The sequence below is a fragment of the Trichosurus vulpecula genome, chromosome 8 (assembly GCF_011100635.1).
Source record: "Trichosurus vulpecula isolate mTriVul1 chromosome 8, mTriVul1.pri, whole genome shotgun sequence".
Taxonomy (NCBI): domain Eukaryota; kingdom Metazoa; phylum Chordata; class Mammalia; order Diprotodontia; family Phalangeridae; genus Trichosurus; species Trichosurus vulpecula.
In genome coordinates, this window is record NC_050580.1 from 11,783,744 (window position 1) to 11,927,922 (window position 144,179).

Below are 144,179 nucleotides of genomic sequence, written 5' to 3' on the forward strand. Positions count from 1 at the left end.
CACTTTACAGCTGAACAGAGACTTGCTCAGGGAGCAAACATCAGGGGCAGGATTTGAATCCAAGTCCTCTGACTTCTGAGGCAGCATTCTTCCTGGCATACCACACCCTTCCTCTGAAGAGGCTCTTTGTAAATCTTCATGGTCCTTGAGTCCCCTTCTGGGCTGGGAAATCCCCAAGATCCTTGAGAGACCCCAAACTTTTGCCTGAAACAAAGATCCTTCTTTTTAACAGCAACATTCTCTCGTGAGGCTGCTGGCTGTGGGCCATGGGCCATCAAAACGTCTGAAGAGCTGAAGGGCAGGATCACCCAAGGGGCAGCAGAGAGACGTAGGGTGGGGGCCAGGGGGCTGAAGCATGTGGTCGAGGAATAAGCAGGAAATGTGGCGTGAAGGGCGGTGCCCAAGAATGATAGGATTGATGAAGAAGAAGAGAATGAGGAAGCACTGATGGACAGGCGGGGGCTTCTTCGGACTCCTCAGAACCTTCACTGAATGCCGCTCCCCCAAATGCAAATGTATGGGAGGCCCTGGAGAGCATTAATCACTAGCCTTCACATGGTTTACATATGATGCCTCATTTGCTCCTCACAACAACGTTATGAGGCACAGGCTGTCATCCCCATCTTACAGATGAGGAAACTGAGGCACAGAGCCACTAAATGACTTGCCCAGGGTCACCCTGCTTGTGCCCAGTGCCCTATACACCTCACCCTCACCACCTCTCACAGGATCACAGTGTTTTAAGTTGGAAGTATGACCAGATTATTTTACAGGTGAGGAACTGAGGACTGGCAGGGAGTAGCTTGGATTGGGGCTGTACATGGCAAGCCCCAAGGTATGCCCCACATTCTAGCATGCCACAGAATGCCCAGGGCCCCCCAAGGCTATATTTCCATGCCCACAGAAGGGCGGAAAGGCTCCCAATACTTCCCAAGAAACACCTGGCAGTGAGCCCCCTCCTCCCGCCCCTCTCTGCGCTTCCACCCAGAAAGTTACTCTTTGTTGGGGACAAGTTTTGCAGCATGAGGACATGCTAATGTGTGGGTGGAAGGGTGCCCCCCTCACCTGTGCACACAGCTGAGGAACACCACGGTCCATCATCACCTGCCAGGGCCAAGAGAAGGACAAAGAGCTCATCTTTCCTAGACATGGTAGGACTGGGCTTCACAAGACTCAAGGCTCCAAGGATCTTCAAGCTTGAGTATCAGGGGGTCTGGAGAAGGCAATGCTGACTGGGGGAGGGGCACAAGGAGACGCCCTACCCCCAAACACCCGGGACATCAGCCATGGTGTGCAAAGGAGCAAGGAGGAAAACATAGACCTATGCACCCCTAAGTCAGAGAGTATCCGGAGAGGAGTAAGAGGTCTCTTTCCCCATATTGCTCTTCTGTTTCTGGAAGATAAAGCATCCTTGCGAGGCTCCAAGAGAAGCCTCTGGATAGCTGGGCTCCCTGGGACCAAGCTGGAAGATTGGGTGGATGCAGCGCTCTGTGAAAACCCACCCAGATCCTGGGATGTTTGACATGGAAGGGCCTTTAGAGGCCCCCAGCCTCATGCCCTGATTTGACGGATGATAAAATTGAGGCCCAGAGTGGAGGTCCTAAAGAAAGGATCTCAAAACGGATGGATTCTGACTCCCTCATTTTTCAGGGGAGGAAAACAGGGCCCAGAAAGTAGAGGGGCTCAGAGGGCAGCTGTTCCAGGACTGTGGAACAGGGTGAGCTTTGCCCTGCCTGGCACTGTTGGGCAGAGCTGGGAGCATGGGGGTGACATTAGGTTTATGCCAGGCAGAACTTCCGAATCCTCCCAGAGCACAATGGATGGCCTCGGGAGGTAGTGAGCTCCCCATCCCTGGAGATCTGTAAGCAGAGACTGGGTGGCCACTGTTGAAAGTGTTGTAGTGGGTGATTGATGGAGTCATTGATTGGCAGAATGTGTCCTGGGTCAGGGGTGTGGTGGTTTCTGAGGTCCATCCCAAACCCAGGCTATGTCTTTTGCCTTAATTTGTATTCCCAATATGGCACAGTGCCTAGAAAGTGGTAAGTGCTTAATTAACGCTTATTAGCTAACTGACTGGTTTCGTTACCAAATCTCTTTCAATTAACACTTTCTCAGATGTCAAAAGCCTGTTGACAAAGGTGTGAAGATTATGGTAAAACTTCAAGCTCAGCACTGGAGCCCAGCCAAGGATGAGATCTCTGCGTGGCTGGCAGGCACTCCCTGGCAAGGTCTGCCATCTTGGGCAGGTTTCATGAATGGAGCAGATTTATGGTGAAAAGAGCTCCCGACCTCAGGAGAGTTGGCTTCTCGTCTTGGCCCTGTTGCCAACCAGGAGCTACGTGCCCTTGGGCATGACACTGGTGGCAGTTGTCATGGGCAGTAGAGCTCAGTGACTTCCTCCAGTTTCATTCACCATCACATGAGTAAGAGGGGAAGGTGATGAAAAAGAAACCCTGCCTTCTCTCAGGGGTCTCACAGTCTATCTGGGTCAGGTGGTGGGGGAGAGACAACATAGGTGTATATCCAAGAGATACACTAAATAAAGACCAGGTAGTGTGTGTGTGTGTGTGTGTATGTGTGTGTGTGTGTGTGTGTGTAACATTGCCACCTGGGGAGTCTTTCTGTAATTGAGATCTGAAGGAAACAAGATGTTCTAAGAGGTAGAGGCAAGGCAGGTGTTATATATACGCAAAGGTGTGTGGAGGGATTATGGAGCAGTTTGTGTGTGAACAGCAAGGCTGCCAACTTGACAGGATTATTGAGTATAAGGAGGAGTGATGTAGAAGGAGGCTGTCTCTTCATCTGCAGAAATGCGGACAGTAATGCCTGCAGTCCACAGGCAGAACCAAAGGAAAGCCCATCAGGAAAGCCTGGCTCTCCCTATCCATTCCAGTTGTTGGAAGGCTGAGGGCATCTTTGCTTCACGGGGAGAAGAGTCATAGGGACGATTTTGGGCTGAGGAGCATCCCGCATCGGGTCATACATTCATCAGACATGAACAAAAGAAGAATGGGGGGATTGTTTTCTCTCTGCTCCCCTCCCACACCTCCCCCCGTCCCCCCTTTCCCTCGAGGACAGTGCTGGTCTGCAGAGTGCAGCTGCTGGACTGATTCCGACAACCATCCAATGAGTAATGGTCAGAATGGCACTTGTCTGGAGGCCAGGCCATCTGCCGGCCTCCCTCACATAGGGAAGAGTCTGACCTGGGACTACTGAGTACATGGGATTGAGAGAGACAGGCCAGGGGACAAAGTGAGGACAGTGTGAGGGCCTGGCTGCTTAGGCAACTCTGCCTCAGACCAGTTTTCTTTTTTCTTTTTAAAAAGCAGCTTTTATTAGACTGTAAATGTGCTTGGCACACAGTAAGTGCTTAATAAATGCTTGTTGAGTAGCTGAAAAAACCTACTGCTCACTAATTTCTACTTATTAAAAAATACACCCTTTCGAGTGTGGTTTAAGGAACACAGAAGCACAAGCTAGGTCTTCTGCTTCCTCAGCTTCGATGGTCATCAAGCCCTCCCTGATGTGACTTTCACTTTCCTCATCAGCACACTCACAGAAACTTTTCTTAAAAAATAAATTTCTTTTTTCGTTTTAGTTTACAACACTCAGTTCCATGAGTTTTTGGGTTCCAAATTTTCTCTCCCTCCCTCTCCTCCCCAAGATGGAGTGTCATCCAATGTAGGCTCTACATATACCGTCACATAGAACTTATTTACATAATAGTCCAGTTGTAAGGAAGAATTATAACCCATGGAACCTTTGAAAGAGGCTTTGAAGCCTTTCAGGCTCGTGCTCTGCTCCAAGCCCAGTTCTTGGACACCATTTTGACTCCCCAAAGGCTCCTCTGGGAGGTGCACCTTCAGTATGCCAAGCACACCTGAGCCAGGTGCTGGGAATACAGAGACAAAAGCGAAAGCAGTCCTGACCTTGAGAAGCTTATATTGTTATCTGCAAACAGACTGTATCTCCCAATTGAATGGAAGGTCCTCAACACAGGGACCTTTCTGTCTGTATGCCTTCACATAGTGCCTGTGCGATGGCAATGTTCTCCAGGTAATGGTGCGTGACCGTGGGCTGTGGGATACCACAGTGTCTGAAGAATTGGGGAGGAGGATCACCCAAGGGACGATAGAGAGATGTGGGAAGGGGGCCAGGGGGCTGCAGCATGAATTAAGCGAGACATGTGGTGTGAAGGGTGGCACCCAAGAAAGATAAGCTGACAAAGAAGATGGAGAATGAGGAAGGAATGATGGGCGGGTGGGGGGCTTCTTTGGGCTCCTCAGTCAAGGAAAAGGGAGAAAGGCCTGATGGACGTGCCCTCTGCCCTCCCAGATTTATAGGAGACCATAAATAGCATTAATTGCTAGCCTTAATATGGTTTCCAAAGCACTTTGCATATATTGCCTCATTTGAGGGGAACCATCAGGGCTTTCCCACAGGAGAGATATTCTTATAACCAACACCTGATGTTGGCAAACTTTTCGTTATGTACATGCCTCTAGGATAATGGGGAAGAATCAGCCAGGTTATCAGTCAGTCAACAAGCGATTACTAAGCGGGGGACTCAGAGAAAATCTGCGAGTCTTAGACACACGGCTGGGTTTCTACCTGCCTGGTGAGTGACTCCCTGCTTCACTGAGGAGCCCAGCCCATAATCACCAAGATGGCTCACACTGACCTTGGGGCTTTGGAGTTGGCAAAGTGCTTTTCCAAAAGCTTACCTCCAGACACCCCACAGTTGTGCCCTGGCTGCCTCAGGGCACCAGGCAAGGCACAAGAGCAACCTCTATGGGAGCAAGATTCCCAGGAGCCCCAGACAGCCAAACAGCCGCTACCGCCTGCAGCCAGCCCCCAGGGGCTCTGGCTGGTCTGGTCCTCCTGTGCTGCCCCACTCCCCCAAAGCTGCCCAAAGGCCACCAGGCTCACACACCTCTGGGGGCAGTAACCTGCCTCTCTCCTGCCCCATTTCCCTCCTTCTCTATCTTTGGGAGATCCCTGCTAACACCCCTTCTAGATAGTATGAGCCAGCAGGATGTAAGTGGCTCCTATGAGGGCCATTTCCCTTGTCAAATTTTAGTGTATTTACTTAGCTTATTCAATCAACAAGCATTTATTAAGCACCTACAACATGCCAGGTACTGTGTTAGAGATTGGGGATACAGAGACAAAAGTGAAGGAGAACCTACCCCAACACTTTTTTATTTTTCAACAGTAAACGTCAATATATTTTGCAAATATACAACATGAAGAGTGTAACCTCACACCATTAACATTAGACGATGTGCAATAACAGCTCTAATTTCTTGTATCATAACAACATCCCTTCACTTGCCAGAACAGAGAGCCTCGAGGGAATTTGGACAAGTTTAACTTTAAAGTAAACAGTACAATTTTGGAATAGTTAATGGCAGCCAAACAGCTCAAAGTCAGTCTAAAGGACATGTGCACCGCCACTCTTCACAAAAGAGCAGGTTGGAGAAGATATCAAAGAAAGAAGTACTACACACATTGAGAAACAAACGTGGGCAGATTTAATTTTTTTTAAGGCTAATCTCTAGATCGTCGATGTTCCTAGAGAACAAACACAACACAATACAGCGCTCAGTTCGCAGCTTTGCTGATTTTGGGATGGCAGTGGAAGAAGCTTCCATTCTTACCTGCAAACAGACTGTCTCCCAATAGAAGGGAAGCTCCTTGACACTGTGTCTTCCCATAGTCCCTGGCTCAGCGTGGGCACTTAATAGACGTCTTCTGATTGATTCATCGAATGGGCTTCCAATTAGACATCTTCCCAGACAATTATGAATTCTCTGCACCAAAGTCCTATGTATTTACCTTTTACATTTACTTACCTGAGGAGCAGATAGCTCAGAGATCCATTAGAAGGGGACTTCAGAAACCATCTAGTCCAGGGAAGGAAGGAAAGAATCATTTATTAAGCACCTAGTGTGTGCTTAGTTTATTAAACACCCAGTGTGTGCCAGGCGCTTTGCCAAGCACTTTACAAATATTATCTTATTTTGTCCTCACCACAACCATAAAGGGTGGGTGGTATTGTTATCCTCATTTTTGCAGTGGAGGAGGCTCTGAGGCAGATAGAGTTGATGTGACATGCCCAGTATCGGAGGCCAAATTTAAACTCAGGTCTTCCTGAGCCCAGGCCCAGTGTTCTACCCACTGTGCCACCAAGCTGCCTCTTAATGTTGGGTTTGTGGATAGATATCAGGGTGTCCATGAACTTGAATCGGAAAAATGACCTCTTTATTTTCCACTAACCTTAACTAAAATTCAAATTTTAAACATAAAACTTCAAGCCTCTACTCTGAATGTAGGAAACAAACATAATCCTGAGAAGGGCTCTGTAAGTTTCCCCAGGCTGTCCCAAAGGTCCAGGCCCCTCCAAAATATGAAGAATCTTTATCTAGTCTTTCTGTTTTCACTGGTGAGGAAATTGAGGTCTCAGGAGCTCAGGGACTTACGGGCACAGCCGGTAAGAGTTTGAGGAAGAATTGGAACCCAAGTCCTGATCCCCAAGCCACTGATCCTTCTATTTACCTTCTATAGAGTATAAGCTTCTTGAAGACAAGGGGTGCTTTGGTTCGGTCCTGGTAACCCCACCAGTACCGTACTGATGGTGGGAGCTTCCAGCTCAGATTCTGTGATTGTTTGAATGAACCACTCTGGGATTAATCAACATTGTTGGCTTATATCCAGGAGGTGCTCAAAATGTAAATTCAGTCTTCCAGTTCTGTCCCAGCTTAGCTGGAGAAGCATGGGAGACCAGCATGGCTCACAGTCCTCCTCCTCTATCTCTTCACAGGGTTTCTCTATATCTTGGCCAAGTGTCTTCCCCATGGAAAGAAGTTCCTTCCAAGAACAAAAGCCCTGGAAACTTGGGGGATTCTGGGTAAAGCCTGTGTGCTGGCATCTCTGCTCTAGCAAGTTCCCATGGCTGAAGGTGGATCTCAGGGCTAGAAAGTGTCTGGGGTAGGATTTGAACTCAGCTCTTCCTGACTCCAATTTCCAATCTTTTATTTACCGTTCAAGACTCCATTTCATCCTTGCAAGCAGAGAGGTGGCTGTAGGGAAATCCTGAAGAGGAGGTCATGGGCTGTCCCTCAGGGAGAGGCCCTGGTGCTCTGGGTTAGACTCTCCTAGGCTTCTACCCAGCCCCTCTCTTCACGGTCTCTTTGTCCCCTGGGGCCCAAGCCCTTCCTGAGGGCAGGGGCAGCTCGCTCCTGTTGAGACAATTCACAGCTTTCCCAAATCCTGCAAATGCTCTGTCCAAGCTCCTCTTAGGGCAGTGTCTCACATGTCTATTCAGAGGTGGTGGGTTGTTGTAGAAGACACTGGGAACGTGGCACCAAGAGAAACAGACACAGGATCGCAGGACCCTCAGTGAACTCCTTGGTGGTCTCCTTGTCTGACTGCCTATTTTCTTAGTGAAGAAAATGAAGTCTGGAGAGGTTAGGCTATGTTCCCAAGAATCAGTCAGTCAACAAGCATTTGGGAAGCACTTACTGTTTTCTAGGCTCTGGACTAAGTGCTGAGGATACCAAGAAAGGCTAAAGGCAGCCCTGTCCTCAAGGGTCTTACTGTGTAATGTGGGAGGGAAGCTGAGAAAGGGAGGGGTCACTGGCATGGGGGATTGGGTGGTGAATGATGGGATGGTGGCTCTGGGTCCCCTCCTTAAATGGAGGCTCTGGCAGGGGCTCTTGGCTCTCTCTCCAGCCAGAGAGAGGGAGAGCCACAGGCGCCACCGAGGAGGTGGGAGTTTTAGAGCTTTGATCTTGCAGGATGATGAGATTCTGATGAGGTACAGGAGGCCAGCCAAATGGGAAGGGAGGAGATGGCGGCCAGATGGTCTAGTGCCCTTCCTTCTCCCTGCTCAGAACCATAGCCCAGCCCCTTTCCTGCAGGCTGGTTAAGGGGCACGTGGGCCCTGTGTCTCTGGCAGAGGGCAGGCACAGCTGGAGGAGAGGGCCTCGATGGTGATGAGGGAGGGAGTGTGCCAAAGGCAATCCAAGACAGATATGCCCCTATTTGGCCTGGCCTGGAGGGCCATCTGGAGCTGAAATGCTTAACTAATTTCCTATTAATTCAAGAAAGAAAACTAATCGTCTGCAATAGTCTATGGTGATTTGTCAAAAAACCGGACATGACTGGCATGCTCCCAGACTGGGCTCTGGGGCGTTACCTTGAGGTTTTAGAAGTTCATTTTCCCCAAGGATTTGACAGATTCTGTGAACAAGCAAAGACAGCTTGGGCACCAGCCCCAGGCTGTTTGGAAACGGCTGAAAGTAATATTCTTTAAATAGACTCTAGGTTGAAAGGAAAGTGATGCTTGGGAAAACACAAGAGAACCACGGGAAGGCTAGTAAGGATGGCAGGAAATTAATTTGATCAACATTGATTAAGTGCCTACTGTGTGTCAGGCACTGTGCTGGGTCCTGGGGATAGAAATACAAAAATCAAATAACCTTCTTCTTTGAGGAGGTTACATTATACTAAGACGAAATAGGATGGACACAGATAAGAAAATACAAAACATATCTATATGTATCTGTATATATCAGAACTTCACAAATAGATATGGAACACACACAAACATACATGTAACAGTGCATCCCAAGCATATGTTAACATGTACAAACACATGTGTAACTGCGCAACATATAATTGCAACAGCAACTCACAATGCGACACATGTAATACACATGTGCAGTGCCATGCCATAAACACACATACGACACACAAAACATGTATAACAACATGCCATAAATAGATATAACATGTATAAACAATATAACATAACATCAAAGACATGTAACATGTGTAAGACACATATGTAATCGTGCCTCACAAGCATATAGAAACACTACAACATATATGTGTGGCTGTACCCATAACATTGCACCAGAACCTCACATAACATACATGTGACAGCTATAAAACACGTGCAGCAGCACTTCACAAAACACATGACATAAATGTAACCACAGCCCCACACATGTATAAAACATACATGTAACAGTTTCATGAACAGGTACATAGCATGCATAAAACATAATGCAATGGCACCTCACAAACAGATCTGCGACATGTATAATAAGCACATGTGTAACTGAACTCCAGAACATGCCTAACAGTATGTCATAGAACACACATGTGATATGCATAAAACACATAGTGCAGGCAACACACGTGACACACAAACGTGTAATGACACCCCATAAACACACACATGACACTTATATACATGTATTTAGCCACACTACACAAACATGCTTATGACATGTAAAAACACATTTGTAGTTGCACTTCAGAAAGTCTTCGGCCAGCTGCCACCAGGATGAGACCCTGTGAGCTCAAGCAAATAAACAAAGCAGAAAAACATTGACCGCAGGATGAGATTTCTCTTGCGTCTGTCCCTGGGTCTCACCATATTAGGCGTGTGTTGGATGAAACAGATGTGCAAAGGCCTTTGGAAGTGAAATGATGAAATACATGACTCACACATGATTATCATAGCCATTATCCCCCAGTGAGAGAAAGAGTTCTCTAAAATTGGCCGGTGGGCTAGATTCACAGCCCTGGGCTCAGAGGGTTACTCCCTCTCTCCTGGGTGACCCCTCCTGTCACAAATAGTGGGACACAAGGGCATGCATAGGTCAGGGTGAAGGGCAGGTGCTTATGGGAAATAAGATTAGATCAGGCGGGCTCAGGCTCTCCCTTCAGTGTGCCCAGCTGAGGAATGCAGGGTGCAGGGGCTGGGACCACCAGGTTCTTAGAGTCAGGTTTTTCTCCCCCTCAATATTCCAACCAGAGAAATTAGAATGGATAATAAGATTAACTAAATAAAAAATGGCCGGATAGGTACTGGTGATGTCTGGTAAATGCTTAACAACCAGCTCTCTGAAAAAACAAATAGTGTATGAGAGACATTCTTTAAAACTGAATTGGCATCATCAACATCTCCATCCCTTCCTACAGTTTACATAATCAACCAGCCAGTAAATCGAGCCCTGCTTTGTAGTATTGATTTCTGAGGTGTAAATACACTCACACTGAACATTTAACCCTGGGCTCTGGGGGACCTGCCATGGGCTGGTGCCAGCACACCTCTTGGGGCAACCCTCACCAATTTAGAAGTCACTGCTCTAGTGTCTTGGAGGTCTGGGAAGGGAGCCATAGATGTGGGAAGACCTGCCTTCCCCCCACTCTCACTTCCTTCCATTCCTCCTCTCTCCTTTGCTTCCCAACCTCAAAATCTCCCGTGGTCTTTAGTAACTCAGCCCCTACTGCAAGCAGGCAGCCAAAGCCCCAGCTGGTTGCATCCACAACAGAAATTCTAAATAACATTGGAATTGAGAGTCACACAAACAGGTGGAAGAATTAGAGAAGATGCCTGAGCAAAGCACTCAGGGGAGCCAGGGCTTCTAGGAGGTGGCAGTGAGGCAGGAGAACAGGCTGGGCCTGGGGAGCCGTCTGCAGGAGCACAAGGAAGAGCCACGAAGGGTCACCTTGGAAAGGTCGAGGGTTTTCCTTGTGTCCTAGTGGCAATAAGAAGCTACAGCAGCTTCTGGAGTAGGAGAGTGACTTGCAGATGAAGTCAATGCTGAGAACCAACTAAACTCAGGGAAAGATGGCAGCCTAAGTGGGAGCCATTCTGTTGATGCTAAAAGATGTATCTCTTTCAAACTTCTTTTGGGGGTAGAGAGAGGTGGATCAGTGATTTCGCTAGTATTGGGAACTCCTGGGGTATAAACTCTTGGTATCAATGCAGCTTATGGCTTGTAACATCACTGGAAGGAACTTAGAGATCACTGAGCCCCTCCCCCAGCCCCTAATCATTTTACAGATGAGGAAACTGAGTCACAGGTTTTATGACTGGCTTAGGGTCACAAGGCAAGTACGTGTCTGAGGTTAGATAAATAGATAGCGATAGATAGATCTATATCTATATCTATATCTATATCTATATCTATATCTATATCTATATCTATATCATTATCTATATCTGTATCTGTATCTATATCTATATCTTTATCTACATCTACATCTATATATCTATATCTGTATCTGTATCTATATCTATATCTTTATCTACATCTACATCTATATATCTATATCTATATCTGTATCTGTATCTGTATCTGTATCTGTATCTGTATCTGTATCTGTATCTTTATCTACATCTACATCTACATCTATATCTATATCATTATCTATATCTATATCTGTATCTGTATCTGTATCTATCTATATCTATATCTTTATCTATATCTATATCTATATCTATATCTATATCCATCTTTCTATATCTATCACCATCTCTAATTATCTCTCTCTCTCCCCCCAGGTCTTCCTGACCTCAGGCCTAGCCTTTCCATCCACTGCGCCCCAACACCTGGAAGCCCTAAGACACTGAGTGGTTCATCCATGGCCATACTAGCTTGTGCCAGGACAAGGATTTGAACCCAAATTTTCTTGACTTGACTCTGTTGCTGCTCTTCCTAGCCGCTGCTAGCCCCTTCTCTGAATCATTGGTAAACTTTCAGATGAAAAGTGATGGATTGTCAGTCACAATCACATTATTGTGCAATCTCGCCACTCTGTTTTCTGGCGATGCATAGTGTTGGGGAGCAGGACCATGTTTGGTGTTCTACGGGATGTGACTGTTGGGTCAAAATGTGTAAGTCATTTTTTAAAGGCAATGAAAAACAGCCAGGTGGAGCTGGCCTGCATCCTTTCTCCCTTCTTCAATCATAGCCTTTCACAGCTGAAATGAACCCTCTGAGCGAGCCAATTTCTGCCTTGCCTGGTCTGTGATTTCACTGGTCTCATGTCTAGCTTTCTCCTATGCCTGGCATCTTCACGCTTTTCCATTATGCTTGGAAGTGGCTCAAACACCACCTTCTCCATGAAGTCTTTCCTGACCCATACCCAGGGGTTCTTGTTCCCCTCAGAAAACTCCCCGGATCCATTTGGTCTGTGCTTATATGCCAGTCACTTTCTGGCTCTCTCTATCAGACCCAGCCAGCCCATCATGCTTGCCCCTCCTTAGGGCTCTAGGGTACCTTGAGGGGTTGGAAGGAGTGGCTGTTTTATACCTGGCTGGTGCAATGATGTCAAACTCAAACAGAAATCTATAGATCCCTGCGGGGCTGCATATTAATTTAGGAAACCCATTATTAATGTTATCTATGTTCTATTGTATTTTTATTTATTTTGTTAAGTGTTTCCCAATTACATGTTGGGAAGGTTGGGGGGGAATCTGATTCTCAGGGGCCTGCTTGACCCTTGGTTCTATGTGTCCCTCAGCCAGAGCCTCCCCCATTGTGAGGTGCCCCTAACTAGTCCCTCAGACCCATTTAATCTTTTAGTTGTGATTACCTTTTACCAAATGTGGAACATTTTATACCATTTTATATCATTTTTGTAATTTCAATAAGACTCAGAGTTTGAACTGATTAACCAGAAGAAAAACCTGACCCTAACAGTCTCTTTGTTCTCTCAGTAAGCTCAGAGATGTCTCTATCTTCTGTCAACAAACCCAGATGGAGCATTCCTTTCCTCTGTCCATGGCCATTAAGGGTGAAAACCTTGACCCCAGACACTATCTTGAATTATGTGACTTTTCCTTATCTTAATATTTTATGGGCATATACTATGTTATAGAATGTTAATGGCAAATTAAACACAGAGATCCTGGGTTGTAATTTCAATTGACACTTTGTCAACTATCTGACTTGTTGTATTTACAATCTATTCCATTAAGGAAAATCCTTGTCTTGTATCATAATTAACATACATGGGGGTCATAAAAGTGATGTCGTGCAGGCTGCTGTGTTGGGACCAAAAAACGTATTTAAGCTTCCTCATTTCTTTGTTCAGGGAGTCAGACTTAGTCGGGCTCCCATGCATGCATGTATCCGCCAAGTCCAAAGGGAATGAATAAATAAATAAGCAATATGAATTTTTTCTATCACCTAGCTTGTTTGCCTGCTTTAATCAAACTTTCAGGTTTAACACAAGTAATATTTAAGTCAAAGACAGAACAAGAACAAAGGTGTAAATATTTCCCCCCAACATCTCAGGGGCCCTCCCCTCCCCCCAATTTAGCTCATTCTCTGGAGGAGTGGGTTTATTCCTTAGTTCAGGGCCCACCAAGTTCATGTCCATATGCAGCATTGACGGCCCCACCCCATGTCTCGGATACAGTCAACCGGAGTCCCAAGGTCACTCTTTGCTCCTCAGGGCATCAGAGATGCCCTGGATCTGAAGCCTTTCAAGGCAAATCCAAGTATTTATTACAGCAAACACTGGACTAGACAGTGGGGACAGATGCAAAGTTTAGATAAGACTGGGGTCCTTGTCTTCCGGGAGCTCATAGTCTAAGTGGGAGAATTATAGAGGAATATACAAAGCACAACCTCTAACCCTGATAATGAAAGCACCACCCTCACAGGCTCATTGTGAGGCTCTAATGAGCAGTACGTATAAAGCTTTTTGTGACTCTGAAAGTGCTATGTAACTATTGCTAGGTGTGGTGGACAGAGTGCCTGGCCTGGAGTCAGGAAGACCTGAGTTCAAATCTAGTCTCAAACACTTACCAGCTGTTTGCCTCAGTTTCCTCATCTGTAACATACAGATTCTAACAGCATTTACCTCCCAAGGTTGTTGTAAGGATCAAATGTTGTAATACCTGTAAAGTGTTCAGCACAATGCTGGTCACATAGTAGGTGCTACTTAAATGTAGTTTATTATTATTATTATTATTATTAATGGGAATATTACATATTTATAAATGGATATGTACTTTTTGATAAATGTATGTAAGAAGTCCCAAACAAAAGCTAGGTGAGGTTCCAGGAGGAAGGTCATAGGAGGGGAGAAGACCAAGGATCAAATTACAGCTCAGTTTTCAGTTTGGGCAAATCCCTGGCTTTCATTCTCCCCATCTGTAAAATGGGCTGGGAATAGTGTCCTCAAAGGGCCTTTCTCCTGTAGATGCTAGGATTATGAGATCATACATCCCCTTTCACCAAGCCGCAGGATTGCAGATCCGGAGCTGGAGGAGGCCCCAGAGGCCACTGGGTCCAAGCCTTCCTCTTACGTGGAGGGAAGGCTGTATCCTTGGTTACTGATTTGGGAGCCTGGAGTGGGGGATTTCCCCTCCACATCTCCCCTCTTTCCCTGCACCCCCCTGCAGAAAAGGAAAAGAAAAGGGGGTCAGGGCCTCTTGGTGAGCCCTGGGGCTGGCTTCTGGCATTTGTGAGCAACCAGTGAGAAGAACATTGGAGGCTCCTCATGGTACCATGGACAGAGTCAAGTTAGTGCAGTGGGTGAGTTGGGCAAGCTGCCGTAGATGTAGAGACCAAAGGGACCTTGAAGCCCACATGCCTGAGCCGGCTAGGGAACCTCTTGTTTGTTCTGTGTGTTAGGCCCTTTAGCCCATCTCTGGGTAAGCCGACAGCCTCCTTCTCAGTGTCCGGTGTCTAAAGGCACAAAATAAAATCCACAGGATTACCAGGGGAACCAAGGACACTGCAATCCAGTTATCAAGATATGTTTACAACAGCTCATAGGCCCCCGGTGAAGAACCCCTGGTCCCTCCCAGACACTGACTGCCCATTTTACAGAGGAGGGGCATGAGATGCAAGAAAGGACCCGTGATTTGCCCAGTGTCGCACAGAGCGGGGCTGACTGTCTTTCTATTCACTGTGCCTTTCTCACCTCTTCCTTCCCCTTCCCCTCCATGGACCTCATCTTACCCTTTGGGGAAATGAGTGGGTTAGACCAGCTGACCATTCAGGTGCTTTCAAGCTCTAGGTCTGTGATCCTACCTCTGCCACCTGGCCCAAGTTAGTTCATCTCCCTGGGCTTCAGTTTTCTGTACGGTCAGGGGTTTTAGTGGATGATCTCCAAGGTTCCCTGGCTCTACAAGTGTGTGATCTGGCAGCAGAGGATGGTAAAGGCCACGGGGACTCAATTATCTGTGGGGACCTCATCTGGGCGCACCTCTCCAAGGTTTTCCAGTATAGTCAATTGTCATCAAGTTGGGTTGGAGTTCCTTCTTTCTCAGTGAGTGGCAGTGTGACTCAGTAGCTAGAGCACAGCAATCAGTGGGTCCAGAGCCTTGGTCCAGCTCTGCCATGCCCTGGCTATGGAAGTGTGGAAGTTGCTTCTTTTTTCTAGGCCTCAGTTTCTTCATCTGTCAAAGGAGGGCTTGCACTAAAGAGCCCTGAGGTTGGAATCGGATGAGAAGCAGCTTAGCCTTGTTACTTTCTACCTCTATCTTTTTGGGCAAATCACTTTCTTTTTCTTTGAAGGGCTGGGTTCGAATTCTGCCTGACACTTGCTAGCTATGCGAGCATGAGGAAGGACTTTTATTCCTATGGGCCTGGGAAAATCTGTAAAATAGCTGTAAACGTACCTGTGGGCATCCACCCCGCAGAAACCAGCCCTCCACTTCTCAGGGACCGGACTAGGGGAACTCCCTGGTCTGCTTGAGCCCAAATGCCAGCGGTCCTGCTGAGAGATCATCTCAGTGGATCTTCCCAGTTTGGATGTTCTTTGAGTCAGGGATTGCCATGGTCAAAGATGGATGTTTCAGAGCCCATGACCTGCCTGTCACTCACCTGTTTCTCTCACTGCTTCCTGAGGAAGTGTGCCACGGTACATTTGGGGCCAGGCGTTCAGGGAACCTTGACCCCCCAGGCTTCCTGGGGAGCTCCTTTTGGCAGATGATGTGGGCTTTAAGGGTGGGTTTGTTCTGGAATTCCTTGAGTGGGTCTTTCTTCAAGGGAAAGTGATGACAATTGTTACTCATTCTCACGATTAACTGACGACCTGTTGCTCTGTCTGGAACCACATGGAATACTGGCCCAGAGTTTAGCATGACTCCCAAAGACGGGACAGGATTCAGTGTCAAGAGAAAACACAGGGAAAATGAGGGTGTCATCTTTAGCAAGTCAACAGGGGGGCCTCGCTTAGCTCTGATTGACACGATGTGGTCCAGCTCTGAGGCAGGGGGATGAGTCGGATGACCCTTGGAGCCCTCAAAGCCCTCTGATACAGAGAAGACCTTGGGGAGTCACTCTCATGTTTGTCTGAAGCTACAATCCAAGGGCTTGAGGGAAATGGGTTTGGGAGGGGAAAGAGTTGGTTGGCCAAGGCTGTGTCCCACATTGGAGAAGGGCATAACTTTTAGGTTTGCATCCTTGGCAAGGGAAACTCCTGAATTTCAGTATGTTCTCCACTCACCCAGGGCCTCACGCGTAGAGACACGTGCTACGTGCTTGTGTTACTCGATATAATGTAACAATTCAATGTTGCAACCATCAATTCTGTGCATACTATGGGCAAGCTACTGTGTTGGGTGGTGGGGAACAAAGACAAAATGTCAAACAGCCCTTGACTTCCTGAACCTTACGTTTAATATGTACAGAGATAAGCAAACATGAAACACATATAAAGTCATCCAACACAATAATCTGTAACAATACAATAAAAGTTATGTTCTACCACAGCACCAACAATGATTTCCAGAGGGATCCAGCACGGACACCCTGGGGTGGTGGGAACGGCCTGGTGCAGGAGGCACCTGGCAGGGCTGGGAAGGAAGCCAGGGCTCCTCGGAGGCGGGGGAGATGAGAGCCATCCAGAGGCAGATCGAGCACCATTCCCACCCCGCTCCCCCGTCTCTCCAGACGGCCTTTCATTTCTGGGGGGAACACTCAGTTACGTGGAAGCAGGAAGCAGCGATAATCTCACAAAGGGACTGGTCTGAGAAAGAGATGGGAGCAGAAAATAAGGACAGGGAAACTTCTCGCAGTTGACAAAGCATATTGTGAGAGTTGGGGCTCCCCAGGATACTGAGAGGCAACCTGGTGAAGTGGAGAGCAAGCCCCAAGGACTGGGTTCGAATCCACCTCTACCACTTGGGTGATGCTCTGTGTAAGATGGAGATGGCAGCAGGATCTGGAGCGCTTCCCTCCCAGGGGGCTGTGAGGCTTCAATCAGAGGAGAATCCAAAGGCACTTTGCTTTTTTACGTAATTTTTTTTCAAAAATTACATTTAAGATTTTACTTTTTACACTATTAAAAATCCTTCATAGATGTCAGCTGCCATTTGGTCCGGCTGGCCTCCATTGTTAACTTGCCGCCCCCTGAATCAGAGCCAGGATAAGCCCACCGAGCCTGGCCTTAAACAGGTACGGGCTTACAGAGGCAGTCCTCAGGACCTGATCGGCCAGACCCTCAGTCTCCTCCTCTGTGAAATGGAGCCCATGCTGCCTGTAGAACCTCCTCCCCAGCGCTGCCGGCAGGCTCGAATGAGATGATTCAATCATAGTCCCCAGAAGGAAGGCTGAGTTCAGCCCCTTCATTTTAGAGGCAAGGAAACGGAGGCTGAAAAGAGGCTATGATTTGGCCAAGGTCATACAGGCATTAAGTGGCAGAGACTGGATTCGAATCCAGATCATAAGATAAAACTTAGAACTTAGTCAGGCAACAAGCATTTTTAAGCACCTGCTGTGTGCCAGGCACCGTGCTAAGTGCTGAAGATCCAAAAAAGGGCAAAAACGCAGTCCCTGCCCATGAGGAGCTCATGATCTAAGGGGAGAGAGGATATGTGAATCTAGGCACACACAAGATGCATGTTACAGAGAGCGGAAGAAAGCTGGGTTCCACTAAGAGCTATTATCATGCAGGACTTTAAGGTTTCTAAGGTGCTCTACATAAATTTTCTCCTTGATTAGGCAGCTAGGTGGTGCAGTGCATAGAGTGTCAGACCTGGAGTCAAGTAGACCTGAGTTCAAATCCAGCCTCGGACTCTTACTAGCTGCGTGACCCTAGGCAAGTGTCTTCACCACTGTCTTTCTCATCTCTAAAATGGGGGTTATAATAGCTCCTGCCTCCCAAGGTTTTGTGAGGCTCCAGTGATGACTTATGTAATGTGCTTAGCCAGCCTTAGAGGGCTGCACACATGCCAGCTCTGTCACCTGGGTCCCAAAGGAGCAGAGCCAGGATCTGTCCTCAGGTCCTCTGACTCCAAGGCCAGCCACACCAGGAGTTCTTCATTTGGGGTCACTACTATTTATGATTCTGCCTTTAGTTGTGGGCATCTTGTCCTTCCTCAGATTGGCTTGTCATTCTCTCAGGTGGAGGGTCCTAGGAGTTCTTGGGGCCAGGGACTGGGTCGCTTTTTGGTCTTTCCATCCCAAATGGCAGGGGACCCCCAGGTGAACGTACTGAGGATGGAGCATGTTTTGGAATGGTGAAGAGCTTTATTTATGTGAACTGCTATTATTACAAGGGAAAAAAACCCCCACTCTGGAAAAGTGTCTTACATAAGCCTGACAGCTCAGAATAGCTGAAGCTTAAAGCCCAGGAAGTTGAATTAGACTGTGGTCGAGGCATTGTTATGAAATAGTCTTTGGTCTCTTTGGTGCTTATTTGAGCAAGTGAATCTCATGGCTGTTTCCTCTAGAACATCTCCTGACTCTATTCCCTTCTGTCCACTCCCGTGGCCATCACCCTGGTTTAGGTGCCTGTAGAGCCTTAATTAGGGCAGGGTCAGCTGTGTTAGCCTCAGGGCCCTGACATATGCTGATGAATTTCTTCCTCCAAGTGCTTTGTACCCCATGATTCAGGGACTTGTGGTTTAGTGGAAATGACAATGACTAGAGTCAGAGGACCTGAGTGCAAATCTCCCTTGGACTGATCTCTTGAACCTCTTGGGGACTCAGTTTCCTCATCTGCAAAGCCAGTGCCCAATCCAGGATGACCTGGGTTCAGTCCTTCCTCTGAATGATGCTGGCTGCGTAGTCCTGGGCAAGCGCCTTCAGCAGCCCTCACGGACTCTAAATTGCCTCGGTCAGGGGCATTTTGCTCGGTACTGATGACCTCACACGTCCTGTCAGGACATCTGTCCTTAAGATGAGGAACTTGGTGGAAAATCTCTCACATCCTCTCTGGCTTATGCAGCCCTGCCCCTCCTCCAGCCCTCGGCAGTGGAGCACAGCAGGGCGTGAGCTTTTCTGTTACCTGCTGTTATCTTGGACCTCTACCCATTAAACATTGGCATCTGCTACCTTTGAGAGGAGCTGGGATGCCATAACTCAGCCCGTTTGCTGGCATGGACTTATATGAATTATCTTTATCTCTTTATGAAAGTTATCAATAAAAGCTGCACCATCTTGATCTTCGGTGATCAGCCCAACATGTTGCTACCCTGATGTATTTTAATAAACTCCTTTCAATTCTCTTTGTTCTGAGTTTTGCCTCATTAATCGGTGCAAAAGCCCGAACAAAGAATTTCCCTTTTAACATCGTGGTTCTCCATACCTCCAATTCCTCTTCCCCTCATCTGCCATAATCACTTTTCTAAAGCGCAGGTTTTGCCAAGTCCCTTCATTGCTGAAGAACCTTCCATGGCTCCCTATTACCTCTAGGCTCTGAGAGCTTCTTAGCTTTGCATCTAAAGCCCTTCCCAGCCCGTCTCTGGCCTACTTTTCTCTGCTTGGAATCCCATCTCCCACCTCCCATGCCTCATGCAGGCTCCATTCTCTCTAAGGAATGCCTTTTCTCAAACTTCTCACCTTTTAGAATACTTAGCTTCCTTCAAGGCTCAAGTTATGTGCTCTTCCTACAGGAAGTCTTCCCAGATCCTGCTGGTGATTTCCCTCCTTAAGCAACTTCATGTTTATATGTTCAAATGTTCTATCTGTCCAGTAGAATGTCAGCTCCTTGAGGGCAGGGGCGGTTTCTCATTTTTATCTTTGGACTCCCTGTGCATAGCACAGTGCCTGACACCTATTACATAAATGTTTGCTGAACTGAAAAGAATTATAAAAGGAACAACTGCACTGCTGGACCTTTGCCCTTCTGTAGCTCTTTGCTGAGGGGGCCCTTGGCTAGGCATGGCCTTGGAGAAAGCCTCACAGTGGGGACCCTCACAAGGTCTTTTATGGGATGCGGAGCAGCACAGGGGAAGGAAGACTGGCTCAGGAATCTCATGGTCTGCGGCGGAGTCCTGCCTATGTTATTTGTTGCTGTGTGGCCTTGGCCAGCCTCAGTTTCCCCTTCTGTAAAATGAAAGGTTGGATTAGATGCTCTCTAAGACCCCTCCCTCTTCAAGTCTATGCTCCCACGGAGGTTACTATGGGTCTTGGATTGGACCAATCCTCTTCAGAGTCAAGTTTCCATCGTTAGATGTCTTTACAACATCAAGCCTCAATTTGCCTGTTTGGAGCATCCACTCCCTGCTCCTGGTTCTGCCCTCGGAGGCTGATCAAAGCCCTTCAACAATGACCCAATCATAATGACAGCAGCAGTAACAACAGCAACATTTACACTTTTTCCAATGTTATCTCATTTGATTCTCACTCTCACTCGAGGAGGTCTATTATCACCCCCATTTTACAGAGGAGAAAACTGAGACTCCAAGACAGGAAGTGATGTAACCAGTGGCTGTGAACCTGCGTCTCCTCTCTGGGTCCGACGCTCCTTCCATTTCTTAATGCTGCCCCCTGGCTCATGCAGCACTGGGGGAGAAAGTTGGGAAGGTAGTGGAGGGAGAAAACCTTTTTAATGTGGATAATTCAGGCCACAGCAAGAGAATTCCCCGAGTCCCTTTGGCTTCTCTTCTAGCCAGTCCTTGGCAAAAACCCACTGAAGTTCCAGGGCTCACTCCCAGGCAGAAGAGTTGGTCCCCCAGGGTGATCTCGGGCAGAGGCAAGGCTGAGTTTAAAGCGTGGGACTAGAGTCTTCAGGGACTTCTGGAAGGATTAGTCACCACCACTAGTCTGGCAGGCCGCCCACAACCCATCTGCTACTAAATACAGAATGCTGGCTCATGGCTGCTTCAGGGAAGAACAATCGGCAAACTGCTGAATTGTCCTCCCCTTTACAGTTTGGTTCTGAAGACCATCTTCTAACTATAGATTGCTGGATCACAAGGCATCCTATGCAAAGGGAAGCGGGACTGGCCTCCCTGGTAGGAAATGCCAACAATTCTATTTAGCTGTTATTTGCCACTGATGGCTCTGGATGGTGGTATGACCCCCTGATGAACAAAAGGAGGGCTCTTCATGTGACTGGAGGGCTTCTGGTAAAAGCTGGCTATCTTGTGGGAATAGTGTGGCAGGGGAAGCTTGTTCAGATTCAGGGCAGCCTGGGTGGCCTCTGAGGGCCCTTAGGACTCAGACATTCTGTTGGTGATTCATGAATTAACCTATTCTACTGCAATTCAGTTAGGTGATGATTAAATACCAATTACACAGCTGGGGGAGGGCAGTGGGTAGCATATGGGGGATTTGGATTCGGGGAAACCTGAGTTCAAATTCTGCCTTAGACACTAACTCATTTTGTGATCCTGGCCAAATCACTTTGCTCTCCCCACGGTTCAGTTTCTTTACCTCCAAGAGGAGTAGGTTGGACTCAGTGGTTTCTAAGGCCGCTTTCAGTTCTAAATCCATGATGCAAAGTTTCTCTACTAAGACATGTGTTAGACTAAGTACTGGGGACACAAAATCAGAAACCAGATGGTCCCTGCCCTTGTAGAGGTTCTCTGGGAACTTGGGAAGCCAACATTCTGCACAGAGAGCTAACACATAAACAAATAGGGGCATAGCCAATAGCTGGAGGATGGAGAGACAATAACAAGTTTGGGCATGAGGAAAAACCCATGGTAGGAGGTGGCACCTGACCTAGCCATGCAAGAGGCTGGGGATGATCTGGGGATGCCACCACCCATTCCAGGCATGGCAGGCACACTGTGCAAAGGAATGGGGGTGAGAGAGACAATGATTTATTCAAGGAGCAGTGAGTGGGCCACTTTGGTTGGATTTTAGTGTGTAAGGAATGAAATGATTTGGGGCCAGACTCTGAAAGGCTTTAAATGCCAGGCTGAGGAGCTGATCCAAGAGGTGATAGGGAATCACTTAGGTAGAGGGTGCCAAGATCCAATCTGAGTTTTAGAAAAATGATTTTGGCAGCTGTGAGGAGGCTAGCTTGGAGAGGTCAGAGACTAGAAGAAGGGAGACCAGATTGGAGACTGCTTCAAGAGTCTAGGAGAAATACATTGAGGGTCTGAATGAGGCGGGTACATGTAGCTGACCAGAAGGAAGGGGATGGATGGTCGGAATGGCTTAGAAGGGGTCTGAATTCCAGGCCTTTTGGCTTTTGTGTCTTTCGCAAGCCTGGGGAGTTGGTCCTCTCCACAGCTGATTGGGAGTCCACATCAGAAAAAGAATGTGACCTTCATGCTTGTCTCATCATATTGCAACTGCGTGTGTGGCAATGATAGGTAAGAGGGGATTTTTAACCTTGTCTGCCTTGGCCTCTGTTTCTGGGGCATTATGAAAGAGAAAATGTATGAGCTTCCTTCCAGGTTGAAAATCCTGCCCAGATCTTCAAGAGAGAAAGAGAGAGAGAGAGAGAGAGAGAGAGAGAGAGAGAGAGAGAGAGAGAGAGAGAGAGAGAGAGAGAGAGAGAGGGAGAGAGAGAGAGAGAGAGAGAGATAGAGAGAGAGAGAGAGAGAGACAGTGTGGGGCATTTGATGCACAAACACATAGTAGGCACTTAATGTATGACCATATTGTATTGATGGGAATTGAGTCAGAAGAAAGGCCTGGTTTTGAGACCCCATTGTTCCTCCTTCCTTGCTATGTTACCTTGGGGAGGTCGCTTCCCTCTCTGAGTCTCAGTGTTTTCTTCCAGAAAACAGGGATAATAAAATTTGTCCTACTTTCCTCACAGCATTCTGTGAGGAAATCCAGTCAGTTAGTCAATCAGGCAGCCAATAAACATTTATTAAGCCCTTACTATGTACCGGGCACTGTGCTAAGTGCTGGGGATACAATGAAAAGCAAAAGATGGGTCCCTGTCTTTGAGGAGCTCACAATCTGATGAGACAACATGCAAGCATGTATATATGTAAATATCCATACAGACTATATACAGGCTGAATTGGAAATCAACGGAGGAAGGCACTAGAACTAAGCTCCAGGGGGAAGGCTTAAAATGTAACACGAGTCATTATGGTGCCAAAGTGGAATAAATTGCCCTGGCAGGGTGTGTATGTGTGTGTGTGTGTGTGTGTGTGTGTGTGTGTGTTTTCCATGTCACTGGAAGTCTTCAAGCAGAGACTGGATGACCCCTTGTGGGGGGCGTGGAGGAGGAGGCAGGATTCAGATTGTGGTACAAAAGGCACAGGCCATAACCATAGCATAGCAGAGCTCACCTCTCCAGGCCTCAGTTTCCCTGTCTGTAAAATGAGGGAATTGGACTAGATCACCCAGAAGACCCTTCCAGCTCCAACGTTAATGATTCTGATTTTTAATTTTGGTTCTACTTTCTGGAACAACGCAGAGCAGGCTCCCTCCCTCTTCAAAGGCCCCAGATGGGAAGTGCTTAGCAACTGCGCTTGTCTCCCAAATATCTCTAGCCTGATTTTTCGCTCTTCTGCCAGCCCAGGTCCCCCAGCTTCACTCCCTGCAGGAAGCAGAGTCTACACCGTCTGAAGAGCCAATGGATAGAGGATAAGGTGCATTTTTAAGAATTTAAAAATATATAAATAAAGAAAAATCAAGGGAAGGGAATCCAGAAGCGCACGAAGCAAGCAACACACACTTAGGAGAGTATCACCGGCAGCTGATGTTTCCCAAAGCTCTTTGCCTACATCACTCACATCCCTCTCCCCCCAACTCACACACACGACAGTGAGGCTTAGAGGAGATCAATGACTTGGTCAGGGTCATATAGCATATGGCACATAGCAGGATTCAAACCCAGCACTTCAACCACTACACGATGCTTAGAGTTAATAAAAATCACAATAATCCTTCTCCTGCTTCTGCTTACTTTGCTCTCTGTTGGTTTATACAATCTTTTCACTCTCTCTGAATTCCTCCTAGCCATCATTTCTTACTAGCCTCCCCACTTTACTAGGAAGGGCACTGAAGCCCAGACAGAGAATGTGACTTACCTGAAATCACAAATCAACAAGTCGACAAGCATTTATTAAGCACCTACTATGTGCCAGGCACTGTGCTAAGCACTGGGGATACAAAGACAGACAAAGACAGTCCTTGATCACAAGGGACTCCTAATCTAATGGGAGAGACAACCAGCAAACAAGATACAGACAGGGAAGAGTGGGCCAATGTCTGAGGGAAGGCACAAAGATGAAGGAGGCCTGAGAAAGGCTTCTCATTTTGTTGGGTAAAAAGCTGGAATTCAAACCCAGGTCCTTTATTCCAAATCCAGGATATTTTCTGATTACATGACCACAGTGGGCCACATCAGAGACTGGACCTGAAAGTGATGATAGAGTTCATTTACCCCCTAAGAGCCCTTTAAATGCCTATAGGATCCGAGGTAATAGGATGAGAAAACTCAGGCCCAGGAAGATGCAGTTACTATCTGAGGTGCCACAAGCAGTATGTGTCAGGGGCTAGATTTGAACCTGAATCCTTGGACTCCAGAGCCAGAGTGCTCTGTCCACTGTACCACACCCTAGAGGGGATGCTCATATACTCCCCTTAAGTTTCCTGTTCTCTAGACTAAACATTTATAGTTGGCTTAATAATTCATCCAGACCCTTCCCTAGCTGGAGCAGCCGACTTCCCCTGGGCACATCTTTCCCTTTTCCCTAGAGGATCACAGAAACACTGTCCCTGCTCCAGTCTTTGCCCAGCTCCAGACAGAACTCATCCATGGAGCCCCTCCCTGAATAGGCCTCACCAACCCTTGGGTGGGATGGGGTCAGAGGAGCTGCTGGTGGAGCTGGCCACTTGCTGAATCTTCCCGTGGGTGGTCAGTCCTCCCCTGTTGCCTTGAGTATCTGCTAACCACTTTGAAAATGTCCTGGAGAGGGCATAGGGGCTGTTAACATCATTAACTTCTTAGTTGTAAGTGATCCTTGAAGGGACTTTCTTTAGATCTGAGGGAAAATCCTCTCTCTGAGTTTCCTGCTTTCTCCCATTCTCTGATCTTTAGAAAGGCAGTGTAGATATGTGTTTTTAAGTAATCCAAGGTAATACATCTTCTGGGACCCAGAACTATCTCCAACATTACTTTTAGCTTCATCCTAAGTCAAGAATTTTCTACAGATGAAGTCCCAGAGAAGGTAAATATGTAAGAAACTGGGGCTGAGGCAATTCAGAATCAGGGGGCTGGCAGAGGCAAAATGCTGGACCCGGGGTCAGGAGATGCATGAGTTCAAATCCAATCGGTAATATTTATTTGATGTGTGACCCCCAAGAAAATCACTTAACCTCAATGGACCTCATTTTTTTAATTTGTAAAGTGGACATTATGATCCCTAAGGTCAAGGGAACAGTACTGTTCTTTGTGCCTAGGAAGGATAGAAGAAAGCAGTGGGGCTGGGGCTGGTGAGAATAGGCCTTTCCGAGTCTTGCTGTCCTAGCAGTCGGAAGAAGTCCTTGGTGCCAGGGGTCTCACCAGGTGACCAGGGCTTCAGCTACTTTCTAATCAGGATGGGCTCAGGTCTGCCTGGTCGGCCCAGAATGCCCAGGTGGTCCCTGCACATTTAAGAGGTGTCTGACCAGGCTCCCTCACTGTTGTTCAGGATCATGGCTGGAGGGGTCCCACTTCAGTATCACAGGAGATGGAAGAGCCTTGAGGCAGGAGTGAGAGTCCTTCACAGGAGAAGGCACAGAAATAGCCTCTTCTGAGTATCTCATCTGGAGTCACGGACCTCTGCTGGCAGGGCCTGAGAGGAGCAGGAGACAGAGGGGCCCTCACTGGGGGACCCTCCTTGGTTCTCAGTTTCCACTTCTCCAAAATGAGGGGATTAGACTTGACGCCACTTTGCTCTCTGGAGATTTTACTGGATGTGCACCACACGTCCACACATTTACCCGTCTAGAATGCACCTGGGGTTTCATTGCTGTAGGGAACTCTCAAAGAGGACATTCCTTCCACCAACGTAGATTGGTGCCCACTTTAAAACGTCCAGGCTCTGTAGTTAGCTCTGTATACTGAAACACACAGTTAAAAAAACAAAACAAAAGGTAAATAAAATAAATTTAATTGAGTCAGGAGGGGGACTTAGTTACCATACTAAGTGTGCTTTGTGACTTCTGAATGTTAATGCCCTCGCCTTGTTACAGCTGTGATCTAATTAAGCTTTGAAGTTTGGTACGGATTCTTAAAGGTAAATATGTTGTATTGTTCAGTTTTTCAGTCATGCCTGACTCTTTGTGACCCCATTTGGGGTTTTCTTGGCAAAGATACTGGAGTGCTTTGCCATTTTCTTCTTCAGCTCATTTTACAGATGAGGGAACCAAGGCAAACAAGGTTAAGTGACTTACCCAGGGTCACACAGCTAATTAGTGTCTGAAGCTGAATTTGAACTCAGGACTTTCTCACTCCAGGCCTGGCACTTTATGTATTGCACCATCCTGCTGCCCAAAGATAAACATGAGGAAGGAGTCTGTTTCAGGCATGTGGAACTGACTCTGCAGAGGCACAGCGGTTCTTGATGGAGTGTTGGTTCTAGGGGGACAACTTGAGGCCCAGATAGATAAGAATGTGGACTTCATGAAAGAGGGTAATGGGAAATAAATCTGGAAACTTGGCTGAATCTCCGTTGTTGAGGCTTTAAAAGCCAGGCTGAAATGTTTATCTTTTAACTCAGAGATAACAGGGAGTCACTGAATGTTCCCCCACCACCACTTTTTCAATAGGTAAGTGCCATGATAAGACTAGTCCTATAGGAATGTTATTTTGGTGCCTTTGTTGGGGATGGGCTGGAGAGGGGAGAGAAGGAGGCAATCAGTTAGCAGACAGTTGTCTTAGTCCTGGGGAGGGGTGATGAATTCCTGAACTAGGGTGTGGTAGTGGGAGTAGAGAGAAAGCAGTGGTTAAGTCTGAGCAAAAAACTGACTCTGGGCCAGAAGCTGCCTCAGAAAGGAGATAGAGAAATGCTGTGAGGCAGTCCACCCTGCCAAGGGTTTAGGGACATGAATCAACTCACGCACTTATTCCAAGGTCAAGAACTCCCTAGTTGTCTCCTTCCTCAGCTACTGTGATGATTACAGACCTAGGTTTTTCGTACTAGACAATGTAAGAAACTTGGCATCATTCAAACATATGACGATCCTGAAGCTGACCCTCGGAGGTCTGGTTTGAATGGGATATCAGTGTCCATTTGGTGTATTACAGGCTGGCCAGAATGGCATTGCTCAGGCGAGAAGGAGGCCAATCATCCTTGCTGCAGCCCCAGGTGAGAAGCTCCCCACATTTCCAGAACCCCAGCATGTATTCACATCCCGAGCCTGCCAGCTCAGTGTAGCAGTGGATAACAAGAAATTTGTTAGCAAGATAGGGAGGCTGAGTTCTGCTCCACTTTGAATAATTACTATCTAAGACATGTCAGACCTTCCAGATATCAAGAACGGTGCCTCAGCAGAAGAGAAGGCTTAAAAGAGGGAGGCAAATGTTGGTTCCACAGACAGATTAAGGGGCTCACAAGATCAGCAAATCCTTAGGGACCATGTCTGTAAGGACATGAATATTTGGGTGACTGCTCACATAAAACTGATTTCCCTGACACCAGGGGCAGACTGGTGAGACCTTTCTAACATCCAGTTGGCATTGTGACCAAGAAACTCCACTATAACCATAATGATAATAAGAATGGATGCAGCAGTCGTGGAGCCCTCAGAGGGGTCTGTGCCTGTGAGAAAGGTAAACCACGTGATCCTGCAGATAGATAGCTCAACGCCACATTGGGAGCAGACACAACCATTGGGCTGGGCTCCATAGAAGGTTTGAATGGAATGGCTTCTTCAGTGCTACAGTTACTAATCCTGAACCTGTGGGCAAGCAGGGTCGAGTACTTTATCCAGAACAGCACCGAGTAGTGGGAGTATGGGAACATGCCCAGTTTCAAGGATTCCCAGATGCCTACAGATTGTGTGGCAGTACTTTAGATAAACACACACACACACACACACACACACACACACACACACACACACACACAGGCAATGCATTGCCTCCACCCTTCATCAAAGCTGTCAGCCCGGAGACCAAGCTCTCTGTGTCAGCCAAACTGAAAGAGAATGCCCCAGTTAAGATCAAAGAAGAGGAATGAAGGACAGAGCTGTTGTGGACCACTCTTAATGCACTGATCTTTTCATTCCGTTGTACTCATGAAGTCTCTACCTCCTTGGTGGATGTTGAGCTGTTTTTAACGATCAAATTATAAAACAGTGAAACTGTAAAGTGCCTTTTATATCATCTAGATTTTAAAACTATTTTAATTGTATATTAAACGGAACTTCTAGTGACTGAAATATTTTTGCAGTTTTTATATACATTATAATAAATCTTTTAAAATAAAAAATATGAGAGATACTGTGAATTGGTAGAACTTGAGAACAGATTGGATAGGAGGGATTAGAGAGAGAGGATGATGTCTAGACTGTGAGCCTGGCAGACTGGGAGGATGGTGGTTTTATTTTTCAGTCGTGCCCCAGGCTCAGTGACCCCATTTGGATTTTTCTTGGCAAAGATACTGGAGTGATTTGTTATATCCTTCTCCAGCTCAGTTTACAGATGAGGAAACTGAGGCCAACAGGGTGAAATGACTTCCCCAGGGTCATGCAGCTAGTAAGAATCTGAGGCCAAATTTGAACTCGGGAAGATGAGTCTTTCTGATGCCAAGTCCAGTGCGCTATCCACTGCACCATCTAGCCCTGCTTGAAATTAGCCATAATCATTTTTTTTCTCCTTTTCTTTTGTGGGAAGAGGAGTAGATGCTTTCCCTGTGACAATGGTGACTTGAAAAGAGCCTTGGATTTGCAGTCAGTGATTTGAGTTCGAATCTTGGCTCTGTTGTTTACAAGAGAGGCAACATGCTGTCCTAAGAATGCTGAACCGGGGGCAAGAAGACCTGGGTTCAAATCCAACCTCTGACCATTTACCAGTTGGGGGAATGCCTTAGCTTCTCCATGTGCTAGGTGTCTCTGTGAGACGCTAAGCTACTGTACAAACTCAGTTGGGAAGTTTGTCCAGTAACTACAGGAAGCCTTTGTTAATCTCTGCTCCACCCCCAGCAGTTAACTCCTGCTTACTTTCACCCTCCCCAGCTGCTGCGAGTTCATTTCATGCTTATAGGGGTAGTTGTTGTCTCCCATAGAATGGAAGCTCCTTGAGGGCAGGGCCACTTTCACTTTTATCTTTGTCCCATCCCGAGCCTTGGCAGTTGCCCGCCACTAAGTATATACTTAACAAATGTGTGTCCATTGCCTGGAGACCTTTGCCAATCACTTTCCCATTGGGAGTTTCCTATGCAGGTAGGATCACAGGCACGGTGGCGGGATGTTATGGAAGAGAGGGTAGAGGGCTGGCCTTGGAGTCAGGGCAGCCTCAGTTCAAGCCTTGTCTTTGATATGCACAAATTGTGTGACCACGGGGTGGGGGTGGGGGTGGGGGGGTGGTGGTGGCAGTGGCATTTGACTGCTGTATGCTCCAAGTGCAGATTAGAAATGAGAGAAGATGCTTCTCTATTTTGGAAGTACTAAACGGTTCCTAAACCAGTGAAGCCACTGGTCTTGGCCTAAAACAACTGTCCTCCATGAAAGTCCCCCCTTCATGACCTTCAGATGCTAGTCAGGTCACAATCAGGTTATGTTAGAGGAGGCTTTGGGTCTGGACCAACTGAGGGCTGTGTGTCCTTCATATGAAGACTAATCCATCTAAGGTCAGAGGGGCTTCTAACCCTGAGATTGACCTCAAGGCAGTGACTTTTCTGGCCACAGCAGCTCCTAGCAAGTGTAGAAGGGAAATGCTGCAACCTGTATCAGTGCAACTGTGCACTAAGACAAACTCACACACACACACACACACACACACAGATGCAGATACATGCGCACACATGTGCGCACATAATCAGACACCATCGAAATGCTAGAGATTTTACTCTTCTTTAGCCCCTGGACCTTCTCATGGCTCTTTTATACATTCCCAAGAACCGTATGAGGTGGACAAAGCCTCAGTTTCCTTAACTGTAAAATGACGGAGATGAAATGGATGATAGTTAAGGCTCTGTATCTATGATCCTATGAATCTCCATTTTAGAGATGAGAAAACTGAGGCCTAGAGATCAGTAACTCCATCAGTGCACTGAGAGTCAAAGGAGCCAAGAGTAGAATCTGGGTCACAAACCAGGAAGGTGATAGAGCAGAGACTTGAACCCAGGACTTCTGACTCCTAGTCTAGGGCTCTTTTTGGCTCGAGTCAAATTGATTTGAGTTCTGACGGTCTTCTTTTCCATGTCTAATAGGAGACTTCTTGTGATTCCTTTCAGCCCTATGTTTTGGTGGATACATAACCCAGGAAGGCCAGAAAGGCTAACATTCTGGATCTGAGCAGCCTTGGATGTTAAAAATACCCAGCTCCCTGAACAATATCCTTCTAAAATGGAGACCCCCTGGCAGGAGCTCTCTGGCTCAGCCCTGTTGCTATGGGGATGCTGTTGGGAAGTTGCCCTCATTTGGATCTGTTAGATGGAGGGGAGGGGGAGGAATGGAGGGAAGATGAAGATAGCTGGTGGAAAGTGATTAAATTAGTCTTCCTTAAATATGGGAGGAAAGGGAAAGAGACTGCAACCTTTGGTGTTCAATACAATAAGCACTTAACACATGCTTTTCCTCCCTCCCTCCCTCTTTTCCTCCTTTCCTTTTTTTTTCTCCCTTTCCTCCCTCCCTCCCTCTGTCCCTCCTTCCTTCTTTCCTCACCTTCTATGGTGCCAGGCAATGCACTATGTCCTGGGTCTACAGAGACAGAGGTTACAGGAGATTGTAATAGGCAAACAGGAGCATATAATGTACATAGAAATAAATGTAATGTAAGTTAATTGGAAAGAAGGAGATCGTTCATAACTAGAGGAATCAGAGAAAACTTCTTAAAGGAGATAGTGCCTGAGCTGAAACTTGAAGGAAGACCAGGCATATTAAGGAATAAATTTCACACATGAGAGATAGCCTGTTCAAAGGCTTGGTGGTGAGAGATTAAACACCCAGCTTGGAGAATAGACAACAGACTAGTTTGGCTAGAATGTAAAGTTTGTGAAGGGGAAACTTCCAGGTCACATGACCAACCAAATGGAGGTCTAGACACTCTCTCCAATCCTCAGGACCTTTCAATAATAGAAATTACATGCCAAAGATAAAGCAATTTCTGCTATCTCAATGGATGCCACTGACACTTATTGGCAGCTCTGTTGCCCATAGGTAGTTCTGGGTCATAGTTTCAGGGCAGAGAGGAGCACTGGGTGTCTGTCACAAGGGACCAAGGAACCTGGTCATAGTTCCAGGCCAAGAACAGCACTAGTACTTGTGGCTGCAGGGGAAGAGGGCCCTTTCCTGGGTAAATACCAGAGTGCAGACCAGAAAAGTAGTAACCACATCTTGACCTGGATAGCACCACCTTGGAAGCACCAAAAACTTGCAGATCCCCAGAAATAACTCTGAAAATAGCAGTACAAAAAGCCTGAAGCTTGGCACAGTGCTTCCTCACGCCCAGGTGAGCAGAGCCCAACTTTAACATAGAGTTTAGAGTGAAGAAGTAGGATAGGAAAATGGTCAAACAACAGAAAAAGAACTTGACCATAAAAAGTACTATGGCAGCAGGGAAGACCAAGACATAGACTTAGAAGAAGGTAGCAATGTGAAAACAGCTATGAGAAAAGCCTCAAAGCTGGGAAAACTGGAAAGCATCTGGAAGAAACTGGGAATCAATATCTTACATCATTTACCAAGATATGATCAAAATGGATACATGACCTAGACATAGAGATATCACAAGAAAATCTGAAGAACATGATAAACCCAAAGAATCCAGCTTCTGGGTTAAGAATTCACTATTTCACAAAAAACTGCTGGGAAAACTGGAAAATAGTATGGCAGAAACTGGGCATAGATCAATATCTCACACTGTATACCAAAATAAAATCAAAATGGGTTATCTCACACTGTATACCAAAATAAAGTCAAAATGGGTACATGATTTAGGAATAAAGGCCGATACTATAAGCAACTTGGGAGAGCAAGGAATTAGCAAAGAATATGCTAATTGGACTGAAGCCCTGCAAAAATTCCTGGAAGAGTTACTTGTCAGATTTATGGGAAAGGGAAGAATTCATGACCCAACAAGAGACAGAGAGCATCACAAAATGCAAAATGAATAATTTTGATTATGCTAAACTAAAAAGTTTTTGTACAAACAAAGCCAATGCAACAAAGATTAGGAGGAAAGCAGAAAATTGGGAAAGAATCTTAACAACCAGTGTCTCTGATAAAGGCCTCATATCTAAAATATTCAGGGAATTGAGCCAAATTTATAGGAATACAAGTCATTCCTCAACTGAGAAATGGTCAAAGGATATGAATAGGCAGTTTTCAGAGGAAGAAATTAAAGATATCTATAGTCATCAGAAAAAATGCTCTAAATCACTATTGATTAGAGAAATGCAAAACAAAACAACTCTTAGGTACCACATCTCTCCTATGAGACTGGCTAAAATGACAAAACAGGAAAATGATAAATGCTGGAGAGGATGTGGGAAAATTGGAACATCATACCATCGTTGGTGGAGTTGTGAACTGAACCAGCCATTCTGGAGAGCAATTTGGAACTGTGCCCAAAGGGCTATAAAAATGTGCATACCCTTTGAACCAGCAATACCACTTCTAGGGCCATATCTCAAAGATCACACAAGTGGGAAAAGGATCCATATGTACAAAAATATTCATAGCAGCTCTTTTTGTAGTAGCAAAGAATTGGAAATCGAGGGGGTGCCCATCAATTGGGGAATGACTAAACAATTGTGGTATATGAATGTAATGGAATACTATTGTGCTATAAGAAATGGGGAGCAGATGGACTTCATTACAACCTGGAAAGGCTTAGATGAACTGATGCTGAGTGAGGGGAGCAGAACCAGGAGATCATTATACACGATTACAGACACACAGTATCTGTAGGGACTAACTTTGATAGACTTGGCTCTTCTCATCAATGCAAAGTTCAAAGACAGCTCCAAAAGACTCAAAATAGAAAAAGCTATGCACATCCAGAGAAAGAATTATAGAGTCGGAATACAGATTGAAGCAAACTATTTGCTCTCTTTTTTTCCCCTTCTTTTTTGGTTCCGTTTCTTCTTTCTCATGATTCATTCCATTAATTATAATTCTTCTTTACAACTGGACTATTGTGTATATAAGTTCAATGTGAACATATATGTAGAACCTATATTGGATTACATGCCAACTTGGGGGGGGAGGGGAAAGGAGAGGGAAGGAGAGAAAATTTGGAACTCAAAAACTTGTAGAACTGAGTGTTGTAAACTAAAAATAAAAAAGAAATAAAAAAGAAAATTTGAAGAACATGGAACTATCGGACTTATGAATAGGCAATTTATGTATAAACAAGAGATAGAGAGCAGTATGAGGTATAAAATGGATAATTTTAATTACACTAAATTTTAAAAGCTTTTGTGCAAATAAAACAAATGTAGCCAAGATCTTAAGGAAAGCAGACAATTGGGGAAAATTTGTATAAACAGTTTCTCAGATAAAGGTCATATATCTCAAATATATAAAGAACTTCATTAGATCTCTAAGAATGTGACTCATTCCCCAACTGATAAATGGTCAAAGGATATGAACAGTTTTCTGATGAAGAAATCAAAACAATTTAGAGTCATATGAAGAAGTGCTCTAAATCATTATTGATTAGAGAAATGCAACTTAAAGCAACTTTGAGATGCTTTCACTTATCAGATTGCCTAAAATGATTGAAAGTGAAAACAACGAAAGTTGTAAGGGGATGTGGATAAATTGGGACACTTATTCATTGTTGATGGAACTGTGAACTGATCCAACCATTTGGGAAAGAAATTTGAAAATTCTGCTTAAAGAATTATTAAACTGTCTAGACTATCTGACCCAGCAATATCACTGCTAGGTCTATTTCCAAAGATGACTAAGGAAAAAGGAAAAGAACTTATATATTCTAAAATATTTATAGCAGTTCCACATGTGGTGTCAAAGAACTGGAAATTACAGGGATGACTGTCAACTGGGGAACAGCTGGTCTAGTTGTAGTGTATGATGGTGATGGGATACTACTGTGATCTATAAGAAATGATGAACTCATTGATCTTAGAAAAGCATGGAAAGACTTGCACAAAATAATGAAGAGCAAAATGAGCAGAACCAAGAGAATGCTGTATACAGTAACAGCAATTTTGTTTTTAAAACAACTTTGAGAGACTCATTTTGACATAGAGTTTATCCAAATTAGCTGCAAAGGACCTATGAAGATGCTATCTGCATCCAGGGAAACAAATGATAAATAGAAGTATGTACAGAATTATTTAACATATCTACACTTCTCTCTCTCTCTCTCTCTCTCTCTCTCTCTCTCTCTTCCTAGTTGTATCTAATGGCAGCCATCTCTAGGATGGGAGGGGGGAAGAAAAAAGTGTCACATGATAACTTTATTATATATTTAAAAGGAACAGCAAGTTGTAAATAATAGATTTGCAGTTTCACGTCTGACCATCCTTTTTATTCTACTATGTTATGAAAATGCTTGTATTATTTATAAACTAAAAATAAAATAAAAAAAACAAAGCCTCAAAGAATATGCTAACTGCACTGAAGGCCTGCAAAAATTTCTGGAAGAGTTAAAAAAAGAGATAATAGGAGTAGAGAAAAAGTTGGGAAAAGAAAGAAAGTGATGTAAGAAAATTATGAAAAGAGAATTAATAGCTTGGTAAAAGAAGCACAAAAATACTGAAAAAAATCACCTTAACATGGAGTTGACTTAATGGTAGAATAAGCAAAAATAATTCACTGAAGGAAAGAACTTTAAAAGCAGAATAGACCAAATGGAAAAAGAGGTACAAAAGTTCACTGAAGAAAATAATTCCTTAAAAATTAAAATTGGGCAAGTGGAAACAAATGACTCCATAAGACTTTAAGAAACAATAAAACAAAATCAAAATAATGAAAAAAGTAGAAGAAAATGTGAAGTATCTCATTGGAAAAACAACTGATGTGGAAAATAGATTCAGAAGAGATAATTTAAGAATTATTGGACTATCTGAAAACCATGACCAAAAAAGAGCCTAAACATATTTTAAGATATTATGAAGGAAAATTGCCCCCAATATCTTACATCCAGAGGATAAAATAGAAATTGAGAGAATCCACCTTCCACCTCCTAAAATAGATCCCAAAATGAAAACTTCCAGGAATATTATAACCAAATTCCAGACTTCCCAGGTCAAGGAGAAACTACTGTAAGCAGCCAGAAAGAAACAATTCAAATATCATGGAAGCGCAGTCAGGATCACATAAGATTTAGCAGCTTCCACATTAAAGCAGCTGTGGGCTTGGGATATGATATTTCAGAAGGCAAAGGAGCTAGGATTACAACCAAGAATCACCTATGGAGCACAACCAGAAAATGGATATTTAATGAAGTAGAAGACTTTCAAGCATTCCTGATGAAAAGACCAGAGATGCACAGAAAACTTGACATGCAAACAGAGTTCTCAAGAGAAGCAAAAAAAACATAAACATGAAAGAGCAATCACAAGGGGCCCAGTGGAGTTAAAGTGTTGATATTCCTATATGGGAAGAAGATACATGTAACTCCTAAGAACTTTATCATTATTAGGGCAGTTAGAAGGAATCTGCATAGATAGAGGGTATAGGTATGAGTTGATTTTGTTGGGATGATCTCCAAAAAAAGAGTGTTGATGTGAGAAAGAGGGATGACTGGGAGAAAGGGGAAGGGAGAAGTAGAATGGGGCAAATTTTCTCACACAAAGGAGGCATAAAAGGAAGAGGTGAAAATGGGGGGTGGTAGTGGTGGGCAGTGTTTGAACCTCACTCTCAACAGAATTGGTTCCAAAAGGGAAGATACACACATATATGTTCTTAGTTGGGTATAGAAATCTGTCTTATCCAATAAAGAAGGTAGGAAGGGAAGGGGATAAGAGATATGGGGGGCAGGAAGAGATTATAAGAAAGTAGGCAGTTTGTGGAGGCAATAGTCAGAAGCAAGACAGATTTTTGAGGAGGGACAGGATAACAAGAGAAAGAGAGAGAGAGAGAGAGAGAGAGAGAGAGAGAGAGAGAGAGAGAGAGAGAGAGAGAGACAGAGAGAGAGAGAAAGACACAGAGACAGAGAGGCAGAGAAAGACACAGAGACAGAGAGACACAGAGATAGAGACAGAGAGAAGGATAAACAAAGGAAAATGGGATGGAGGGAAATGCACAGTTAGTGATCATAGCTGTGAATGTGAAAGTGATGAGCTAACACATAGAATGGAAGCAGGTCCAGAATGGATTGGAAACCAGAATCTAACAATATGTTGTGTACAAGAGACACATTTGGGACAGAAAGACACATGCAGAGTTGAAATGAAGGTCTGGAACAGAATCTATTATGCTTTAGCTGAAGTGAAGAGGGCAGGAGTAGCAATCATGATGTCAGATAAAACAAAAACAAACAAAAAACTAATTGAAAGTTAATCAGGAAAACTACATTTTGTTCAAAGGTGCCACAGACAATGAAGTGATATCAGAAATGTTTATAGCAACTTTCACTGGTAAAGACCTCATTTCTCAAATCTATGGGGAACTCAGTCAAATTTATAAAAATAAGGGCCATTTCTGAATTAATAAATGGTCAAACATATGCACAGGCAGTTTTCAAAAGAAGAAGAAGTAAAAACTATCTATAGTCATATGAAAAAATGCTTCTAATTATTATTGCTTATAGAAATTTAAATTAAACCAACTCTGAGGTATCACTTCAGACCTGTCAGAAATAGCAAATGCTGAAGGAGATGAGGGAAAATAGGTACATTAATGAACTGTTGGTGCTATAGTGAATTGTTCAACCATTCTTGAAAACGATTTGGAAGTGCATCTAAAGGTCTATAACCTTGTGCATACCCTTTATCCAGCAGTAGGACTACTAGGTCTACATTCCAAAGAGACCAAAGGAAAAGGAAAAAGACATACATGTGCAAAAAAATTATCTCAGCTCTTTTTGTTGTGGCAGAGAATTGGAAATTGAGGGGATGCTCATCAATTGGGGAATGGCTGAACAAGTGGCGTATGATTGCAATGGAATACTATTGTGCTAAATGACAAGGGGGTGGTTTCAGAAAAAAAGTATGACAAGATCTATATGAACTGACGTAGTGGGAAGTGAGAAGGATCGGGAGGTCACTGTGCCCAGGATCATCGATGATGATTACCTGTGAAGGACTGGGGTATTGTGATCAATAGAGTGATTGAAGACAGTTCCAAAGGACCCATGATGAAGAAATGCTATCCATCTTGAGAGAGAGAGAACTGATGGACACTGCAACTGAAGTAGGATTTACCGGGTTTTTCCTTTTTGTGTGGTATGACTAATATGGAAGTATATTTTGCATGATTTCACATGTACAATTGATATCATATTGTTTGCCTTCTCAGTGGGTAGGAGAAGGGTGGGAGGGTGGGGGAGAATTCGGAACTCAAAGTTTAAAAAGAAAAGAATGTCTAAAACAAACATTAATGATTTTAAAAATAAGATCCCTATGCAAGCCAAACAGAATGATCTCGAAGATCCCATTACATGCAGACAATTTAAATATTATAGGGCTTGCGGAAGAGCACGACAAGTTAAAAAACACGAACGCCACAATGCAAGATATAATACAAGAAAACTGCCTAGAAGTTCTGAACACAGAAAACAAAGTGCTAATTGAAAGGATCCATAGATCACCTCTAGAAAAAACCCAGCTATGCTGCAAACTCCAAGACACATAGCAGTTAAGTTGAACAATTCCAAAAAAAGTTCCTTAAATAGAAAGCAAGGGAAGTTTGAATAATGCAAGCCTAATTCAAATGTGTCCTTAAGAGCAAAGGAGCCGAAGAAGCAGCCCAAGGCTATGTACCTTTCGAATCTCAGGCTAACTTTAAATAAAAAGAGAGAGAGATGTTTAATAAAAATGCAATTGAAATGCCTCTAGAAGGAAAACTGGATCTGAAGAAATTGTCTCCTTAAAAATTCCGGACAACAGAAACACGAGAAAGGAAAACAAATACAGTAACTAAGGATGACAGCAAGAAGAACACAAATACAGAGTGACCATAAAGAGATTTCTTCCTAAATATGCATGAGGAGACAAGGGTGAATGCAGAGGTCAAGTAGGAGTGAAGGCGGAGAAACAGGCTTGAAGCACCATGGATCACACCTCATGATACCCCACCGACAGGTGAATCAATGTTTTTTGGAGACTGGCAGGATGTCAATGGTAGAAGAACAAGGGGCCAAAGGAGGCCAGAGTATAGGATTTAGTTAATTATGGGGGTCAGAGGAGGGGTTTGGGCCTGGAAGAAGATGGAAGAGGAAGAAGAAAGGAGAATGTGTGTGTGTGTGTGTGAGTGTGTGTGTGTGTGTGTGTGTGTGTGTGTGTGTGTGTGTGCGCGTGCGTGTGTGTATCACAGGGAATACGAAAGACACATTTCAGAGAAGTGAGGTAGAGGGAGAAATGGAAAGGTAGGAGAATATGACCAGAAAAGGGAGATTCCAAGGTCAGGATTGTGGAGATGGCACAGTTTGGGGTATGTTAGTTGGGGCTGTAGTATAAGCAATCCTGAGGGTATCTAAGAGAGAGTAGAAATGTATGTTGTGGGAGTTGATGAGGTGAGTTATCACACATTCAACCTACTCTCCAGAGTTAATGAAATTTTACAATATTATGAATAATTCTAGGAGAATAGACTATCCTTTGGTCAGGAAATTAAAGGCATATGCCATTGTTGTGGAGTCTGGCTTAACAGATCATAGCAGATAAAATCTATAGGGTTTTAAAGTTTGCAGAACTCATCACACAGACTTGGATTTAGCCTGGTTTTGATCCTGGGAGGTAGCGGCTTTTATTACCTCTATTTTACAGATTAGGAAACTGAGGCTGAGCTTAAGTGACTTGCTCAGAGTCACACAAGTTCATGACCATATGAGGCAGGAGTTGAGCTCAGGTTCTCCCGACTCTAGGTTGGCTTTATCCTGGCTGGTTCATAAAGCATTACATAATAAACATAAATTAAATTTTCTCATGTACTTTAAACACCAAAGCTGGATCAGTATACATTCACACTTACTACTTACACTTAAAACATACATTCCATGCACAGAATGCATTTAGGAGCTGATTAGTTACTCCCACTGGATTCCTTCCTCCTCTTTGCTTGAGATGCAGCTTAGCAAGCCAGACGGAGACTGGAGTTTGAATCTTGACTCCAAAGACCTGGTAGGCAGCTTTGGAACTTTGGACAAGTCACTGCATTGTTCTGAGGCTCAGTTTCCCCATCTGCCAAATTGGGAAAAATTATAATGCTGGTAATAACTGCCTCCCAGAGTTGTTGTGAGGCTCAAATTAGATCACTGATGTGAGACACATTTAAAATGTTAAAGGGCTAGAGACATGTCAGTAATTATTAGTGTTTATTTCATTCTTCTGGTTCTGGTTTTTTAAATCACTTTGAATCAATTAATATGTCTTTCATTTTTTGTGATTTTCTTGCATCACTCTCATTTATCCTCCCAATTTTTCCTCTACCTCTCTTACTTGATTTTCTTTTTTTAAATTTTTTTTTTTACTTTTAGTTTACAACACTCAGTTCTACATAATTTTGAGTTCCAGATTTTCTTCCCTCCCTCTCCTCCTCCCTCCCCAAGACGGCATGGTATCCCATATAACTTCCACCTATAACTTCGCATTGAATTAATTTACACACTAGTCAAGTTATGGAGAAGAATTGTGACCAATGAAATGAATCATGAGAAAGAAGAAACAGGACCAAAAAAAACCAAAACCAACCCAAAAACAAAAACAAAAGAGAGAAAAAGAAAAAAAAAGGGGGGGGGGGAAGGCTAGTATGAGGTATGCCTCAGTCTGTATTCATACTTCATAGTTCTTTCTCTGGATGTAGATAGCATTCTCTATCGTGAGTCCTTTGGAGTTGTCTTTGTACCTTGTGTTGCTGAGAAGAGCAAAGTCTGTCAGGGTTAGTCCTCACAGAATCCATATATCTGTGATTGTGTATATTGTTCTCCTGGCTCTGCTCTGCTCACTCAGCATTATGTCGTGTAGGTTTTTCCAGGTTGTTATGAAGTCCGTATCATCCCCATTTCTTATGGCACAATAGTATTCCATTACCTTCATATACCACAGCTTGTTCAGCCATTCCCCAATTGATGGACATCCCTTTGATTTCCAATTCTTAGCTACCACAAAAAGATCTGCTACAAATATCTTTGTACATATGGGTCCTTTTCCCACTTGTGTGATCTCTTTGGGATACAACTCTAGAAGTGGTATTGCTGGGTCAAAGGGTATGAACATTTTTGTAGCCCTTTGGGCATAGTTCCAAATTACTCTCCAAAATGGCTGGATCAGTTCACAACTCCACCAGCAATATAACAATGTTCCAATTTTCCCACATCCTCTCCAGCATTTATCATTTTCTTGTTTTCTTATTTTAGCCAATCTGACAGGAGAGATGTGGTACCTAAGAGTTGTTTTGATTTGCATTTCACTAATCAGTAGTGATTTTGAGCATTTTTTCATATGCTTATAGATATCTTTAATTTCTTCCTCTGAAAACTGCCTGTTCATATCCTTTGACCATTTCTCACTTGGGGAATGACTTGTATTCCTTTATATTTGGCTCAGTTCCCTGTCTTACTTGATTTTCAAAATCCTTTTTGAGCTCTTCCATGGCCTGAGACCAATTCACATTTTTCTTGGAGGCTTTAGATATAGGAATGTTGACTTTGTTGTCTTCTGAGTGTGTGTTTTGATCTTCCTTGTCACCATAGTCACTTTCTATGGTCAGAATATATTTCTGTTGCTTGCTCATTTTCCCAGCCTTTTTCTTGACTTTTAACTCGCTGAAGTGGGGCTCTGCTTCCAGGGTGGAGGGTGGACTGCTCTTAAATTCAGGGGTTTTGTGCAGCTGTTTTCAGAGATGCTTCTAGGGAACTGTAAGTTTTCAGTTCTTCCAAAGTGGTATGATCAAAGGAGAGGTATTTACTACTCTCTTGACCTATGCTCTGGTTTGTGAGTGACCACAAGCACTCTTTTCTGCTCTGGAACTTCAAGGACATTCCCCTTGCATTGTGGCCACCAGCTCTAGTGTGCTAGTGTTCCTCTTCATCCTGGGACTGCCACCCAGGACAGAGACCCAGATCCGAGTATGGGCAAAGCAGTGGACTCTTGCCTCAGTGCTAGCAAAGAGACCCCTGGTATCTCCTTCTGACCAGTTGTTCATCCTCCTTACTGTCTGTGGGCTGAGAGCACCAGAAGCAGCCCCTGCAGCTTCTGATTCAGTCACTTTGAAGGCCTGCTCCTGGTTTGCTGGAGCACTGCACTGGTCTGGCCTGCTTTGGACACTCCACTCTTACCCTGGTGTAACAGATCTTTCTTGCTGACTTTCTAAGTTGTCTTGGACTGGAAAGTTGTTGCATCCCCAACCTTTTTTGGGTTCTTCTGCTCCAGAATTTGTTTTGGGGCATTATTTAAAGATGTTTGGAGGGGTTTGGGGGAGAGCTTAGGTGAGTCACTGCCTTTTCTCTGCCATCTTGGTTCCACCCATTAGTTTTCAATATACATCTCCAATTGTAAAATATTATTTTTATTTTTTCATTTTGAAGATATCAAAGTAATGTGAAAAGATGTAGAAGAAGACTTCCAGTATTTGGGGAGATCCCCAAATTTAGAGAATCTACAGGGAAAGCTTAGTCTCTGCTCCGATCCCATTTATCCCCTGCCTTGTGTTCAAAGGGATTAGTGCATTAACTGATCAAGGTTCAAGGTTTTACTTGTCTCAGAGACACTTTAATGAAGGCCAACAAAAAAGGTTTTAAGATCTAATGGTCTAAGTGACCAATGGTAGCATTTCCAGGCAATGGGGTTGTATTTGGGTGCTGATATCCTTGAGATGCTGCCTACAGAAGGGGAAAGTAGTTTGTGTTTGTTATCAGAAGAGCTGCATTCAAATCTTTTCTCTGCTACTCACATCTGTAGGTGGGATGGCTTCCCTTTTCTGGGCTGGTTTCCTCATTTGTGGGATGACAGGAGTAGGCTGGATGATGGTTGAAGTCCTTTCCAGTCCTTAATCATTAAAAATTAATCACTAAGAAGATAATCTGATTTGGTGGTTACAATAATGGCTAGTATTCATGGAGAGCTTAAAGATTGGTGAAGTGTTTATTTATATTATCTCATTTGATCCTTATAATGACCCTGAAAGGTAGATGCTATTATTATCCCTTTTTACAGTCAAGGAAAATGAGGCAGGCAGAGTTTCATTGACTTATTTGCCCAGGATCACACAGCTGGTGTCTCAGGCAGGATTTAAATGCAAAACTTTCTGACTCCAAGTATTTCATTCCATCCACCTAGCCACCTAGCTTCCTCTAGATCATAATGGTTGAATTAATAAAAGCCACTAGTGGAGAGAGTGAATTGAATTTGGAGTGGGGAAGATCTGCTTTTAGATTCTGCCTCCGACACTGACTAGCTGTGTGACCTTGGGCGAGGTGAGTACTGACGAAGGTGTAAACCAGGGCTGTGGATGAATGTGAGTGATGGGGAGATAGAAATCACAAGACTTTGCAAGAGCTTGGCTTGCTCTAAGTTCTGCTTGAGTGCTGATGTTTTCAGATCCATCCCAATCTCAATAGATTCTAAGGTCCCTCCAGCTCTGAAATTCTATGTTCTGGAGCAGAGATCTTGTCAGAAGGGATCTCAGAGACCATCTCATACAACTCTCTCTTTTTCACATGAGGAAACTGAGCCCCAGGGAGATTAAAAGGAACAAGGTAGCATCAGAGGAGGCATCTGAGCCTATGTCCTCTGACTTCAGAGACAATGTTCTTCCCACTGTACCAAGATCTTAGCCAGTTCTGGTGGGGTCTAAGGTCCACTCTGGCTCTATTGTTCTGGATTCCAAGGTCCCCTACAACTTTGACAATCTTTCTGCCTCCATAGCTTGGCTTAAACTTGTGAACACTGATATGATGACTTGGCAATCAATCTGGGAACAACAGCAAAGATCTGGGTTTTGTCTGCATTTTAAGCCAAATTCAAAACCTGGCAACTCACCCTCTGCAGGAGCCCAGGCTCTTTAGGCAGACGTAGTCTGGAATATTATTGACAGTTCCCAAGTTAAGTCATGGAAAAGTGCCAGCTCCTTGAGGAGGACCATCTGTCCCTGGCAGCAATTAGGGCAGGAAAAGGGGAGCTGTCCAGACAAAGTCCCAGGTGCCCATTCTCCAACGGTAAGAGGAAGGCTGGGTTCGGAGGCTCATGCCTGATAGGACTTGTCTCCCCTAAGAGAAATGTTGTCAGGTTGCTTTTAGGAGACAGCACTTAAGACTAAGTTAGCAAAGGGGAAACCCACCAGTGCTTGGGAAATCACAACCAAGAAAGAAAACTATGTGCCTAGGTGCATTGCTTGTTTTTCACAATGCGACCAGGATCTTCTGAAAGTCAGGAGACAGTCAGCAAGAAAGCGTTCACAAAGCCCCCTGTGACCTTGTACATTTCCTTACCTACTCATGGAGAATCTTTGCACAGGGCGTGTGGTTTCCTAACCTGCTCTCAGTGAGCCCCTGGTTGCCGACTGTAAGGCAAAGCTAATGGAATGGATTTAGACTGCTTTTCACAACAAAAGCAATAGTGCCCATTTAGATAGCGCCTTAAGGTTTACAAGGCACTTTAGAAATATTAACCTATTTTATCCTCCATCTGGGAGGGACATGCTTTTATGTCTCCATTTTACAGATTCTGACTGCCAAAACGATATTAATAAAGCATGGCTCTGACCATGTCACTCCCTCACTTAGAAACCTATTTTATCTCTAGGATAAAAGATACAATTCTCCCCTTGGCATTCAGCTGCCACATCCATTTCCAGTCTTATTTCATAGAACTCTCTGTTCCAGTTCAGCTGGTATATTAGCTGTTCTCTCTCTATGACCCCCTATCTCCTGCCTCTGTGATTTTGTTCAGAGTGTCCTGGGATGCACTCCCTCCTCACGTTCTTCAAAGCATAGCTCAGGGGCTCCCTACTGTGGAGGCCATCCTTCATTCCTCCTTTTGCTGGCACTCTCTTCCTCTTGGCTGAGATTTGTATGGCTTTCATATTTACTTATCTGCTACATGTTGTAACCTCCCCAACTGACTGTAATCTCCCTAAGGCCAAGGATTGTCTTTGAATCCCCTGAACCTAGCACAGTTACTACCCAGAGTGACCTCTTAGTAAATGTTTATTGAATTGAAATAGGATTGAAGTAGAGGTTGAGGATCTGTGTCCAAATCCCCTTTGTTGCTTCTTAGCTTTATGACCTGCGACAGACAGGAAATCAATGCATCTAAGCTGGAAGAGACCATAGCCGTTATCTAGTCCAACCTACTTGTTTCATAGATGAGAGAACCAGGGCCCAGAAAGGAGAACTGGTGCTTCTTTGGTCAATGGGTAATAAATAATGGCTCTGAGTTTTGTTTGCTGCTCTGTAAAATGAGAAGGTTGCACAAAATGATCTCTAAGGCTCTTTTCTTTCTGTTTGAGATGTCATGTAGACAACTTCTTGCACCAGGAATAAGGCCATAATAGGTCCATACGATAAACAGATCCCATGTCCATGTTGCTAGGTGGTTTTTATAACCCACATGGCTTGGATGCTTCTGACCTTTGAGTCAAGGACATTCTTGACCAGGGCACCTTTGTCTAAATTCTTGTGAAATTTGGGGTCTTCCTCTTTCGAGTTGGAGCCTTTGCCCTCTGTCTTGAGAGTGGCTATACATTATTTTCTTGCTGAGCTAAAATTCTTTTCTTCAAACATCCTCCTAGCCCAGATGTCTTGTTCCCCTTTGTTATTTTCACAAAGGCAATCATTGGCATCAGGATGCCTCTGCAGGGGGTTAGGACACATCTGCTGCTTATTCAAGGCATACTCCCCACTGCCACCCCCAACCACCACCTTCTTGGGTGGGCATGTTAGAAATCAAGCCCAGTCACAGACACTAACATGATTGCTCCAAGGTACACAAACACAATGGTATGTATAGGATAGCCCCGGTAGAGCTTGCAGTCACCACAGAGGGTCTTATGGATCAGAGGGAGAGGCAGTGACTGCTGAGAGTTCCTTTTGCAAACCATAGATGCTTTAGGTTCAGAGCCCATGCTCCTCTATACCCCACTTGGTCAGAGAATCATCCCTCTATCTATCCATTTCATCATCCATCTACCCATCCACCCACCCATCCATCTATCCATTGTCCCTTACTCTCAACTAGCTTCTAACTGACCTTTCTAAGATATTAACTGATGGGAGTTTAAGGTCATGGAATTCCAGGATTAGAGTTTAGAGATCATGTAATTCAACTGCATCAGTTTGCAGATGGAGAAACCAAGGCACAAAAAGCTGTAGTAATTTGCCCAAAGTCAAGGAGAAAGGAAGTGAGTCCCTCTGTACCCTGCCCAGGTCAGACAAAATTCGGAGTATTGTATTCAGTTCTGGGGACTGCACTTTAGGGGGCTGGGCATTGACAAGCTGGAGAAAGTTCAGAGGAGGGTGGCAAGGATGGTGAAAGGCTTCCAGTTATAGCATCTAGGATCATGACATGATCTCTAAGGTCCCAGTCAGCATGGAACTCTGGGACTCAGACCTAGCTCCCCTCACTCCAGCTTGCCTATGACCTGAGAGGTTATAGGTACAGTGAGTTGCATGTTAGATGTAGAAATTTTAGATTCAAATCCTGCATTAGATGCTTGTTACTTATGATACTTTGGTGAAACCACTCAAGCTCCACGAGCCTCAGTGTCCCCAACTGAAAAATAAGACCTCCTGTAGAACCCTTCTCAGAGGGTTGTTGTGAGAAACACATGAAATTATATATACATACTTCATATATATATACATACATTATATATATCTATATATATATATAGATATATACACATATATGAACAATGGATAGCTGAATTTCCATTTTATAGATGAGAAAACTAAAGCCCCAAGTGACTTGCTCATGGTCAATGGCCAATCAACGCTAGAGCCTAAATTCAAACCCGAGTCTCCTGTGCCCTAAGCCTAACATTCTTTCCACTACGTCACAATGCCACAAATACATTAATATCGGCTTGGGCCAGGGCATGGTCCCAGGTGCTGTAGCCAGTATTGTCTTTAAGAGATTTTAAAAGATTGGAATCTCCTAGGAACCAAAGGAATGAAACAGGCTATCCAAGCTAGAGGCTCAAGGTTGTGCCCATTAACATACAGGAGGAGATGACTGGGACAGCTGGTCCCATGGTCCCTTTCCTTCTCTGGGCACCCAGATCCTTCGACTCCAGGATCCGTGCTTGGGACCACGGGGCAGGATGAGGATTAAATGAGACAATGTAGATAAATGCCACGTTAACATCGGTTATGATTTTTATTGTTTCTCGTCCTCTGTTTTCTCATCCTGCCAGTCTCCAATGTGTTTCTACCCACTGGGAGGACCTTCCTCAACAATTCAATGTCAGATTTCATGCTCCGTTTGTGTGCTGGTTCATTGTCCAGCTACGGGAAGGGCTAAGAGATGGTGAGTCTGATGTTTGTTGGGGTAGTTGTGAGGATCAAATTAAATGATATTTATAAAGGGCTCAGCAAACCTCAAAGCACTATATAAATACTAGCTATCACTATGATGTGTGTGCATCCTTCAAGGTCCTCAAGTGACCCAGGCAGCCTCATTCCTACTGCCTTCTCCTTCTAAGCTGTTTGTTGCCCAATGGACAGCTGGTACTTTCTTTTCCAAGGAATCAACACGAGAAATGGTGGAAGGTATCTTTGTTCCCAGAGAATGTGTCTCATCTAGACCCTCTTTCAGAATGACTTGTATAATCTCTTGTCATAAGAAAAAATAAAGTTAATTTGGTACCTTAGGTTTTAGAGCATCGAGGACTAAGGAAAGAATCCCAACAAAAATGCAGGTAGGAGCCAAGATAGATAGCTTCTAGCCTTGACTCTCCCTCCAAGCCAGGCCTCAGGTTTCAGAATCCTCTTCTGTAAAATGAGTGGATGGCTTCTGAAGTCCTTTCTCTCTCTCTGTCTTAGGATCCTACATACTTGAAAAGAGGGAAGGACTGTAAGAGATGATGTCTTAGAGGCTCAGCCAGGTGGCTAGGAGGCAGCGAGGCTAAGGACAGGAAAGTCCTGGTGTGGACAAGGAAGAGGAGAACTGGAGCAGTAGGAATCTGTGTCCGCATAGCCCAGGACTGTTTTACTTCAGGACAGTGGTGAGGGTCAGTCAGGAATAAATGTGAAGGGGATGGATTTTAGAGGAGAGAGGTGAATTCGGGGATGGTAGATGGACACCTGAAGGACTTTCCAAAACATCTGATCCAATTCCCTGTTTTCAGAAGGAGGAGGAAGCAGTAGCTCAGGGGTGGGAAGAGACATCCATCTCACTAGTAGTAGGTAGCAGAACCAGGGTTCAAACCTTGGTTTCTAATTTCAGACCCACTGCCCTTTGCACTGTACCACACCCACTCCAAGATGATGGAAGGAAGACTCAAATCCAAAAAAATGGGACAAGAATCAGGGAAGAGGAAATATGAGGAAGGGGCTTCAGGAAACAGGCATTAGAGTCTTTAGGTCTTAGAGGCAAGAAGATCCTGGGGAGAGGAGTGGGGAAAGGAGAGACTTGAGAGCTGCCTGAGTGTTGAAAGATCTGATATGTGGAAGGGAGATTTGACTTGGTCTGCTTGGCTCTGGTGGGCAGAACCAGGAGCAGGGGGTAGAGAGACAAATGCATGCCAGGAGCTGTCAGATGTCAGGAGCTGTCAGATGTCAGGAGCCGTCCCTGAGTGGAATGGGCTGTCGCAGGAGGTGGTGAGTTCCCTGCTCTTTGGAAGTCTTCAAGCACAGGCTGGATGACCACTTGTTGGGAATATGTCACGATGAGAGATGTCTTTGGTGTCTGGACTGGACTAGGTCCTGCTGAGTCCCCTTCCAACCTCCAAATTCTGGGAGTCTGGAAAAGTGTTATCAATTATGGCTTTGGGAGAAAAGGGAGCCTGTGTAGTCTGGAGGAGGAGGAGAGTAGAAGCCTCGTTTGTTCATTTATTCATTAATCATAATAAGAAATAACTGACATTTACATAAAGTTTTAAAATCTGCAGAGTGCTTCCCAGACATCATCTCATCGGCGCCACACAGTAGGTCTGCCAAGGTAGGTGCTACAGCTGTCATGATGCCCGTTTTACAGATGAGTACGTGGAGTCTTGGAGAGATAACTTGGCAAGGTTACCCAGTTTGGAAATGTGAGAGTCAGGTTTTGAATCCATGTCTTCAGTTGATGAGCGTCTATTAAGTATCTACTGTATGAATGGCAGCGGGTGGTGTCGATGGTGAGTGGGTGGGGATACAAGTTTCTCTAAGTCTTGTCTTGGTTCCAGCCTCCACAGAGCTCCCCCACATTCTGGCATGGGGGTAAAACACAGATCACAAAATGACAGAAAATTATATGGTAAAGACATCAATGTGGTACAAAGACAGTAGGAGGTGAGGTCCTGGATCCTCGATTTTCTGCCAGAAGGGACCCCAGAGTCCTTTCTGGACTCATCAGCCAACCCTCTCCTCCTATAGATGAAGAAACAGAGACTTACAGGAAGCTCTGAGGGTAGGGATTGTTTCCTTTCTGTCTCCTTTATCCCTAGGGCTAAGTCCAGTCCCTGGCACACAGTAGGTGTTTAATAAATGTTTGTGACTTGATTGCTGAAGGTCACTACAAGCTGCCTGTTCCCCCAAACTGCCAAGGGAACTGTTTGCTGGATGTGAGCCTTGTAGACCTGATCATGAGTAAATCTGTGACAGATGAGTGCAAGAGAGGACATTCTGGTTGAGCAGAAATGCTGGGGCCACGACACATCTACGTCAGCAGCCTAACTGGCTGGAAGGGAAAGCATATTCTCAGAAGCAGGAAGAAGAGACATGTGAGGGGAAACCACAAACACGTGGTTCTCACTTCACGGAGAAATCGTTTCAGAGGCTCATAGATGTGGGTCTAGGAGGGATTTCTTCATTTTACAGATGAAGAAACTGAGGCCCAAAGAGAAGGGACTTGAGCAAGGTCACACAACTAGCAAGAGGTAAAGCCAGGATTCGAACCTAGGTCACCTTAAGGTTTGCACAGAAACAGCCAGTGAATATTAGGACTCAGGGTCATAGACCTCGAGGCAGATGGGACCCCAGAAGCTAGCCAGTCTCACCTCACTTTACAGAGGCCCCATTGGGGGAGGTCATACAGACCATGTACATTGGAGACAGGCAGTGCATGGACTTCCAGTTAGAGAGATTCCCACTGCTCTGCAAGGCCATGGGAGCAACATTGGGTTAGAGATAGGGAAAGAAGGCTCACACAGGTGAGAGCATTGCCCGGGTTCCAGAGGTGGGCCAGGTCTTCTAACACTTGGTTCCACACATTTTCCATTACACTATGCTGGGCATCTTGTACTTCCAGGAGGCCAAGGACACAGGTGTGAAAGCTCATGCCTGTGTACGTGTGCACACACACATACACACACAGGCACACACATGGTCACTCTTTCTCTGTTCTGGTTTCCCCTGGGTACTGGAGATATCAGGCACTCAGTTGCACACCTCTCTGGGGAGGTGGGGGGGGGCTCTGAATATCTGGATGGAGAAAGAATGATTCCATTTCTTGCATGGGAAGCAAGAAATCAAGCTGTTTGAAAACACCTGCATGGAGGCTTGTTTTGTTCCCACCTCCCCGCCCCAGTTTTCACCAGAAATGACTGGCTATGGGAGGTATATCACTTGTGGGGTATATTTTTGGAAGCTTATTTGTCAAGAAGAGTGATGTTTTGGCTATAAAATATTAGGTTCCAGCATTTATATAGAAAGTGAAGGAAAAATTGTAAATAAGGTTTTTGAGAAAGTTCTTAACTAAATGGTTATTTATTGGGGTGCTCTATGTCCCTGAAATTGTAGAAGTTTGCACAGGGCCCACACCCTCTTAGGCATTCAGCTGCTTCTGCTGAAAAGTGAAGCAGTGACCCCCCAGACAGGTGTGCAACTGAGTGCCTGAAATCTCCAGTACCCAGGGGAAACCAGAACAGAGAAAGAGTGACCGTGTGTGCACGTGTGTGTGTATGTGTGTGTGCACATGTACACATGCATGAGCCTTCACACCTGTGTCCTTGACCTCCTGGGAGTACACGATGCCCAGTATAGTGTAATGGAAAATGCATGGAACCAATATATTGGTTCACTACCAATGGGTAGTGTGCTGCACTTGGAGCCAGGAAGACTTAGAATTCCGGGTGACACCTCACACAGTGACTTGTGACAAGTGGCACTTCACTGAACTTCTCTGACTGATCTGCTCGAAGAGAGACAAATTGTGACGTGCCTGGATGGAGGTAGCTCCCACTCTGCCAAGACCACGGTCCATGGGCATCACCTAACATGAAGGGTTGGATTATATTCTCTAAGGTTCTTTCCCCAAAGGCATTCATCCAAGTTGTCTAAATGATGACTCGTGGGTGTAGTAAAATTTCTTATATTACATTTTTGCTTGATTTCATATAAAGGGTTTTTTTTTATTTTCAGGTAGGGTTGAGGGGAAAAGGTAACAAAATAAATACTTGAAAATGGGAAAAAATTAATAAAAGAAGAAACAATCCTCCAGTTTTCCATGCTATAAGCAGCTCATGTGGCTATAGCATTTAAGGATCTTGGAAAGTAGGCTATGGAGGGATTGTAATGCCTATTCTACAGATGAGGAAACTGAGGCTCAGAAAAGCAGGATAACTTGACTACAGTCATAGTAAACAACAGAAGTGGGGATTTGAACCCAGATCTCCCTGGCTCCGGGTCCACAGTTCTTTGCACTATAGCATACGACCTCATGGCAGGATAAAATATATTTCATTCAGGTAAAACATCATTTGAATGGGTCAATTTATTGTGGTAGGTTGTCATTAATTTGGATCCATTGGAGGAAAGGTCATTTTGAACTAGAGATTGTATAGATTATTCATAGAAAGAAGCAATTGTATTCTCTTCAAGTCTATAGAAACTAGAATTTGACCAAGACTATGTATGAACAGATAAGAATGATTTGTAACTGGCATATCAAAGCCCCAGTGCCGGCCTAGACACGTTGCATTTGCATTGATTGCTTCTGCCCCAGATGAAGTACTTCAGCAAAGTACTTCAAGCAAGTAAACTGTCTCCTTTTAGCTTTATTTACCCAATTTAGGCAATGCTCATTGCTCTGGTGACTCAATTTCCAGCAACACTGAATCCCTTCTGGGATAAACGAAGCCTGGAATGTGGCCACAGACCATTGAGAGAGATTTTATGGAGAATCAAGACCAGTCCTCCAGCACTTGCATCCACAGCACACTTGGCTTTCTTTTGTCTTTGAGCTCTTGTTCATGGGTCCTGGTCGGGCTGTGTTATTCTCAGCAGTTGCTACTTTTGCCCCTCCCATTTACAGTGATGTTAGGACTTTCTAGTATTGCTATAATTTTGGATTATAAATTTCTATCAAATCAAAATTCATTAAGCATCATTCACCGAGTTATCCACCATTTTGTCTACATACTTCCAGCAATTGGCACAGGTTTTGGCTCATACTGTATTTAAGGTGCATAATAAATGCTGATTGCCTTACTGATTGACCTGGTCCTGGCCAGCAAGGAGAATCTAAGCTAGTTGGAGAGATAAGTCATTTGGCCATTAAGAAGAAGCTGGTCGATGGCATGTGTGTGTGTGTGTGTATGCGTGTTTCTCTGTGCCTCTGTGTGTGTGTGTGTGTTTTGTGCAGATCTGGGTTGAGGAAGGTGACCTCTGAGGTCCTTTACAACTCAGATTATGTAATTCTATGAAATAGTCTCCTTTTTGGAGGCTCCTTTCATCCTGTATGGCATGGATTGAGTCATGGAGAGGGGGGAGTGATAGAAATTGGGAAGAGGCATGTGACTTCCTAAACAAATTCAACAGGAGATTCCCTCCATGTGGGAGTCACGTGGCTGACACTCAGTGGCTGGGCAGAGGTAAGGCACTGAGTCTGCTAGGGTTTGACTTGGGGCTTTCAATGACTGATATCAGCATCTTAGCCCAGCCTCCTCCAAGTCCCCTCCACCTGGACATGGCAAGAGGCCCAACTAAGAAAGGGGCTGGTGATGTGTGAAGGAACATACCGAGAGTGGTGCTCTCAGACTCACAAAGCCCAGATTCTAATCCTTCCCTTGTGCCAACATGATTTAGCCCCATAGGCTTGCGTCCATTGACTGGTCATTGAACAAGGGCCTCACACTCAGAGTACCAAGAGTCAAGTTCTATGCTCTGTGATATTCAGCACAGGATGAAATTTGATGTCTAATTCATTTGGCATTGCTGAAGGCCTACACCAGTAGGGAAAATGAGGAACAGAATGGCTGCTTTGCCCAAATAGAGGCACTGAAATCTAGTTCATGCCTCATTCGGCTGATCCCTGTAAGTCAGCCAAATTGATAACCAGAACATATGTCTGTGTGCTGTTTTGTTGTTCACGCATGTCTGACTCTTCATGCCCCCATTTAGGTTTTCTTGGCAGAGACACTGGAGGGGTTTGCCATTTCCTTCTCCAGCTCATTTACAGATGAGGAAACTGAGGCAAACAGGGTGAAGTGACCTGCCCAGGGTCACCCAGATAGTAAGCATCTGAGGCCAGATTTGAACTCAGAAAGATAAATCTTCCTACTGAGGTATAATTTTTTTCATCATTGTGAATTGCTTTATATAATAGACATAAGAGTCACCAGATTTGTCACAGTCACTTGGCCAATGATCCAAGATCCTGGAACCACAGAAGAATGGCATTCCACAGGGGGCCAGGGATGGCATTAAAAAAGCCCAAACCAAATCACAAGGACAGTTAAAACTGCAGGGAAGCAGGTTTTACTATCTTTCCAAGAAGGAGTTGTCTTATGTCATTACAAAGTGTGGGGCTCAGCAGTTAATAGAAGTGGGAAATGTCTGTGTTATTGGCAAGCTATTAAGTGTAACAGAGAAAGATTTTCATAGGATCAATCAACTGAAACATTTATGCAGTGCCTACTATGTGCCAGGCTTTATGGTAGGACCTGGGGCTATAAATGCAAAATTAAAATAATCCCTGCCCTCAAGGAACTTACATTTAATCGGAGGAGACAATACCTGCACACATTAAGTGCACATTAAGTTTTGCTCAGTGTTCCAGTGCCCTTTGTACTATACCATGTTTCCTTCTTTGGTCTTGATTTTTCCTGCATTCTCAGAAGGATGTGGAGACCTGCATGGGGACAGGAAATTCTAGAAGAAACTATTAACCTTATTTTTTTTTTCAGAAATAATAGGCAATTAGAAGAGAGGAAAGCAAGGAGTTTGGCTGAGAAAAAGAGGACAGGATATTAGCTTGAGGGAATGCTAAAGTACAGTGAGCTTTTTTTCTTTTTTAAAGCATTGGGAAAATCGAATGTGTTTGAAAAAAGTAGGGAAGGAACTGACAGACAAGGAGAGACAAGATTAGAGAGAGAGGTGATGACTTAGAAGGCCATCAATCTGTTGGAGAAGATGGAAGAGGATGAGATCCAAGGTACATGAGGCTCCCTCCTTGAAGGAAGGATCCAGAGGAAGCCCTCAGCATGCAGGGTGGGCTCTGGCCAATCCCTACACCAGGGATTGTACAGGAGGACTTGGAAATGAAAAATATAGAATGGGAAGGCTTGGGTGGGCTTCAATCCACACCACTAGAATGAGTTCCCACATGGATGAGCTAGATATCAAAGGATAGAGGAAATCGAGGGAAGCATTGGAATTTGTCTTTGATCTTCTGGGAAGGCACAGTTGCCTAAAGAAGCTTTCTGGCCAAAATGAGAAATTGGTTCTTTTCGCCTGACACAATTTGGGCCATTCATTGAGCTCTATTTCTTCCTTACCTTTCTCTCCCTGAGTCTTATGGATTTAGTAGCTCATCTGAATATACTCATTTCTCCTACTCCTTTAGAGACTCATTCTGAGAGAGGAAAGGATAATATTCTTCTTTTTCCTTGCTTTTTCCTCCCACTTTTATTTTTAAATTTATTTTTAGTTTTCAGCATTCATTTCCACAAGATTTCGAGTTACAAATTTTCTCCCCATCTCTACCCTTCCCCCACCCCAAGATAGCATGTGTTCTGATTGCCCCTTTCCCCAGTCTGCCCTCCCTTCTATCACTCCACTTCCTGCTTATCCCCTTTCCCTTTACTTAGAAGATAGAATTCTATACCCCATTGCCTGTATGTCTTATTTCCCAGTTGCATGTAAAAACAATTTTAAATTTTTTATTTTTAATTTATTTTTTATTATTTAATATTTTCAGTTTTCAACATTTATTTCCACAAGATTTTGAGTTACAAATTTTCTCCCAATTTCTACCCTCCCCCACCCCAAGATGGCATATATTCTATTTGCACATTTCCCCAGTCTACTCTCCCTTCTGTCACCCCACTCCCCACCCCCATCCCCTTTCCCCTTACTTTCTTGTAGGGCAAGATAGATTTCTATACCCCATCGCCCCTTATATCTTATTTCCCAGTTGCATGTACAAACGACTTTTTTTTTTTACCATTTGTTTTTAGAACTTTGAGTTCCACATTCTTTCCCTTTTTCCCTCCCCACCCACCCTCCTTGAGAAGGCAAACAATTCAATATAGGTTACACATTATTGTTATGCAAAACACTTCCATAATAGTCGTGTTGTGAAAGACTAACTATATTTCCCTCCATCCTATCCTGTCCCCCTTTATTCAATTTTCTCCCTTGACTCTGTCCCTTTTCAAAAGTGTTTGCTTTTGATTACCTCCTCCCCTGATCTGCTCTCCCTTCTATCATCCTCCCCAATCTAATCCCCTTTCCCCCTACTTTCCTGTAGGGTAAGATATCCAATTGAGTGTGTATGTTATTCCCTCCTTAATTCAAATCTGATGAGAACAAGGTTCACTCATTCCCTTTCACCTACCCCCTCTTCTCTTCCATTATAACAGCTTTTTTTTGCCACTTTTATGTGAGATAATTTACCCCATTCTATCTCTCACTTTCTCCTTCTCCCAACATATTCTTCTCTTGCCCCTTAATTTTATATTTTTTAGATATCATCCCTTCATATTCAACTCACCCTGTGCCCTCTGTCTATATGTATGTATATTCTCTTCAACTACCCTAATACTGAGAAAGGTCTCATGAGTTACAATTATCATCTTTCCATGTAGGAATATAAACAGTTCAACTTTAGTAAGTCCCTTATGATTTCTCCTTGCTTTTTTAAAAGTCCCTTTCATTTAAAGCTTTCAAAGAAGAAGATTGTGTGGCCAAAGTGAAGAAGGAGAATCAGCTGGATAAAAAAGAGAAGGAAATTGTGGAGGGGATTTGAGTGCTTTGGAGTGGAGAACAAAGTCAGAGGCTGAGTTTAAGGAGGAGAAATTGGGGAAAATTTGATGGCGAGTTGAAGGAGAACTATCAGAACTGAAGAAGGTCAAGGAGAAGGTCTTGACTTAAAAGAGAAGAAAGGTCAATGAGAAAAGCCACAGAAGGAGGAAGACTCAAGGCAAAGAAGAAGGTGGTTGGCAAGGAAAACCCACTGACAAAAGGAGGCAAGAGTTTAGGAAGAGAAACTGAAGAAATTGGGTGGGAAAGTCAAGTTGTGAAGAGCTACTTAAGAGGTGATTTAAGTGTTAATTAAGTGCTAATGGGGTAAATGGTAGTCTCTCACTCAGTCTTTCAGATCATTCATCTATGTTTGTATGTGCATGTTTTTAATTTATTAAACATTTTTCTACATCCCAAGCACTGTACCTAGCATTGGAGATACAGTCCCTGACATCAAGGAATTTCCATTCTATCAAGGGGGTCATGATGCATCTACACCAGTCTCTACAGGCAACAAGCAAAATGAATACGAGGTAGTTGGTGGAGAATGAGAGCATGAGTAGCTGGAGGGATCATGAAAGGCTTCATGAAGAAGGTGGCACTTGAGCTGAGGAAACAAGAGATTGTAAATAGTATAATTAGCATTTCTATAGTGCTTACTATGTTCCAGGCCTGTGCTGAGCACTTGACAATTAATACCTCATTTAATCCTTACAACAACCCTGAGAGACAGGTGCTATTACCATCCTTGTTTTATAGGCGAGGAAACTGAGGCAGAGGTTAAGTGACTTAGATTGTAAGTTTCTTGAGGAAAAGACTTTTTGCCTTTTTCTGTATTCCCAGCAGTTAGCACAGAGCCTGCACATAGTAGGTGCTTAATACATGCTTATTAATTGATTACCTAGGGTCACACAGCTAGGAAGTATCTGAGACTAGATTTGAACTCGCTTCCTAACTCCAGGGCTAGCATTCTATCCACTGCACCACCTAGCTGCCTCTAGAAGGGAGGAGGAAATGCATTCCAGACATCTGGGACAGCCAACGAAAAGGAATGGAGACAGAAGATGGGGCATACTGTGTGAAGAAGAGTCAGAAGGCGAGTGTGGCTGAACGGCGTAGTGCGGGAAGGTGTTGAGGAAACTTTTATGATGTTATCCAGGAGTGATTCAAAGTTCCCAGGAATGAAATTCTGAAGACATCAAAGGAAGTAATTCCAATGAGAAGGAAAAATGGGGATTTGTCTGAAAGACATAATGCAGAGGGAGCTCCCAAACCAAATTAGATTTATAAAAAAATGCAGCTCAGAAGACAGAAGTGAAGCCAGGTAACAGAAGATGAACACAAAGTATGGTGTGGTACTAGAAGAGCAGCTACTGTCAGGAATGCTCCACCTCAGAAGCGACTGACCTTGGTAACCTAAAGGCATCTCCATCTCCACCCACATCAGGATCAAGGAGATAGGAGTGCTGGAAGGAACCTCAAAATCCCTTGGTTTTACAGATGGGGAAATGGAGGCTCACACAAGTCAAAGCATGCTAGATCTAGAGTTGGAAGAGATGTTAGAGCCCATCTAGTCCAACCCCTCCATTTTACAGATGAGGAAACTGAGGCCCGGAGTTTTCAGTGACAGGTCACAGAAATAAGGCCAAGCTGCTCAGATCTAATTAGACTTCTTTTGTCTCTCTGTCCCAGCCCCCTTTGGATAGATAAGGACCGAACAGCGATGGCTAATGAGGAGCTGATACCTATGAAAAGGAAGGAGATGGCAGGACAGCAGCACAAGGCACCTGGCCCAGATGAATCTATCCTTAAGGACAGAATGAAATGGCAGATGAGGTGGTGGAGTCATGGTCAGTGCTATTTGGCAGCCAAGAGGGAACAGGAGAGACACTTCGGTACTGGACAAGGGTGAAATTGGTTGTCCCAGTTTTTACAAGAGGGAAGACAAAAGATTTGGCCAAGTGTTGGCCGGTGAGCTTGATTTTGATTGCTGGCAAAATTCTGAATAGATGGGTGAAGATCTGATCAGTGAACCTCCAGAAAAAGAAACAGAGATCCCAAAGAGCCAGTTGGTTTGCTGCAAGCAGACTGTGCCTGACTCAACTGGTGTCCTTTTGTGCACAGGGTGACTGAATAGATAGATCAGGGAAACACTCGCTGAATCATGAGATCTGAGCTGAAGAACCAGGGCTGTTAGTGGTGAACGGGCTAGGAGCCCAGGAGTCAGAAGTGTAATGTGGCACAGAACATTGAAGCACAACTGCTAGCAAGGAGTTGGTGACATTTCTCCTATATTTGGTCCAGTCAGACTATATTTGGAGTCTTGTATTCAGTAAATAGCACCACATTTCAGGAAGGATGCTGATACCCTGGAGGGCATTCAGAGGACACTATCAGGATAGGGAAGTGCTTTGATTTTCAGCCATATGAAGATGCTCCAAGGAAATGAGGATGCTTAGGGAATAGAAAAGATTTTTTTTTTAAGAAAGGGGCATCATAGGTGTCTCTAAATATTTGAAGGGTTGTCCTGTAGAGGAGCAATTAAGCTCTTCTCTTTGGCCCCAGAAGGAAGAACTGGGTGGAGTGGGGATGGGTGGGTGGGGAGTTACAAAGGGGCAGGTGTCAGGAAATGTCAGGAAATACTTCCTAATAATTAGAGCTGTCCCAGTGTAGACTGGATGTAGTGGGCTGCTCCTCATTGGAAATCTTCCAGCAGAGCCTGGAAACTACTTGTTGGGGTACTATACAGGAGATTCTTGGCCAGATGTGGCTTGGACTTGAGGCCCCCCTGAGATCTTTGCCATTTCTAAAATTTGGTGAAAATGGATTCCTTCCTTCCGTCCCCCCCACCCTCCCCTACCCTGAAAAAGTCTCTTTTTTGGAAAGAAGATGGTTACTCATCACTCTTGTGACTCTGGTCAAGTCATTTGGCAATCTGAGTTTCAGTTCTTCCTCAGTAAATGAGAATAATGCTCCTATCTCACAGGACAGCTGTGGTGGAAGGGCTCTGAAAGTGTTATGGAAATGTCAAGTCAGTAAGCATTTATTTAGCCCCTATTATGTACATGACATTATGCTAGGTTCTGGGGATACAAAGAAAGACAAAACTCATCCCTGCCTTCAGAGTCTAACAGGCAGACAGACAGCATGAAACACCAATCTGGTTATTCTCACTGCTAAGGAAGCAGCGTGAACAGAGAGGCAAAGACCTGGGGTTGAATTTGTCCTCGGGCACTAACTGTGTGACCTTGGGCAAGTCATTAACCTCTTTCAGATGCTATTTACTCTTCTGAAATAGAGGGATAATAACAGTCCTGATCGATGTGTACGAAGCCCTGCTGCCAAACTTGAAGACCCATATAAGATGTCCCCAAAGTCTGAGGGTGGTTTGAAGCTACTAACGCTTAAAACTGCTCTAAGACTTCTAGGACAATCAGTAAACGTTGGCCATTTTTATTACTCTGTGTGACCATGGCTTCTTCTGTATAATGAGTGTACCAATACTCAGGCCATCCACCTTATTCAACTGGTAATGTGTGGTAATTATTGCTTGTAATTGCTCCTTGACCAGGGGTGGGGAACCTGCAGCCTTGAGGCCACAAGTGGCTCTCTAGGTCCTCAAGCATGGCCCTTTGACTGAATCCAAATTTCACAGAACAAATCCTTTTATTAAGGGGATTTGTTCCATGAAGTTTGGATCCAGTCAAAGGGCTGCACTTAAGGATCTAGAGGACCACATGTGGCCTAGAGGCAGTAGGTTCCCTGTCCCTGTCCTTGACTCTGAGGCAAAATCCTAAGCGTATTGCATAGTAGACAGAGCCCTGAATGTGGAGTCAAACAGACCTGGGTTCACATCTCACCTCAGACACTTACAGGCTTTGTGATTGTGGGCAAGTCCCTCTTTGAGCCTTAGCTTCCTTTTCAAGAAGTTTAGCAGGTTGGTGCATTAGCTAGAAGGATGGGCTGCGATGAGGCACCACAGTGCACAAAGTGCTGGGTCGGGAGTCAGGAAGACTCTGAATCCTGTCCTAAATTCAGCCTACCACCACGCCTCTCCGTGATGATGATGATGTGGTGGTGGTGGCAGCAGCAGCTTAAGTGTACAAAAAACATTTTACATTTATGATCTCAGGTAGCCTCCAAAACAGCATTGGGAGGTCAGTAGCAAGAGTATTATCGCCTCCAGTTTATGGAGAAGGACATGGAGACATTGAAATCTCTTGCTTTCTCCTCTGGATTGTCTCTTTACAACCTAAACTGTCTGCCAAGGGTGTGTCAGGTCACACAGGCAGAATGGGTTGAAGGTGGGTCTGAACCAAGGTCTTTCTTCTTGGTCCAGCCCTTTTGCTCCCTGGAGATAGTCTCTTCCTGACTTGCTGTCTTTTCCCAGGTCACAATCACTTGCTGCAGAAACCTGGTGATGTCTTCTCAAAGTTACTAATCCTGGCATCTGGCAATGCTGATGATTAACTGTCCGAGACTCTTCTAATTATGTTTTCCTTGCAGCCATGTGATTTCAAAGCTTATAAATTAGTCCCATTCCTGTTGGGATTAGAAAAGCTGGGCATAGTTCAGGAGTCTAATTCATCATGTTTCATTCCAATGAAACAATTTCCCTCCATTTTGTAAATTTGGGTTTGTTGCCGAAGAGGTCAAAGTCATATGTTTGAAACTTCTGTGAAACCAAACTTTTAGGTGCCCTGTAGGAGTCTTTCACACTTTCAATTTTAAATCCCCTGCCTTCAATGACCAGCAGTGAAGACACAGCCTGTGCCCTATGGGGTGGAGTTTCTTGCCAAGGACTTTTTAAGTTAGAATTCTTCCACCTTAATGAGAGTTGGTATCAAGGCTTTGGTTTATAGAAGATGATTACCTGTCCCAAAATAGACATGTGCAGGCTTGGAGACAGTTGGAGTTTGACAGGTCTGAGGATCTTGGTTGGAACTAAATGGGGGTAGGAAAGCAATCTCTGATCACTACTCTAGCATTCTTAGAGAACCCAAGCCTGGTCATTTTACTGGGAGTTGTTTAGACAGTGCAGAGCTGAGGTGAAATGTAAAATGCCTAATCAGTAGTAGTACAAACTGCTTTATGCTTTGAGGAGATTTAAGCATCAGCCTTCCAGATTTTAACACTAGTCTAGTTATAAGTTGAGGTACTGAATCTTGTTTTGAATTTATTTTTGTCAATTTTGTCAATTATTTTTGTCATTTGAGAATGTCTGCGTGTAGTATTCCTCTTGTGTGTAGAAATAAATACCTGCCCCACATTTTATTCATATTACATGCTGAGCACCTTTCTTCTGCTGTGTCTGTCTCCTAAGGGAAGGCTGCTGGGGCCAACATGGAAGCATGGCTTCTACCTGAGTAAATGTTGGTGGGGAGTGGGACTTTTGCTCTTGTTTTGTAGTGTCAACTGGACTGAACTGACCTCTAACCTGTGGATGACCAGAGCCAAACAGAACAGGCTAGAGACAGGAATCAAACAGGAATTTAATTTTAAGGTGAGGGAAACAACTTGCAAGTGAAGTCCTCCTTCCTAAAAAAGGAGGGGGCTCACCTGCTCATGGCAGTGGTAGGGTTTTTAAGTGTGAAAACCACAAATGGGTGGACCACAATCCAGGCATTTTTGGGTCTTGAGTAAATGGTCTCCAAGTCTATGGCTGGTCCAAAATAAAGTCTCCAAGTCTTTAGAGTTGTTGAGCCTTGTGGTTGTTCAGAGGGGCACAGAACCAGGGTTAGTGTGGTTGGGAGCAGCAGCAGGGCACCTGGTTAGATTCACTTGATGGTCATAAGTGTGAGGGATTGTTGGTTTGCTAATCTCAGGGCACAGCTTGCTTGCTAGGCCTTAGTTCTGGAAAACAGGGTGTCTTCTAATAGTATCTTGACAGTAGGTTTGATTTCCATCTCCTGCTGCTGCTTCTCCTAACTAATTTCCAGCCTTTGGGGGGAAGAGGCATAGAAAAAGGAGGCCTCCTATGTGACCATCTGACTGTGTGCCTTCTCTGTCATGCTACATTTGTCTACTGTTAGATCTCCCACCTCCTCTGGGATAAGGAGTGGCACCTTCCCTATAATGATGAACATTTTCGTTCCTGTCCATAACCTACCCATCCCAGTGATTCTGAACCTCTGTGGGTCATCATCCAAACCCCATTCCCTATCCTTTACCACACAATTCCTTATTCCCATCCCCCTCAGCTCTCCTTCTCCAAAGTCTCAACCAGGTGCCACCTACCCCTTTTATTGTGCTCTCTGAAATGCCTGTTCCATAGATAACCAACTTCCCTTCATCCTAAATCTTTTCCTTTCTCACTTCTTCCATCTTCTAGCAATCACTGCAACCTGGCTCCTTTCTGATGACACAACCTCCTTGGTCACCCTTTCCAGTACTGGGCTGCACTTTCACTTATTTCCCTTGGCTTACTGGAGAAGGCAGGGGAATTAGAATACTCCTCGCTTCTGTTGGCACATCTAGATTCTCTCCCTACATCCAACACTCTGTAACCTTTCCTCCTCCTTTTCATATCCACCACCCAATCAGAATCCTGGTGGCTCTTGTCTACAGACTTTCAGGTCCCCTTCCTTCCTTAATGAGTTTGGTACCTGGCTCACAATTTTTCACTTCCCCCAACTCCTACTCTTACACTATGGGACTTCAACATTCTTCAACTCGCCTTTAAACAACCTACTCACATCCAGTGAATTACTTCTCCATTCCAACTCAGCCACACACAATGACGGTCATACCCTTGATCTTGCAATCAGCCCCCCAAAACACTACTTCCATGTTTAAGAACTCTGAGATCCACTTATTTGTCCAGAATCCATCAGCTTTCCAAATCTCTTTCTGTCTTCCCTAATCAAACCCTATGCTTCATCCACCCAGTGACCTCCAATCCCTCAGCTCCTTAATTCTCTCCCAGGCTGTCTCCTCGCCACTAGCCACTCTCCTCTTCTCCCCATTTTCACCCCTTGGTGAACCAGTTCGCTCTACATTGTCCTCTTCTTTTAGTCCCTAGTCCCCTTATCATATTACCAGTTTTCTTCTGCTTCTCAGTTTTGATCATTCCCTCCATTTGTTACCTTCCCTGGTGCACATGTGCTGCTGAATGAAGGTGGAGAAAATCACATAACTGTTCTGACTGGGTCCACTAGAAATTTATGTTGCACAACCTTAACTGGGCTCTCACTGCCACTAGGCAATCTTTCTATACCTCCTCAGTCAGCTCCCTCTCCTGCTCCCTATAGTGGTTCTTCTAAACCTTCTCATCTGTCCTCAACCCTCCTATGCCCCCCACCCTCTCAGCTGAGAAATTTGCTTTATATTTTACAGAAAATTGAAGCCATTCACTGTGAGCTCCCTCTTTTCCCGTTTCCTCATCTCCCAGATGTCTTCTCAGACACCTTCTGCCCCTCTCTCCTCCTCAAATGATGAAGTGACCTTCCTCTTTATCAAGGCCCAACTTTCCATCTGCACAAGTGATCCCATTTCATCCCCTCGCCCCCAACAGATTGTCCCCTCTGTCATTCCCACTCTATCACTATTTCAATCCTTCCCTATCTACTGCCTACAAACATACTTATGTCTCCCTCATCCTGAAAAACCCTCTCCCTTGATCCTTCTATCACCACCAACTATGTGCTTCTATGTCTCTTCTGCCCTTTGTAGCTGAACTCCTTAAATTGCTCTCAACAATGGGTGTCTCTACTTTCTCTCCTCTTACTGTCTTCCGAACCCCTTGAAATCTGGCTTCTGGCCTTATCATCCAACCAAAGCTGCCCTTTCCAAGGTTACCAAACTCAATGGCCTTTTCTCAGTTCTCATTTTTCTTGACCTCCCTGCCGCCATCGGCCCTATTGATCGTCCTCTCCTCTTGGACACTCTATTCTCTCTGGATTTTTGGCCTCCACTCTCACCTGGTTCTCCTCCTGCCTATCTGACTCCTTCCAGTCTTCCTTGCTGGATCTTCAACCAGTCACACCCTCTCACTCTTTGTGTCTCACAGAGTTCTGTCCTGTCCTGTCCTGGTCCCTTTTCTCTCCCCCCTCTATACTACTTCACTTGGTGATCTCATCACATCCCATGGATTTAATGACCATCTTAATGCTGACCACTCTCAGATGGCCTCTCCTTCCTGAAAGTCTCCATGGACCTCCAATCTCACATCTCCTACTGCCTCTCAGACATCCAAACCTAGATGGCTAATCGACATTTTAAACTCAATATGCAAAAGTGTTAGGGACACCATAGGGTGGATTCTTGTTCAGGCGTGGGTCAGACTGGGTTACCCCTTCCAACTCTGAGATTCTGTGATCACATCAATTGTTTTCTCCCTGGGGGCACGGGCAAGCACCTGCGTTTGGTGGTTGATTGCTTTAATGGTCTGCCCCAGATTGTTTTCCTTCCCCCACAGCCTGCTGGAGCTAGCTCACACTTGGGTTGTGACTGGAAGATCACCTGTTTTCAATTTCTGTGCTGGAGGCTTGTCCCTTTCACTATGGCATGTGAGTGTTTCTAAGTCATGGTGTTTATAGGAATGATGAAATTTGAAAGCAGATTTTTAGGTGATTTTTCTCTACATGCATGGGTCTAGCTGTTACTGTGTCAAAGGCAGACATCTAAATCATGTCTGTTTCTTTTCTTGTCTCTCCTTTTCTTACTGAGGAGGAAAGTACAATTGATGACATCACGAACCGTGATCTTGACCACCCTGTTGGCCCTATTTTCCTGCAAGTGCCCTGGTTTATTAAAAGGGAGCTTGGCCTAGCTTCCATGTTAGTCCATTGAATCATGAGATGGCTTCCATGTTCGCAAGGAATGTATTCCAAATGCTTCAAGACTAACCCTTCTCCCAGAGCCACCTTTTGTCAAGTGGCCCCTGTGTGTGATCCAGTGGCTCCAGAGCTGGTGTTCTTGCCACTCCACCACAGTGTCTCAAGGGGGAGAGGGGAGGAGGACTTCTCAAGCTGAGGAGTAGCATGACCAAAGAGGCAGATGAGTGGGGCCGATGGGAAGGCTTTGAGTGTGAAGCTTGGAAATGTGGGTGTAGGCCCAGGTTAGGGAGGCTCTTCTTCGACTGGGACTGCTGCTATCTTCCTCACAGTCTGTGAGTTGGGAGGATCTAATTTGCTCTGATGGTGGCGGAGCAGGTGGTAGTTGGGACAATCACAGGGTCAGTGATGGGAAATGCCTGGCAGAGATATGCAGGGATGCACATCCTAGATGTTTGGTTTTTGGCTGAAGCAAAGTTATTAGCTCTGAAAGGGACTTTGGAAATCACTGAGTCCAATGAGTCCCATTTGGAGATCCCATTTTTCAGGTGAGCAAATTGAGACCCAGAGAGGAAAAGTGATAGTTCCAGGTCACAGAGCTAGTTTGTGGTTGAGCTAGAACTAGGACTGAGCTCCCCAACTCTGGGGGTCTTTTCATGGGACCACACTGATAAGAATAACAATATTAATAACTAGCATTTGTAGAAGACTTTAAGGTTTATAAAGTGCTTTACATGTTATCTCAGTTGGTACTAACAGTGACCTTGTGAGAATTACCAGTACCCTCATTTTACAGATGAGGAAACTGAGGCTCTCAGAGGTTAAATGACTTACTCATGGTCTTACAGCTAGTAAGTGTCCAGAGCAGAATTTGAATTCACGTCTTTCTGATCCCAAGTCCAGCACTCTGCCCACTATTACCACCTAGCTTCCTGATGAGCTGATAAGCAGTTGGTTTAAAGAGTTTACATGACCTCCTATTCCAATGCTAAAAATACATCTGTTCAGATTTCTCCCACCCTGGCATGTCATGTTGGAAAGGTTCAGACATAGATCTAACAGTGAATTCTAGGCTCCTACTGATGATTCCTTCTATGTAGACCAGCTCCTCACCAAAAAATTGTCCTCTTATTAGACAAAATAGAGGCACAACATCTGAGCAAATTTCCATTAAGTCCAACTAACATTTATTAAGTGTCTACTGTATGCAAGGCACCAAGGATTCAAAGACAAAGACATCGTTGAGCTTATATTCTACTTGGGAGATGTAATATGCATACAGATAAGTAATTAAAAGGTTAATTTGAGAAGGAAGAAAGCATTAAATGTTGGGAGTTGGGTGACATAAGGAAGATTTCACTGGATAGTTGGCACCCACACTGGGTCTTAAAGGAAGACACTTCCTACTTATGTGACCTTAAGAAAGTCACTTGGAATGGCATGTCCATCCCAAATTCAATTAAGACGAGTTAGTGGCATGCGTATGCCAAGTTCCATTAGGACAAGATGGCACTATGGCCATTCCAAATTCCATCATGTCATCACCTCCTATGACCCTGTAACAAAGGGTCGACATCCTGATATGATGACCCAACATTTTCCAGCACAGGAAAATAGGATGTCAGAGCCAGGAAGGGACTTCAAGATCATCTAGTGAAATCTGAACATTATACAGGTAAGAAAACTGAGGCTTAGGACAGGAATAGGGTCTGTCTAAATTCATACTTCAAGTCAGGGGCAGATTCTGCAGAAAAGCCCAGGTCTTCTGACTCCTACTCAGTCTACCATATCAGGGTGCATCTTGTTCCATCCCCTTAGTCAGTTGGAGATTCTCTGTCAGCCATTCCACATGACTCATATAAACTGAAGAGGCTTGGTTCCAGGGAAATGAACTTACTTTGTAGTAAATACAATTTAATTTCAACATTTAAAAGTTTAGTTACATAAAAATAGTCTGATTCATTGGCATTTACCACAAAACCATAATGCCCCCTCCCTCAAACTGACTGTAATTATGGTCTTATGGGTCAAGCATTTTCTCCCTAGGGATCAGATTCTGGAAAAGTCAGTGTTGGGATGGGGGTGGGGGTGGGGGTGGGAAGCACAGTCCTGAGTGAAACCAGTGAACAGACCTAACTTGGGGAAACGAGCAGAGGTAGAGCTTGACCCCGGGAAATGAATGAACAATCCAAGTCAAGAATTTGATTCCAGAAACACTTAGTCATTGGTTGGTCAGTGAAGAAGCACTCATTAAGCACCTAATTTGTTTCAGGCATTGCACTGGGCACTGGAAATACAAAGACAAAAATGAAAATCTCTGCCCTTGAGGAACTTGCAGTTGATTCAGGAAAGATAATGTATAGACATAGAGACATATACAAATGCCATGGCATAAGAGTCAACTTGCTCCCCATGTCACATAGGGGGGAGGTAATCACTCCTTTTTCTACCTGTAATTAGCTCTTTTGCCTTATTCATTATGCCCCAAGTTCAGAGTCTTAGAATTTAAGGTAATCAAGGAGTTTGTTATGATAGGTCTACATTATTTACTAAAATTGCAACACCTTTTTCATTAATTAAACAATTAGCTCTGAGTCCCATTCAGCTTATCAAATATTATCCATTTAATGATAAATATATTTAAGTGTATATGTGAATTTTATATAGCACATTTTAAAATTACAATATAGTCTCACATATTACAAACTATAATTTTAGTGATAATATATGTTGATATTACATTAAAGAAATACATTCATACATCTGCATATTTGAATATAGAAATGGGCGGTAGCTAGGTGCCACAGTGGATAGATACCTGCCTTGGAAAGAACAGAGTTCAAATCCTGCCTCAGACTCTTACCGATTGTGTAACCCTGGGAAAGTTACCTGCTTTTTCTTTGTCTCAATTTCCTTGTATGGATGTAAAATGAGGCTTAAGATTAAGGGCTGTGGCAAGAATGAAATAATACATGTAAAGTCCTTTGCAAACCTTAAAACACAATGTGCATGTTAGTTATTAGAGCAGGGAAGAGAAGAGTGCCTGCCAACTAAAGGCCAGTGAACTTGACTCTGACTGTTGGGGAAATCCTAGGATGGATCATTAAAGTGATGGTTGGCCAGCATCTACAAAGAGAGCTGGTGGTTACAGAGAGAACATGGCTTCATCAAGCACAGGACATGTCTCAGTTAATATTTTGAGATGTTTACTAAATAAGGACATGAAAAGAATTCCAGAGATGTAGTTAATTTTAGCAGAACTTTCGGTAAAGTATCCCATGTTATTGTCCAGGGTCACATAGCTGCCCTTCAAGGCAGGGCTTAGAGTAAAGGCTGGGCACCCACTGGTGGGTATAGTGTAAATGGAATTCTGGACCAGGCACAGCTTGGCACAGAGGGCCTTTGAGGTTCTTTGTGGCTCTGAGTGTCTGTGAAATGACACCCATACAGATGAGTATAATACCAGGAATGAATATCATAGAGTGAAAGGGGTAACCTAGGACATAAAGTGTTCTAGGAATGTTTGGAAAAGGAGAGGTGCCTTGGCTGCAGTAATCAAGGTGGGGCTTCAAGTAGGATTTGAGCCTCAAGGTAAGACAGGGATTGAACAGGTAGAGATGGAGAGGGAGCCTGGGGGATGGCCCACATGAATGATTAGTGGGTGAAAGATAGAATGTTGAATTTGGAGAACAACTAGGTTTTTTCTGGAATATAGTACAGTGGATACTCTTGATGGTCGCTCTGGGACCTTGTTCCATATGCTGATGAGGACTTCATATTTGCACTGAAGGTGGCTCCCTATAAAAAAGGTGGCAACGCTCAATTTGGGGAAGATGGTACCATAGGTAGTCCTACTTGAGTCATGCCCTTGGCCTTGGACTTTAGAAGAGAGACCAGGTACAAATATAGATGGAAAAATCAAGAGTTCAGAGTCAAATAGAGCCTAGGACTTGGTTTGCTGTGGAGGAGAAGCTTGGGCATCTGTGAAGTCCTTTTAGGGAAATGCAGCCTCAGCAAGGAGAGAACCTTGTGATGCCAGATAGTCGCAGAACAGCAAGGAGTTCCTGGGGCAAGCTCTAGAACCCTGAGACAGCAGGATTGAAGAGGTAATAGTGGAACCAACCTATTAGGGAGGACGTTTTGGACAAATGGAAGAAATCCTTCATTAAGCCTCTTGGTTGTGGAGGAGTTCCCATAAAATGCCTAGTCACTATATTAAATGGATAGTTTTATGATCAAGCAGAAGCTGGAACTGTGGACCAGCAATGGATAGAACAGCAGTGTGGAGGAGCAAATCTAGACCTTGCCTTCTACCAGTCCTGTGAGCTTTATGAACTGTGCAGGTCTTACAGAAGGAGTTCAACATTCTCGGACAGGAGCACTGTTTAGGTCCCTGGGAACTGAGGGTCATTGAAGAATCGGCCCATTAGCCATGAGTGTGGGGACTGTGTCCAGTCATTTCTGCCTCTTTCACTATGCCTAGAAAGAAACTGATAAATAATTATTGAATTAATGCCCTCCAAATGTCTTGGTATACATGGGAATGTTTCTTGGTCTTGGACCAACTACATTCTCAAGTCATTCCAGTCATGTATGAAGCTTGCCAAACATGAGGAGAGGTCTGCAGAAAGGAACATTCCTCTTTCCTTATGTCAAGGCCAATGCAATATTGAAGGGCTGGAAAGAGGGTTTCGATGTCTGAGGAAAGGAGGGGGAAACAGGGAGGAGAGGTGTTTGACTTAAATGAAACTTCCCAGGATCATAAAGTTCAGGTGTGAAAGGATCAGCACAGTTCAATCTCCTTATTTTCTACATAAGAAGAAATCCATTTATTTATTCATTCATTCATCTAACACATACTTTTTCAGTTCCTGTGGCTTCATAGCTGATTGCTTAATGATCAGCCTACACATCTGAGAGACAGAAGAGCCTTTACTAATCCACTCAGTTGTCAGCCTACAGTAACGGACCTGCATCAATTTTTGGTGGAAGCAATCTCTTTGATGTTTCATTTTTGTGCTGACTCCACTCTTGGCTATAGCAGCAACAGCCCAGGTGTGGGATCCTTTCATGTCAGAAAATCAGCGAGAGTCAGGGAACAATCTAGGGCCCTCAGCTTCAGCCCTGGCCCCACAACTTCCTTTTCATGGACATTCTACCAGAGGACAGGGCCAGCTGTCAATCCTCTTTGATCTGGGCCACTCCTGGGGCTGCTGTAAATAGGTCTCTCTCTCTCTGTGTCTCTCTCCTCTCTCTCTCTGTCTCTCTCTCCTCTCTGTCTCTGTCTCTCTCTCCTCTCTCTCTCTCTGTCTCTCTCTCTCTCTGTGTAGTGTGGGGATTAGTAATAGAAAGGAATTCCTTTCTGCCTCTCCTTGTATCCCTCTCCTCTGTCCCCTTGAAAGAAAGCTGTTTCCCTAGAAATTATACCACTTGACCACAGGTAGGAAAGTGAATGTTTTGGGGGTTTATAAAACTCTGAATGCTTTCCTCTTTGCTCATCTGAAATAAATTTCTCTCTTACCAACAAGCCAAAAACCAGCTCTCTCAACGGGGACTTTGTGGTTAAAATAACATTCAAAAGCACTGCTGTTTCAGAGTCTTATTTAATTGAAAGAAATGGAAGGAAAACAGCCATGACCAGGTTCAGAGCTAAGCCTGTTTCCTTTCCTACAATAATATGTTCTAGTGGTGGCTGACCAGAGAGCTAGCTGGGTAGGACATGGACAGATAGTAACGATGCTGCAGATTTCTACAGCCCTTGTTAAAGCTATCACTGTAACGAGGTGACCATCTTCAGATCACAGATTTCTAGCTGGGAGGAACCTCAGAGGTCATCTAATACAACCTCCTCATTTTACAGAGGAGGAAACAGAGCCAGGAAAATTCAGTGATTTAAACCCAGCTCCTCTAACTCAAAGTTTGGCCTCCTTTCCCCTGCACTGTGACCTTAGAGCTATTAAACCCCAGAACTGGGATTCAAAACCATGTCTTTCTTAGGTTATTTTTTTAATGAATCATATATGACCATTTCCATACATACAGAGAAGGCTAGAAAATGAGGATTGTTGATGAAAGGCTTCTTATTCCCAACTGTCCCCTATTCAAATAAAAACCTTTCCTTTCAACAAAAGTATCAGGAACTTCTCTGGACCAAGGAGGAATGATGCCTCTGGCAGAGGCCAAACAGAAAGGAAGAAATATTCTAGTGTGCTAAGGAAGACTGCTCACTGGTAGCAGCTTCAGTGTCCCAGGGTACAGAGCTGGTTTTTTATAACATTTCATGGCTGCTTAGAGTATACAGCCAATCAGCAGCATTCTGTAGCAACTTAGGATGGGTAAGTGTAGCATTTCACAGGAGACAGAAGGGTAGAGGAAGGTGGGATTAGTGAAAGAAAAAAGGGAGCTTTTGGGAAGAATATTTGCCATGCAGCTGGCATGGTTTGTTATAGAAATGAGAACATATCTCCTGTTCAAGGGCAAAAGAGAAGGGGAGGTGACCAAATACTTTTACAGTTGTTAAAGAAGTCTAGACAAAACTGCAGGTGTCTCTTATCCAATGACAACAAAAGGTTGTTACAACAGTGGAGGAAAAAAAGTGCTTACTATGTGCCAAGCGTAATGCTAAGTGCTTTACAAATATTATCTCATCTGATCCTCACAACAGCCCTGGGAGGTAGGTGCAATTTTTATACCCATTTTACAGTTGGGGAAGCTGAGACAGATGAAGATTAAATGACTTGCCCAAGGTCACACAGCTAGTAAGCATCTGAGGCTTGATTTCAATTCGGGTCTTCTTGACTCCTGTCCTGGTGCTCTATCCACTGTGCCACCTAGCTGTCCCAGTGGATGGGATCATCTACTTTACTGCATAGTTTGTTACAGTTTATTTCTCCAGTAGTGGAGAACTTTCCACTATGAGGTCACCATGTCATTTGGGGATTAGCCCATTAAGATGTAAAATGATTGTGATGCCTAATTTCCTCCCCTGCAATAAGTAAGTCAAAATAAATTTGGGTTGTAATGGTCCTCTTTGGAAAGGCACATCTTGTTCTGTTACCATAGTATGCAGTACCCACCCTGCCTCCACCAAATACCAGGCGCAGAGTTCATCATTAATCCTGGACTTGTGGTGGGTCATTATGCTGATCAGAGCTCAGACAATGCTGTTACTATGAAAACAGCTTTGGTTCTGCTCACTTCACGCTGCATCAGTTCACACAAGTCTTCTCAGGTTTCACTGAAGCCATCCCTCTCATTGTTTCTTATGGTACAATAGTATTCAGTTTCACTCATATACCATAATTTGTTCAGCCACTCTCCAATTTACAAGCTTCCCCCTTAGATTCCAATTCTTTGTTAGAACAAAAAGTGTTGCTCCATTTTTGTACATATGGGTCCTTTCTCTGCAAGGATCGGATGAGATAATTGCTGTAAAGTGCTTAGCACAGGCCTGGCACATACTAAGCACTATACAAATGTTAGTCATTAATAGCTATTAACTTTTTCCCTTCTGATTTTAACTGCATTGCTTTTGCTTGTGTAAAAATGTGAATCTTACGTCATCAACATTGTTCATTTTATTTCCTTGCTCCTCCTTTTGACTCTTTGCCTGGTCAGGGATACTTCTCCTTTCCATTGCTGTAAAAGGTCTTTCCTTCCCTGTTTTTCTTGTTTGTTTAGGATTCAAATGATGCTCTTGGCCTCTCTGGACCATGTAGTCAGCAGAACTAGAAGAGAGAACTCTGATTAATCTACTTTCCATGACAGTGTAACTACAGATACTACATGCATTTCAACCTCTTTCAGATATATGTGTACACATGTGTGGACTTCATCATCCAATGTGTTAGCTAGCGATTCCTCCCAGACCTCATGCAAATCTGATGCATTTATCATTGGTGTCTTTATCTAACTCTCAGCTGAAAATGTCACGTAGCACAGGGCTGAGCACAGATCCCTGGGGCATTCCAGCAGAGTTCTCTTTTCCTTGGTGATGTTGAACTAGTCATTCTGCCAGTTCTGAATATTTAGAAAGCACACACGCACATGACATATCAATGCATGTTATATGTATATATTTACATATTTTTGTCGGGATCTATGGGTTTTTTTTTTACCTTTGAAAAACTACTTAACATATTTATTAAGCAGACACCAAAAACAAAGGACCTTACATAACTACCCAGTGCTGACTCTGTAATTAAACATCTTTTGGTTTGGTACATGGTGATCTCACCTTTCAATTTCAGCTATATATAAATTCAATTTTCCTTTTCGAAGTAAATGGCATCCCGTGACAGCATGCCAAAGAGGAGCTTATTTAACAGACCAAAAGGAAAAGATGGAAACTTTTAACAGATAATCTGAATCCAGAAAGAAATGTATCTAGTACAGCTACAAGGGTACTTCCCATTGAGAATCTGGACCAGGATCATTGCCACTCATTTCAGTCAGGTAAATTCAGGATTCTCTTCATATGCTAGTCTTGAATGGCAATGAAAAGCTCAGCCAGCACACTCATCAGTCATTATGGTATCTTTAGACACTCTTTTGGAAGGGCAACATGGCATCTTCATAGATTCGATTCTTGGTGGTGCTTTAACAATACAGCATAGTTCAGATATAACACATGAAACCAAGATTTCTGGGATACAGTTAAAGCAGTCCTCAGGGGCAACATTATAGCCCTTGGTCTTGACATCTGGAGCTTTTTTCTGTTTCAGGCAAAATGTTACAAATGGAATTATCTAAAACTGCTGATCGATTTGGAAATTGCTGCATATTCTCTATAGCCCCTGCTCTGCTGGTATCCAGAAAAGTGGAATTCTTGAATTTGAGATAGTTTTCAGTAAGTGGAATCACTAATATCTAAAAACTCTCCTCCCCTGAATACTTGAGGTGATGGAAAACTACTTAAACTCTCTTCAAAGCTGGTGGTTTCCATATAAGAATTCATATCAGAAGATCTCAAAAGACAGAAAGAAATATCACTTGATGAAGTTATACCTGAACTTGTTTGAGCACTATTTGGATTACTTTCATCTTGGAGATCATCAGCAGTCATTGATACCTTCTGTGCAGGAGTGTTCGTGTTCTTGGAGTCCTCATTAATATGACTTTTGGGTAGTTTTCTTTGGTGTGCAACATTCAACTGCATACTGTGTTTTGTAGCAGGGCTCTCATGTAACTATGTTGCCTCAACATTCTCCTTCAACTTTGGTAAGATTTTCATTTGAAGTTTTCCTTTTGATCCTTGGACAGGCGGGTCAAGTCATGGGGCTGGTGCTCGGGGAGGCCGGCAGCTGGGCCCCTGCGGGGCGGGGTGTGGTTCAGCCTCCCCTCCCCCCACCCCCACCTCAGGCCAGGATCTGTGTTTTTATTGGTAGAGCAAATGCTACTGAGGAACTGCCTTCATCACTACAGATAGCGCTCACTTGGCAACTTATAGTCTAAGAGAATCTAAGAGACACTGAAAAGTTAGGAGGCAACTTGATGTAGCAGTTGGAGAGCTGCCTTGAGTCAGGAAGACCCCTGTTTAAGTTCACTCTCTGATACATACTGGCTATGTGATCCTGCATGCTCACACATATCCCCGGCACTTAGTAAGTACTTAATACATGTTTAATGACTATTCACAATAGGTAATATAGGTATGCATTGGATGGGACTTTCCAAACTTCTTCATGGAGGAACTTCCCATGAGGAAATGGAAATCTGAGGGTCAAGTAAGATGATGACGGGACTCTCATTCATTCCCTATTGGGATAAGTCAAAGGATTTGGGGATATCTGGCTGGAAGAAGAGAAGACTCAGGGGAGAGGGGGTGGCTATCTTTAAGCCTTTGGAAGGCACATGTGACCATATGGAAGAAGGATTGGACATATTCTGCTTGGCCCTAGAAGAACTAAGCAGGAGCAACAGGTGGAGTGTGCCTAGAGGAAAATCGAGGCTTAATATCTGAACAAACCTCCTAACAATGAGAGTTGTCCCAAAGGCCCAAAGTGGGATGGGCTTTCTGGGTAGATAGCAGGCTCCTTCTTACTGAAGGTTGTCATGCAAAGTTGAGACAAGATGACCAGTTGCTGGGATTGATATCCTTGCAATGTCAAGAGAACCCAAGGTCGACTCCAAGTATATTGGCTGCATGCTCAATAGCAAAGTTAGGGAAGATGTGCACACATCTCACAGGATGGACTGCTCTCTGCATTGCTACATATCATACAAACCAGAGGTGGTAACAAGCAAGGACCACCAGGAGGCATTGTGGGAGAGTGAGAACAACACCGAACTAGGGGCAGGGGATCTGAGCTGGGTCCTAGCTCTGCTTCCAATCAGTTGGGTGGCCTAGGGCAAGTCATTGCTTAGGTTTTTACAGTCACTCATCCCCTTCCAGCCCTATCTCTCACACCCTGTTTCCACCTCTACTCCAGGGAACTGCTATAAAAACATCACCACCATTCTTGGAAAAAAAAACAAGTTAATTGCCTGGACTCCATTCACCATTTATGGGACTCTGCTGAGCAAACCATCCCTCTCTAGCAACTGCTGTGTTACAGGTGTTGTCTTCTTTTATTAGATTGTAAACTCATTGAGGGCGGAACTATCTGCCATCAGGATTTGCATCTCTAGCACTTAGCAAAGTGCCTGGCACATAGTTAAAGTATGTAATACATGCCTTTCCATTTATATTCATTCATTCGTTCACTAGAAGGAATCTGAGAGAGCAATTGACTCCAACTTCTCTTTATACAGATGAAGAAACTGAGGCTCAGAGTGATTTATGATTTGCCCCAGGGCGTATAAGTTGAAGTTTGAAGTCTAATCTGCTGACTGCAAATTCAGCATTCTTGCCACCACATGGCATTTTCTTTGTAGACCTCAGTTTCTTCATCTGTATAATGAGGGAATTGGACTGAATGATAAATATCTAAGACTTCTCCTGACCACATCGAAACCGATAAATCTAGATTTCACAGGACATTACTAGGAGTAATGGGTGGAAGGTCCCAAGAAGCAGATTAAGGTTTGATGTTGGGAAAAACTTCCTAAAAGCTAGAGCTAACCCAGATCAGAATGGTGGCTTTAGGAGGCCCTAAAGGCACGGTTGATTGACTACTTAGAATGCATGTTTTACATGGTGTTCTTGGTTTAGGACATATTGGACCAAATGCCACCAAAGTCCTCTGATTTAATTCAGTCTAAATTAACAGGTACCTCCTATGACTCTACTATGTGCCAGACACTGCTAGATGCTGGGGACACAGAGACAGAAAAAAGAAAGCTGTCCTTGCCCCCAAAGAGTTTACATTCTAATGGACCAACTAGTCAGACTGCATTCTCTTCTTTCTGAAGTAACTCTTAGCGCCCCCAGGGCTCTGGAGTCTCTCTGAAGCTGTCTTCTCCCAAGCTTGCCCCTCCTGTCTGCCACAAAGATGCCACAATGAGGAACTGGGCTCACACGGAAATGGGGGCTTTGTGTGAGGGAGTCTGTCCATCCCATAAACCTCCCCTTCCTTCCTCCATTCTCCTGAGGTCATAGCATGTGGGCCAAACTCAGTTGCTTGTGGTTTGGAGAAAAAATGCATGAACTGACAAAATCTTGGAAACTAAATTTTATAGAATGGAAACCCTGTGATTTTCCTGTCTGACATAGAGGTCTTTGATCTAAGAGAAGCTCTGAAGAGATTGAGGAAGTTAATCACAAAAGAAGAGGAAATATTCATCTTGGCCCCACTCAGCGTATCCGGGGAGATGGAATTATTCATCCCTCAGCAAAAGGGAGTGAGTGCCCAAACCACTGCCATGCCCACTTGGGGAAGAAAGTCATACAATCCTGGAATCCCAGAATAGGAAGGCACCTGCCAAGCCAGGTCCCACTTGCACAAGACTGGCCTCTGTGACATCCCAATCAAACCTTTATTGGAAGCAATCCAGAGAGAGGGAACCCACAAGATCCAAGGCAGACTGAGTTGCTTGTGGACAGCTCTAATTACCAGAGACATCGAGTCTAATTTTGCTTCTTTGTAATGTCCATCCAATGTTCCTTGTTCTGCCCTCTGGAGTCACACAGAATAAATGGCTTTTCCTGATGATGGCCCTACCAAAATCTGAAGACAGCCAATATGTGTCTCCAGAGTTTCCTCTTCTCCATATTAAATATCCCTAGTTACTGCCCCTGACTATTATACTAAGAAAATAAAGTTCCTTTACTATCCTGGCTTCCATCCTCTGGACTCTTCATGGCTTATCAATGTCCTTTCTAAAATATGGCACCCAGAACTCGACATCCCTGATGTAGTCTGACCAGGGCAGGGAACAGTGGGACTCTCAACTCTACGTGCTTCATTTAATCCAAGATTGTATTAGTTTTCTTGGATGCCTGATCTCACAGCTTGTCCAGGATCACACAACTAGTAAATGTTCCAGGGCAGATTTTTTGACTCCAGGATACAGTTATATAGTTTTTAACTCTGTGTGTGTGTGTGTGTGTGTGTGTGTGTGTGTGTGTGTGTGTGTATGTGTGTGTGTGTGTGTGTGTGTGTGTGTGTATGTGTGTGTGTGAAGAACCTCTGGTGAAGTCAGAGTAATGCTTTTAAATGTATCAAATAAACGGCATAGGATAACAAAAGAAACCAAATGGTGGTTAAAAAAGGGGTGATTTTTCCTCTATCTAACTTTTGGATCCCCTTGAAATCTCTCCACAGACTCCACTGAGCTAAGACACTAATCAAAATGTTCAGCAGATCCCCGGAGCCCTGCACTAAAGACCTCTCTCAAAGCCAACATCAAATCACTAATGGCTGCCCTTTGGGTCTTGTCATTCTCCTAATTCCAAACTGATCTAATGGCACTTCTTCATCCTGTTCACCAGCATAGAGTGAGAGTACAATTCTTTGCTAAAATCTAGGCAGATTATATCTATAGTATTACTCTAATCTACTTACCAACCAGCCATTCAATCAATCACCAAACACTTCTTTTTTTTTAAATTTTTCTTTTTAATTGACAACATTTGGTTCTACATAATTTTGAGTTCCAGATTTTCTTCCCTCCCTCCCCACCCCTCCCCTAGATGGCATGGAATCCCATATAGCTTCCACATATAACTTCGCATTGAATTAATTTACACACTAGTCAAGTTATGGAGAAGAACTGTGATCAATGAAATGAATCATGAGAAAGAAGAAACAGAACCAAAAAAAACCTACCCAAAAACAAAAACAGAAGAGAGAAAAGGGAAAAAAAGGGGGGGGAAGGCTATCATGAAGTGTGCCTCAATCTGCATTCAGAATCCATAGTTCTTTCTCTGGATGTAGATAGCATTCTCCATCATGAGTCCTTTGGGGTTGTCTTTGCATCTTGTGTTGCTGAGAAGAGCGAAGTCTGTCAGGGTTGGTCCTCACGGAATCCGTATATCTGTGGTTGTGTACAATGTTCTCCTGGCTCTGCTCCGCTCACTCAGCATTATGTCGTGTAGTTTTTTCCAGGTTGTTATGAAGTCCGTATCATCCCCATTTCTTATGGCACAATAGTATTCCATTACCTTCATATACCACAGCTTGTTCAGCCATTCCCCAATTGATGGGCATCCCTTTGATTTCCAATTCTTAGCTACCACAAAAAGATCTGCTACAAATATTTTTGTACATATGGGTCCTTTACCTGCTTGTGTGATTTCTTTGGGATACAACCCTAGAAGTGGTATTGCTGGGTCAAAGGGTATGAACATTTTTATAGCCTTTTGGGCGTAGTTCCAAATTACTCTCCAAAATGGCTGGATCATCTCACAACTCCACCAGCAATGTAACAATGTTCCAATTCTCCCACATCCTCTCCAGCATTTATCATTTTCCTGTTTTGTTATTTTAGCCAATCTGACAGGAGAGATGTGGTATCTAAGAGTTGTTTTGATTTGCATTTCTCTAATCAGTAGTGATTTAGAGCATTTTTTCATATGCCTATAGATAGTTTTAATTTCTTCCTCTGAAAACTGTCTGTTCATATCCTTTGACCATTTCTCAATTGGGGAGTGGCTTGTATTCCTATATATTTGGCTCAGTTCCCTGTATATTTTAGAAATGAGGCCTTTATCAGAGACACTAGTTGTAAAGATTTTCTCCCAATTTTCTGCTTCCCTCCTAATTTTTGTTGCATTGGCTTTTTTTGTACAAAAACATTTCAATTTAACATAATCAAAATTATCCATTTTGCATTTTGTAATGCTCTCTGTCTCTTGTTGGGTCATGAATTCTTTTCTTTTCCATAAATCTGATAAGTAAACTATTCCTTGCTCTCCCAAATTACTTATAGTATCAGCCTTTACTCCTAAATCATGAACCCATTTTGACTTTATTTTGGTATATGGTGTAAGATATTGGTCTATGCCCAGTTTCTGCCCTACGATTTTCCAATTTTCCCACAACAGTTTTTGTGAAATAGTGAATTATTAGCCCAGAAGCTGGCCTCTTTGGGTTTATCAAAGAATAGATTGCTATAGTTGTTGACTTCTCCATCTTGTGTTCCTATCCTATTCCACTGATCCACAACTACTTCTTACACACTTACTATGGGCCAAACACTGTGCTAGGTATTGGAGATGCAAAGAAAAAGACTGAAACAGAACCTGACCTCAAGAGCAGAATTATTTACATTCAAAAGAAACCCAAGGCAATTGGTGTGGGGGAGGGGAAGTCAGGAAAGGTCTGCTTGGGATCTATAGCTTTAAGGAGCTTTAAAGATGTGAAGGATTCTGAAAGGCAGGGAGGAGGGTGTCCATGGTGTTTTCAATGTACTCCCATTTCTGTTAGACTATAAACTCCAGGAGGGCAGGAGCCACATTGTATGTCACCTTTTTGTCCTTGTACGACACAATGCTTCGCACAGACTAGGCAATGGAATAGTGTCTGTGGAACTGAATTCTCCCCTCCCTCTGCATGCCCCAGAGTTGCCTGCCCTTTGGCTGCCCACTGCAGGACTGGAGCCCTGTGCTCCCAAACCATTCTCCTTCCTTAAACTTTCACTGAATTAAAGAATGTCAGATTTGGAGAAGCCATTAAATATCAATTAATAAACCCCAAAGAATTTGAGGAGCACCTACTGGTTGCTGGGTGCCATGTTAGGTGCTAGGGATATAAGTAGCAAGATGAAAATAAACCCTACATGTAAAGAGCTCACACTCAAAGGTGGTGAGGGTTGGTGGTGGGGAATATACACACATATGCACATATATATGTCTGTGTGTATGTATTTATCTATATATATATGTCTATGTCTATGTGTATATGTATATATAAACTAAAAATAAAAAGAATACAAATAAGTGCAATGTAGTTAAATCCAAGGTGCCTGGCACATAGTGGGTGCTTTATCAATGTTTATTGATTAATTGGTTGATTGGGAGGGAGAACATGAGGATGTAGAGGGGTTCAGGGAAGACTTCATGTAGAAGAGGGTGCTTGTACTCTCTCTGGAAGGAAGAGAAAGATTCTGGGGGGTGTAAGGGGGCAAGAAGCACATTCCAGGCATGGGAAATGGCAGCGAATACAAAACCATGTGTGACAAAAAGAGAGAAGACCAGTTTGGTTGGACTGCAGAGGACAAGAGGGCAAGTCATGTCAAATGAAGCTTGAAAGAGAAATGGGGATGATGCTGTGAAGGGCTTTAGAAGTCAAACAAAGGGGCTCATATTTTATCCTAGAGCTGATGGAGAGCCACAGGAGCTTCCTGAGGAGGAGAGTGACAGTCAGCTCTGCACTCAAGGAGAATCATCGAGCAGCTGCAGGAATGTCTGACTGGAGGAGGCAGGAAATCCCTCTAATTGTGAGGGGACAAAGTTCCTTGATCTGGAGGGTCCTTTCAGCTCTTGAGTTCTATGACTTGAATTCTAACTTTTCTATTCAATCCAGTCTCATGATACTGGCCTTTTTGCTGCTCATCAAATAAAACACCACGTGGTATCTGTCTTCCATGCCTGGAATGCTCTCTCTCTCTCTCCCCACATCTTCTCCTACTGGCTTCTTCCAAGCCCAAATAAAATCCTACCTTCTATAGGGATACTCTTCTGATGCTCTTTATTGCTAGTGCCTTCATTATTACCAACTTAGCCTGTATATAGCATGTATTATATACAGACATGCTACATACAAGATAAATCAGTGATAGCAGAAGGAAGGTTGCATGTCGTCTTGCTCCTTCAGAACAAGGACTGTCTTTTGCTCTCCTTTACTAGTACTTAGCACACTGTCTGGTGCATAGTAGGTGTTTCATAAGTATTTATTGAGTGACTGACTGCTGTGTTAAGCATTGGGTATATAAATAGAAAAAAACCCCAGTCCCATCCGTCACATTCTAGTTGAAGAAAGATAACACAGAAAAGAAAAGTCAACTGCTGGACAAATGGGAAGATCTGGGAGTCCTAAGGCTACTGCAAATGGGGTAGATGGCAAGACCCAAGAATGGCTGTTCCCATAACTCCTCTACTTCTTTTTCTTAAAAAAGTAGCAAATAATCTTGATAATTACTACTTAATAATATAGCTCAAGGTCTGTAGGTATGGTTGTTCTTTTCGTTCCTTATTTCATTATTTTCCTTGAGATTCAAAGACCTTTTTGTTTCTCCAAATGCATTTTATTATTATTTTAACTGGTTGTATAACATATTACTCTACTCTTGTAAGAGGATCACAAGGAGCAGGAACTCTGTGATTGGGGAATGTCAGGAGGGAAAGTCTTATGAGGGGGTCTTGAAAAAAATCTCTGTCTCTCATCTATGTACTTCTATATCTACATTAATATACACATCATATCATTTACCTATTATCGATCTAGCTTTCATTCTGTTATCTACTATCAACCTTTCTCATCTTATCAATCTATCTCATCTATATCTATCTATCTGTCTGTCTGTCTTTCTGTCTATCTTTCATATTTTGAACCTGACAACACTAAAAGCCATAAGCACTTCCATATATAAAGAACATAAAAAGAAGAATGCTAATGAAACCATAAATCTCTATGATATGAACAGCCTTTTTAAAAAGTACACAATAAATTCAACATGTTAATTTCAAAACTCTTAGTTGTCTGTCTTTTCTTAATTTCTTTTTATTTTTGTTTGTGCATTTTAAAAATGCTTCATTGACCCTTGTTTATCTCTTTTCTGTTTTTTTCTGTCACTATCACTAATCCCTTTCTCCCTCCTAAATTCCTGTTTCTCCTCTCTCCCAAGAAAAAATTCAAAATCCTTGTTACAAATTAGTATAGTGAAACAAAACAAATCTACATGTTGGCTATTCCTGAAGATGTCAGTCTCATTTTGCATCTGGAAAATATCACTTCTCTATTAGGAGTTGGGAGGCATATTTTTTCATCAACCTTCCTGGAGTCTGGTTGGTCATTGGTTTGGAGATGTTAAGTCTTTCTTCCTTTTTTTGATTAAAAAATTTTTGTTTATTTATTTTTAACATTCATTTAAATTTTTCTTTGAGTTTTGAGTTCTCTTTCTCCATCCCACCCCTCCTCTACCCACTGAGAAAGAGAGAAATGTGTTATCAACTATATATGTGAAATCATGCAAAACATGTTTCCATATTGACCATGTTACAAAAAGATCAAGGAAAAAAAGTGAAAAAATTATGCTTCAATCTGCATTTAGACTCCATCAGTTTTTTTTTGGGAGAAGGATAGCATTTTTCATCACAAATCCTTCAGAATTGTCTTGTATCATTGTAGTGAGATCATCATATGATATCGCTATTACTATGTACAATGCTCCCCTGGTTCTGCTCACTTTACTTTGCATCAGCTCATGTAAATATTTCCACGTTTTTCTGAAACCATCCTGCCCATTATTTCTTATAGCAGAATAATATTCTGTTTCAATCATATATCACAATTTAGTCATTCCCCAATCTAGAGGCATCCCCTCAATTTACAATTCTTTGCCACCACAAAAAGAGCTGCTATATGTATTTTTGTACACATAGGCCCTTTTCCTTTTCCTTTGATCTCTTTGGGATACAGATATGATAGTGGTATAGCTAGGGAAATGGGTATGCATAATTTTATAGCCCTTTGGGGATAGATCCAAATTTCTCTCCAGAATGGTTGTATCAGTTCACAACTCTACCATTGCAGTCTCAATTTTTCCATTTCCCCTCCAACATTTGTCATTTTCCTTTTCTACTATATTAACTGATCTGATAGCTGTGAAGTGATACCTCAGAGTTGTTTTAATTTGCATTTCTTTAATCAATAGTGATTTAGAGCGTTTTTATATGGCTAAGTGACTTTGATTTCTTTTTTTTTTTTGAAAACTGCCTGTTCATCTCCTTTGACCATTTATTAATTGGGGAATAACTTATATTCTTGTAAATTTGGCTCAGTTCTCTCTATATATGCATATGAAATGAGGTCTTTATAAAAGAACTTATTGTAAAAATTTCCCTCAGTTTTCTGCTTTCCTTTGAATTTTGGCTGCATTGATTTTGTTTGTGCAAATAATTTTTAATTTCATGTAATCAAAATCACCTATTTTACATCCCATTATCCTTTATATCTCTTATTTGGTCATAAATTCTTTCCTTATCCATGTTGTACTAAGTTGATTATGATATCACTGTAAGGTTAATGGGGAATAAGATCTTTCCCGCCCATCAATAGGCCTCATGTGGAGCCCATTAAGGGAGGCTTACTTGCTTGTAGGAAGGCTTACACACCTTTTGCTAATTTCCAAATAGTCACTGTCAGGGAGTTTGTGATGCCTTCTGGCTCTGAGCCTATTAGTCGAAAGAGTATATATCCTGAGAGGTGAGATTTTTGCTTTGAGGCCTCACTTACAAGAAGGATCTTGTGATTCCTTGGTCAAGATTCTGAGTAGCCGTATGTTCAGAGCTCTCCAAGTGCTCAGAGGTAAAGGCTCTCTCGATCCAGTGGTGCATGCAAAGTATATATAGCAGTTTTGTTTTGATTCAGGCAGTAGAGCCCTGTCTGTTGGTCTTTATTTCTCTACTATGTATTTTCTCTGTTTGTATTTTATGTAATTAAAGAAGATTTTTGGCCCCTGAAACAGCTATCTTTCCTAGTAAAGCAGATCTAAGAACCTGCACTATCAGCCATCCTGAGAGTGCCAGTGTGGTTGCCGTTACAAAAACCCTTTATGTTTAAATCATATACCCATTTTGACTTTATCTTGGTACATATACAGTGTGAAATGTTGGTATACAGCTAGTTTTTGCCAAACTGCTTTCCAGTTTTCCCAGAAATTTTTGTCAGATAGTGAGTTCTTTCCCCAAAAGCTTGGATTTTGGGGTTTATCAAACACTAGATTACTATGGTTATTTATTACTATGTATTGTGTACCTAATCTATTCCACTGAGCCATCATTCTATTTCTTAGCCAATGCCAGGTTATTTTCATGATTGTTGCTGCTGCTGTTGTTTGGTCTTTTCAGTTGAATCTGACTCCTCGTGACCCTATTAGGGGTTTTCTTGGCAGAGATACTGGAGTGGTTTGCCATTTCCTTCCCCAGCTTATTTTACAGATGAGAAAATGAGACAGAGTTAAGTGATTTGCCCAGGGTCACACAGCTAGTAAGTGTCTGAGGCCTAATTTGAACTCAGGAAGATGAGTCTTCATGGCTTCAGGCCAGTGCTCTAGACACTATCTAGCTGACTACCACTTTGTAATACAGTTTGAAATCTGGTACTGCTGGACTGCCTTCCTTTACATTTTTTTTCATTGATTCTCTTGATATTCTTGACCTATTGTTCTTCCAGATGAATTTTATTATTTTCCTATCTCTATAAAATAATTCTTTGGTAGTTGGATTGATATAACACTGAGTAAGTAAATTAATTTAGGTAGAATTGTCATTTTTATTGTGTTAGCTCAGCCTACCCATGAGTAATTACTATTTCTCCAATTGTTTAAACCTGTCTTTATTTGCATGAAAAGTGTTTCATAATTGTGTGTGTGCAGACACACATGTATGTATGTATGTTTGTGTGTATAGGATTTATCTTGTAGGTAGATGCCCATGTATTTTATGTTGTCTGCAGTTATTTTAAATGGAATTTTTCTTCCTATCTCTTCCTGCTGGACTCTGTTGGTAGTATATAGAAATGCTCATTATGTAGGTGGGTTTATTTTATATGCTGCAACTTTGCTAAAATTGTTAATTGTTTCAACTAATGTTTTTAGTTGATTTTCAAGGATTCTATAAGTATACAATCATATCTGCAGAGAGTGTTAGTTTGGTTTCCTCATTTCAAGCTTAATCTAATTCCTTCAATTTCTTTTCCATGTCTTATTGCTATAGTTAGCATTTCTAGTACAATATTGAGTAATCGTGATGATATTGGGCATCCTTGCTTCACCCCTGATCTTCTTGGGAAGGCTTCTAGCTTTTCTCCATTACAGATAATGCTGTTGATGGTTTCAGATAGATACTAGTTATCATTTTAAGGGAAACTTCATTTATTCCTATTCTTTCTACTGTTTTTTTTTAAATAGTAATGAGTGTTGTATTTTGTCAAAAGCTTTTTCTATTGAGACAATCTTATTATTTTTTTTGGTCAAATATGGTCAATTATGCTGAAAGTTTTCCTAATATTGAACCAGCCCCACATTCTTGCTGTAAATCCCACCTGGTCATATTACATGGTGTTTGTGATATATTGCTATAATCTCTTTACTAGTACTTTAAGAATTTGCATCAATATTCATCAGGGAAATTGGTATATATTTTTCTTTCTTTGCTTTTTGCTTTTCTTGGTTTAGATATCACCACCATATTCATGTCATAAAAGGAATTTGGTAGGACTCCTCCTTTGTCTATTTTTTTCCCAAATAGTCTATATAGTGTTGAAATTAATTGATTTTTAAATATTTGGTAGAATTCACTTATGAATCCAGCTGGCCTTGAGGATTTTTTCTTGGGGAGTTCATTGATGACATGCTTAATTTCTTTTTCTAAGATAGGGTTATTTAAGTATTCTGTTTCCCCATGTGTTAATCTGGACAATTTATATTTTTTGTAAATATTCATCCATTTCATTTAGATTATCAGGCATACAATTAAGCAAATGATCTCTTAATAATTACTTTAATTTCATCCTCATTGGTAGTGAGTTTATCCTTTTCATTTTTGATACTAATAATTTGGTTTTCTTCTTTCTTTTCAAAAACCAAATTAACCAGTGTCTTTTTATTTTTTAAACAATTAATCCATCCTCCAGTTTTATTTATTACTTTATTTTTTTAACTTTCAATTTTATTCATCTCTCCTTTGATTTTCTGGATTTCGAATTTGGCGCTTAATTGGGGATTTTGATTTGTTATTTTTCTGGTTTTTAAAAATTCTGTGCCAAATTCATGGATCTGCTTTTCTCTATTTTATTGATATAAACAGTTAGAGATATACATTTTTCTTCTATGTACTGCTTTGATTGCATCCCATAAATTCTGGTATGCTGTTTCATTGTTGTCATTCTCTTTAATGTAATTATTTTTTATTTCTAAGATTTGTTCTTTGAACCACTAATTCTTTAGGGTTAGATTATTTAGTTTCCAACAAATTTTTAATCTGTGTTTCCATTGCCCTTTATTGAATGTAATTTTTATTACATTATGGCCTGATAAGAATGTATTTAATATTTCTGGATTTTTTTGCATTCGTTTGTTAGTTTTTATACTTTAATTCATAGTCAAGGTTTTGTAAAGGTGCTATCTACACTTGAGAAAAGGTATACTCCTTTCTTTTTCCATTTAACTTTCTCCAGAAATCTATAATATCTAACTTTTCTAAAATTATTTTAATCTCCTTAACTTCTTTCTTATTTATTTTGTGGTTAGATTTATCTAGTTGTGAGTGGGGAAAGTTGTGGTCCCTCACTAGTATAGTTTTATTGTCTGTTTCCTCCTGTAACTCATGTAGTTTTTTCCTTTAACAATTTGGATGCTATGTCATTTGGTGCACATAAATTTGATATTGATATTACTTCATTGTACCATAGTACCTCTTGGCAAAATGTAGTTTCTTTTCTTATCTCTTTTGATTAGATTTATATTTGCTTTTGCTTTGCCTGAGATCATGATTGCTACCTCTCCTTTTTTTTTTTAATCTCAGCTGAAGCATAATATCTTGTGCTCTAGTCTTTTATTTTTACTCTGTGTGAGTCTCTCTGTTTTACGTGTGTTTCTTGTAAACAACATATTGTTAGATTCTGATTTCTGATCTATTCTGCTATCTGCTTCTGTTTCATGGATGAGTTCATTCCATTTAAATTTATGATTATTAATTGTGTATTTCCTGTTTTCCCCCTGTTTATCTTTCTATTTCTTTTTTTTTACCCTTTCCCTCCTCAAAAGTCTGCTTTGCTTCTGGCCACTGCCTCCCTTAATCCACCCTTCCTTCTATCACTATCCCCCTTCTCTAATGGCCTTCCTCTCCTACTTCCGTGTTGGGCAAGATAGATTTCTAAACCCAATTAAATTTGTAAGTTACTCACTCTTTGAACCCATACCAATGAGAATGAGGGGCAAGCGTTGCCCACTACCCCCTCTCCCCGTTTCTTTTTTTTACTGTAAAAGCTCTTCCTTGCTTGCCTCATTTATGTGAGATAATTTTCCCATTCTTCTCCCTTCCTCCTTCTCCCAATGCATCTCTATTTTTTACCCATTAATTTTTTTACATCATCCCATCATAATCAACTCATACTCATCCTCCCAGTCTATGCAGATTCTTTCTAACTACCCTAATAATGATAAAGTTCTTAGGAATTACAAGTATCATCTTCCTGTGTAGGAATATAAACTGTTTAACATTATTGAGTCCCTTATGATTTCTCTTTCATGTTTACCTTTTTTTATTTTAAATTTATTTATTTAACATATTTAGTTTTCAGCATTGATTTTCACAAGAGTTTGAAATACAAATTTTCTCCCCATTTCTACCCTCCCCCCACTCCAAGATGGCGTATATTCTGGTTGCCCTGTTCCCCAGTCAGCCCTCCCTTCTGTCACCCCACTCCCCTCCCATCCCCTTTTCCCTTCCTTTCTTGTACGGCAAGATAAATTTCTATGCCCCATTGCCTATGTATCTTATTTTCTAGTTGCATGCAAAACCTTTTTTTTTTTTGTTTTTGAACATCTGTTTTTAAAACTTTGAGTTCCAAATTTTCTCCCCTCTTCCCTTCCCACCCACCCCCCACCCAAGAAGTCAGGCAATTCAACATAGGCCACATGTGTATCATTATGTATAACCCTTCCAGAATACTCATGTTGTGAAAGACTAACTATATTTTGCTCCTTCCCAACCCATCCCCCCTTATGGAATTTTCTCCCTTGACCCTGTCCCCTTTCCAAAGTGTTTGTTTTTGCTTACCTCCACCCCCATCTGCCCTCCCCTCCATCATTTCCCCCCCCCCTTTTTTATCTTCTTCCCTCTTCTTTCCTATGGGGTAAGATACCCAATTGAGTATGTATGGTATTCCCTCCTCAGGCCAAATTTGATGAGAGCAAGATTCACTCATTCCCCCCTCACCTGCCCTCTCCCCTCCTCCCACAGAATTGCTTCCTCTTGTCACTTTTATGTGAGATAATTTACCCCATTCTATCTCTCCCTATCTCCCTCTCTCAATATATTCTTCTCTCATCCCTTAATTTGATTTTATTTCTTTTAGATATCTTCCCTTCATCTTCAACTCACCCTGTGTCCTCTCTCTCTCTCTCTCTATCTCTCTTTCTCTTTATATATATATATATATATATATATATATATATATATGTATATATATATATATATACACACATACACACACATACATATTTACATACATACACATTCACTTATATATATACATATATATATATATATATATATATATATATATATATATATATATATATATATATATATATATATATATATATATATATGCATATTCCCTTCAGCTACCCTAATACTGAGGTCTCATGAATCATACACATCATCTTTCCATGTAGGAATGTAAACAAAACAGTTCAACTTTAGTAAGTCCCTTGCAATTTCTTTCTCCTGTTCTTTTTCTTGATTACCTGTTCATGCTTCTCTTGATTCTTGTGTTTGAAAGTCAAATTTTCTATTCAGCTCTGGTCTTTTCACTGAGAAATCTTGAAAGTCCTCTATTTTATTGAAAATCCATATTTTGCCTTGGAGCATGATACTCAGTTTTGCTGGGTAGGTGATTCTAGATTTTAATCCTAGCTCCGTTGACCTCCGGAATATTGTATTCCAAGCCCTTCGATCTCTTAATGTAGAAGCTGCCAGATCTCGGGTTATTCTGATTGTGTTTCCACAATACTCAAATTGTTTCTTTCTGGCTGCTTGCAGTATTTTCTCCTTGATCTGGGAGCTCTGGAATTTGGCGACAACATTCCTAGGAGATTTTTTTTTGGGATCTATTTGAGGAGGCGATCGATGGATTCTTTCAATTTCTATTTTGCCCTGTGGCTCTAGAATATCAGGGCAGTTCTCCTTGATAATTTCTTGAAAGATGATATCTAGGCTCCTTTTTTGATCATGGCTTCCAGGTAGTCCAATAATTTTTAAATTATCTCTCCTGGATCTATTTTCTAGGTCAGTGGTTTTTCCAATGAGATATTTCACATTGTCTTCCATTTTTTTATTCCTTTGGTTCTGTTTTATAATATCTTGATTTCTCTTAAAGTCACTAGCTTCCACTTGCTCCAATCTAATTTTTAAGGTAGTATTTTCTTCATTGGTCTTTTGGACCTCCTTTTCCATTTGGCTAATTCTGCCTTTCAAGGCATTCTTCTCCTCATTGGCTTTTTGGAGCTCTGTTGCCATTTGAGTTAGTCTATTTTTTAAGGTTTTGTTTTCTTCAGTGTATTTTTCAGTATATTTTTGGCTCTCCTTTAGCAAGTCATTGACTTGTTTTTCATGGTTTTCTCGCATCCTTCTCATTTCTTTTCCCAATTTTTCCTCTACTTCTCTAACTTGCTTTTCCAAATCCTTTTTGAGCTCTTCCATGGCCTGGGACCAGTTCATGTTTTTCTTGGAGCCTTTTGTTGTAGGCTCTTGCACTTTGTTGACTTCTTTAGGCTGTATGTTTTGGTCTTCTTTGTCACCAAAGAAAGAATCCAAAGTCTGAGACTGAATCTGGGTGAGTTTTCGCTGTCTGGCCATATTCCCAACCAACTAACTTGACCCTTGACTTTTTCAGCGAGGTATGACTGCTTGTAGACTAAAGAGTTCTATGTTCCACATTTGGGGGGGATGCGCCAGCTCTGCCACACCAGCACTCCTCCTTCCCCCAGACCCCCCAACCCGGACTGGGCTTAGATCTTCAGCAGGCTGTGCGCTCCTGCTCTGATATGCCACTTAGTTCCCCCCATCAGGTGGGCCTGGGGCCAGAAGCAACTGCAGCTGTAGCTGCCCCACCTCTGCTGCCCTGGGGGCAGTGGCCAAAGAGCGAACTCCTTCCACTCTCGCAGCTTTTCCCACTAACCTTCTCTGCTGTCTTTGGTGTTTGTGGGTTGAGAAGTCTGGTAACTGCTGCAGCTCACTGATTCAGGGAACTAGGGCCCGCTCCATATGGCTCCTGGTCTGGTTGGTCCGCGCCGCTCATGCTGGGCTCTGCTCCGCTCCCAGCTCCCAGCTCCGTGTGGGATAGACCTCACCCAGAGACCATCCAGGCTGTCCTGGGCTGGAGCCCTGCTTCCCTCCACTGTTTTGTGGGTTCTTCAGTTCTAGAATTGGTTCAGAGCCATTTTTTATAGGTTTTTGGAGGGACTTGGCAGGGAGCTCACGCGAGTCCCTGCTTTCCAGCCGCCATCTTGGCTCTGCCCCCAGAGATCTCATGTTTACCTTTTATGCTTCTCTTGAATCATGTATTTGAAAGTCAAATAGTCTTTTCCTCAGGAATGCTTGAAAATCCTCTTTCATTAAATATCCATTTTTTTCTTCTCAAGGATTATACTCAGTTTTGCTGGGTAGGTTATTTTTATTTATAATTCTAGCTCCTTTGCCTTCCAGATTATTATATTCCAAGCCCTCCACTCCTTTTATGTGGAAGCTGCTAAATCTTCTGTGATTCTGACTATGACTCTATGATATTTGAATTATTCCTTTCTGGCTGTTTGCAATATTTCTTCCTTGACTTGTGGGGCCTGGAATTTGGCTATAATATTTGTGGGAGTTTTGACTTTGGGTTCTCTTTCAGGAGGTGATCAGTGGACTCTTTCAATTTCTATTTTACCTTCTGGTTCTAGGATATCAGGGCGGTTTTCCTTGATAGAAATATTATGTCTAGTCTCTTTTTTTGGTCATGGCTTTTAGGTAGTTCATTCTTAAATGATCCCTTCTCAATCTATATCTAGGTAATTTGTTTTTCCACTGAGATATTTAACATTTTCTTCTATTTTTCATTCTTTTGACTTTGTTTTATTCCTTCTTAATGTCTCAAGGAGTCATTAGATTCCAATTCTAATTTTTAAGGATTTTTTTTCTTCAGTGGATTTTTGTGACTCTTTTACCATTTGGTCAAATCTGTTTTTTAAGGTGTTATTTTCTTTGGTATTTTTTGCCTCTTTTTTACTAAGATGTTAATTCTCTTTTCAAAATTTCCTTGTATGTCTCAATTCTTGTTGGGTTTGTAGCAAATTCATAGTTTTTCCTTTGAGGCTTTGCTTGTAGTAGTTTTGACACTGATTTTTTTCTTGTGTGTTTGTGTCTTGTTCTTCCTTCTGACCATAATAGATTTTTATGGTCATGTCCTTTTTTTGTTGTTTTCTCATTTTCCGGCATATTTCTTAACTTTTAACTTTATATTTAATTTGGACTTCTGTTACTGGGGTGGACAGGGCACTGTCTCAAGCTTCAGGGTTTTTTTGCTGCTATTTTCTTTTTTTGTTTGTTTGTTTTTTTATTATTTTTTAATTTAAAAAATTTTTCTTTTATTTATTTTCTTTTTTTTTGAATTTTGTCATTTTTATTTAACATTTTAGTTTTCAACATTGATTTCCATAAGATTTTGGGTTACAAATTCTCTCCCCATTTCTACCCTTACCCCCCATTCCAAGATGGCATATATTCTGATTGCCTCATTCCCCAGTCAGCCCTCCCTTCTCTCACCTCACTCCAGGCCCCATCCCCTTTCCTCTTTCTTGTAGGGCAGAATAGGTTTCTATGCCCCATTCCTTATATGTCTTGTTTCCCAGCTGCATTATTGCTGCTATTTTCAGAGGTAGTTCTGGTGGTCTGTATGCTTTTGGTGCTTCCAAGGTAGTATGATCCAAGAAGAGCTGTGTTCTTTACCTAGGAAGGAATCCTGCTCCACTGCAGCCTTGAGTGCCTGCATTCTTCTTGGCCCTGGAACTATGATCAGGTCTCCTGTTCTCCTTCAGCCACAAGCACTAGTGCCCCTTTATGCCTTGTTACTGAGAACAGGGCCTCTGCTCCCTTTGAGTGACCACAAGCACTGTCCTCCACCCTGGAACCTTGACCAAAGCTCTTGCTGTCCTGTAACTACAAGTTCTAGTGCTGATCTGCACTCTGGAACTGTCTGTAGGCAACGCAACAGGGTAACACACTAAGTGGCAGTGAAGGGTCCTCTGTAATCTTTTTGACCAGTTGTCTGGTGCCCTTATCATCCCTGGGCCGAGAGCTCCCAAAGCCACTGCTTTCATTGTTCCAGCTACCTCCAAGGTAGTATGTGTCTTGCTCTGGACTGATCCTAACCCAGGTGTCAGAAACTTCTCTTGCCAACCTCCCAAGTTGTCTTGGGCTGGAAAAATGTTGCACCCTGACCTTTTGTGGACTCTGCCACTCCAAAATTCAATTTGAGGCATTATTTTAAAGTTGTTTGGAGGAAAATGCTGGGGGAATTCAGCTGAGTTGCTTCCTGCATTTCACACTTCTCCAAAATTGATCTTATGCCTTTCAAAGTTGTTTTTCATTCAAATGTTGTAGTTGTTGCATAAATTATTTTCTTGGTTCTGCTCATCTCACTCTGCATCAGTTTATTTATGTCTTGCAAGTCTTCTCTGACTCTATTTCTTTCCTCATTTTTTATGATGCAACAATCGATTATATTAACTTATTCCTTAATTGATGGACACCCACTTTATTTCTAGTTATTTCCCACTACAAGTACTGTTATAAATATTTTTGTTCCTATGGACCCTTTCCCTATTTCTTTGCTCTCTTTGGGGTATATAACTAACAGTGGTCTTGCTGGGTCAAAGAGTGTTAACAGATTAGTAACCTTATGTTCATAGCTCTAAATTGTTTTTCAGAATGGTAGAACTAGTTCACAACTTCACCAACAATTCATTCCTGTTACTGCTTTTGTGAAGGCTCTCCAACATTTCTCATTTTCTTTTTTGTTTGGGGGGGTCATGTTTGCAAATCAGATGGATATGAGACAGAACCTTAGAGTTTTTTTTAACATACATTCCTTTCATTATTAGTGTTTGGAGCATTTTTCTGTAAGGCTCTTGAAGATGAAGTCATCTTCAGTTATTTTTTTTTTCTGTAAGAACTACCTTGTGGTGGCTTGTTTCATTTCTTCTTGTTGCTCTTTTTATTGACTTATTGGGTACTTTTGTTACTGGATGCTAGGGAGGAAGTGGAACCTTAGGGTATTCTTGACTGCTTTCTAAAATTACACCCACGCCTATTTCACAAATGAGAAAACTGAGGTCCAAGAAGGAAAAATAAAACCTACTCAACGTTTTACAGGTAGTAAATAGCAGAGTCTAAATTTGAATAAGGTCCTATGATCCTAAATCTAATGTTCTTCCCAGCACTCCACAATGTCTTCTCCCAAAGACTATCTTGGCAGAGACTGAGTTCTGGAAGGTCCCACTATGTTAGAATAGACCGAACATCTACCCTCAGTGGTCTAGTCTAACAAATGTGGAGAGATTCAGCAATAGAAATTTGTCTAAAGGGTGATAAATTTTTCTTTGGCCTCCTATACTCAAAATACCTCCTAACACATGGAGAGGCTACCACAGATATCAATGGAGAGAGAACCTATCTTTATGGAAACACAGACACTTGAAGTATTGAGATGAATCAATTCTTTCTAGTATCATTCCTTATATTGAGTTGGCAACATTGTTAAGTATCATGAGAGTAGGCACCAAATGAAGGTTTTCTTATATCTCTCTGAAAACCCAGGTAGTTCTAAGCACACAGTAGGAATTCAGAAAATGTCTTCTTTCCAAATGAACTAAACTTCTTAGCTTTTGTTATAGGATCATAGATTTAGAGCTAAAGGAACTTTAGAGATAATTGCATCCAACTTCCTCTCCTCCCACTTTCTGAATAAGGAAATAGGACAAGTGGGAGGCCAAAGGACTCACAGTTATAGGATCTCAGAACTAAAGTAGAAAGGGTACTTAGGCACTAGGCAGGACAACTCTCTTATTGTACCCATGAGGAAACTGAGGCCCAGGGGACATTCCAGGTGGCCTAAGTTGAACCAAGCAGTAAATGGCAGAGCCATAATATGAATCAAGCTTCTCTGATTCCAGAACCATTCATTAGTCCACTGCATCCTGCTTTCTGGGTGTTTAGCTTGGCCCCCAATATCATCGAAAGAAATTTCCATGTAGAAGAGCTGCTGTGCAGCTTCCTTATCTGTAAAACAAGGGAGTTGGACTAATGGCCACTGACATCCCTTCTGATTTTAGGTCTATGGTCTTATGATCTCAAATCACTTAACTTTTTAGTTGATCTGTTTCCTCATCTATAAAATAAAGGGTCTGGATTATATAAAGAGTTATTCATCTTTTTTTTGGATCCTAGACATCTTTGACAGCCTGGTGAAGTATAATCTCCTACTCAGAAAAAACCAGGTTTTTAAAAGCAGAAAATAAAATCTATAATATTACAGAGGAAATGAGTATGTTGAAATGCAGTGAGCAGAAAGCGTGGAAGGATGGTGTTTACTAGGACCTAGAAGGGCCAGACACCACACAAACATCCAATAACATCTCAAGATGCATCATTAATTATCAAGACAAGGAGATTCACCTCCACCCAGCCCAGCACATGCATAGCAGGACCACAGGAATGCCGTCAAAACCCAGAAATCAATAATAGGTTAAAAACGCATATCCTAACAAAACAGATAATTTGGAAGAAATGAGGAATGCTTTTAAAATTATAAAACACCTAGATTAACAAAATGGAAATAACCCAATATCAGAAAAATAAATCAAACAAGTCCTAAATAAGCTTCTACAGGGGGAGGACCTCTAGGACGTAGGGGTTTTCAAGTGAATATCAAAAATTCAGAGAATAAATAATTCTAAAATTACACAAACTATTTGCAATAATAATATTTGCAATTGTAAGAAAGCATCTTACAATCTCCTCCTATGATATAAATATTGTTTTGATTTCTAAACCAGGATCCCAGACCTTCTAGAAGGTCCCAGCATCCTGCTGACGAGGAGGAAAACCTTCCCTGGAGGATGACTCTGAAGACACTAGATGAGGGCCAGCTTCTGCTTTAGCCCCAGATGTGGCCTCTTGGATACACATTACAGCTTCCTAAAGGGAAGTGATTCCAGGAAGAGCTGAAGATGGAAAGATGAGTGTGATCTCCTTACGAAGAATTCACTTTCCATGCCCAACATCCGGCTGAAACTATATTTAAAAAATAAAAACAAAAAGGTCCATTTTTTATGCCTACAGTGACATATCATTGAACAATATGGGGGACATTTGCTGTGGGAGGCATTTTGGAGTGGTTTGTGAGTATCCTGTTAGACTTGCATTTAGGAGTCACAGATGTTGCAATAATGCAAAGGTCTTAGAATTTCCTTAAGGATTATTGCAGTTCCAGGGATCTCCTCAACCTCCTGGGCTCCAGCAGCCAAGGTCACTCTGATCAGAACTGACAGAGAAGAGGTCACCAAGTCAAGGAGAGCTTCCTATGAATTGCTGCCTCAGAAGGTTTGGATCTTCTGGTGCATCAATGTAAAGTCTTACACTTGGGTTCAAAAAATCAACTTCACATGGACAAGGAGAGGAATGACTAGAGGGCAGTTTGTCTGAAGAAGATCAAGGTGACTTAGTGAATCATAAACTCATCAATCAGCAGTGAGATGTGGCAACCAAGGAAACTGCTGTCATATTGGACTGAATTAAGAGAAGTGCAATTTCTACAGATACGGAGGCTATGTCCTGGGATAGTGTAATTAGCTCTGTGTCTACATTTAGGGCAGGGCATTGATGAGCTGGAGAACATTCAGAGGAGGGTAATTGGGATGATGAGGGGACTGGAGACCATGTCCTATGGAGGATCAGTTGAAAGAATTGGAAGTGTTTGTCTGGGAAAAGACCAATGCATGGAAACATGAGAGCTGCCTTTAGTTATTTGATGTCTTGTCGTGTGGAAGAGGGATTAGACTTATCCAGCTTCATCTCAGAAGGAAGTCAGTTAGTCAGTTGGTTAAAAGGATGTGCTAAGTATTTGTTCTGTGCCAGGCTCTGTGTTAAACTTTGAGGAAACAAAGAAAGTGGGAAAAAGTCCTTGCTCTCAAGGAATAAATCAGAGCAATGGGTGGAAGTCAAAGATGAAGATTTTAGGTTCAGAAAAGGAAACTCTTCTTAATGAGCAGAGTTAATAAATGGAAGAGGCTGCCTTGGATGCCAGTGAGCTCCTTATTACTGAAAGTGGTTGATCCCTGGTTGGGAATTCTTCTTTGGGGACAGGCCAGACACTCTAAGGAAGTTCTCCTTAAGCTTTAAAGGGACACCAATCAGCCAATGGGGTCCCAATCCCTTTGTGGCTGGAAATCATGAACTTCCAAATCCCAGGTCTGAAGGCAGGAACAACATCCTTCAGTCACATGAAGATTTCAGTTTGGGCAGGAAGTCCATGCCTTAGCAGAATCTCACTCAGTTGGATCATAGGGCTGGCAGTCCATGGTGTCTTTTGTTGTTCTGTCATGTCTGACCCCATTTGGTTTTTTTTTTGGCAAACATACTGGAGTGGCTTGCCATTTCCTTCTACAGCTCATTTTACAGATGAGGAAAGTGTGGCAAACAATGAAGTGACTTGCCCAGAGTCACAAAACTAGTAAGTGTCTGAGGTTGGTTTTGAACTTATGAGGATGTCTTCCTGATTCCAAGCCCAGAGCTCTACCCACTGCACCACCTAGCTGCCCCTCTAGTGAATCTCTATGACCAAATATAAAATCTTTCAGCATTTTGGCCTCTTCCTACCTTCCCAGGCTTTTTACATGATCTACTCCCTCCCACTTTTCCCTGCCATGTACTCTGTAATCCAGTAACACTGGTGTTCTTTCTGTTTTCTGCATATGATGCTTTATCTCCTGACTCCAAGGATCTTCACTGGTGAATCCCCCATGACTGGAATTGTTTTTCTGACTTCTACCTCCAGGCCTTTCTGGCTTCCAGGAAGTTCCATCTAAAATCTCAACTTTTCCAAGAAGCCTTTCTCAATCCCCCTTAATTCTGGAACCTTCCTTCTGAGATTCTCAGTTTATCTTATATATAGGGTTGCTAGTGAAATTTAACAAAAAAGTGAACTGAGTCAAGTTTCTCTGAGCAAGGCTCATTAGTGAGGGTACAACCAGTCAATAAAGCAGATGTCTTCACAGTCTCAAATAGCCAAAAATCTCAGAATTGGAGATGCAAACTCCTTTTTATAAGCATAGAACAAAGAACAGTATAAAGTTGGTGGGGAGATCATATTATTGGTTATAGCACTGGCAGCATCATGCGAATGGAAGATCATAATTGGTTACATCAAAGAATGGGACATACACATGTGGGATCAGGCCCACCTCTTTTTTTTCTCTAAGGAATGCTTCTACAAATTTAGGGGGGCTGGCTGCCTCTTGAGGTCATTGATAGTGGAGTGGATGGGAGCAGCAGCCTCACAGGTGCCTGGGAATAAGTTAAGACCACCCAAAATTTACAAGGATGGGGCCTTCAGATGGGACAAAGCCAGACAGATTTTTGTGCCCTAAAGAATGGCACACCCATAGAATGCAGTTTCTCTTGAAAGACCAGGGTTCCCTTGGCAGAAGGGATCTGCGTGAGTTGCTGAGATGACAATCTTCATAGAAATGAATGCTTTATGAGAGAATTCTACTTCTAAATTCAAGCTTAAAGTTTCTCTTTAATTAACAGTGATTGTGGCAAAGCTTAAACCTTTGGCATCTAATTCTGAGTGAGAGAGACTGAAACTTTGAGCTCATGAGCTTCGTCATTAGTGACAGAGAAGTGGCTTCGGTTTTTGTATCAAATACAGAACAGAATAAAATGTGTCAAATCAGTATTTGGATCTCACAATAGCTTGCTTGCACAGAGTTGTTTGCACATTGTCTGTCTTCCCCACTAGAATGCGGACTCCTTAAGGTCAGGGTCTGATTTCACTTTTGTGTCCTCAGTCCTTCACACAGTGCCTGGCATGCTTGATCCATGTCTGCTGACTTCACTTTGTTGGGGTTACGTGGTGTGCTGGGGGCGGGGTCATCTCAAAGAATTCAGAGTCAGACCACCTCTAATTAAAGTATAGGCATTTGGGGATCGACACCCCTCAGAAGCAGGCTAGGTTCTAAGGGGAGCCAGCAATTTAGGACTACAACACAGGCAATTTTATAGTGTAATGATGCCGACTATACAGCAGAAGTTACGAATATTAAACAGGCAGGAGGGGTTTGTTAAGGGATTAGGTAACATGAGAGGGGTCCCTTCTATGCTTTGGTGGTCAGACATCCTGGTCATGCTGTTTTCTGATTGGCTAGCTATTGTGGTCCTGTCTGGTCAAGATGGATAGTTAGGTATTGTTGTCCTGTCTTGGGCTAAAATGGATGACATGTTTGCGCTTCCACATAAGGACACACCTGTTCAAATATGTGAATTGGATCTGGGGCCAGGGGCTCACTTGGGGCAGTGGCTGTATTGAGTCTGGGGGCCTGTGGTGTGGTTAAAGCCAGATTGTGGTGTTAACTCAGGACGCACCCACTGTTCAGTGGGGTCCGTAAGGAAGTTAGAATATTGGACCTGAGGGCAGCTTTATTAGGATTCCATCAACTTGACTTAAGATTAGTCCCTGAGCCTGGGTCCTGACTCATATAGAATCATGTAGATTTAGAGTTGGAAGGAACCTCACAAGCTGGGTAGTCTAAACTCTTCATTTTAACAATGAAGGATACAGATATCCAGGGGATTAAGGTTTTTTTTGTGAAGATTAGCAAGGAAAATAAATGACAGGGACAGGATTTTAATCCAAGGTCTTATCTTATAGGGGCATTGATTTAAAACTGGAAGCAACTTCTAGGAGCATGGAGCCCAACCCCCTTTCTTTATAGATGAGGAATTCCTCCTTACAGAGGTTTCTGATGAGACTTTCTGTAATAGAGTTTATCCCCCTAAGGACCTCAAGTAACTCTGCAGATTTCCCATTCTGCATTTGTGTGTGTGTGTGTGTGTGTGTGTGTGTGTGTGTGTGTGTGTGTGTTTAGGTGTTCATTTTGATACATTGAGCTACCAAGTGTCTGACCCAAGGTTCGATCCATTGCCTCCCTGATTGTGATAACTTGTTATTACAGTCCTTAGAGCAGCATAGTGGGCTGAAGTGTGGACTTGGATTCCATAGACCCAAGATTGTACCCAAGTTATGACATTTACTAGCTGTGTCAATTCCCTTTTGTGGGCCTCAGTTTCCCAATCAGTTATATGAAGAAGGTGCCCCAGCTTATTCCTAAAGTCTCTTACGGCTCTGTATCTCTGATCCTAAGTCACTGCACCTCAATGAACAACGACAGCAGGAAGACAGGACTGAAAGACTGTGGGCCATTCCAGCTAAGCCTGGGTTAGAAGCAATAATAATAAAAGATGGTGAAGTACAATATTAATAAGTAATTAACCTCTGAGTGCTCTCTGGGCAATGTGATTCATTCCTGGAACATGGCAAACATTCTTTAGACTTGCTTTTGGTTCCACTGCTCTCTGAATTGCTACCAGTCATGATTCTCCAGTTTCTTCTTTCACGTATTTCACAAGTTAGTTTCCATTAGTTCTAAATATCAGGTAGTGTCGGAGAGCCTATCACTCTCCACTTGTTGCCTAATTCTGTTTCCTGGAATCTTTTGGGTTCTTCTTTGTGACAGCTTGTTTTCAGTGATTGTGGGAAAGCTTAACCTTTGGCATCTAATTCTGAGTGAGAGAAAAATTGAAGTTTTGAGCTCATGAGCTTCTTCATTAGCGACAGAGAAGCAGCTTCAGTTTTTGCATCAAATACAGAGTACAATAGAAAACGTAAAATCAGTGTTTGGATCTCACAATAGCTTGCTTACTCATAGCAATTAAACTTCAAACTTTTATATGAAATTAAACTTTTATATGAAATGGTGAAGATCTGATGCATCATGTTATAGTAGATGGCACTAGACTGGGTGTCAAGAAGGCCTGGGATTCTTACCAGTTTCTTAATTACTAGTTAGTTACTAGTAACTTACTGCTTACCTACTAGGTGACCCTAGGCAACCTGTACGTGCCTCATTTTCCTCATCTCTAAAATAAGAGGATTGCATTCATCTGCCTCTGAGGTCTTTCCCAGCTCTCAGTTTGTGATCCTAGGATCACTTTTGGAAGAAAGCACTTATATGTTTATCAGATTGGCAAAAACAACAAAAAAGAAAGTTACAATTAGGAGAGAAGATATTAGCAGATAGGCATGCTAATGTACCCTTAATGGAACTAGGAATTAGTCCAGCCATTGCGGAAAGCAATTTGGCAGTGTTTCCCGAAAGGTCATAAATCTATGTCATTAATTATAAATCAAAGAATAAGGGAAAGGATCAACAAAAGTGTTTTTAGTAGCCGCTCTTTTTGTTATGGCAGAGAATGTGAAACAAAGAAGGTGTCCATCGATTGCAGAAAGGCTGGCCAAATTATGGTATATAGATGCAATAGAATACCATCATGCTGTACGTGATGAAAGGAACAGATTCAGAGAAACCTGGGAGGATTCATAAGAACTGATGCAGATCCAGGAGAACAACATGTACAATGATGTCAACATTGTAAAGGAAAATAACCATGAAAAGCTTCAGAACTCTGATTAAGGCAGTGCCCACCATGACACCAGAAGGCTGACTGATGAAGCATGCTTTTGGCAGAAGGGGCCAGAGTTGCAGAATGAGAACCATATTTTCGGACCCAACCAATGAGCTTATTTGTTTTGCTTGGTCACATCTGTTTGTTACAAGGGAGGGCTTCTGTTTGGGAGGCTGAAAGAAGTTGGTAGGTCATAATTGTGATAGGCAAAATAAAACAAAGAAAAAAGTGTCAGCAAAACACAATAACAGCTAATAGTCAGGATTTGCATAGCCCTTAAAGATGGCAAAGCACTATACATATGTTATCTCGTCTGAACCTCACAACAACCCTGCGAGGTAGGTGCTGCTAACTAGTCCTTTACACAGATGGGGAAGCACAGATAGGCAGAGGTTAGGTGACTTGTCCAGGATCACACAGCTAGTAGGTGTCTGAGGCAGGATTTGAATTTAGATCTTCCTGAGTCAAAGTCTAATGCCCTAGTCATTCTGCCATCTAGTTGTCAACATTAAGAATACATACATCTCTCTCTGCGTGTATCTATACATAAATATGTGCTCTGTGTGTGTGTCTGTATGTGTGTGTGTTTAGAGAGAGAGATACATATATATCTTTAAGGGCAGCTAGCTGGTGGCACCATAGTGGATAGATCACCCTGGACAGGTCACTTAACCTTGTTTGCCTCAGTTTCCTCATCTGTAAAATGAGCTGGAGAATGAAATGGCAAACTATTCCAGTATGTCTGCCAAGAAAAGCCCAAATGGGGTCACAAAATGTCTGGAATGACTGAAACAACTGAACAAGTCACGGGAAACCCACCATCTCCTGGGGCAGGCTATTCCCCCTTAGGATATGCCTAATTCCTAGGAAGTTTTCTTGACATCAAGCCAAAATTTGCCTTTTTGTAATTTCTACCTATCACTCTTCAATCTACTCCCTGGGACCAAACTGAAAACACTGAATCCTTCTTTCTTATAACAGTCCTTCAAATACTCTAAGACTATAATGTGCCTCCTGAGTCTTTGCCAGGCTAAACATCCCCTGTACCTCCTACAGATTCTTATGCAACGTGGACTCAAGGCCCTTCTCTGTCCCGAGTGCCTTTCTCTGTATGTTCTGTGGCTCAACAATGTCCTTCCTGAACTGCAGTGCCCACAACAGAATGTCATCCTTTAGTGATGGTCTGAACAGATCTGAATTTGCAACTGAAATTCTGAATTGAAATTCAGCAGGACAACCAGCTCTTAATTCCTAGAAGCCATGATTTCCTTAAGGAGATTTTTTGGCCATTATGTCTGAATTGATAATTAATTTATGAAAATATGAAATGGGACTGGCACTTGTGGTTCCTTAGGTACTCACTGGGAAATATCCCAATGGCAGTGGGGAGTGAAGCTTCCATCACACTTTAACAAAGCACAGAGGATGTAGGGGTGAACAGGAACAGGAAATATAGAGACAAACAGCAAAAAGGGACATAGAGACAGATAGTGTGGGGACAGGGAATGGAGTGGTGAAGGAAGGCAGGCATCATGGGGAGAGGCAGAGATGCTTCTGGCAATGTGGATTAGAGTTGGAGTATGTGGCAGCAGGGACCAGATAGAGGTGGAAGAAGACTTGGGTGGGGCAGCAGTTGGAGGTTTCATTTTTGTGCCACCTTGGAATAAATTCATTAACATATCAAAATCATCTTAGAGTTTCAATAAAACTTTAAAGTTAACAGGTTCACGTCATCTCAAAGTAATCAGTAACATATGGTGTTCTGCTGGTCTAACTTCAGATGTCTGGAGTTTATCTGAGGTTTACAGATCAAAGGACCAAAAGGCCATAACGGTAAGGGTCGGACAGCTCCTCCTGGTTTAGTCTATGTTGCTAGATGTCATTTTTGTTTAATATGTGATACAATGTGTAAATTATGCTCCTTTGATCTTTGGGAGAGTTTGTATGTGACTTTGGGGTTCCCCATTGCAATTTTATTCCCTGCTTAATAATTAATACTGGCTACTTATAAAGCTGCTATGCTGGCTGTAATGGGGAGGAGTGGTTGGGGGAGTGGTGGTGAACCAGAACAAGATACAATTTGAAGATAATATCCCATGACTGAGTCACGTGGAGCTGGAAGTGCACTAGGACGCCCACTTCTTTTCAAAATAAACTTCATCTCGTTTTGATGTATCTGGGTCTTGGAATGCAAGTGTAAGAGCCCCCCTAGGGAGCTCCAGTGGATCTGTGCTTTTGTCAATTTGGAAATTCCCTCCCTCCAGTGATGCAGACCCCTCTTGCATGATTCTTGTCTGAATCTGCCCACACTATGCTAGAGATATTTGCTGTTTTTTCCCGACATCGTGAGGGGACTAGAGGTCATTGTTTTCTTGCTGTTCTTTCCGTTGAGCTAACTGTTGTCAACAGGTATAATGGTTTCCTGGTCCCACTTACTTTACTTTGGGTCAAGTCTTCCTGTACTTCTATATATTCTTCACATTCATTATTTTTTTTGGAGGGGAGAAGGCAAGGCAACTGGGGTTAAGTGACTTGCCCAGCGTCACATAGCTAGTATCAAGTGTCTGAGACTGGATTTGAACTCAGGTCTTCTTGACTCCGGGGCTGGTGCTCTAATCACTGTGCCACCTAGCTGCCCTCACATTCATTATTTCTTACAGCACAATAAGGAGCATTCATTCATTCATAGACCTCAGTTTGTTGAGTCATTCCCCCAGTCAATGGGCATCTACTTTGTTTTTATTCTTGTTCTACTATCAAAAGGGTTGATATAAATATTTTAGGGGTATTTGAGACTTTTCTTTTGCCATTGACCTCTTCAGGGCTGATATCTAGCAATAGGAGGGGAATGGGGAATGGTTATGGGGAATGGACATTTTAAAGATTTCCTTAGTGTAGTATTACATTGCTTTCCAGAATGGTTGGGCTGTTTCTGTTATATCTTCCAAGAATCTTGGATTATTTTGATATATAATTGGGAGATGCCACATTGGAAGAGAGCCTCTGAAGTCATATTTTGTTCTACCAAATTAAATGTTTTTTTTCACTACCAACTGATGAAAACCACAATGGAATTGTAAATCCTCTGCATCTTTTCATCAAATATGAAATGATGAAAATGTTCCCCAATAACACTCTCAAGGGTGCCCAGGATGTGTGACTTTCATAAATATTTAGTATATATGGGAAAGGCATATAGGCTACTGGTTGTTGTTCTCTCTGGTACTTTTTTGTATCAATAAGGTGCAAGAATTTTTCCATGTCTTTAGTATCTTCCCCTCCTTTAGCTACCTTGTCTATTGATCCCCCAATGCTCTCACAATTGTGTTACCTCTATCACAGATCTCCTTAATATACATTTAGTCAAATCCAGATGCTTTTTCCATCTTTGTTCTTAAAATCCCTAGTTCCCTAACAATTAGAATTATTGAGAGTGGGATGGGCAAACTACAAAGGATGGGAATAGTCAATTGTTGCAGGGGACCACAGAAAGGCAGGCACAGTAATACTCTCGATAGAGTTTTGAATTCCAAATACTCTTGTGAGCAATTTGGAAATATGCTAAGCAAGTGACTGAAATGTCAAAGAAACATAAGATCGTAGATTGAGAGTCAGAGGACACTTCAGAGACAATCTAGTCTGACCCCTCTATTTTATAGGTCATGGAGACCCCACTGTTAGGTATACACAATTGATAAGGAGATCAATTTTTTAAAAGGCTGAATATGCACAACAGAACTAGAAAGAATGGCTTTTGTTGTTTGTCCTTCATTCTCAGAGAAGACCATGAGATCAGGAAGTTGATGCCACGACTTGCAGGAGAACTGGATTTGAGTGAGGGAGGGCTGTGCAAAGTCACCAGCCTCACTTTCTTCTCTGCAGCCATCTGGGTCCAGTGGCAAGATATAAATCAGGACTGGAGATGGCCCCCAGAAAGGATGGTGACGGATTAGGGAATGATTGAACACATTATTGTAATGGATTTAATGGAATACTACTATGCTATAAAAAATGATGACTACAGAATCATACAAAGGCTGATATGAACTGATGCAAGTGAAGTAAGAAGAACCAGGAAAACAATGTTCACAATCACCAGAACCATGTAAATGGAAACAACAAAATCTAAACTGAATGCTGTGAAATTATGACTATGTTTGAGTCTAAAGAAGAAATATGAACCACAGAATTTGGGAGTCAGAAGAAATCTCAGTGGTCGTTTAGTCCAATCCATACAGAAAAAGGAATTAGCTCTTTAAAACATATGAACACGTCATTGACAAGCTTCTGCTTGAGGACCTCCAGGAGAGAGGACCTTTCACCTTTCAAAGCCCCTCCCTCTGCTTTGAGAGGCTTCTCATTTTGGGGACGTTATCTCAACATCGAGGCTAAAATTTGCCTCTTTGCCGCATCTCCCATTGCTCCTGGTTCTGCCCTTTGGGGCTGAGCAGACCATGTCTAATCTTTTCTCTGCACAATAGCCCTTCAGATATTTGGTCCATCATATCCTCCCAAAGCTTCTCTTTGCCAGGCTTCTCTGAAGGTCCCTAGTTCCTTCAAAGCCGTTCTCTCTAGTTTCTACTCTCTGGTGGATACCACTGCTTATCTATGTCCTTCTGAAACAATGTTCCCCACACTGTTCCCCAACACATATACACTGGGATCTAAGGCAGAGTAAGGTGGAACTACAGTGTCCCTTGACCTGGAAGTTGTCTTTCCCAATGTAGTCTAAGATTGCATTTAATTTGGGGGCTCTTACATCATATTGTTGACTCTTATTGAATCTGCAGTCCATTCATCCCTGCCCCACCCCAATATTTTTAGAGCAATCATTGTCTCACTATAGCTCTCCATCTTATATTTGTAAAGTTAGGTTTTTCATGTGTGAAGGTAAGACTTTACATTTATCACAATGAAATATCATCTTATTAGGTTCACCCCAATGCTCCAGTTCAGGATTCGGCAAGCTATGGCAGAGGACCAAATCTAACTTATCACCTGGTTTTGAATAGTCAATGATCTAAAAATGGTTTTTACAATATTACTTAAAAACATAAACACCATTCTTAGCTCATGGGCCATTCAAAAACAGGTGGCAGGCCAAATTTTGCCCATGGACTATCTGTAGGTCTTTGGCTAACCTATCCAGATCCTTTCAGATCTTGACTCTGTGATGCATTGAGTTAGCAGTCCCTCCCAACTTGGCATCATCCACAGATGTGATGAGCAGGCCATCTATGCCCATATCCAAGTCATTGATAAAAATATTAAGTAGTCTAGAGAATTCTACTGAAGATCTCCTGCCATGTTGACATTGTGCCAAGAGTCCCCTATACTTTTTCAGGGAGTCCAGAGTCAAAACTATCTTCAAAGTAATACTTTGATATTAAAATATTCTTCCCTTTTCCAACTGCAATCTGTGCAAAATGGGATTTTCTTCATGAAAACTACAGTCAAAGCAACATATCTCAATGGACTGAAATCAGAAGCAATTAGGAGAATCCAGCTGTTTTCTATTAAGATTTGCTAAGTTATGTAAAAGAGTGCCAATTTCTCACTAGTTTTAAAAAATATAATTGTTTTTCATAATGTATTATTGATGTTAACATCTACTGGGTTTATAAAAATTAATTAAATGAATATTATTTGCCAATTTTAAGTTCTAATGCAATAAATATTGATACATACAGCTCACATAAATGAAAGCTCTTTGGGGTTCTCAATAATTTTTAAGAGTATAAAGGGGTCCTGAACCAAAAAGTTTGAGAAACACTGTAATAGAGGGTGAGAAGGAGGGAAGGAATGTATTAGGAAATGCAGGTAAAGTAAAAACAAGAAATATAACAATTTTTTAAAAAGAAAGAACCCTGTTCAATAGTCCTCTGTTTATAAATATTAGGCAAGTGGTAAAATTGGTAGGGGGATCATTCATGTGGAACACCATGTACAATGTCAGACTTAATTTTTTTAAACTCATTGTCATAAAAGATTGTTCTTTGAGAGGGAGAAGGCAAAGGACTACATTGAAAGATGCAAATTTTATAAAAATAAAAGATATCAATAAAATATTAATTTAAAAAAGAATCCCTCATCTCCTTCAAGACACCTCAAGTGCCACCTTCTGCATAAAGACTTTCCTGATTCCCCAGTTGCTAGAGCTTTTGCTCCAAATTATCCAGTATTCATTTCATATATATTTTGTACATGTGCACTTGTTATCTCTTCTGGTAAAATGCAAGCATATTGAGGGCAGGACCACTTAATTTTGTTTTTGTTTTCCTGGTCTGGGCATGTAGTAAGTGGCCATTAATTCTTATTGACTGATTGAAAAGTTTTTGTCTCAGACCATCAGAAAAGTAAATGTCATAAAGGGAGGAGTGCCTTTTCTTTCTAGGAGACAATACTTTTTGTCATATAGAAGCTGATGACAGCATGGAATTCTGACATTGTTCCAGTTTTATGTGCCCTTCCGTCCACTGCTTAGCTTGTGGTTTCCACTGTGGGCCACTGGCCATACCATGTCTCCCATCTTATTGGTAGTGCTTGGGTGACTGATCTTCCCTTCACCAGTGTCACCACTAGAGAGGGGAAAGAACAGACTCAATAAGTTCTCCCAAAAGGATCGCTATGGACTCTGCCTTGCTGGTGGATAGCATTTTTTCCTCATGGGTCCTTTGGAATTGTCCTGATTCATTGTTTACACTGTTGCTGTTACTGTGACAATGATATTCTACTCCTGCTCACTTAACTCTCCATCAATTTGTATAGCTCTTCCCAGGTGTTTTCGAAATCAACACTATCATAATTTCTTATAGCACAATTGTATTTAATCACAATCATATACCACAAATTGTTCAGCCATTCCGCAATTGATGAGAATCTCAACTTCCAATACTTTGCCACTGCAAAAAGAGCTGCTATAAATATTTTTGTGCATATAGGTCCTTTTCCTTTTTCTTAGATCTCTTTTGGACAAAGATCTAGTAGTGATATTACTGGCTCACAGTTTTATATCTCATTGGGCAATTATTCTCCAGAATTGTTGAAACAGTTTACAACAGTGCATTAGTGTTTCTGTTTTTCCACATCCTCTTTAGAATTTGTCATTTATGTTTTCTGTCATATTAGCCATTCTGGAAGGTGTGAAGTTGTATCTCAGGGTTGTTTCAATTTGAATTTCTATAATTAGAAGTGTTTTAGAGCATTTTTTCACGTGACTATTGATAGCTTTGATTTCTCCTTCTGAAAACTGCCAGTTTATATCCTTTGATCATTTATTAATTAGGTGATGGCTCTTAATGTTTTAAATTTGGCTCAGTTCCCTATATATTTGAGAAATGAGGACTTTAACAGAGAGATTTGCTGTGAAATGTCTTGATATTACTTCATTGTGTATGGTACCTTTTAGCAAAGTATGGTTTTTTTGATTATCTCTTTTCTATTCAGTTCCAGGTTATTTTTCCAATCAAGAATACTTGAAACTCCTCTATTTCATTAAATATCCATTTTTCTCCTGAAGGATTTCATTCTGTTTTGCTAGGTAAATTATTCTTAGCTATAATCTTAGCTCCTTTGCCTTCTGGAGCATCATGTTTCAAGGCCTCTTCTCCCTTAATACAGAAACTGCTAAATGTTGTGTGATCCTGACTGTGGCTCTGCAATATTTCAATTATTTCTTTCTGGTTGCTTGAAGCATTTTCTCTTTGATTTGGGAGCTATGGTATTTGGCTATACTATTTCTGGAAGTTTTCATTTTGGGATCTCTTTCAAGAGGTAATCAGTAGATTCTTTCCATTTCCATTTTGCCCTCTGTATCTAAGATATTTGGGCAGTTTTATTTTACAATTCCTTTGGTCATGATTTTCAGGTAGTCTAATACTTCTTAAATTATCTCTCCTCAATCTATTTTCTGGGTCAGTTATTTTTCCAGTGAGATATTTCACATTTTTGTCCATTTCTTCATTATTTTGACTTTGTTTTATTGTTTCTTGATGTCTCATCAAGTCACTAGCTTCCATTTGTCAATTTCTGCTTTTTAAGGAATTGTTTTCTTCAGTGAATATTTGTACCTTTCCTCCCACCCTGATTTGGTTATTTCTGCTTTTTAAAGAGTTCTCTCCATTGAGTTTTTGTGCCTCTTTTACCAAGCTGTTCATTCCCTTTTCATAATTTTCTTGTATCACTCTCATCTCCCCCCCCCCAACTTTTCTCTATCATTCTTATCTCTTTCTTTAACTCTTTTAAGATTTCTTGTTGGTCTTGTGTCCAATTTGCATTTTTTCTTTGAGGTTTTGCTTATAGCTGTTTTCATGTTGTTGTCTTTTAAGTTTTTGTCTTCATCTTCCCTGTCACTGTAGTGGCTTTTTATGGCCAAGTTCTTTTTTTAAAATTTACTCATTTTTCCAGCCTTTTCTTGACTTTGAACTTTATGTAAAAGTAAGCTCTGCTCATTTGGGGGGTGGGGTGGGATAGAGGACTATCCCAAGTTTCAGACTTTTTGTGCTGCTGTTTTCAGAGCTAGTTCTGGGTGTCTGTATGTCTTTAGTGCTTCCAAAGTGGTGTTATCCTGGGAGAGGTGTGGTCACTGCTCTCTTGGTCTGTGCCCTTGTCTTTACTCAGGAAGAGGCCCTGTTCAACTGTATTCACAAGTACTAGCTCCTCTCTGCCCCAGAACTGCAACCAGGGCCCTTGATCCCTTGTGACCAGCTGCAAGTGACTCTCTTTGCCCTGGAACTTGCAACCCAGAACTGCCAAACTGGCAATGGAGTTGCTAAACGACACCTGGTCCTGTGCCCACTGCCAATTCAGGGTCTCTTATTATCTCTTTCTGGCCAGTTGTCCATTTTCCTTACCATTTCTGGCCTGAGAGCTCCTGAATTTGCTGCTCCTATTGCACCTGCTTCTGAGACCCATAGCTGGTGTTGCCTTTGAGTGCACTCTGGGTCAGCCTCCAACTCAGTGTCACAGACTTCTACTGCTGTTCTTCTAAATTTTCTTGGGCTGAAAAAAGTCTTACCCAGGCTATGAGGTTCCAGAATTTTATTTGACATGTTTGCTTGGCAGTGGGATCTACAGGCTAAACACTATAAACTTTTGAGACACTTTCTTTGCAAAATTCCAGGTTGATTTCCAGCATGGTTGGACCAATTCACAGCTCTACTAACAGCATTAGTGTGCCTATCTTTCCACAACCTCTCCAGCATTGACTATTCCAAACTTTTTTCATTTTTATCAGTTTTACAGAAATAAAAGGTCAGAGTTGTTTTAATTTGCATTTTAGTTGTTGGTGATTTAGAACAAACTTTCGTATGGGATACACTAACTGGAATATCATGTTTCATGATCTATGATCCTCTAATGTTGTACCTGCCAGGTCCTCGGTGATCCTGATCATGACTCCTCAATATCTGAGTTGTTTCTTTCTGGGCACTTGTAATACTTTTGCACTGAGGTGATAGTTCTGAAATTTGGCTATAATGGGGGATCTCTTTCCTGAAGTGTTCAGTCCATTCTTTCAATGCCTATTTTGCTCTCTGGTTCCAGGACATTAGGGCACTTTTCCTTGATAGTTTCTTGAAAGTTGCTATCTAGGTCCTCCTTTTGATTATGACTTTCAGGTAGTCCAAAGGCTGATATTGGCTTTCCAGGTTGTTTGTTTTTCCCATGTTTTCCCCATTTTACATTTTCTTCCATTTTTCCCACTTTCGAATTTGTTGGATTCGTGATGTCTCATAGAGTCATTAGCTTCCATTGGCAGAATTCTAGCTTTTCAGGTATTGTTTTCCTCTATTAGCATTTTTACTTTCTTTTCCATTTGGCCAGTTCTACTTTTATTTTTTATTTTATTCTATTTCATAACCCTCTGCTCCTTTACAGTGAGAGCTGCTAAATGGTCTGTGATCCTGACTGTGGTTACTCAGTGTCTTAAGTCTTTCTTTTTGACTGCTTGCAATGCATATGTACACACATACAAATATGTGTATATATATATATATATATATATGTGTGTGTGTGTGTGTGTGTGTGTATACACGTATACGTATAGACATATATACACATATGTGTATATATGGGTTTCTTTCAGGAGGTAATAGAGACATGTCACAAGTAGTAGTGTAGCAGGAGGTCACATGATACAGAAGAGAGAGTGCTGGGCCTGGAGTCAGAAAGACCCAGAAAGTGGTCAAACCTTGCTCTGACATTTAAAAGATATGTGATCATGGGCAAAGGATTTAAATTACCTGAGTATTGGGCAATTCCCTTATTGGATCTTTGACACATAACCAGTGAAATGCTTGGTTTATCCACCTGCTCGCCTTCTCTCTTGCTACGTGACCTCTTTGCTAGGTCTACCTATCCTTAGAGATGTCTCTTAAATGACTCTTCTACACTCTCATTACTATGCCATAGCCCATTTATATCCATCACGTTTTCCCTCGTTGCCTTTGGGTCAACTGCAATCTAGATTCATCCAAGATTGGAGAATTTCCTGATCTGCACTCTCTCAGCATCCCTAGGAAGAGATATTGATCTGGGGAGGATCTGCTATCTTGCTACCATGGGAACCACTGACATGGGTCATATCTCCTTGATAACTTAGGGGATGGTTTTCCAGAGTCTTTGGCTGAAAATTCATTCTTTGGCTCTAGATACCATGTCTGTTGTGTGATAAGCCTTTCATAAATCAAATTGCCTAGTCCTCAGACAGAGAACATATTGTCGTTCCTTGGACTTTTTAGCTTAATCTAACTTGCTGTAACTTGAGATCCACTGGTATAATATTAGAGAGTCTCTGCTCACCTGTGTTCCCCAGGTGAACAGTGGAAGTACTGGGGAATTTTTTCTTGTTTTGTTTTATTGCAAATCTCTTAAAAAATAAGGGGGTTGGACCCATAGCTGTTTGCATGTCACTTCTATCAGGTGGTGATTTCCTTGAAGGCAGGGATTGTGTTTTTGTCTTTCTTTGTATCCCTAGCACTTAGCACAATACCTAGCACATAGTAAGGGTTTCAGAAATGCTTGTTGGTCATCTGACTGATTTAATTGATTGCTTTAGTTGTTTGCTAAAACATCCAAAGGGTAAAACATTCCCAAAGCTTTTGAAAATCACCATCCAACTATGCTGAGATCTTCATACACCGGTAAGAGATGATGCAGTGAAAGATGTAATTTCCCAGCTACTCTCCAGTTGGTATGCATTGCTGGAAAAAGGCAGGGACTGTAGCTCTGCATGGAGAAGTCGAAAGCAAACATAGTTCGGTTCCTTATCGTTCAGAGGAAGAAACCAAAGTTAAGTGACTCACCCTTTCAGGAAACAGAGACACAAAATTATTTGGATAAGGTCCCAAAGTGAGTCTGTGGAAGGACCAGTGCCCAGGGCTTCTGATGTCTAATACAGGGCTTTGAAGCTTAACTGAAAAATCTTTTTAAGAAAATACATTTCAAATTTTTATTATGAAAACAAACATCCACAAACATGAACATTTCAATACAAAGAACACAAAATGGATTGTTTTTGAAACTGCAAACTTCTCGTACATAGTTTTTAAAAATTGCTGATTAAACTTCACATAATAGTAACAAAATCGCCTTGCTTCTTGGTTTTCCCAAGCAATCTGCCTTTTGACCTCTTCAGAGTAGTTTCAAAATGTATTTCATTGACTTTTTATTATCATGCCTTTTTTTTTCCTTTTGGGGCTTGCTCTCACTCTCTCCCAACCCCCTCCATTCCCCAACAGAAACTCTTCCTTTTAACAAATAATTATAGTCAAGGAAGACAAACCAAACACATTGGCCATGCCTGAGGCTCTGTCCTGAGTCCACTGCCTCTCTGCTGTGAGGTGGTCAGCGTGCTTCATCATTAACATTATCATGCTCTGGACTTGGGATTAGTCACTGTAGTAATCAGAATCTGAAGTCCTTCTGGGGAGCTGCTGTTTACATTCTTGTTCTCATGGTGTGTATTTCAGCCTCCAATATGACTTTCCATTGTTTTCAAATCCTCAAAAGTCATCAGAGAATAGCAATGATAATTCACATTTACATAGCTTTTGAGGCAATATATTTATTTGACTTTTTCTAAAAAAGATCTAAATTTGAGCAAGAGATGAGGAGGTGACAAAGGATGTGTTCACCTTTCTTGAAGGATGATTCATTTAAATTCATTCATTCAAATGTTTATTAAGGACCTGCTGTATGTGGAACACTCTACAAAGTATAAGGTGAGCTACAGAGTAGAGACAAGATGAGATCCCTGCTTCACAGAAAAGTTGGCAGCATCTCAGTTGCCAGTTACCTGGAAAGGACGTGGGATATCACAGTGTTGATTGTGAGCTATATGAAAGGAGACAGCAACGTTCTCCTGTTTCTGGTTAAATTGGGGGTTCACAGAACATTCAGTATGGAACCTTGACATCTCAGAATTCAAGGTGGAAAGAAGCTCAGCCAAAATCTAGTCCCATTCATGTCAAAGGGTACCTGTCATAGGGTCCTGTGATGGGTTGGTGATCTTGTCTCTATGAGCAATTCTTTCTGTTAGTCAGTCAAGCCTCAGTTTCCTAAGCTACAAAATGAAGATGTTGGACTAGATGATCTTTGAGGCCTCTTCCAGTTCTAAGTCCATGATGCCATATGTGATCATGTAGCCTACAATCTATTAAGCTCTAGAAACTGGTACATTTGGGAAAGTGGAGGATATCTCTCAGTATTTCGTTTCAGTCACATAGATGTCTACTTACCATGTGCTACAGTTGAAAATGCGCCAGGTTTGGAGTCTGAGGACCTGTGTTCAAATCCTAGCTTTGCCTCTTCCTACATGTGTCACCTTTGCAGGGTCATTTCCTCTCTCAGGGCCTCAGTTTCCTCCTCTGTAAAATCAGGGAATTGGTCTAGATAGTATCTGAGGTCCCTTGTGGCCCCAAATTTAAGATTCTCTCTGCTCCTTATTGCACTCTGGAGGGAGGACTAGACAAGAATTTTAGTTCTGAGGCGTGGGCAGGACTTCTCAGGCAGGAGAAAGGAAACTTTATAAATGAGGAAGGCGGCTCTTTGGTGCCAAGGAAGAAGATGGTTCCATTCAGAGGAATAAGTGCTCGCTGGAGACCCTGATGCAGAGCTCTGCTCATTAGAGTGTTAGAGATATGGCTGCTGAGGAAGTGGCCCTCCCACTCTCGGGCTATTTTTACTGGTCCTGGCAGTCCATCCATCTGCCTCACGGCCCCAGAATAGTGTGTTGGGCTGGGGGGAGGGGATGAACAGTGTGAGACACAGCTTTCCCGAATTTTGAAGGCCGTCTACTTTTAAGACTTCCTTATAGCCCCAGGTGCTCTGGGAATGCAGGATCATCCTGTGGCTTTATGGGATTGGGGTGGGTGGGGGGAGCAGAGCAGCTCTGACTCCAGGCCCCCAAGATGTTTTCAAGAAGCTTTGTTGTTTCTGCCTTCCTGGCCAGATTTACCTAGCCAGGCTTTGGCTGGGCTGGAAAAGTGACTGACCCACGTTATTTCTTTCTAGCTTGTAGGACCTGGGTCCAAGTTGGGTTATTATTTTTCTTTTCCCCTCACATTAAAATGATTGCTATATTGGTAATGACAAAAAGTTTTTCTGTGTAGCACGGTATGCTCTGGCCCCATTCTCTTAGGGCCATTCAGATGACATCTTCCCTTAGGGTTCCCAGGTACCCCTGAGGCACTTGAGGCAGCTTTTTTTCTATTGCTATCAACTTAAGCCCCCAATAGCTACTTTGCCTCCATTTGTTATGGGCCAGTGACTGGCACCTCAACCCCTGCACATCAGTGCAGTTCCTAAATAGCTGTTGGTTCCCATCCAGTTCATGTCCAGATATGAGACAGCTGCCAATTGTACCTCTGTCTGGGTTACTGCTGGTCTGGCTTTCTGTAGGTCACGCCTCAAAGTCGTTCCTGGCTCCTCAGGGCATCGAGGCTGCACTGGCTGCCAAAGCCAGACTCAGGAAAGATGGAAGCCCAGACAGGCTCCATTAGCTTCATACCTCAAAGCATTTCCACCACTGTTGGCTATAAATGGGAACTCTAAAACAATGGTATGGCAAGGAGTCTTCACAAGGCCATAGGCTCCAGGCCCTTCACCCGCAAGTGCACGAAGGCCAGGAAGCAGCCAAAGAGTCAATTCTTCCATGTGTGGTTAGACTCCAAGTTCAGTGTGCTAGGCACTGCACCCCCAGCTCCTCCCAGCTGAACCGGTTATCGACAATTTGTATTTCTTTTGAAAACTAGTTATGTCCTTTGACCACTTAGGATCATGGCACTAGAGCTAGAGGGGACTCCAGAGTCCAGTGAGTCCAACCTGCTTATTTTATAGATAAGGAAACTATGTAGGTTCAATGTTTCACCCTCAGGTACATGAGTAGTAATTGTTAGAGGTGACATTGGAATCCAGGGCCCCTGACTCCAGACTCAGCCCACATTGCCCCTACCTGTGTGACTTTTCTTCGGAAAATTGTTGCTCTCCTTTGATCACTTTTGGGGGAATGGGTTTTATTCTTCATATCTCATGAAGCTCTGTTCTTTTGGTGACCCATGAGTTTACCACTAAAGGTTGTGTGTGTGTGTGCATGTGCGTGAGAGAGAGAGAGAGAGAGAGAGAGAGAGAGAGAGAGAGAGAGAGAGATATGGAAGATAGAGAAAGAGAAGGAGGGAAGGGAGGGAGGTAAGGAGAGAGAGGGAGAGGGATGGGGGGAGAGAGAGGGAGAGAGAGAGAGGGAGAGACAGACACAAAGATAGAGACAGAGAGACCCTGTATAGGGAAGGTTCTTCTTAAATTCTTTACATTTCTTGAGTAAGACCCCACTGTATTCTTGAGTGCTGTATGACAATTCCATTTGAGATCCTATCTGCCCAAAATATATGTCCATTCCAGTAAATACACTGAGAGAAATCTAATAAGGCCTGCTTTACTTAAGGGACATTTCCAGGATGTCCTTCAATTGTTAGACTTGGGGTAGAATCAATTTAAATAGCCTGCGGGCTCTTTTAGAAGTCTGGCTAAGTCCACACCAGAAGTATTCAGAGGCCAAGAGGTTATTTAAACAAGTATGCCCTGCACCAGTGCTGACAGCCAGGGTAATACCTGGCCTTAACAGAATTCCTTTAGGTTTGGGAAGCTCTTTGATGACCTTATTTCATCTTTCCCATAGCCCTGTGAGTTGGGTGCAGTCACTGTTATTAGCCCAATTTTATAAGTGAGGAAATTTAGCTTTAGGAAGAATGATGACTTGCCCACAGTCATTCAGTCAGTAAGTGTGGAGGGTAGCATTGGAAATCAGATTTCTTTGGATTGCAAGTCTTGCCCCATCACTCTACCCTTGCCACAATTCCATGTTGCCTGGAAGTGATAGAATTAAGTATTAGAATATTAAGAATTGAGAAAAAAGTGATTTTACCTTGTTATCCAGATAATTGCATCTAGTCCATTAATCACCAGTCACTGATTACTTGGCCATCATGTTTCAGACACTGTGGTAGACATTTGAGATACAAAGAATGAGACATTCCTGCTCTCAGGAAAGAACTCACCATCTAAGTCGTCTATATAGATTCTACCTGCTTCAATCTTCTGTCACTTTGTCAAACTTAATGCAATTAAAATCATTCAGTTCTGCCATTTTGTGGTCCCTCAGCCTTGTCTAATGGTCAACTGGAGCTTTATTCTTCTGAATAAACCAAGGAATGGAGCTCACCACTCCAGCTCCATCATTCCTTGTTCATCAACTGGATCATGGCATTGCAGTTGCATTTTTTTGCTCTTTGACATTTAATAGACTAATGATCTCATTGAGATGTCCACCATCTCCCAACAATGACATAGCCACCCAATCATCTGTTCCTTTGAGATTCCCAACAATGGGACCTATCCCAATATGGAAAGGGATGCCTTGAGAAGTGATGTATCTTCAGGCAGAGGTTCCCTGGTCACTGGTTTGGATGCTGTAGATATGAGGATTCCTGTCCAGGTACAGCTTGGACCAGATGTCCCCTGAAGTTCAAGGATTCAGTATGAAATTGCTACATAGCTGACTTACCTCCTTTTCCAACAATACTCACCCACTCAATCAATAAACATTTATTAAATGCCTACTGTGAGCCAGGCACTGTGCTAAGTTCTACTCATCCTCCACACAACTTCTCTCTATAAGCCATAGTTGGTAGTATGCTGAAGCCCACTCAAACCCACTCTTTCTTATCATTCAATGTGTCACTTTCACTTTCCTTCCCACAAGATCCTGGTATTTTGTGGTCCATTCCTTTGAATAATTGTCTTCCTTCTTTTATCCTCACACTTTCCCCTTCCCTCTCCACCTACAGAACCACAGACATTTCCAAATCCAAACGCATCCCATATCTGAGATGGAGTATGCTGGGAGGAGCCGGGAAGAGGCCAGTATCTCTAGCAATGGAAGGGAGTAAGGTGTAAGAAGATTGGAAAGGTAGGAAAGGCTCTGGTTCTGGGTGGCTTTAAAAGCCAAACAGAGAAATTTCTATTTGATCTTGTGGGTGATAGGGAGCCTCTGGAATTTGTTGAGTAATGGGGATGTTAGAATAGGACTTTTGTCAGCTGAGTTGGGGATGGGAGAGATAAAGCAGAGAGATCAATTAGGATGGGATTAGGGTGGTCCAGTGGTTGGGGGCTGACACCAAGGTGGCTGTGATGGGAATGGAGCAGAGGGATAAAGGTAGAAATGCCAGACTTGGCAACAGACTAGATGTGAGGGAGGAGTGTGAAGGAGGAGTGACAGTGGGTTGAGACTCAAGGGTGACTGGGAGGATAGTGGTGGTCTCAACAATAACAAGGAGGTTTGAAAGAGGGGCAGGTGGTGCTGGGGTGGGGGACATAGGGGTTAGAATCCTTTATTTCCTTCAAGACTCATCTCAAATATTACCTTCTTCTCAAAGTCTTTCCTGATCTTCTTCCCCCTACCTAAAGCCCGCCCCCATAGAGTGCTTTGTATCCATTCCACAAAGGCCTATATATGTATCAGCTGTCTCCCTAATAGACCATAAGCTCTTTGAAGGCAGGGACTTCTTTTCACTTTTGTCTTTGTATTTCCAGGCCCATAGTAAACACTTACTAGGATCGTAGAAGGGAAGTCAAGGGCAGACAGGATTCCAATTCCATACCTTTGATTACAAACCTCTGAAGGCATTTAACTGTTAATGTTTGTTGAATTGAAACAAACTAAACTTTTGAAGTCATCCTCAACTGTTGATGGAATATTTTCTGGTTCAGTCTCTGTGATTCCCTCCAAAAAAGGTAGCACTCCAGGAAACAGGAGGTGAAGCTTACAATGCTTTGTTGCTGTTTAGACCTGGGCTATTTGGCTCACAGGAAATGTAAGATCAAGCCCTTGAACCTGGGTGGGACATGGAATTATTTGTGATGCAGAGGAAGTTGAGGACAAGAGGAATAATGCCTCTTGTCCCCTCCAAGCCCACTTTTCTTAGAATCAGGGAATGGAATGAGTTCTGATGTATTGATGGAACCAAAACACTCCCCAGGATGCTGAAGGATTGGAAGGACACAGGTTCCATTCCCCAAAATCTGAGGAGGTGAGCCCACTTACAGCTTTGGGCACCCTTCCTTCTGTCAGCCATTCAGGCTGACAACCTACTGCCATGTTTTTGTTTGGGACAGGAAGTGATAGACATGCTTTTAGTGAAAGGCTAGATTTGTGCCTTTCATTATTTTGCATCCCATTCTCTAACTTTGGGCATGGTATTGTAGGGGAGGAAGATGTCTCTGAGTCATATTTTCTGTCTCACAATAGACCAATTTCATCGTGGTAATGAAAGGAACAATGTGTATGAAAATACAGCCAACTCCTGCTGGGACCACGGCAATTAGTCTCTATTTTCATCTACCCAGTGACCTTGGGTAATTGACCTGAGCTCTCTGGGCCTCACTTTTTTTTCCTTTTGGGCATTTCAAACTGGATGCCCTGAAGTCATCTCAAACTTAAGAGTCAAAAATAAACCCTCCCTGATACCGAACATTGCTATTACTCTCAAGGGTACCACAATCCTTCCAAGATGCCAGGCATTGTTCACAACTGTTGTCTCCTCTACACACAAACACACATGTGCACACACACTCTCATGGCCTCCTCATTGATCTTTCTGACTTAAGACTCTCCATTCTAATTCAATCCATCCTCCATATGTCTACTAAAGTTATTTTTCCAAAGTGCACTTATGACTACTTAATGAACTCCAGTGGCTTTCTATCACCTCTGGGATAAAATAAAAACTCTTCTGGCATTTAAAGCCTTTTATACTTACCTTTCTAGTCTTGTGAAACGTTACAACTCTTTACATACTCTATGGTTCCATCAAAGTAGGCTACTGGCTATTCCTCTTAAAGTACATCTCCCATCTCTGTGCTTTTGCACTGGCTGTGCCCAGTGGCTGCAATACTTACTCTCCTCACCTTGGACTCTTAGAATTCCTAGTCTTCTTTAAGATTCAGCCCAAGTGACATGGTCTACATGAGGACATTTATTAAGTTCTTGGGGAAACAAATACTAGGAATGAAACAATCCCTACTTGTAAGGAACTTCTATTCCAATGGAGAAAATAAGAAGTACCTATATAAATATATACAACATAAAAATAAAATACATAAATATAGCAGTATCCAAGGTAATTAAATGTGGGTCTCTACAAGGCAGTGTGAGGAGCACCCTCTCTCCAGGTCACTTTCTATCGATTTTGTCTGTTCCTGTGTAAATACACGCTTCCCCCCATAAAATATATGCTCCTCGAGGGCAGGGATTGTCTCACTTTGTTCTTTGTATCCCCAACACCTAGTACAACACCTGGCACAAGAGAAGCACTTGCTAACTTCTTGTGGATTGCTTGGTGATTTACCTGTCATTCAGACCTCTGAGGTTCCTTCCAATTCTCAATCTATAAGGATAGTGCTTAACTCTGCAAATAGCCAATCCAATCTACAAAACATTTATTAGGTGGACCAGGCACTCTTAGGCATTGGGGATGCAAGGACAAAAATGAAACAAGTTCTCCCTTCCAGGAGCTTCCATTCTCCTGGGAGATACAACATGTCTATAAAACAAATGGAGCAAAGGCAAAATGAGAGGGTGTATTAGCAACTAGAAGGAGGCTTTGGAGAGGTAGGCCCTGATCTGACCCTTGAGGGAAGGCAGGGACTTTGAGAGATGAGGAGAGAGGACATTCTAGGCAGAGAAGAGCCTCTTCAAAGGCACAGAGCTTCTAGATTGGCGAATGGCCATATTTACATGAATAATCATGACAGTACATCATTGGCTAGTTTACAACACTCAGTTCCACAAGTTTTTGGGTTCCACATTTTCTCTCCCTTCCTCTCCTCCCCCCTCCCCTGCCCAAAGACTATGTGTAATCCAAAGTAGGTTCTACATATACCTTCACACTGAACTTATTTACACATTAGTCCAGTTGTAAAGAATTATAACCAATGGAATGAATCATGAGAAAGAGGAAACGAAACCAAAAAAGAGGGAAAAAAAGAGAGCAAATAGTTTGTCTCAATCTGCATTCAGATTCCATAATTGTTTCTCTGCATGTGCATAGCTTTTTCCATCGTGAGTCTTTTGGAGCTGTCTTTGAACCTTGCATTGATAAGAGGAGCCAAGTTTGTCAAAGTGAGTTCTTACAGATACCGTGTGTCTATAATCGTGTATGATGATTTCCTGGTTCTGTTCCCCTCCCTCAGCATCAGTTCATATGTCTTTCCAGGTTATAATGTTCCGTCTGCTCCCCATTTTTTTATAGCACAATAGTATTCCATTACATTCATATACCACCACTTGTTCAGCCATTCCCCAATTGATGGGCATTCCCTTGATTTCCAATTCTTTGCCACCACAAAAAGAACTGCTATAAATATTTTTGCACATACTGGTCCATTTCCCACTTGTGTAATCTCTTTGGGATACAATCCTAGAAATGGTATTGCTGGGTCAAAGGGTATGCATACACTGCAAAATTCTTGAAGGGATAGGGGTATGGATGCTCAGATATTAGAGGGTGGGAAAAATCGGGATAATGATAATTGGCCTGGATACCTGAGAGACTTCTTGTGAGCATACATTCTTAGCTGCATGGACTGTTTCAATGGTGATATTATTGTGGAAAAGAGGAGAAAGTCTGGGTTGTTGCTCCCTGGAGGGCACTTGATCCACAATCAATGCTACATGTATTGGGGTTGGAATGGGGTTCAGTCTGGGGTAAAAGGCCAGCAGGTATAGCTGGAGGTTTTCTTTTTTTATGGAAGTGTAAGAGTTTATGGAATGAAGGAGGGAGTGTGCCACATGGTCACATTTGAGCTTTAGATAATCTCTGGCAACTATGTGAAGGATCACTTGGAATGTGGAGAATGGAAGTAGAATGACCAATTAGAAGGTCATTTTATTGAGCAACAGAAGCCACTAGATGATTTAAGTGGGGACAGAGCAGACATCGATACACTGCATAGTGAGTGGGGCACCCACAAAATCTTAGGGTTGGAAAGGACCTCGGACACCATTTATTCATTCATACATATTATTGATCACCCCTATGTGCTAGCCTAAGTGCTAGGTTCTGGGGATTCAAGGGCTAATAACATAGATCTCGGCCCTCTGTAACATACCTAAGTGGTTATTCAGCCTCGATGTTAGGATTCCTGCAGTAGTGCGGGTTACCTTACTGTCTCCTGAGGCAGCACATCTATTTCATCCCTTCTTTATGCCATCCCTATTCTCCAGTTACAACATGAAACATGCTCCATGGATGGCAAGCATTCTAGCAATTAAAGTATGGCAGTAATCTAGTTGGTATGGCTTTGGGGACCCTGAGAGAGTCTCTACAAACCTGCCTAGGTCACTGAAATGCCATAATTGTCCATCGGCAGTTCCTATCCAAGATAATCCAGAATACTAATGGACATCCATAAAATGTTGAAAAGTTGCCATGTTCTACATACATTATCTCACTTGGGTTTCACACCAACCCCATGAAGTATTGCTCCCCTTTTACAAATGTGGAAACTGAGGATTAGGAGATTGTGATTTGTTCCAAGTCACATACCTGGTAAGTAGTAGAGTTGAGATTTGATTCCAAGTCTTTCTGACTGCAAATTCAGCTTCCTACACCCACATATTGTGCTACTTTTCTCAGATTCTCAGTTCTCAGTTCTTGTCAACACACTCAATGGGCTAGTCCAGGAGTGGGGAACTAGCCTCGAGGCCACAGGCCTTTTGACTGAGTCCAAGTTTTACAGAACAAATCCTTCTATTAAGAGGATTTGTTCTGTGAAGTTTGGGTTCAGTCAAAGGGCTGCACACTAGTCATTCATCTTCATATCATATTCTGGACAGAAGGAATTCTCCATCCACTTGTTTTTTCCTGTGTGGATAGTAAGGCCGATTTCCTTTTTTATAATAAAATACTAGCTAGCATTGAAATGATGATTTAAGGTTTACAAAGCCCTTTACAGATATTCTCTGTTGTGATTCTCACAACAACCTCATGAGGTAGGTGCTATTATCTTCATTTTATAGAGGGGAAACTGAAGCTCGAAGAGCTTAAGGGATGTGCCCAAGGTCACATAGCTTGTGGGCAGCTGTATATTTCATTTAGGAAGCCACAAATGTTCCAAGGATTAGTTCAATGATCACCATGCCATCCACAAGCAGGCACATCTGGAGAGCCTCATTCTCCACTGGGAGGCCCTCCTCTGTACTCTGTGAAAAACCTTCTCCATAAGAGCTTTTAATGAGCATCTATGCCCCCATTTTATGCATCCTTTGATACTGATGATGAATTGAGTTTTATTTTGTATCCTTCAACCAGGGAGTTTGTGACTTCCAAATTGTTGTCTGTTGTAGAAAGTAGTACATCTAAGTGTGCTTGTTTCTCTCTAACACTTTCATCCATACTATCTACAATGCATGTATAGATAATTCCTCTAAAGATTTTATTGAGATGAAAAAAGTAGGCTTATGGGTTAATAGTAATTTATGTCTTTTTGTTAACCTTTTAGGGTAGTAATCTGATCCACAATTTTCTTGAGTCCTTGGATATCTTTTCTGAAGTGTGGCAAAGTAGATAGAACACCGGAACTGGAATAAGGAACAGCTAGATATAAATGTCACCTCAGATAACTCCCAGCTCTGTGATCTTGAGAGACTGACCTCTTTGAGGCTCAGTTTCTTTACCCATAAAGTTAGAATAATAATTATTGTAGTAGTTATCTCAGAAGGTTGTTGTCAGCATCAAATTAAATTAAAAGTGCTTTGAAGATTTAAAGTGCTTTGTAAATGACAGGCACTCCCAGCCCCAATACACTCCTCCTCCTCTTCCTCCTCATTTCTTCATTCTCATCTTTTTCAATGGAGTCCAGATGGAAAAAATCTTGGGACAATTTGTTATCCTAATATTCTTCTTCTCTTACATTTAATGTTCTACTTTTTGCTCAGGTGGATAAGGCAGTGCTTTGTGGAATCAATTTAAAGCACTATGCTATCAGCACATTCTCTGTAGGCTTCTTGAAATCATCTTTAGTATGACTCCTGGAGCAGAGTGAATAATGGGATTGATATGCACCTCATCTTGTTTCCACCTGATTTTGATCTGCCTGGCAAGGTCCTTATATTTTAAAACCTTTTCTCTCTGTGTTACTTGCAGACTGAGTGTTTGGTATGGTGGCATTTATTAAAACTTTATTCTTAAATTTTTGTGGATCAGTATTATATCTAAATATTGTCTTTGACAATGGTTCAGTACCATTTATCAGTCAGATTCTAAAGGATGGTTTTTATTTGTAGCATGGGAATGTGTTACTTGTCATTTCATGAATTTCTGATGTATAATTCTAGCCTTTAGGTCATGTCTTGTTAGGTATTTGGTAGGTGCTAAATTTTTATAGATTTCAGTGATGTGAAGTACAGCACTTACCATGACCTTGCCTAATCTACATTGATTGCTAAGCTCATGTTCATTAAGAATAACCCTTCTGTAATTTGTAATGGAAATCACATGATCCTAAAATGCCATCATAAACACATCCATTTCTACAAACTAATCCATATGACTCAGCCATATGTTCAATGCTTTTTGTCAATATGTTGTAGTTTTAGTCAATGTGGTTGTCACCCACAGAGGGCCTTTTGATTCCATTCTTGGATCTTAGCCATTTTGTTTCAGGGTTCCTGTCAGATCTTCATGGTTACCAGAACACTTTTAGGGCTCATGGAACCGGGGATATGCATTACCTTGTCTAGCATTGTCACACTTTGCTGTCTCCCCTTCCACTTTTTCCCTCTCCCAACAATGACATGGACTTTGACGTGGCTTTGGACTTTTTCTTATTGGCCATCCACTTCTTAATTCATGCTTTATCCTCACAATGTCACATACAGCACATAAATTCTCTGTAAACATTTCATCTCATCCAGCTGTTCTTCCTAAGTCTACAGCTGGAAAAAAAGGATTGATGCAGAACCAATTTCCCAGCAAAGCTAAACACTTTATTTTAAAAAACAAAACAAAATAAAATGATGTACATTAAAATTTCAAGATAAATGTAAGTAATTACTGAAGAAAGGGACAAACCTCAGAACAGCTTTTGAGTTTAAATAAGGGGCCCCTCAATGGTTCACAAACCTGAGAGAATGAAGTAGAGCTTTGGAAAAGAATGAAGGCAACCTTACCTAAGTTCTCACCATAGCAGCTGCTTTACAATAGTGACTAACTAACTGATGTCTCAGTGCAGGGTTAGAATGTTATAATCAGACATGAAAAAGGTGGAGGAAGAAGAGGAAAAGAAGTACATTTCAAAAAGCTTTAAATTTTCAAAGAATTAAAATTATTTAAAAAATAAAATGAATGAAAAGAATTTACAGATAAAGAGGAAAAAGGAAAGGGAACTAGGGCAGAGTGAAAGTGGTAGGATTATCTACTTTCTTTAGTAATGAAAAGGGAGAATTTATGTTTTGTAAAATGAATGGAGTTAACTCTATATAAATTGGAAATTTACTTAGTTTTTATCATTAATAAGTTTGGAAATTGATTAAAATTAGAATATAATTATTGAATTAAATTAAAATTAAAATGAATTCATGATTCCATGAAGAAAAAGTGAATAATTTAGCAAAAAATGATTTTGAATGTAAATGGATTACATTCCCCATAACAACAAAAAGATTACTGAATAAGGATTCCCCTCCAACACACCCTCCAATCAAAATCCAACAATATTCTGCCTTCAGAGAGCACATGTAACGTCTAAAGATATACACTCATTTAAAGCTGTAAAATTACCTAAAATTTATAAAATTTATTTATTCTGAAATTATCTCAGGAAAAATCCCTGGGGTACCTGGATTTCCTGGTGTAGGGAGCATCCATTGAAGAACTTTCTCTTCTTATTCAGGTTGACACTTTCTCAGTAAGCTATAGTCTTAGGCAGCTGCCTAGAGCATTTAGTGGCTAAGAGACTTGCCCAAGGTCACATAGCCAGTACATGTCAGAAGCAAAACTTGAAGCCAGGTTTTCTGGGCTCCAAGGTCAGCTCTATCCTTTGTACCACATTGCCTCTCTGGCTCAAGAGAATACAGAATTAAAATAATAAAGATAAGTGACATTTTATATAGTTTAACTTTTCTGTCTACTTGAAGTTTTATATATTTAACTTTTTTAACACACAGTGGTAGCATGACTTGTATTATAAAAGGCCTAATGGTCAGTTGTCTGAACTGCTTTGTGTTATGATGAGCTTTAAATATTAGCCTCCCAGTTGATTGTAATAGTCGTTAGAAGATGGTATTGATTTGTGTTACTGTGTGTTTGTCAGTTCTTTATGTTTCGCATTTTCTTGTCCATTAGGAATCAACTGCTTGTCCTATATCTGATTTATACAGTACATTGAGTCCTTTACCTCTTTTGTTTCTATATTTTTGGAGAGCTAGACTTGCGAGCCATTATCTAATTCATTGTAGTTCCTTGGGATGAGGGATTTAATAAGTTGAAGAGTAGGAGAATGGAAAGTTTCATCCTCCTAATTAGCTGCAATCAGCTGCTAGACAAGAATCCGTCTTTCTGCAGACATGCACTGATGCAGTAACTTCCAACGACAGCAGGGAGAATTGCTAGTCCAGCTCTCCTGGGTCCCCTTGGTGTTGTTCTAGTTTGTGTAAGAGACACATTGGACTACTTCTTCCTTCAAGAGACTTTCTGTTCAGTAAGGGTCACTCTAGGAGACCGGTGCTTAGCTTTTGAAATCAGTAACTTTCAGTCTCTTAGGAACTCAAACTTGGGAACCTAAACTTGGGATTATGCCTGACTAAATCACAGGATTGGGAAAATCCACTCTCAAGGTCTGTCCTCTAAGACAGTGTGCAAACACATGTCCACCTTTGCCATGTGCTTCTGCAGGGACTCAATAAATGTGTTATCATATCATGGGCAGAAAGGTCATTCCCTAAAACTGACCTGTGATCAGAATATGAAACAAAAGGCAGAAGGCAACCAGGAACTCAAAACCCAGAAAGTCCTTCCTCAGTCTATCTGGGCAGGCATAGATGGTGCTTCTCTGTATCCGTTACCTCCAAAGACATCTTTGCTGTGCTTTGCTGTACTTCTATCTGAACACCCAAGACAACTAGAAAGAGGGAGAGGGAAAGAAAAAGGGAAAGGGAGAGGAAGGGGAGGGGAGGGGAGGGGAGGAGAGGGAGTCCAAAGGAAGGTGACCAAGGTAGTCTTTATTTCACATCATATGAGGATTGGAGAAATGTTTAGCCTGTGGTAGAGAAAATGTACGGGATTATGTTAGTTATGTCTAAGTATCTGAAGGACTATCCTGTAAGAGAGGGGTTAGACCTTGTCTCTGGTCAGAAGAAAGCAGCAGGAACAACAGGGGAGGTTACTGACAGTCAATTCAGGATTGATGTCAGTAAGAAGTCCCCAATGATGGAGCTGCTCCAATGGGGGATGGGCAGCCTGGAAAGGTAGTGGGTCCCCACCTCATTAGAGGCTTTGAAGCAAAGCCTGGACAACAACATGTTGGGTGTGTGATGGGGAGATTCTTTTTGAGATACCTTCCAAATCTTAGATCTCATGTAATCTCTAGTTGGAGAAACTGACATTCCACAGAATTCTCAGATATTGAACTTGAAGATATCTTTATCCACCTGTCTCTTTATTCACAGAAAAGGAAACTGAGGCTTGAGAGGTTTGGGAAGAGAAGAAAAAACCAGATTTGGTAGCCCATGGGCCCTGGCTCCCTGCCCAGAGCTGCCCTCGGGCCACAGGACATGATGTCAGCTGAGCTCTTACATACATTTTGTGGAGGAACTGAGTGAACACATGTGACCCTGGCTTGGGGAGACACTTTTCCTTCTGGGCCATATTTAGACTTCCTTTCTTCCCTGGCCACTGCATAGACATGGAACAGGGTTTCCGTCTGAAGCACTCTCATGACTCAGCCTGGTTTTGCCCAGCTGTCCCCAGCTGTTCTACCCACATCACTGGCTTTCCCTGAGGTGACTCCCACTTCTGGGATACTAGAAAGACATTTTCCTGGGCCTAGAGCTCCCTCCCTCCTCTTCTGATTTTCTGTTTGGGGGCCTCCTCCCTGAAGCCTTCCCCAATATCTCCCACTTCTCTGCCCCCTCATGACCTTTGTAGAGCTCCATCCCTCTCCTTAGATCATTCCAGATCATTATCACCTTTGAACCATAGTTATCTGGGTATATATTGCATTTCCTCATTAGAATGTAAGTCTCTTGGAGGGGGGGCGGCTCTGTATTATTTTCCTTCAGTATATTTTAATCACTATTTTGTAAGCAGATAAGTGGTATGTAGAGTGGACAGAATGCTGGACCTGGAGTCAGGAAGATCTGAGTTCAAATCCAGCCTCAGACCACTTAGATGCATGACCCTGAGCAAGCCACTTAACCTACATCAACCTCAATTTTTTTCAACTGAAAAATGGGGATAATAATAACCTACCTCCCAGGGTTGTTGTAAGGAGCAAAGGAGATCATACTTGTAAAGTGCTTAACGTAGTATCTGGCACATAGTAGTGCTTTGTAGATACTATTTTATTGTAGTTGTTGTTAATAATCACATAGAATGCAGTGCCCTGCACACAAATGTGAATTGAATTAATGGATGGTCTGAAATGAGTTAGGACTTGCTGCCATAACCATGTGACCTGGGTGGCCCTGACTTTTCTCATCCGTCAAATGACCATGAGCCCACGTTGACTTCTCTCCATGCTACTTCATGCCAAGGACATGGAATCCTCTTTACCTTATGAATCCGTTAAGAAATCATTCATCAAGCATTTATTAAGCAGCTTATAGATGCCAAGTGCTGAGCTCAATGTTGAAGATGCCAGGAGAAAGGAAGAAGAGTCCCTGGCCTCAGCAAGCTTACATTCTGCCCAAGGAGACAACATGCAAATAAATGAGTACAAGGAGATACAAGGTAATGCTGGACCAGGTGCCAGGAAGGCCTTCATGTAGAAGGCCACCTACCCACTGTGGGTAACCTTTGGGACTTTATATTTATCCCTCTTAACTCTACTTTATTTGATTTGGCTAAAATGTTTTTGGGGGCTTTGGAATGGCAATGAGGGTGAAAATTTAGGGGGAGGAATCTAAGAATTTGGATCCCTCCCACCCTTTTTGTAACTTTGTCTATTTTTTTCTAAAGGGATTTGGGAAACTTTTAGAACTAGGAATGACTCCAGTGATTATTCTATCCAAGGTCCTCATTTTTCATTTGAGGAAACTCAGGATCAGAATGCCTGACATTCTACAGGGGCCCATCCAGATGTTTGGTCTATATGATGCCCAGCACACAGATACTTGTACTATTTGAGAGCAGCTGATGCGAATATAAAATCCTTAGAGGCAGGGAATGTTTTATTCTTTTACTTTCTATACCCAATATTTAACACATAGTAGGTAAAATAAGTTGATTTAGTGACCAATTTGTTTGATTGACAATGTTTTCCACTTTTCATCATACAATTAAACTCAATGAGGCTGATTGCCCAAAGCAAGACCATGACTTTCTTAAAGTTACATTCCAAAGGAGGCTTATCAGCTATGAGCCCACTTGGGGACCACTTTCTGAGTGTATCACAACCATCGAGGCCCACAGAAGGGAGTTCAGAGGGGATGAGATAGGACACCATTGATAAGGGTGATTTGGCCTTTGTATGAAACAATACCCTTCTTATGGCAGCTTGGGATGGTTGTCCTCGTATATAGAGGATGAAATTATATCTCAGCAAGACAAAGATGTCAAGTAGGGCCCTAAGTGAGGCAGAAAATTGTGGGACCATGATCAATTTCTCTGGGACTCAGTTTCCCCATTTGTAACACAAAGGGGATGAATTAGATGACTCCAAGGTCCCTTCCACCCCTAGTTCTATGATCCTATGAAGAATTTTACTAATGTATAATGGAAATCTTTGTTCTCCCTCCCTCCCTCCCCCCTTCCCTCCTCCCCCACCTTCCTCCCTCCCTCTCTGTCTCTCTCCCCCCTTTCTCTTCTTGCCTCCCATTATGTACATTTGTATTATATACATAAATACATTAATCAATAAACATTTATTAAGCACCTATTATGTGTCAGGCACTCTGCTAAGTTCTGGGAATACAAAAAGAAGCAAAAGACAGTCCCTGCCCTTAAGGAGCTTACAATCTAATGAGGAGACAACATGCAAACAAATAAATACACATCAGGCTGTATATGAGGTGTTCCTAAAGTCTGGACACATAGGAAATCTCATTAACATCTCATTAACCATTTCACCGAAGACTGTTGTTCAGCAACTTCTTTTTCTGGGCTATGCTAAAGGAGAAGGTGTACTCAATGAAAATCACAGATGCACACACTTGATTGAACGCATAAAGAGTGAGTGTGCTAAAATTGATGGCAATGTGGAGTCACTGCATTGAATTCACGTGAATCTTGCAAAGTTCATCAACCTTTGCATCACAAATGATGGAAATCATATTGAAGATGTTATTAATAGTCCAATTAAATAAAATGTTGTCGAAAATTTCATTCATTTCATTTCTTGAAAATATGCATTTTTGTCTATGTGTCCAGACTTTAGGAACACCCTGTACAGGATAAGTAGGAAACTGTTAGCAAAGGGAAGGCATTGTAATGAAAAGGGGTTGGGGAAGGCTTCCTGCAGAAGGTGAGATTTTGGTTGGGACTTAAAGGAAGCCAGGGAGGTCAGTAGATAGGGTTGATATATGCACTCATTTGTAAGCTATATAAATATATATGTATATGTACGTAACACATACATTTGTATTATATACACATTTAGTACACGTACATGTATATATGCATATGCATGATATGCATGTCTATGTATGTGATATGTGTGTGTATGTGTGTGTGTGTGTGTGTGTATTCCCAGATCAGAATCACTGACTCCTACAGACAGAACCTTGGAGAGCACCTAGACTACCTTGAGAGACTACCCTCTACCAAAATCCTGACAAGTGGTCATCCAGCCTCTGTGTGCAGACCTTCAAAGAAGGAGAACCTCCTGCTTCCCAGGGCAGTTATTCCACTTTGGAGCAACAGTAACTATAAGGAAATCCTTCTTCATATCAAGCTTAAATCTGCCGCTTACAACTGATTTAGAGCTGGAAGGGTTATCTAGTCTAAGCCCATAATTTTACAGATAGGAAAACTGAGTCTCAGAGCTCATAAATGACTAGCCCAAGGGCTTCCACATAGGAAATGGCAGAATCAGACTTTAAACTCAGGTCCATTGTTTCCAAAGACAGAATCCTCTCCTCTGTAGCACCCAGGGCTCCCATCCCATCTTGGGAGAGCCAAGAAGAACAATCCTGAACGCTTTTCTAATAGATAGCCCTTCACATATATATAAACAGCTCTCTTGGCCCCATTTCGCCAACAGACTTCCTCGATTTTTGTGGACAAAGGTCAGAAGGCTCAGGCTGATGCATTCTTAGAAGATGACTAGAAATCCAACGTAGAAAAGCCATTTTCCCTGAATATCTTGCTTCCTTGTTATACTTCCCAGTAGTCAAGAAAACAAGTAAAACTATGACCATCCTTCCTCTTTCCCTTTTGAAGAAGTCCAGGCAGTTTTGCAAATACAGTTTAGAGGGAATTTTCATTCCTATAGTTTGCATTTTATGCTCTTTCCATAGTGTGAGAATTAATTTCTTCCCTTCCTGTCACAACCATACTATTGAAATCTTGCTTGAAATTTGAGTATCAACTATAAAATTCATAAATTTTAGATTGGCCTCTACTTGTCTATAGGTATCCTAATACACTCCACTAGAATGGAAGCTCCTTGAAGCCAAGATCTGATTCAGTTCTGTCTTTGTATCTCCAGGGCCTGGGCCATGCTAGATATATGTAAGTGCTTGTTGGTTGATTGATTGACAGTGTCCTTTCTGGTTGCCACCCTCCTTAACTTTGTTAGGTTTCTGGGTGAATCCAAGGGGGTTTTCTTGCCCTTCCCAGGTGATCTCACCAACCCAGGCCACTTTCCTAACTCCTTCCCAGACCAGTGGATTTTCAAGCAAGTGTTCTCTACTTTTCCTGATACACAGGGATGGGATGAGGCTCACTTAATTTTTTTTCCATATTGTGATAATCCATGGTCCTCAATCATAAAAGTAACTGATCAAAAAGGCCTCATGTCTAAAATACACAGGGAACTGAGTCAAATTTATAGGAATACAAGTCATTCCCCAATTGAGAAATGACCAAAGGATACGAACAGGCAGTTTTCAGAGGAAGAAATTAAAGATACCTATAGTCATATGAAAAAACGCTCTAAATCACTACTGATTAGAGAAATGCAAATCAAAACAACTCTGAGGTACCACATCTTTCCTGTCAGATTGGCTAACATGACAGAACAGGAAAATAATAAATGCTGGAAAGAATGTGGGAAAATTGGAACATTGTTACATTGTTGGTGGAGTTGTGACCTGATCCAGCCATTCTGGAGAACAATTTAGAACTATGCCCAAAGGGCTATAAAAATGTGCATACCCTTTGGCCCAGTGATACCACTCTTAGGGCTATATCCCAAAGAGATCACAGAGGTGGGAAATGGACCAGTATGTACAAAAATATTTACAGAAGCTCTTTTTGCGGTGGCAAAGAATTGGAGGTCAAGGGCATGCCTATGAATTGAGGAATGGCTAAACAAATTGTGGTATATGAATGTAATGGAATACTATTGTGGTACAAGAAATGAGGAGCAGACAGACTTCATTACAACCTGGAAAGACTTATATTAACTGATCCTGGGTGAGGGGAACAGAACCAGGAGATCATTATACATGATTACAGACACACAGTATCTGTAAGGACTAACTTTGACAGACTTGGCTCTTCTCATCAATGCAAGGTTCAAAGACAGCTCCAAAACACTCATGATGGAAAAAGCTATGCACATCCAGAGAAAGAATTATGGAATCTGAATGTAGATTGAGGCAAACTTTTTGGTCTCATTTTTCTTTCTTTTTTGGTTTTGTTTCTTCTTTCTCATGATTCATTCCATTGGTTATAATTCTTCTTTACAACTGGACTATTATGTAAATAAGTTCCATGTGAAGGTATGTGTAGAACCTACATTGCATTACATGCCGTCTTGGGGAGGAGGGAGGAGGAGAGGGAGGGAGAGAAAATGTGGAACCCAAAAACTTGTGGAACTGAGCATTGTAAACTAAAAATTAAAAAAAAAATTTATAATTTTAAAAAGTGACTGATCAGGAATGTGAACAAAAGAAAGGAATGTGAAGAGATTGAAGTTGCTCTAATGGGTAACTGGAAAAAAAACCCAAAAGTTTTCATTTGAATAATGTTCCATAAAATTTGATTAACAAAGAAAATATACCAATGTTTTAAGAGGCATGAATACACACAGAACACAGCTAGGAAAATGAGGAAATAGGATCACTCTTGTGGTGAAGTGGAAGAAAGCTTGAAGATGATGTCAGAGGGCTGGGTTTGAATCTCACCCTGCCGTTGATTTTCTTCATTTCTCTGAGCTTCAGTTCCTGATAAATATAATTATGTAGCTGAACTAGATGACCTCAGAGATCCCTTCAAGGTCTAGCAGTAGGATCCTCTGACATGATCCTCTTTCTCTATTGAAAAAAAAATGAAATTGGACTAGATGGCCTAAGGTGTTACAGAAAACAGAGCACTGGAGACAGGAAGGCCTGAGTTCAAATCCAGACTCAGAAAATTGCTGACTGTGTGACCTTTGGCAAGTCACTTAAACACTACCTGCCTCAGTTTCCTCAATTGTAAAATGAGAATAATAATAGCCCCCACCTCTCAGTGTTATTTGAGGATGGAATGAGATAATATTTGTGAAGAGTACTCAGTGCTTGGCACACAGTGGTCACTTACTAAATGCTGATCCTCTTCCTCTTTCCCTAGTCTGGAGTTGCCACAGGAGAAGTTCTCCTGTCTCTGCACTGGTGCAGAAGCAGGTTTAAAAACCTCTTTTCATACCAAATTAGTTCAGAAGGGTTTAACAAAGAAACAAGGTGACTTTGCTCTGTTATCAAGTTGCAGTCAGGAGAAAATATTCCTAGACTGAATGGCTTGACAACCTACTGTTGCAGCTGGTAGTGCATGGGAATCAGGAAAACCTCATTTTAAATCTGGCTTCAGTCACTTACTAGCTGTGTGATCCTGGGCAAGTCACTTAACCCTATTTGCCTCAGTTTCCCTGTCTGTAAAATGAGCTGGAGAAGAAAGTGGCAAACTACTCCAGGATCTTTGCCAAGAAACCCCAAATGGGGTCACAAAGGTTGGACACAACTGAAGTGAGGAAGCAACACATGTTGTTGCTTCTGAGGGAAGTTGAGGAGGTAGCTTTTCTCTGAAAATGAGTCAGGTTCCTGGCCAGGCTTATCTGTAATCCCTCCATAGTTTTCTGAAAATAGACAATGATGATGGAGAAGAACCAAGGCTTGGGGCCAGAAGTTCTAGTAGTGATTGCCTTCAGTTCCCTCTCCTTCTACCCACCTCTCTTTCCTGGCTGCCTCTGGACAAACTCAGGTCTCTGCAATCCTAAAAATACCCCTCAACTTTCCCCAGAGAGTTTATTCCATTAGCTTCCACCCAAACTCTTTTATCCTTTCTCCATTAAAGTAGGCCACATCATCTATGACTCATGTTTCCACATCTTCACCTCCTACTTCCTCTTTAACCCACGGCAATTTGGCTTCCCCCTCCACCATTCTACTGATCCAACTCCCTAGATCATAGTTCAATGTGCTTTTCCCAGTTCTCATCTTCATTAATCTCTCAGCATTTCACACTAAAAGATGTTGCTTCCTCTCAGATTCTCTCCCTTTTTCTGGCCCTGTGCTCTCCTAGTCCTGCCCCATTTTCAAATAATTCCTCCATCTTCTTCATGGGCCCTTTTTCTTTCCAGTCCTTTAATGCTGGCATCCCAAGGCTCTGTGTTTGGTCTTCTTCTGTCTCTACATTCTGTCCTTTGCCAGTCTCATGTATTCCCTTGTCTTCATTTATTGCCTCCATGTGGTTGCCTTTCCAAGCTGCATCTCTAGTCTTGACTCTTCCCATAAGCCATAGGCTTTTATGTCCAGCTCTCTACTGGATGTTACCACTTAGATGTTCCATTGTAATGTCAAATTCCTATGACCCAAACTGTACTTATTATCTTTCTTCCTAAATAGCTTTCCCTTTTTGACTTCATTCTGACAATATTTGAAAACTTTGGAGCTTGCCTTTTCCCTCTCTCTCACTGCCTTCATCTCACCTGTTGCCCTGGCCAAGTTCATTCTACCTGACCAATATCTCTTAAACCTTCCTTTATTTTTCTATTTCCATTGTCACCACTGCAGTATGTATGGATCCTCATTATCACCAGAGTGTAGGATTATAAAAGCCTCCTAATGGATCTTTCTGCCTTCAGTCCCCCCCCTCCCCCACCTCGCCCCCCACCCCACCCGCCACAATCGTTGTTTATTTTCAGATTAATCTTCTTTATTTAATGATGTGGTGGAGTCACTCCTCTTCTGGAAAGCCTTCCTTAGCTCCTCAATAACTACTGAATCAAGTAGAAATGCGTTAGCTCCCTCACAAACTCTTCAGCTCCCTTTGGTAGGTTGTCTTCCTATCGAGGAAGGGGGTCTTTCTTTTTGTTTACATTTGTATCACCAGCACTTAGCACAGTGCCTGCCTCAGTAAATGCTTATCTCCTTCCTTTCTCCAAGTCTGTCTTGAAAATATACTAGGAAGTGGTGTCAACTGCTTTGTGAATTACTCTATATTCATTTAATAGGGTGATACAACAATTCATAAAGAAAGTCAGTGTTTGGCTGATTGTCCACAGTTTTGAGGTCAAGGTGGAGAGAGAGGCAATGTAATACAAGCATTTGATTTGGGGTCAAGATGACCTGGGTTCAAATCCTTCCCCTGTTGATTACCGTGACCATAGGCAAGTTACCTCACTTACTTGGCTCCTAGTTACCTGATCTGTAGAATGAGGGGTCAGGCTTGATGGCTTCTCAGCTCCAGACTTACGAGTCTACGTCTGGCTTCGAATTGTGGATCTGTCACTTGTTACCCTGTGTGGCCATCATTTTCCACTGTAGGACTCAGTTTCCTCCTCTGTAAAATGGGATGTTTTGATAAGGCGATTCAATTTGATGAGTTTGATAAGTGTTACTACATGCTAGGAACTGTGAATAAAAATGAAGATTAAAAAATTAAGACAAAAATTAAACAGTCCCTGCCTTTAGGGGACTTCAATTCTATAAAGTAAGCCTGGATCAACATGTCCCCTCCTGGCCCCTTCTCAGAGCCCAGACTGCCTGGAGGACATTTCTCTCCAGCAGCCGGCTCCCTCTTCTGATCTTATTCAATGTCTCCCTTCACTAGTCCCTGGTCCCCGCTGTTGGTTACCTTGGGTCTCTCCCCACTGGCCAGACCTTGTCACCTCTGGCCTTCATCCCTTCCTGCAGCCTTCCTGCCTCCCCCAGGCCAGGCTCCCATGTCACCCTCCCAGACCATCACAAGCTCTACCCTCCTCACTCTCCTCTCTGCCAATCCACAGTTGCTTATATTAACAGTAACATTTTACATAATCATTTACATAAGAAAACTCTGGTTTGTTTTTTCACTTGGTCCTCAACAACTTTGTGAGATTGGAGCTATTATTATATTCATTTTGCAGATGAGAAAACTGAGGCTGAGAGAGATCAAGGGACTTGGGCAGGGTCACACAGTAAATGTCTGGGGCAGGATTCAAATTCAGGTTTTCCTGACTCCAAGCTCCCCATGACACTTAACTACTTCTAACTAATAAGCATTTATTAAGTGCTTACTATATACCAGGCACTGTGTTACATACAGGATACAAAAACAAAGAATGAAGCAATCCCTCCTCTAAAGGAGCTTATATTAAAATAGAAAAGCAATCTTCCTAATGCACATACCTGATCATGTCACTCCTTTGCCCTCTGATCTTCACTGGCTCCCTATTGCTTCCCTAATAAAGTTTAGGCTTTTTATTCCTGCCTGGCATTCAAGGCTCTTCCCACTCAGTCTTTGTCCCTGGAACATGCCCTGGGCTTTCCCACCTCCAAGCCTTTGCTCACATTGTTTGTCTTGAACCCCTGCTTATCTTTTAAAGTCTGATTCCAAAGCTGCTCTTTTTCCAGATTTCTAGGCTTGGTAATGACCTCCTCCCTCTGACTTTTCCCAATCATAGATTCAGAGCCCCAAGGGTCTCTAGAGGCTAATGAATGTAAATGAGGGGGCTATACTTGGGTCCTAAGACCCTTTATTTTACAGCTAGGGAAGCTGAGACAAGCAGAAGTGAAGTGGCCATCCCAGGGTCAATCAACAAGGAAGTATCTGAGTCAGGATTTAAACCTACGGCTTCCTGATTCCACTATTCACACGACTACTCATTGTGTGACTCACTAAAACAAATAAATAGGGTACATTTATTAAGCACCAACTGTGTGCAAAGCACTCTGCACTAAGCACTGAGTTCTATTTCTAGAGAAGAGTTTGGGAGGTCACATTTTAATGGCTTTTGGGCACAGGGGCAGAGCAGATGTTCATGCCTTCCACTCATAAAATCCCATTGGTTTCTGGTGCTGAGCCATTGGAAGGGGCCAGGACTTGGGTGGGGACAATGTTCTTTTCTGCAGAAGCAGGTGGGGGGCAGGGTGTGGCCCCAGAGGTGCTGCTTCCCAAAATTGTTGCTGGGCTGGAGGCAAGACTGGGGTTTGTGGGGTGCTACTGAGTGGGATGGTGAAGCCCTCTCATGGAATCTGGATCTCAGCCTTTCTGTGAGTTGAGCGGAATGAATGGGGGTAGGGACCTTTTGGCATGGCTCAGGGCTTCTGATTGACAGCTAGGCCTAAGTTTTGAGTTACTAAAATCACTTGAACTGTGTCCTAGCCAAATAAGGAAAAAAAGTGTTTTTTAAGAGTTTTGGCATTGGCTAAATTGTACCTGGGGTAGTAGATTTCTGGGAAATTGTGAGCCTGGACTCCACCAATGAGAGTTAAAAGGCCAGTGATGGTGGGCGGGGTGGGGAGGGAGGGGGGGTGATAGGTGTGGGGCGTTGTTCTTTATGTTAGAGTATAAAGATAAGTTCTGCCCTCTGGGCCCCACCTCTCCCTGTCTATCGGTTCAGTTCGGAGAAGACCCTTTCCCGCAGGATCGTAATAAAATTCATTTCTACTTTCTACTTGAGAAGCCTCTGAGTTTAATTTTGGGTTTAGTTTTTGTCCCACACACTATCATTCCCAGGGCTCTTGAGCTGATGGTCACCTTTGGGTGGTGGCAAGGAAGGTGTATTCATCTTCATGGTGACTTCTTCCCTCAGGGAGGAGAGTTGGCTCTTCCTTCAGGGAAGGCGGCTCAGGCCATTCCCAAGGCACAGGTCCTGGCTGCATCCATTGGGATCTGAGGAGAGGCAAGGGTCAAGGTGGTGGTAGTGGTCTGACCTGCCTGTCAGGAGCTGCCTCTTGTCACCTTCACAGTGACTTAGAGGTCATCAAGTCTCACAGGGTCACACTCACCTTTGTAGCTGCATATTGACTAAGAAAACCACAAATTAACACTATCTATGTTGTGTTGCATTTTTATTTCTTTTGTTAAATGTTTCCCATTTTAAGCTGGTTCAGGCAGCATTTGAGACTTTTTTGAGGGCCTGGAATTTGACATCTCATTCTAGTCCAAACTCATTTTACAGATGAGGAAACTGAGTCCCAGAGAAACCCAGGTCACATAGGTAGTGAATGGAATAAGTGGGGTGCAAACCGGGGTCCTCTGAGACTCAATTTAGTGATCTCACTGGTCATGCTCCCACTGCCTTTGACCTACATCACCGTCTGGTTTCTCTTCTAGACTGTGAGGTTGGTGAGGGCAGGGATCATGTCTTGCCCTAACTTTGCCTCTGCTCATGGCCTTCTGAGGGCTCCTAGGGCTCTGCACACAGCCGGTATTCCATAAGTGTTTGCTCTCTCATATCATCGGCCCTGTAGGCTGAGCAGTTGAGAGTCGTCCCCCACCCCCTCTCTCCAGAGCTTCCTCCTGCAGCAAGATTCCAAACAAAATCCCCTCAAACTGCTGTTTACTGACCCCTGACCCAATGTTCTGTGAAATGTTTGGTTTAGAAAAGCGGCCACTGCTTGTTTGAGGCAGTCCCTTAGTGGTTCCTTCTGCAGAGGGTGATGGGCTTCCGCTGTACATGGGACAATGGGGCTCTGCCAGCTGCTGCTGCTTCCTCTTCAGTGCCGTCTTGCAGCCAGCAGGACCTGAAAGGCTCCAAGAGGAAGGGGCACAAAAGGGGCTATCGATCACTCCCACTGACAAAGCTCTTTACAGCAATGTCCCTACAGGATGGGCAGAGCCGCTGGTTTTTACCCCCATTTCATAACTGAGGCACAGAGTCATCGAATGACTTGTCCAGAGTTGCACAGCCAGCAAGGGCTGGAGTTGGGCTCAAACCCAGGCATCTGACTCTAGGTCTGACATTCTTTCCAATGCATCTGGTGACCTTGCCATTGAGAAATGGAGCAAAAGAGAGCTATTCACCACTTGTAACTTTGGCCATGCTGCTTCGTATCTGGGCCTCGGTTTCCTCATCTGTAAGATGAAGGGGTTGGAGTAGATGACCTCAGAGAGGACACTCTGGCATGCCTTCTAGCTTTAATTGATGGGACAGTGGACAGAGCCTGTTTGCCTCACTTTCCTCATTTGTAAATGAGGATCACGGCAGTACCCACCTCCCTGGGTTGTTGTGAGCATCACGTGAGATATTTGTAAAGTGCTTTGCCAACTTTAAAGTGCTACGTGGATATTAATTTTACTTCCTAGCACAAGGCACTGAAGGAGTTAATCTATTCTCCAGGTGAACACTTCTTGTTGGTGGCCACAAGTGGCATCGAAGTCCAGTCTGAAGCCAGTGTGAGAGGTGATTGAGATCGTGGAGTGGGGGCAGAGCCAAGTTGGCTGCTTCAGATAGTGGAGTAGGACTCCAGATTCAAGGATGCCAGTGGTAATTACCCACATACCCATGGCCCGAAGGTTGCAAAGCGCCTTCCTGACCATGGCTGAGCGTTGTACAGCATTACGATAATCCCCATTTTACAGATGAGCAAACTGAGACTCAAGCGGAAGAAGAGGCTTAGCCAGGAAATGGTGGAGCTGGGATGTTTGCTACTCAGTCTTGGGCAAATCCCAGAATTGCAGAAGTTTCACCAAAGGATTTTGGAGCCAGGCATCTCTGAGCTGCCGCCGTAGGGATGCTGTGACTGCTGATTGATTATCACACTAACAAGACCTTGGCACGCGGGCCTTCCTTCGGCCTCCAGCTACAGGCACTTAACCGTGAAGTTTTTCTAAACCAGTTCAGTCTGGAGAAATTTCATTTCCCTTTGAACTCTCGGCCCATTTATCATTCTTTTGTCTGTGGTCAGGACCCTACCCTGAGAGGCCCCTGGGATTTTTCTCTTGTTGGTTCTTTAACTCTCACATGGTCCCTTTTCTCACATCTATATGTTGTCTCTCCTTGAGGCCAGGGGCTGTGTTTTATATGACCCACTGGAGGCAATTAATAAATGAGTGGCTTAATTTTTTTTGGAGGGTGGAAGGCAGGGCAATTGCGGTTATGTGACTTGCCCAAGGTCACACAGCCAGTAGGTAGGTCAAGCGTCTGAGGCCGGATTTGAACTCAGATCCTCCTGACTCCAGGGCTGGTGCTTTACTCACTGCTCCACCTAGCTGCCCCTGACTTAATTTTTTAACTGTTTCATGGGACATAGCACAGCAGAAAGGGGGCTGGATTGGAGAGACAGCAGGGAGGTGATACAGTGGATAGAATGTTGAGTCCGAGGTCAAGAAAACCTGAGTTCAAATCCTGCCTCAGCTGCTAAATATTTTCGCTTATAAAGTCTTCCATAACCTGATCTTTCCCTACCTTTCCACTTTTCTTACAACTTAGACCTCCACACTCCAGTAATCCAGGCCTCTGGTACAAGACCCTCCTCCATCTCTTGACTTTGGCCATTTTCTCTGGCTGTCTCCCATCTCTGGAATGCCCTCCCTCCTCATCCTCGCTGCCTGGCTTCTCCGGCTTCCTTCAAGTCTCAGCTAAAGTACTGCCTCCTACAAGAGCCCCGTCCTGATCCCTCTTAATGCCGGTGCCTTCCCTCTGACGTCATCTCCACCTTATTCTGTATATAACTTGTTTGGACACAGTTCTCTGCACGTTGTCTCTCCAATTAGACTGTGGGCTCCTTGAGGCCAGGGACTGGCTTTATCTTTTCTTTGTATTAAATAATCGTATTAATAAAAACCAGTCATCTAGTTAACCTGTGCAAGTCACTCAACTCCTGGACTCAATTTCCTCATTGGCAAAATAAGGATAATAATGGCGCCTACCATAGGCAGTAAATATTTATTAAACACCTATCATGTGCCAGCTACTGTGTTAAGCACTGGGGATACAAAAGAGGCAAAAGACAGTGCCTGCCCTGAAGGAGTTTACAATCTAACCTACCTCACCGCGAGACAAAGAAGGAATTAAATGACTATGCGAAGCACATTAAAGAGCTTTGAAAATGTTGGCTATCATTTGTATTTGAATTCAGAGGATCCATGTTTGAACCCTACTAGTGTGACCTTGGACACTTCACTGAACCTCTTTGGGCCTCAGTTTCCGTATCTTTAAAATGTTGGGTTGGACTAGATGGCCTCTGAGGTCCCCACCCCCCAGCTCTAAATCTATAGACCTAGGACAGGGTTACTTGGACTTTGCCCCAGGGCACCCAAATTGAGCCCCACTTAAGCTATTTGGACTTCTTCAGCAAGGAGAAAGCTTAGCTCCTGATCCTAGCAAGTACTTAGCAAGAATGATTAGTTGGAACAGGAAGGTACCAGAAGGCAAATTTCTCTCTGACCCCTGGTGGTAGAGGGTGGCCCATAGCAGGACCCTCCTGGTGTTCTGGGCTCTCTCATACCAAAGGATTTCATGCATCTTTTGGTCTCTACCTGAAGTTTCTGCTCCTCCTCAAGTGTCTAAAAATGAGTGGAGGGTTCCTTTTGCACCACCTTGCTGGAGACCAAGAGTTTTCTGGGTCCTTCCAGGGGCTCCACAGATGCTAGTGAGGATGTCTACACTGAGCTGATCCCTTGTGGGGAATCCTGGTGCTGGGAGAGGCACAGAATAGTGTATGGGGAGGGGGCTAGTTGGCAAAGGAGACTTTGGGGGAGACCATGGGGCAGGAAGGATATAGGTTCCACTACTAGCCCATACCGGCCATCATCTTCATTTAGTGGGTGACTTTCATGCCAGTCACTTGAAGGAGTGTTCAGTTGCGCCAGAGGAAGGAAATCCCATCATCCACAGAATCTATCCTGTGCCTCCATAGCTCAGTCTATTACCCTTGATCCTTCAAACCTGGGGAAGAAATGTGCATGGGAGGTATTATGGCCATGGAAAAAGGTCCAATGGTGATCATTTCCCTGGACCCCAAGATTTGACAGAATGTATGGCATACACAGTGATGAGGCACTAGGTCTCAGGAGAATATTGTGGGGGAGTATGGCATCCCAGATCCCAGGTGGGAAATTGGGGGTCTTGTGCCATGGGGCTGATTGAGGACTCTGAGTGAACAAACCACCAGTTTCCAGGGCAGAACTCTTTGAATTTCTGCAGCCTGGTCCAAAGCCCTGACTGCCTGCCCTAGTCACATGTCTGTTGGGTGGATTACTTCCTGGTGATCAGACTCTTCTCTATTTACCTTGGCTGGTCCTTGAGTATTGCTGTTGCTAGGACCACGTTCTAAATCTTTCCAGTGTGGGAGAACCTGTGTAAACTTGTACACCAGTGACCATATCTGGATACTTCCCCACCACAGTGAGGCAGTGGCAGAGCTTTTGTGCAGCAAGAATGAAGTGGGGGGGGGGTTGGGATCGAGACAGGAATATACTCAGGGTGGCAAGTGGAATCCACAGAGTACTTAAGACCTAGAGTAAAGTCTCTAGAAATTTGGGTGGCTCTACCACGAGGCAACTTGAAGTAGTGTATAAAGTGCTGTACTTGGAAGAGAAAAGCCTGGCTTCCAATCCTGCCTCAGGCACTCATAAGCTATCTGTGTGATCCTCACCATGTTACTTATGTCTTTGTGCCTCAGTTTTCTCATCTGTGAATGTGGATGTTGGGGTAGGTGATGTTTCAGCACTAATCTAATGCTCTTCTTTGCCATCCATGTGACCTTAAGTCACCTCTTCCCTCTGAGCCTTAATTTCCTCATCTGTAAAACTGGGAGATTGGACTACATGACTTTTCATCTTTAGATGAAAAGAGTTGGGCAAGGGTCCCATGAGATAAAAAGGAGCACTTTGGTTGCACCTCCACTATCGGAGTGGCTCTGATCCTCCCAAGACCATGGCCCCCTGCAATACTGATGGACAAGTTTGAGTGGTGGCTGGTACATGTAAAAATTATAACTGAGTAGCTCTCCAAAACCTATCTTTATCTTGGTGTCTACCACCATAATTAAAATGGTGTTTAATTATGCAAAGAAAATGCGTTTAAGCCAACATTCTGCCTTCTGAAAATAGAACATTTCACGGTTTGACAATATTGCTTTGAAAAGCAAATTTTTCCCCGTTTCAAATGAATGTACAATCTCTGCAATTAAATCCACACACCTGTCACCAATGTCCCTCCAGCTACAACATGAGACATGTTGTTCTGAAGGTTTGCAGTGGGGAGAGGGAGAGAGGAGAGAATTCAGTTCAGTTTAAGAACTTGAGGCCAGAACATGAGTTTAGATTCTTCTGTCTCGATTCATGGACTGAAAAACAGCTGTACAGAAAGAGGAGAGATATTTAACACAAAAATGTACAAATATCTATAAGCAAGCTATCATTTGGCTCTTTGGAGAAAAGTCTCAGCTTGTTCATTGCTGCAGTATCCTGGTGATTCAGAGTGCTGTAGTTCAGAGGATCATGGATTTGGGACTGAGGGACCTTAGACATAATCTAGCTTTTATTTTGCAGATGAAGAAACTGAGGCACAGGAAGTGGCCAAACAGCTTTGTTTGAACCCAGGTCCTCTGACTCCAAAGTCACTTCTCTTTCCATTCAATTGGATTTCAAGACATTGGTGTCTTCATCCATTCAGACCTTCCTCTGACATGGAATGCCCTCATTGCCTCATCATGGCATAAACAGGCCCTGAGTTCTTGAGGCTGCCTTGGTGGGGTCCAAGCCCTGGAAGGTCCTACCAAGAGGGATAAGTTTTGAGCAAGTGAGGACCATTGGAGCGAGGCTCTGGAGTCAGGTAAGCCAGATTCGTGAATAGGGGAAACAGAGGCTCAGAGGTGCTGGGAGAGCTGCCCAAGGTCACAGAGATGGTCAGTGACAGACCCAGGCTTCCAGCTCAGGCCCTATTCCCTCTGGACTATGCAACTTATTCCATCCCTCTCCCACTTTGCAGATGAGGAAACTGATGCCCACAGAGGTTATAGGACTTAGTAACTAAGCAGCGGGGCCAAGATTTAAACCCAGGTCAGCCGTTCTTGATGTGGCAATCTTTCCATGGCATTTCCATCCCCTCTTTGGCTGACCACAGAGCCTCATATTTCAACTGTTCAGACTTTGGGGCTTTCCAAACACCTTCCTCAAAGTAGCATAATTTCACCCTTTGCATTTGTATCTTGGCCCATTGCCTGGCACATAGGAGACACCTAATGTGTACTTATGGACTGATTGAACCCTGTGAAGTGGGTAATGCAAGTATTGACACTAACTGAGGCTAAGAGTCTCACAGCTAGTAAGCGTCTGAGGCAGGATTTGAACCCAAGCCTCCTGATACAAATGTCCTGGGTTCTATTTTCTATGTTTCTATTCTGTCTCTGGGAGGCACAATTAAAGTGTGATTCCAGACTACTAGAGCCTTGAAGGGTTGTAGAAAGATGAGAGGAGGAGAGAAAAACCCATGCTGTATTTCTAGTTATGATATGTGCATAGGAAGTGGCATTTAAAACAGGGAATCAAGGAAGCAAAGGCACTGGAAGGACCTGAGCAGCCACTTTGTCTGACCCACACTCCCCAAAGAATCTCCTTTACCACACAGCCAACAAGGGGCCATGTGCCTGTTTG